The following is a 127,304-nucleotide window of genomic DNA, read 5'->3' on the forward strand; positions in this document are numbered from 1 at the left end:
GCCACACAACAGCAAGAGCAGGAAAAAGGAAAGGTCTGAATTAAACTATTTCCCCACCTCACTGAGGGGTAAATATCAGTGTCCATCTGGGGACCATTTACCTGCTAAAATTATCAAGCCCAGAAATTTAAGTTCCTGCCTAAATGATGAAAAAGCTACTGTCTTTTGAGAACATAAGCCAAAACTTTCAAGTGTGGGGGTCCTCAAATACCAGAGCTGTAGTATAATTGGGAAACAGAGTTAAAACATGATTTTGGTTCCTTCTGCACCACAAAATTGAAGGTTCCGAGATTACGAGAATGGGACACACAGAAAGAACAACCTATGTCATACATGATATCTTGTAACACGATCCCAGAATGTAGCGTAGCATAGTCCAAGACACAGATAAGAAACCCCTTTTGACTGAAGTGTGCTCTGCTCTTACTCACACTTTTTAAACAATAGGCCCTTTGTTTTGTCTCTCTTAGAAGTGGGACTTTCCTGTCCTTGCATTTACTGGAAAGAGAGTAGGGTTTTCCAAGCCCAATCATTTTTGAGAACTTTTTCTTTTTCTCAGTTTTCCATGGGACACATAACTTTTTGCAGCTGCATCTACAAGCTGTTGTACTACAAATTTCATCTATGAAGTGAGTGCTGTGAGGCCACAAATTAATGCCTTGCACTTTACTCCTGCAGACTCAGCTACTGCTATCTTCACAAAGCTTCATTTCCTAGGCCCTGTCTCAGTTACTGTCAAATGAATGCTGGGAGCAACTAACTTTAAACAAATTTTCTACTGCTGACATGGATTTCCTCCCAGAACTGCAATAGCCTCACTATGTTATAAGTGAAGCCCATCTCCAATCCCTATTTAGTCTATGTTATATAACTTAGTCTAAGTAATATAAAATGGTTACACTGTAGGAAGTGGAAGACTTTAACAAGGCCTCATACTTTACTGCTTGATGCCCCTACTCAGATTTTTCCCTCTCCAGCTGGTGCTTCACTGAATTGATCGTGACTGGTTTATATCTTATGCCATGTTAAAAAGACAGTTACATCACCAGCAGTAGGCTCAGAGCAAGCATGGGAATGACCATCACAGTGGTTGGGTTTTTTTTAAATCCTCTAGCCCCCTAGCCAAAAAACCCTGAGCATATCACTAAAAAGGTCCAGTATTCCCTTCCATGTTAACAATGATGTACAGTAGAAGCCATTAAACAATCAACATTCCCCACCCTGTTACCACAGTTACTATTTCCTCCAAAGCCTGGTCTACAGTACATGGGTAGGCTGACCTTAATTGCCTTGTGTTGACCAAGCTGTGGAAGTTTCTTCACTTAAATTTGGCTCTAGCTGAGCAAAGTGCCTCTCTACGCTGGTTGCCGTAATGTGGTGTCAGTGTAGACACGGCGGTGCTAACGTCGACTGTCAGCGGCTTTGAGGAGCTGTGACACACTGACCATCCAATCCATATGAGCGCTCCTGGTGAGGATGTGCACTGCCGCCACAAGGAGCCAACCGTGCACACTCACAAGCGATTTAACGACAGTGGTGGCTGTCTGCTGATGCACGATTTTGTAGGGCCCAAGCGTTGGAGAGAAGTGGGATAACCTTAGGCCCTGATCTGGTGAACTCTTACCCATGTGCTGCACTTTACTATGGTGAGTAGCCCCCGGGGGACTCCAAGCAAAGCACAAACCTGGTTTCAAAACTGCCCTGAACAATCTTAAGGGCAAAGCTGGGGCAAGCTTCTTCCTCGGTCCCTGCCCTTCCCTCCTTTTCTCCAGGCTCTTCCCCAATGTTATAAGGCAACCGTAACTCACGTTATCCTGTGTCACAGACTTTACGGGGTACCACTAGGAGTGGTGCGGGTGCCGGGGCCTGGCGGGCAGTGTCTCATGAAGGCCCCAACCAGAGGTTATCATAAGGTGAAAGGTGCAGGTGAGCAGCCTCCCCCAGCCGGGGAGAGGAGCGGAGGGGAAGCAACATTAGGGACGGAGGAGGGGGGAGTTGCCCCGGGGGTTTAGCTGGGGTTGCTCTCCTTGCCTTTAATCCCTGCTGCCCGGCTGCAGAGCTGAAGCCAAGCGGCTCTATGCCCGGCCCGCGGCTCTGACACCCAGCCCGGCTCGTTCCCCTCCTGCCGGCTCCGGGCAGGGATCCGCCTCCCGGCCCTTCCCACCCCTCCCGGGCGGGGGGGAAGCTGAGACGTCAGGCGGGCCGGGCCGGGCCGGGGCTCACCAGTGCACTAGCAGGCGCTGGCCTGGGAGGAAGCGGAGCAGAAGGGGCAGCGCTTTCCCGCAGCGTGCGCTGCGCTCCCGCCAGCTCGCCGCGCGCCCCGCAGCAGCAGCAGCAGCAGCAGCATGCCCCACACAGTGGCTCTGAGCGGCCCCTCGCCCTGGGGTTTCCGGCTGGTGGGGGGCAAGGACTTCAGCACCCCGCTGACCATCTCCCGGGTAAGCTGGAGCGCCCCGCGGCCAGGGCCACCTCCCCCCCGGCAGCAGCGAAGCGGGGCTCTCGGTTGCCCGGGCTCCGCGCTGCCTGGGAGCAGGGGCCAGGCGCCCATCCCCGTGGCGGCCGCTCTGCGCGGGCAACTGGGGCTCGTTCGCACAGCGGCCGAGGTGCCCCCCCTCCGCCTCCCGCCGAGCTCTTGGGGTCGCCAAGGAAAGCGCGGGTGGGGGGAAGCTGCGGGGAATTGGGACAGCGGCAGCTTAGCTCCGGGGACGCCGCGTTGCAAGGGGAGCAGAGCAGGCTGCGGAGTGGCTGTCGGCGGGCGGAGCCGGGGGGGGAGGGATCTGTCCTGGGTCACCGCCGCGCCGTCCACGCACCTTGGCACGCGCTGGGTCTGGAGTGACTCCTGCCTGGTGCGGGGCTCGCGCGGGCCCGGGGGCTGTAGGAGAAGCAGGTGGGAAGAGGCTGCGTCAGGGGGGCTGGATGCTGAGCTGACCCCGCTTGACTGGTGCTTTCATTCGTTTGCGTGACTCGGCCGGCCGGGCCAGGGGAGTTTGCTTTGCAAACGTAGCACGTAGAGTCAGACTTCTGAGCCTCGAGGATTGTCCAGGAGAAAAGGAACTAGGTCCCCCTCATCCCTGATGTAACTCCACCCAAGTAGGTGAAATTACCCCAGGAATTAAATTGGTCCATTAGAGCTCACATCACCAGCCTGGAAACTTTCTGTAGGCTTTGTCCCCAGCGGGCTTTGGCAAAAATCAGTGCCATGCAGTTGGGCCTAAGTTAAAACTGGGTTAGCAGCATGAAAAGTTGCATACCCCAGCTTCATGCTTTGGAGTCCCACCCAGGAAAGAAGAGTCAGGGGAGAGAAGTTAGTTTGGAACATAGCTGATAGAAGCACACTTTTCATGGTGCAAACTTACACATTTTCTTGCATTCCTGATAGTGACTTAATTTTGTTTTACAATGAAGAGAAATCTGCACTTTTGTGAAAGGCAACCAAGTACAGTGTTAGTCACTAGGATCATCTTTGCACAAGGTAGCTGTGGTCATACAATGGCTTAAAACTTAGATCAAAGCCCCTTAAAAAAGTAAAGAGAGAGTCAGCTCCTAATTTATTCATTGTTCACTCTCTGAGAAAGTAAAACAGTACAATATATTCACCCGATAAGAGAACAATTGAAATGGCATTCCTTGTTCACCTGGAGATAGGACGAAAGTGACATGTGACAGGTTGGCTGGTAAACCTATTATGTTGGGCCAAATTTGGCCTTCAGCTGCACTTCTGAAATCCCATTTATTCAAATGGAGTTTCAGGAGCATAGGTCAGGACAGAAATTGGCATTTTATGTTTTACAGGATTGCAAATATAATGACTAACTTAACTCTTAGTAATTTACCATGCCAATTAGTTGCTAGTTATCAAAAAGTAGGGATTGATTTTCTTTAATAACCCCTTTTGGGTTAAATTAATTTGGGATGAGCATTTATATAGTATAATTTTAATAAATATGATGAAGCAGAATATTTTTGCAGTGTAAGCAGTTTGAAGTTTGTTGCTTCTTTCACAGTAAGGTTGTAAATTGATTTCTCCCCCCCTTTCTGTACTTAGTATTGCATAACCCTGCCCTCCTTGAATTGGTGCAGTTGGATATTAACTATCTAGTTTAGTCTATTCTCCATTTTCCCATAGACAGATTCATTCCAACTATTTAAATATATTAGTAAAAAATACACTGTATTGCATCTTTCAAACTGCCACTGGAAATATCAAGGTGCAGTTGGAGGAGAATAGAATCATGGAAATAAAATAATCATGTTTGAATTTTCTACAGCATCATTAAAATGAATATTTAAGACAAATTCTTAAAGTATTAAAATACAGCCTAGGTATAAGTCAAAGAGAAACTGTCTGATCACTGCGTATTCTATTCTAATACCTTGAAGGCTAAAACCTCATTTTCCAAAGTTGTCATATTTGTGTCAAAGGTATTAAAAGTATCAATTGATGGTAATTAACATCTCTTCGGTTCTTTTCTGTAAATAACATGTATTTTTCCAGTTACTCTATCCAGGCTCTAGATGGAAGGATACATTAGAGGGATTAGTCCAGGCGATAGGTCCAATCCTGCAGTTTTTGTTAAGGTAGATCTGAGTGAAGTTAATTGGAGCTGTACTTCAGTAAGTAAGGACTGCTGGACTGGGCCCAACACCCAGTCCTGTGCTGCATAGTAACTATTGCTGTGTTATCAAGTACTTATGTATAATACCATAGAGGTGTGTTTTGGAATTTTCTTTGTTTAAATACTGGCGCTGGCTTGAAACAACTTCTGCATATCTTAAAAAATCCTTAATAGGAATGTGTGCAGGTAAGTGGTGTATGGTGGCCTGAATTAACAAGCTTGGTGCTCTGCTGAAGCATCTGAGTATCCTGTTCATGGCTCCACACTATAAAGTGCAGAGTGCTCTCAATTACTAAAACTGAAATCAGTGGGAGCTGGGGGTGCTCAGAAACTTTGAGGAGGCATTCAGCATCCTACAGGATAGAGCACATGCTTTTTGTGTTGGAGTTGAATAGTAAGTTTCAGGATCCTTACTTTTGGAATGAGTGAAGAAATGCTGCACAGAATGTTGATTGGCATTGCAGGGAGAAACAAGCTGTTAAAAGATGCTCCTGCCCCCTACAGAAATTGTTCACTGTCTCTGTACTTGCCAGCAGGAGTCACTGCGCAAAATGGAAGTGGGTATATAGGGTTTTAAGGAAAGCTATATGTGATTATGGAAACAAACCATGTTTTTTAAACTACTCAATATGTAACCTTGAAGTTATGCACATTGACTGCAAAGCTGTGCTTGTTTGCTTTCATTTGCGGATGTTTCTTATCACACCTTAATAGGGTCCTTTGGTTTTAGTTACTCATTTAAAAAAAAAAAAATTAAGGAAAAATGTGGTATGGTGAATAGCAACAAAGACAGGATTTGACAGCTACTGAGGAAGAATGAGCAAAATAGATATCTATTAAACAAACATGCTAGATGTGCCCAGAGAGGAAGTAATTTGCCTGCAGGCATCAACACATGTTTTATTAATTTTAGGAAGTCTGCTAATTTTCTCCATCATTTTTATGGAATTTATCAGAATTAAGCACCTACTTGTCTCCTGGAGATCATAAAATATTTCTCACGTGAAGATTAAAATGATTAGTGTAGGTCAAAAAGCCTGTTTTATTGTTGTTTTGATGGAAATATTTTGTTTTACCATTCAGTTAGGAAAACCATAGAGTTTGGCTTTGCAGATAGGTAGCCTTGCCAAATTCCTCATCTGATTCAGCAAATTTAGGAGCTAGAAATATAACTTTTTACCTCAGTGAACAGAGACATTTTACTTTGGTCCTAAGAAGTATAACATAAGTGATTAGCAATTGCATAGTATTTCATGGTGTTTATTACACTTTGTGTGGTTCCTTTTAAAACCAGTCAGACATCAGGAGCTTGATCTTGCTTTAATTGAAATCAATGGCAAAACTCCCATTGACTTCAATATACTAAATACTCAAGCTTGCAAGGTGATGAACAGTGCACCCTCAAGGCTAATGTGAATCGAGGGTGCTCAGCACTTTGCAAGGGGAGGCACTAAAATATTAGCGCTGAAAGAGGAATTATATTGAGAAGAATATCTGAAAATGGTAGAAATCAGGAAAGACACACACTTGGTAAAAACATCAGAGTTTTGTTTTGGGGGTTGGATGAAAGGCTAAACTTTGTAGCAGATTGCATTGTGATGCAGATGGTAAGTGTGCATTGCTGTACTCCTCTGGTAATACAGCTGTGATTGTTATTAGACGGCTGCTTTACATAGATGAAAAGGACATTGTGAGGTAAAATTGAGTCCCACTTTTAAGGATTAGTGAAAATAAACTTTTAAAAAACCAAGGGCCAGTGAAAATGTTTTATTATTATTCATATTTTATTTCAGTGGAAAGTTGTGATTTCTTTTCCCCAACCCAGATATTGTACCATTCTGCTAAAGCAAGATAATATGAAATTAAGTATGAACTGACTATAAAAGAAAATGAAACGAACTTATTTTCCTTGCTTCTGTTGCTACAAACACTAAGAGAACAGCAGAACTAGTGAAAACAAATCAGATTTCAAAACTTCTTTTATTTTCAGTAATCTAAGGTGTTGCCTGTAACACACACAAATCTGTTTGTGAATATGGGGCTAAATCTTCGGTGCCCTTATGCAGTGAACTCTCACTGACTTTGGGTCAGAAAATCCTCTGTTGTGGCAAAATGCACAGGAGGGGACTGTAGGAAAGAAAATCTCCACAAGAATCCCCTTTTAGTGTTGCTCCTACATGGCCCCATCTTTTTTTGGTGGGGTGGAGACAGTGATGATTGGAAATGTAAAGCTAGCAATTTTATGGGTGAAACCCAATAACTCAGTAAGTGTGTCCAGGCTGCTAACTAGTTGGGCAAACTGGGCTTGCCAGCTCTCACAATTTCATTGCAAGTCCCATGACATTTGGTATGTTTTTTAAAACCCAACTCATGGAGACATATTAGACAAGAACCGCAACTTTCATATAAAACCAACAAGTTTCTAACCTTCTTGGTTACAGGAGAATCTTGAAGCCATGACCTAAATGTTTTCTAAGAGCTCAGAAACCAGGAGGCAAGTAAAAAGAACCCACATTATTTTTATATCTCATGATTCTTTTTTGGGGTATTGACTTGTGATGTTGAACACATACTTGGGATCGGCAATACTGTTTTTGTATGTGCCCTTTGATATCAATACACATTCCATCTTGACCATTCATTTGGTTCTCTAGCCACAACTTTCTACCCATCCATCAAGGTCTCACCTATTCACCTTCCCTTTGAGGCTTCTAGATAGTTCCATAGGTTTGTTATTACTTTCTCCTAGAGCCTTAAAACTAATCATCCTAAAATGCAAATAGGAAAGAGATGAGAAAGTTTTCATTTGCAGATTGCAATTAGAGCTTCCAGTGTCTAAATACATGTTATAATGATATAAGCCTTTCAGATGGATGTAGAAGTTCAAAAAATATGCAAAGAAATGAAACTCCCTCTCCATAAAAATTCTTTGATTGTTGAAAACCATGTAGGTTTCTCACAACCTTGATCCCTCCTTGTGTGGACATAATGGGCATGATCCGGGCCTTTAATAGGATCTTATGTTAGGACAGAGAGAAGACTTCAACATTTGTTCTTCTATTTTTAACCTGACTAAGATGTGTCTAACAACTAAAGGCTTGATAATTACATCCAGACTCCTACATCAGGCTCAGACCCTCAGTTGTTTATAATACACAAGTGTATTTGCGTCTGGTTTGTTTTATAAATCATTCAGCAAATAAGTTTTTTGGCTTTCTATGACTGTTGCTAGACTATGAGGGAAAAGAATAATCTCTCTCTAGAGGAGACAGTTCACTAATTTTAATGGAATGCAAAGATCTTTCACTGCTGTGAGAGCATACAGCAAGCAAATAGAAGACCTTTTACACTTAGTTACTTAGGTGAGGACCTTTTAAGATTGCAGTGTATTTTTCAAACTCCATCTTGCCAAACTGGATTGCACAGGTACAAATGAAGACAGAACTTGGCCTTTATATTCCAGTTCCACTAAAGCAACATTTAAAAACATAAGTGGAAACAAATGGAACTACTTGTGTGAATAAAGACTGAAGAATCAGACCCTAAAATACCTGTGTTTATAGTATGGCCATGCAACATTTAAGGAGGAGACATTTTAATTGTGTACAAGTAGTTACACTCCCGAGGAGGGAGAGGAGTTATTTAGGATATTATAGAGAAGCAGGCTAAAGATGGTCACTCAAGGAAAGCTGTGGGAATGTCACATTGTGTATTTAAAGCTGGCCTGGATTTAGCACTTAAAAAATATAATACTGCAGTGAACAATGCTGCGCTGGCGGGGAGATGGATCGTATGACCTACTAGGTCTGTCTTCTATCTCGAACTTCTATGATAAATCGTTACAGTTGTACAAGTGCAGCTGAGGCTAGAGTTTAGCCCATTATTTTCAAATAATTAGGTTCAGTTAGCTGTGCATTTGACGAAAGCTCATGTGATCACTAACCATATATATTTCTTAGAGTTCATTTGTTTTTCTTGGAAATAGTTTTTCTGTTTGGTAAATCTTAGGTCCATAAACATAATTATATAGAGTGGCCTGGTCCTTCACGTCAGTAGCGGCAGAGGGTGCGCAGCACCTTGTAGAATTGGGCCCTGTTTCAGCAGAGTGCTAGTGAGGATCTCCATGAGATCAGAGCTACACCCATCGTCATCCTCTGTCTCTATATAAAATCATTTGGAGCCTTAGCTATGGTGCTGGTTACTAGATTGCTTTAGAGAGTCCACAACTCTAGCAGACATGTTCAAGTCATGTTTGAGACAGTTTTTAAAATTTTACTCTTTACATTTAATTTTTTAAAATAATGTAATATTTTAAAAGGAGGAGAGCTGTCAGAAGAGCTGATTTGGGTATGTGTGATATTTTTCCATACCTGTCTAGTAGCAAGAACTAATTCAGTTCACTTTTTCTTCTTTATGTCTTCTTTGAAGCTGGAATTGGCTAGGCTGGGTTTGTTTAGCAACTTCAAATATACATTGTACTGAAACATGCTCCAATGTTAGGTGCACCAGAATCATCACCACAATACCGGCACGATGCTGGAAATAGCATTTTTAGTGGGCGGCTGCTTCCTGAGCATCGTCAGCTTTGTCATGCTTCACATTGCAGCATATCATCAACTACAGTGGAGAGCGTGGAGCTGAGAGTAGAACATGGTGGACTATCTCCCCCTTTGTGGAATTTAGAGAGGCAACAGCTGTTTGAAGATGGCCTAATGATTTGACAGATATCGTGACAGAAATGAGACTTAATTAAATCTTAAGTCAGGATCTGATTACTGTCAACTTCTCTTTCTTGATTGATTATTCTAAGAACTGCAGTTGAAGCAAGTTGCATTTAATGGGAAAATCCGTGTACTTCATCTTTTAATTTTGACTGCTAGGATGCTTCCTCTTTCTCATGCCTTGTGGTTGAATACCAGAACCAGAATCCTTCCTTCAGCACCTTGCTTCCAGATTCCTGAAAGCACTTCATTGACTTAAAGCCTCCCAACACTCTTAGGTGTAATAATACACCAAAGTTGTATAGGAGTTAAGAGATTTGGTCACACTGCAACTCAGTGGCAGAACTGAGTTTTTTGTCTTTTGTTTTTGTATAATACCTCTCACTGTGGTACTTAAGAGCCGAATAGCAACTGAGAGTCATGACTGTCTGACTCCTAGATACACTCCTTGCCAGTAATTAAAATGATCATGTTATAAGTACAGTAGGCATATTTAAAATGCACTTGTATGATTTAGGCCTCAGTCCTGTCCAACTCCTGCTGAGTGTCTACTGAGTTCAGTCAGAGATGCCCCAAGCTTTTATGTTTGGAGCAAATGCAGATTTACTCCAATAAACAAATCACTCATAATTGTTCTGGGTAGCTTAGTATGTTAGCTCCCCTGTTGACTTCTGGTCCATCGGAGAACACTTTTTCAGTATCGCTCCAGAGTTATACAAAACAAATGCATGAAAAAGAAGTGATTTACAATCCATTTTTGAATGATGTAGCACTCGTATATTGAGATCATGTATCATGTATACATGAGATCATGTATATTGAGATCATGTATACTTTAAAGAAAATTTAACAGCTTTAGGTTTTATTTTACATTCAGGAGAATGTTTGTTCCAGCGAAGGGTTGGGTGGCTGGAAAAGTAAAGGTGGCTGACAGAGCAGTTATTTTGGAAAAAAAAGTTGGTCTGGTCTATATGAATATTGGAAGACCCCACTTCCTGCTCGTAGGGCTGCCTGATAATCACTCTGGAGATCACTACAATCCTGAGCCTTTTAAACCTTACAGTGTATACGCTGTGCATTATTGTAGCCTGACAGAGACATTGTTGTAGCCTGACAGAGACCTAGGACCACCAACTATGTGTTTTCTCTTCAAGTCCTTCAAGTTAGGCCATTGTTTATTTCATTGGTTTTGTTTCAGATCTCTGCAACTCTGCTTGTACTTGATTATGCTTGTTTAATGTAGCTGGTACTATTTAATCTATTGCTGTAATCAGTTTTTGATTAGAGCTTTCAAATAGATTGAATTAACTGATAAATGTGCATCAGTCCTAAAACTAGTATTGCAAAGATTTTCTGCTAACCTTTCCTAGGTATATATCCTCTGATTGACAGAACTAAGAGTTGGTAGCTTTCTTTTACTCAAAATATATTTATATGCTCTAGATTTATAACAAGTTAAAATGTAACTTAGAGCAGTTTGATCCTTTTGGCTATGAGGAAATCACTGTATGTGTGTCAGGTGTTCTCATATGTCTGCCCTAATGAGAACTAATTGTAAGATCTGTTGAGAGTGAGAAACCTGGGCCATCACACTTAGAATTGTAATGACACTTTCATTAAATTCATTTAACTAAAGGTAAGACCTAGTGGAATTAGATTAAATACATTTTTATTGCTTTCTAAATGTTGTGCCTTCAGATTGTATTAAATAGCTGGGAGGGGAGAATAAAAACATCTTGTTATTCAGCCTTGGAGTTTGATTAGAAGAAAATACTATAGAGTAATTAGCATTAGGATCTCTCTGATCAAGCACACTGATAATCCAGGGTAGGAAACTAGGCGGAAAGAATGCTTCATGTAGTTCCAGTCATACAAGGTCTGACCTTGGTTTGAGGTTAGCAAAATAAACCTAATACACCCTAAAATAATGTAGGTACTTGCCAGCCTGGACAAAGCAGAAAATGTTCTACACAATCGGGGATTTACAGCATTTTAAAAACGTTAGTATAATGACATCATTAGCTTTAAAATAAAGTTTGAACTACTGCTTTGTTGAGACAGGTGTTGAGAGTTCTTGTGAAAAGACCTGTAGTCAAAAAGCTAGATACCTTAGAGCTATTTTTAAAATTAATCCAGTTTCTCCCTCTAACCAGTGTCAAGATGGTTATAATAACTTTCCCAATACTAAAAACAAGTACAATGATATTTCTCTCTTTCTCATAGAGCATGCAATCAATGGGAACAGGCCCAGGCCCTTAATTTTAGTACAAATAGGTTATTATGGACTAAGTGAAGATAGCAGGAGAACATAGCAGTTAGATTGTATATAAAGTCTAGAAATGTATTGCCAACCCCAGACATTAAAAATCCCTCAAGTCATGAAACTGGTTTAAAAATCACAAGATTGGTCTCTGAGCCTTCGAGGAACATTTGGTTTGTGTTTTCAGGCTTTTATGCTGTAATTACAGGAGCTAGACATTTTTATTTACTTCAGATGAAAAAGATAGGAGTCTCACAAAATCACTTGACTTCAGGAGCTGGGGATTTAAGAAAAACAGCAAATGTCACAGAAGTTGGCAACATAACAGAGCAAATAGTTGATGATAAACTCTGCACTTGAATTTTTACCAGTATCTCTCTCATTAGTGTGTGATAGATACATTGAGAGATGAAATCCTAAATACTTTACATAAGCCTGCAAAGGGAATGGGAAAACTCATGTTAGTAACCATTTTGTTGGATAAAAAAGCCTTTGCAGGACTGGGCCTTAAGACTGTGCGGGTGGTTATGTTGAGAGTTGTGCAAAGTTTCATAGTGAGGAAAGGTTTAAGCACTGTATTATTCAGTAGTGGTCCTTACGCCCCCCAGAGAGAGAACTCTATCACTCTTGTGTGTATTTAAAAACAATGTTTTTATTAAGTTATTTGATGGGGAACAATTTTACTTGGTTACTCATCCTGCACTCCAAGAGCTTTACTACCAATATAAAATCCGAGCGTCACAAAGTCCCTTTCGAAGTCCACGCCATTACTGATCTTTTCTCATGGAACACAGAAGTAAGAAGGAGTTATGCTGGCCTCCTTCACATTTCAAATTCATTTCCACCAGAACTGCAAAATAATTTAATGAAAAAATATCTTGTGGAATAATTAGTGTCATTTGTGCAATCCACAGCAAGATTTCCAAACTTTAAAAATACAGAAAAATCAGCTTACATCAGTCAGCTCTGGAGTAGAAAGGTTCAGAAACATTTGTTATCCCAAATACTGCGTGTTGCACAAGGACGGTGCCTCCACCTCTGCAGTCAGTGGGAGTTTTAACTTTGCCTTCAGTGAGATGGACTCTAGGTATTACATGATCAGTTTTCCAAATACGTATGGTGCAGTGGGATCTTAAAGGTAAAATTTACCCATTCCTTGGACTTTCATAATCGATTGCAACATAAAGAAATGAATAAATCATGATTTGTTGTGTTTCTGCATCTCCTCAACGTGGTGAAGTGTTAGTGTTACCACCATTTGTTGTTACGATAAAGAAGGAAAGTAACACTTACCCTCTGGTTGGGAAACCCACTACTCTTGAGATAAAAGCCATAAGCTGCTTCTGTTTGTCTCCTGTAAAGCACACAGGAGATAACTCCAACCAAACTGTCCTAAAGCCACTTATATCCCAGGAAGTGACTAGTGGGATGGAGGTAGCCATTCAGTGCTGCAGGAGTAGCACAGTTGCAATTCATTTCTGCTGCTGAGGGTAAGTCATAGGAAAGGCTCTGCTCATTGTGGATGAGCAAAGGGAATTTAAAAGAGGAAGCGAACTGTATCCGATACCTTTCAGGACACCTTTGTCTGAAGCATTGTGGTGTTCAATTTATCACTGAGGGCCACGTTTTTAAAAGTATTTAGTTGCCTAAAGATGCAGATAGGTGCCTTGTGGGATTTTCAGAAATGCCTAGGTGCCTGTCTGCATCTTTAGGGGCATAAATGCCTTTAAAAATGTGGCCTTGGGTGACCTGTGTATTTCTTGATGAAGCAGCCCTTAAGTCTGCATTTATTCTTCACTTTGTCACTTGCCTTCTATTGCTGAGCCCCAGGCATTCTTAATTCTTAAAAGTGACCTCATCAATGTATATAATATACAGGTTTATGTAAAATATAGGTTTCAGTGGTTCTCAGTCTTTTTCACCTTTGACCAAGGTGAGTCTCAGAGATCTGGCCTGGGACTCAAGCTGCAAGGAAATCTGGATCTAAGTTTTGATTTGGATCCATCTTTATTTTGAATGTAAAACTATTTGCTAACGTCTGGCGATCTCTTCATCCTGAATCTCTTAAACTACTTATTAATATCTCTTTGTTCTTACCAAATGTCTTCGTTATGGGAAAGATACAAGGGGATTGGAATGAAACATCTATAACTCTCACCCATGAATTATGCTAAAACGAAAAGCTTGATAAATTAGACTGGAAAATATTAAATGGGGTAGCGGTGGTGATGGGGATTGAGCTTCATTGGTAGATAGCTTAACTTTTGATTCATCCTATTTAAAAATCTTGCTACTATAAGAAGTACTGTAGTAATATATGGCCTGCTGTCTGAGGATAGAGCAAGTTCGTTTGTTCTCTTTGACATCTGTGAATTTTGTCGCGTACTGTTTTGTTAGCTGGTCAAATGTGGTCTTTCTAAGGCTTTGATCTGGGCCTTTTGATCTATGCTTGCGGAACTGTACGTTCCCCTAACTTGCCTATAACAGAGTCCCACTGATCGAGAGCAAAAAGCAGTGTGGGCTACAACAGAGCTGGGACGGCTGATTATCGTTAACTGGTGGCCCATGGGGACTCTTCTGAAAAAGTCATAAAGCCCCAGGCTACGTGGTACGTGGATGGTCCAAGCCTATAGCAGAACTTGAGGGATCCACAGAGTTTGGGTAACAAGATCCTAGCTTGGGGGAAGTATGCCTTGCTCTGTGTGAAAGAATTTGGAGGACGCTCTGGAAGGAGAAACCTTGCAGAGTTTTCCTCCCCCTTGGTTTCATTGCCAAGGGTTTCACCATAGGTGGGGCGTAATGGAACTCTCAGGATTTGGCCTTATATGGTTGGTTCCCTAGTGTCCTGGGAAGTGTTGAGTCTGATCTCCGGGAATGGAAGCATAAACACCATGTGTGTGTTTGTTTACACTTCAAGTGTAAACAGTGTCCCTTAGGAAATCAGGTTGCACATCTCCAAACTCCAACTAGCTCATTACAGTATAAGCAATAGTTGTTGTTGGAATGCGTTTTCTCTTACTGGCTTGATGTTGGACATTAGCACTTACAAAACATAACCAAACTCCAGTGGCCAGATAAGATAGCAACTGGTTGTTTTTTTCTGTTACGTCTATTCCATAAGCTCTAATTATCCACTCCTCTGTTTGTTTTCTCTTAACTCAGAGGGTAATGTAGCTTGGCCTAGGACACAGCCAGGGTCATAAATTTGAAAGCAAACTCTCCACATTAGTCTCTGGGGAAGCAGACTCCACATCGTGACGGAAATGTGTCAGTCTCCAGGGGAGAGAGCCAAATGCTCCACACATCAGCAGCTGCAGGCAGCATCACAAAGAGACTCATTGATGCTGCTGCTTTCTGGCTCTGAAGGAAGGTGGTGGGTGGCAGTTCTGAGAAAGGGGATGGGCTGTGTGTGAAAATCCTCTTAAACCCAGCTAAGGCTCAGGCTTTAGCTGAGCAAACATAAATTGTTTGTAATTATAACTGAATACCTCCTCACCTGTCTCCTCCTCACTACTCCCCAAATTAGCACCTCCTCTGCGTTTCTCAGCATTTCTTGTTTTATCCATGATCATCTTAGCTTGGGATTATAGACTGGCTTTTTTGGGGGTCGCATACAATGCAGAACTTGTTATTTAACAATTCATCACTTAGGAACTGTTTCTTCCTTTTTCTGTCCCTGTACTTGATGCAGGAGCTAAGAAATGTGCCTCAGTGGATTTATACTGTCTCTGCACACCTGGGATTTTCAACCCTTTTGGGGGAATGCCTACTTCCTGGTGTAAATTTGGAGCTTCAGGGATGCTCTAATTTAAAATCAACTGCCTGTGGCCTTCTAGGGGCCATCCAGCACTAGTCACACCTCCTGTCCTGGGGGCTGAGAGGAGGAGGGGTATTGTAGAGCAAGGGATGGTTACTGGGGCGGTTGTGCCGTCACTTTACATTCCCCTTATGCTGCTGGTGTGGTGTAGAGGGACTGGGACAGAATCCGGAATTGGGCCCACAATATTTATTTAAGGCACAGCAGTGTCCGGATGTTATGTAAGAGTGCCACTGTCATGCGTGGTTGCTCTCTATGTATGTCTCCACAGTCTGTAATGTTGGAGGACTAAAATGGTTGCCCATAGCTGAAGACTCCTAGAAATGTAAAGGTGCCATACTCTGAAAAACAAGTCACAGTAAATGCAGGGTACCTACACCACAGGTAATTCTTAAACAAAGAGCACTTTCTACAAAGCAAGATACAGGAAAGTGAATATGGAGCGTCTGTCACCTCTTTGATGTAAGTGAAACGATTTCCATCAGGGACACATTTCCTGAATGTCCTTATGTCCTTTTGTGACAAACTTGTTTGCTCGGCCCACCTTTTCTTTTCTTTTAGTGTTGTCTGTTTAAAAAATTTCTGTGCATCAGCATATTTTGATTGAAAGAAAGAAAGCACAGATGATTTTTGTGGAAAAGTGGAACTCAAAAGAGTGCTCTGATGTTGACGTAATTTTACCTCTAGTTTTGGAGAGCATTACAAATGACAGCTGTTTATAGCGTAGTTCATAAGGCAGACAACTGTGCTGTGTGTATGTGATCACTTCATATAAAGTGAAACACATGGGAGTTCTTGCGTTGTCATAGCTTTTTTTTTTTTAAATCTCCATACATTTGCACAGAAAATCTCCCCAGAACACAGTACTGGTCCAATGCAAAGTAATGATATGTCACACCCTCATAGTACCTTTCAACTGAAGATTCAGAAATCTTTGCATATATTGATCCGAGGCCATGCCTATACTTGAAAAGTTAGATCAACCCAGCTGTATCTTTGAAGAGTGTGAAAAATACAACCACACCCCTGAGTGACATAGTTAAGCCCTAAACCCATATGGCTGATCACAGAATCAAACAGTTTGATTAGTTTGATACTGGTTGATTGCAGTATTGTGGCCGTGTTGGTTCCAGGATATTAGAGAGACAATGTAGGTAAGGTGAGGTAATCTCTTTTATTGGACCAACTTCTGTTGGTGAAAAAGATTTTACATGGAAATAGTGTCAGAAATCAGATATGTCATATAATACTTACAAGTAATTCATAGATCACAGGAAGACACTATTTTTGTACAGCATTCAGTGCAGCAGACTAAAGAACATTATTACACAGATGCAAATGTTTAGCTCAGTATCCATTCATAGCAGTAAAGAATTTAGAGTGACTTCAGGCCAAATACACTGTAAACACTGTGGATTTAAAGAAATCTTTAAATAATTTGAGTTGAGGCCTTTAAATTAGCCAGTATTTAGTGGGACAAGGTGGGTGAGGTAATCTCTTTTATTGGACCAACTTCTGTTGGTGAAAGAAACAAGCTTTTGAGCTAACACAGAGCTCTTCTTCAGGTCTCCAAGTACCTTTTCCAGACCTGAAGAAGAGCTCTGTATAAGCTTGACAATTTGTCTCTTTCCATGTAAAATGCATTCCTTTCACAAAATATATATATGGGTGTTGGCCAGTTGAAAAAGACAGGCTTCCTAAATGAAAGATCATTATTTTCAACAGGTTGTAAAAGACAGAGCCTCTTTTTGCTTACACTGCTATAACACAGGAGCAATAGCACTGAAGTTTTTCGATTTACACCAGTGTAAAGGAGAATCAAGCTAAGAAATTTTGAGTTTCCCCAGTTATCTTCTAAATATCAAGAAATCAGAAGAGGGCGGTGATAATTGTCCTGTGGAGTTTGAGCCTGTGAAGATGCAAGAGGGATCAGCTGCAAAGCATTTTAAATATATAAAATTAAAGGAGATATTCTTTGCACTTATGCTTTGGGACCAGCTGGAAATGCCTTCTGTACACAAGTGTTTATTGTACAGTATTTGCTCCCTCTCTTGTAATATGATCAGTTAGTACATACCCTTGTGCAACCCCACTGATTTCAGGTAGTAGTATTCTAGTGATCACTTCACAGCATCAGGCCCAACTCATTATTTATTTGAGTGCCATCCGTGTGCAAAATACAACATACAGACAGCCCACATCCTTAAGAGTTTACACTATAGACAAAAACCAACACAGAATAGCCAAGATGTACTGGGAATCCCAGAGGGGGAATCCCATATTGACTTGCTTCTTTTGGCCCTCATGCAAGAAGCGAGTCTTAGACTAGTCTCCTGGGGAAGGTAACCCAAAGTGTTTGCCAAAATAACTCATCTCTTGGTTCCTCAAATAGCTTGAAGTGATAACAGGTGGCTCTGATTAATAACAATTCCAGATGTTTTTAACTATTTTCATTGAAATTAAAAAATCTTTATGGAAACATGGAGATTATGGGGCAGATCACCAGCTGGTGTAGATTGTCACAGCTCCGTGCAAAAAATTTACACCATCTGAGGATCTGTCTGCGTGGATCAAGGATATTTTCTAGGTTTTGTAATAGTTTGTGTTTACATAACTTTAACTATGGAACAGCTTTGTTCTGACACTGTCCGTTGTAATAAAGGTTTGTTTTCAACACTGATAATTTCCAGCATCCTTATTATCAGAAAGCTTCAATAGATTACTCACAGATTCATTATTTTATCCTAAAAATACCCCATTCTAATTTGTTAAATTTAGCAGCATGCACAAGTAAAGTTCTTTTGAAAATTGCCCAGAACTCTGGTTAGAAACTGACTTTAGTGATAAAGTAGAAATTAATAAAATGGGCTAGCACAGATTTTTAGTAGTGTTTTAATTCCCTAATATGTGCATAGTCACTCTCAGACCTGCTGGCATATACTTCATTCATGTCACATGTACTTTGGTTACTGATCAAAGCAGACTCTAGGTCTAGCTGATTGGAGCATGGCTCAATCTGCAAAAGCCCTGTGCCAAATCTCATTTGATTTATTCCACTTTAACCCCCCCCTGATTTTCAGAACATGCCCTTTAGTGAATTCATGTCAGCATGCAATACACAATTACTGAATAAATTACATAGCCACCCCCTTTCTCCCTGGAGAACTATGACTAGAACCCTGGCCACGTAGCATTCAACACCCAGTTCTAACACCTGAACTAAAAGAGAGCGATAGTTGCTAATAATAATTAAATGGCAAAAAACAGCATTAACACAGAGTTAAAGGTGCCCAGGGATAGCTCGGGGCCTTCCAGAACACTGAGTTCAGCTGAAAACCAGGAAATACAGAGTTAAGGCAAATGCCCAGGCTGGGTTTCAAGCTTCAAAGTTGCAGGCCCAATGATGTGTTAAGTGGCCCATTCATCTTAATGAGATGTTCTCAGGGGAAAGAGAATACTCCATGGGCACCAACACGGCTTGAAACAAAAGCTCCGAGATGGGAGAAGGGCGGTGGGTGGTCCTTTCTCACCACCATGCAGGAGAGTTTCTTCCGATGTGTGTCAAGCATTTCCCTTCTCTCAGTCAGTGTGAGTTGCTGTGATGAGCATGCCTGTTCTAAGTTCCGCTTCCAGAGGGGTAGGGCTTTCTCAGATCCCAGCTCACCTTGGGGTTAGGGATAAGGGCTCAGATACCCCCTGAAAGGCAAACCTCCACCCCAGAACCTGGCTCACATGAAGGATAGGGAGGGGGGCAGACTGCCAGATGGGCGGGGAACCCCAGATCTCAGCTCATCTAGGATGGTAGGGGGAGGGGTTGAGACCCCCTTCTCTCCCCGGATCCTGGCATACACACAGTTCTGGGGCTGACAGGTGCCCCTGCCTCTATTGTCCCCTAGTTCTCTGCCATTCAACCCATGTCCCCTTCCCAGTGATGTTCACCTGAGATCCCTGCTGCCTCTCACTGCCTTTGATGCAACCCCAAATCCATAGGTGCTTGATCTAGGGACATGGCCTGGCTTGAAGTGGTTTCCATTAATATACAGAGTTTACAGTTTGGTTCAATGGCTCTCAGCACCCCCACTATAAAAATTGTTCCAGCACCGCTGCCCAAACCCCTCTCACTCCTATTCTTCCTCACCCCCCCCCCCACCCCAAATACTCCTTTCCTGCCAGTAAAAGCATTCACTTAGCTAATTAAATTTTTTTTTTATTACATTCCCCCAAAATAACCTCCCCAGGCTCCCCAACAGAGAGATTTTATAAGTACGCCTCGCAGCCTCTTTCGGATTTCTGCCCAAGGAGGGTCAGGTTCAGAGGACTTCTGCTTGTCCCCTTGAGCTCTTCAGCTGGTGTGAAACTTTCAAGGCTACCAGTCCTATTAATTCCTCTCTCTGTATATTCAGGATAATCAATTTGACATGATAATTTGTGGGTCAGGCTTGCAACAAGCCAAACCGAAGAAGCGAAATCTTTTTGAAGTAACCTTTTAATTTGATTTCTCCAAAAATCTGGTGGATGCCATGTTGGTACTCTGTTGGGGTAACCCAGGAGCATTGGACACCCTGGTGCAATGGACTGAGAACCCTGATTTGATGTCTGTGCGACCAAAAATGGGTTGCCAGAATCTCTCAATTTATAAGGAAAGCTGTTTTGTTTTGTTTTGTCCTGGGAGTTGTAACTTGGGATGCAAATTTGGCTTCAAATTTGGAACACTATTAGAACCAGAGGGCACCATTAAGTATACCAAATTTCAAGGCAATCTGAATAACCATGTAGATTTTAAAGCACTCAGAATTGAGCTTTAAAGACTGGTCCTAACTACCACAGGGCTGTTACCCTGCTATAGTAGATCCCCTGTCCAGTTAGTGTGGCAACAATGGGAGATAACCTCACATTTTCAGTCTATAAACACCCTGATCCTACACCCATGCAGAGCCCCACTGAAGCCAATGTGATTCTGCACCTGCAGGTCTGCCCCAGAATGATTCAAATGCAGTTGGGGCCAGAGCCAGCACATTACAGGCCCCTTTTAATATCCACTTCTCTGTGGCTTGAATTTGGCTCAGAATGTCAATGGGATCATCTCATTGCTGTAGTTCTGGAGAAGTTGGCCTGTAATACTTTAAACAATAATTCAGCAACCAATACAGATGTTGGGCCTGACACACATTACCAACTCCCAGCTAACCGAAGGACCAATGTTTGTATCTCAGACTAATGAGATCTTGAAATGCAATTGCATTTCCAACCCTCAGGCATTTCTATGAATAGTGTAAAATAATTCCAATATGACAAAGTTGCCAGAGTAATTTAAAATAAATTGCAAACTAAAAATAGGAAACCACAAAGAGCTCTGTTTATGAATGGCTTATTCTCTAAGTGAGCTCTGATTTAGTTAAGCTGAAATGAGTGGGGGAGTTAGATTTTACTTGTACATTATATAAAATAGACACTTTCATCACAGTGGAGCCTGAAAATGACAGAGGGGGGAAAAGCCCAGTGGTTTGTACAGAACAGAATAATCTAATTGAAACATTGAAAAGTAAATAACACAGATGCATCATGACAAAAGCATCAAAGGTTCCCACAGAGGGCTCTGCATGGTGTATCAGAACATGAGTTAATATGATGCTCCTCCCCAAAAGAAAATAGGCCTCAAAATCAAAGTGTGTGCATGTATCTCTCTAATTAGCCAGGTGACCTTATTGTTATCACCCTGGTCTCTCTCTCACCCCGTGTCTATTTTACTACTTGTGTCATATTTGAACTTAGATTGTGCTCACTTCAAGGCAAGAATAATGTTTGTGCTTATTTATTAAGGTCCCCAGTGTATCTCTGGAGGCTCAGACTAAATAACACTTTGCAGTGTGCAGAGTTTGTGCATGCCTGTTGGTACCCAAAAATCAAGGAGGGCCTGAATTGGGTCCCAAGTGTTTGAAACATATGTGGTATGTTAGCTAGTTTGTTCCTTGCATCCATCCAAACAATGTATATAAGGGAGATAGTATGCTGAGTAGTGATCCTGGTTTTTGTGTCACATGTTGAATTTAGTGTAGGAAATTTCCTTCCTAGGGATGTAAATTGTGGGGTTTTTGTTTAAAAATCTTTTCCCCTGAGATGCCCCCCGAAGTGACCAAGCCACAATATTGGAGAATTGCCCTTTTGCTTTATTCTCAAACTAAACAATCGTATGCAAGTTTCTTTATGTTGTTAATATTGTTATTCTATAGCAGCAGGCCTGTGACTTACAATCCGTATCAGAGAGTGTAGTTTCATTTAAAAGTTAGATACACACAGTCTATGACCTCTGTTGCAATAGGAAAAAAAAATCAAAGCCAAAGAGTTTCCATGAGAAAGTGAAGTTGCCAAGAGAGACAGTTGTTAGAGGCTGTAATTCTATGACTGATTGTAGCTTACTGGGATGGGAAGGTGGAATCTCTAATTAATCTGTCTATCAGAGATGTGTCCCAATAATTGTGCAAAATAATATGTTGAAGCAGTCACACATCTCTTGAGATACAGGATTATTCTGGTATAAATAAAGACTGACATTAAATGGTATTCCAAAAACATTACATTTTAAATGCAATGAGATATGAATAACCACAACATGTAGCATAGTGCACTTTCTCATTAGATAAACCATGCTGGTGGCTATCGTAGCAAGTGTGTGGAAGCATAAACAGATGTTATGAATGACTGAGGAGGAAATTAGAGGACAAACATTTAGCTATCAACAGTTTACACAGTTAGACACACATTTATTGGCAGCTGTACAGTACATGTTACATAATTTTATGTTATCTTTGCAAATGTTAGAAACATACTGGGCCAGATGCAGGCAAAACACCCACTGCTTTGAATAATAACTATGGCGCACTTAGGCCTGTAGTGTTGGGCCCTAACTCTGTACAATCCAACCACAACTGGTACCTAGCCATGTCATTAATTTCCTGAGAACGGCATTCTAAGCTTTGTGAGGTTTTGGCATTAATACAAAAAGTGGGGGGAAAGTTACGGAGATTTAATAAGCAGTATGATATTATATGCATGACTGGAAAGAGGCATGTAATTTGAACAGCAGTTGGGGAAAGCTGATGTGGAATATCACACCTCTGAAGCGGTTAGGGTGATTGCTATGATGCTTCTCTTTGCTTTTGCCTCCCTCCCCCCCCAAAAAGTTTCATTTTTTCAGCACTCTTCAGAAGTTGATTCTCAAGCATGTAATGAAGCTGTGGAGCCTGTGAATAGAGGCTGGGATTTTCAAAGGAGCCCAAGAGATTTTAGGTGCCCAGCTCACTTTGAATAAAGTGTTACATTACATTATTGTATGTAAAAACCAATGGAAGTCAATGGGACTCTTTTAACTGACTTCAAAGAGCTTTGAATCAGACCCATAGCTAGAGTCATCCAATGTGGCTGCAGAACACAGCCTTCATGGGAGAAAAAATGGGGTATCCCAAAATTGAGGCTACTTCTGAAAATATGCCCATACTGGTAAATATCTTCATTCTAGACAAAGCACAATGGCGCTCTCCATAGAAAATTGTTCACTCTCAGCAACAGGAAGTTTGCTATATCTGCTTTCTTTCTCATCCCTTCCAAAGAACAACTCCTGTTTCTTTAACTGTTATATGTTCTCACACTAAACATCTTTTTAGTAACACTTTTTTCTTTCCTTGTGTAGATTAATCCTGGGAGTAAAGCAGCCATGGCTAACCTTTGCCCCGGAGATATTATTCTGGCAATTAATGGAGAGAGCACAGAAAACATGACTCATCTAGAAGCACAAAACAAGATCAAAGCTTGTATGGACCAGCTAATGCTATCTGTGAACAGGTAGGTGTCTGCACTTTGCCTTCAAACACTTGTAACTCTCTAATATTCACCAACTACATAATTACTGTGTCATAATTGTAATTAAATGTCCCCTTCCTTGAGGTGGTCTTCTGCAACCACGTGGCAGCCATGATTTCCTGTTTTCCTCTGCTTCTCCCTGAATCCCTGAGTTGTAGCCTTTCTCCTAACTATGGAGTACTGGAAGGGAGTTCATGTTGGCACAGATCTGGTGCCACATCTTAATGCCTTAAAATGATCACATCTGAGTGACCCTAAGGGTTTGTCTACATCTGGATGCTCAGGGAAGTTAAGGTGAATCTACTAAAGGTGTGAAGTCAACATGCATAAATTAAAGGGTGTTTCATTCAGGAGTAAAGTGACCGTACTTTGCTGTAATTTAATCCTTGTCCAAGGGTCTCAGGGACGATTAAGGGCTTGTCAGAGCATATTAACTAACTGTTAATGTACATCAATAAGTCTACCCGGGCAGATAGTCTGCAACCGGCTAGTGCGAGGTAGGTTCACACTCCAGTTTGCTGCGAACTAACTGTTCATATTAAAAAAAAAACAAAAAAAACCTTAAGCTACCCTGGAATCCTTGAATGAGGATTCACTTACAGCTTTACTCCTGAATGGAACACCCCTTAATTTATGCACATTAGCTTCACACTTTTTAGCTGATTTGCTTTAGCTTTCCTGAGTGTCCCTGTATAAACGTGGTCTAAGTCTACACTAGAAAACTAGATTGACCTACCTTCATGGCTGGGTGAAAATTCCACACCCTTGAGTGATGTAGGTAAATTGACCTCACCCCACCCCAACCTTCCGCCGTCCCCGTGTAGATAGCGCTAGGTCAATGGAAGAAGAACCAACCCCTCCTGTGTGCATAGGTAATGTCTACACTGCAATGCTATAGCAGCACAGCTGTGCCACTGAAGCATGTCAAGTATAGACAAGCCCCAAGTATTCCTTCCCCTCCCATCAAAGGGCTAAGCATGCTCTCTCTGCAACCATTCCTGCCTCTGTTTGTCCATGGAGCAAGATGCTGGGAATGGGCTGCATTTGTACATTTTGTTATTTTTTAACCCTTCTTGTCCTATTTGTATAGGCCAATTTGTCCCATTGTTATACTTACAAAATAAACAGCAGGATGATGCAAAATTGGTAAATCTGCAAGAGGCTCGTGATTGGTCCCAGAGTAAAGAAAGACACTATAGTGTATCAATAGATTCATTTCTTAATGTGCCCCAGTGGTTTGTGTAACTGCTCCAGGTAAACAAATGCTTTACAAATGACATCAGTAAAAGGCAGGCATAGTGATATATATTTCAGTTCATTTGTATTTGAATTCACATCAGCACACTGTAAAGTCTTTTGGTAGAAACAGATTTACATGCGTAAATGTCCGGTCCTGATCCAACTGAAAAACTGCCATAGACTTCAATGGGAGCTGTCTTAGGGCCAGAATCTGGGTTTGGATAAGTACCACACAGCACCTATTACCCTTAATATCTTTTTTGTATATGTGCCTTGATTTAAATGATTTAAAGCAAAACAAAAGTCCATGTAAATGGATTTTGTTTTTCTTTCCACCGGAATTCTTTCCCTGGCCAAATGTTTCTAATTAAATCACAAATTACTATAATTGTCCAGCCAAAATGAGTGACTTTTATGAGGCACATAAATGACTAATGTTATCTCTGATAGATATAAGTACATTTATAAGATTTTCCACTTCATGTTAAAAAGGCATTTCCTTATGTAAAGAGCTACCATTTACTGTTTATACTTCCTTTTTAAAATTGTTTAGATTTCTGGATCTTGAAATCTGGTCTGAAATCCAAGTTATTGGTGTTCCACAAAGCCATCGCTTTATTCCTGTGTATATAGTTGGGTCAATTATAAACAGCTACCATAAATAAAGTAGAATCCTCTTTTAACGTTAATGTTTTAGTATTAAAATAGAGGCCCCGATCTAGCTTGGACACCATTGTGCCAGGTCCTGGATGAACAGAGGTAGAGACAGCCCTGCTTCAGAGAGGTTAAGTGGTTTGTTTCACAGTAAATTTCATCACAAGCAGAGTTTCATATAACAAGGGAGGATCTATCAGGCCTAGCACGCTCATATTCCTGCTTCCCACAGGGAGTGGCCTTCGTAAGGGCGGCCCATCTCTTCACACCAAACTGGGGCTGTACCAAGGATGGGAAACAGAGATTTCTCCTTACTCTTCTCCCCACAAGGTGGTAGCACCTTTTCTGCTCCTTCTCTGTTTTCCAGAGGAGGAGGCAGAGGTGAAAATCCCCTTGGAACTACAAGGTGTCAAGGGGCTGTCTTCAAGGGGACCAGCACAGGAACCTTCTTATGCTGGAGTAAAGCATCACTGCATGTGACCTTCCATTGAAATGCATTGGAATGGAGCTTTCACTCCACTAAAATGGAGTGTCATCCTGTGTGACTTCACAAAGGGCCCAATCCAACCCCCTATTTATGACAGTGGGAGTCTTTCCATTAACGTTAATGGGAGCTGGTTCAGGCCATTGTTATGATTAGATTCCAGTGTATACAGAATAACATACATGGGATGCTTTAAACACCCTGATCAAACTTTGCTAATTTCTTGGGAAGAACTGTTTTTTGTCTAAAACATTTTTAAAAAAGCAATCCAAATCCTATTTAAATGTTCCATGATACGGAATAAATAAAATCAGAGGAACTATGAATAGAGACTCTGTCACCAGAGCCACTTCAAAATAAAGCATCTTTCTGTCCAGAAAGTGCTGATTGTTGGAAGCCCCACAGTGAAAGTGGAGTTCAGCTCTGACCATCAAACGAGCTGACAGAGAAGAAATCTGCATGGCACTACAACACCATAACTGTCTTTATTATACAGGGTCATTTCTCATGCAGAGGATCTTACAGCTAGTTAAACTGCTTTACAGTAGCTCAGTCTATTTAGTTGATCAAAGAGAAGGCTAAGAGATCACTTGATCATGATCTGTAGGCTGCTATGTAGAAGATTTTTGATAGTAGATGGCTCCTTAGTTTAGTTAGACAAAGTCAGGACAAGATCCAATGGCCAGAGGCTGAAACCAGGCAAATTTTGACTAGAAAAAAGGTGGACGTTTTTAACAGTGAGGGTAATTAACCTTTGGAACAACTTATCAAGAGATGTATTGGGCACTTGGGCCCAGTTTTTTAAAGGTATTTAGACATTGCTTCACTCAGCATTGCAATACCTAACTGATTTAGAAGCCTAAATCTCATTTTCAAAGGATTTAGACACTTATGAGCCTAAATCCCATTGACTTGGAAGACAGGAGAGATTACAGAAGACTGGAAAAGGGCAAATATAGTGCCATCTACAAAAAGGGAAATAAGGACAACCCGGGGAATTACAGACCAGTCAGTTTAACTTCTGTACCTGGAAAGATAATGGAGCAAATAATTAAGCAATCAATTTGCAAACGTCTAGAAGATAATAAGGTAATAAGTAACAGTCAGCATGGATTTGTCAAGAAGAAATCATGTCAAACCAACCTGATAGCTTTCTTTCACAGGGTAACAAGCCTTGTGGATAGGGGGGAGGTGGTAGATGTGGTATATCTTGACTTTAGTAAGGCTTTTGATACTGTCCCGCATGACTTTCTCTTAAACAAACTAGGGAAATACAACTTAGATGGAGCTACTACAAGGTGGGTGCAAAACTGATTGGAAAACCGTTCCCAGAGAGTAGTTATCAAGGGTTCACAGTCATGCTGGAAGGGCATAACGAGTGGAGTACTGCAGGGATCAGTTCTGGGTCCAGTTCTGTTCAATATTTTCATCAGTGATTTACAGAGTACACTTATTAAGTTTGTGGATGATACCCAGCTGGGAGGGGTTGCAAGTGCTTAGGACAGTGGTTCTTAACCTTTCCAAACTACTGTACCCCTGAAGCCTGAGTCCCACCCCCATGGGGCTGAGGCATGTAACTTAGTTTCATGGCGCCCCTGTGCTCCAGGCAATTGCCTTTCTTGCCACCCCCAATACCAGCTCTGCACTTGCGACCCCTCTAAACCCCCAGGTTGAGAAACACTGTTTTAGGAGGATAGGATTATAATTCAGAATGATCTGGACAAACTGGAGAATTGGTCTGAGAATTCAATAAGGACAAATGCAAAGTACTCCATTTAGGAAGGAACACACGTACAAAATGGGAAATGACTGCCTGGGAAGGAGTACTGTGGACAGGGATCTGGGGGTCATAGTGGACCATAAGCTATATAAGAATCAACAGTGCAATGCTGCAAAAAAAGCGAACATGATCCTGGGATGTATTAGCAGGCATGTTGTACGTAAGGCACGAGAAGTAATTCTTCCGCTCTACTCCGCGCTGATTAGGCCTCAACTGGAGTATTGAGTCCAGTTCTGGGCGCCACATTTCAGGAAAGATGTGGACAAATTGGAGAAAGTCCAGAGAAGAGCAACAAAAATGATTAAAGGTCTAGAAAACATGACCTATGAAGCAAGACTGCAAGAACTGGGTTTGTTTAGCCTGGAGAAGAGAAGACTGAGAGGGGACATGATAACAGCTTTCAAGTACATCAAAGGTTGTTACAAGTAGGAGGGAGAAAAATTGTTCTTCTTAACCTCTGAGGACAGGACAAGAAGCAATGGGCTTAAACTGCAGCTAGGTAGGTTTAGGTTGGACATTAGGAAAAACTTCCTAACTCTCAGGGTGGTTCATCACTGGAATAAATTGTCTAAGGAGGTTGTGGAATCTCCATCACTGGAGATTTTTAAGAGCAGGTTAGACAAACACCTGTCAGGGATGGTCTAGATATTACTTAGTCCTGCCATGAGTGCAGGGGACTGGACTAGATGACCTCTCGAGATCCCATCTAGCCCTATGATTCTATGACTGTCAATGAGATTTAGACTAGGTGCCTAAATCCCTTTTGAAATTGTGATTTAGGCTCATAAATCAGTTAGGCGTTGCAATGCTGAGTGCAGCAACACCTAAATCTCTTTCAAAATTTGGGCCCTGAAGTTAAGTGGGATTTAAAGTCTTTCTGAAAGAGATGCTCTAGCTCAAGCACTAGTTACCACCTGGATGCAGCAATGGGTGGGTGAAATTCTTTGACCTCTGTTACATAGGAGGGCAAACTATATAAGCACCTGATGACATATGGCTGGTTAATGGGATTCATAAAGTACCCAGGCATCCATGCACAATTCCCACTGACTTCCACAAGAGTAACATTGATGCACCTGAGGACAGAATTGGCTCCGTGCTAACCATTTTCTATGTGCTTTAGCTTAGACTGGATCCTGCAGTTGTTCCATATATGGATACGTAGTTCTTTATAAAGTAAATATACCCTCCAGGCTATTGTGCCAATATAAGTTAATTAATGTAATCTTTAAATAAGGCCTTTCTCCAGTTAGGAAAAACTGAATAGTTTATTTTGTACAGTAAGGAAAGCAACTACAGTAACACTTCATTAGATCTATTTTTAGCTTGGCCCAAAGTGAGTGTTTGGTGACATGGCTGTTGGATTTCTCTGCTCAGTCCTGAATGATCTGTTGAGTTCCAGATAATCCTGCCCAGTAGTTAATCATTGCTGAAGCCTGATCCAGGGCTGTGTCATCAGTGAAAATGAATAACCATTCAAGAGCTGCCTTTCTAAGAAAGGAGTGAGATCATTGGAGTGAGGAAACTACCTCTGGGGATAACAGAGATTTTTAAAAATTGTCTAGCCTCATAGTCGCGAACATCTGCAAGTTTCCCATGCATTAGAAGTCATTTAGCCTACATGGAGTCAGCTGATGTTTACTTGCATCTGTCTGTGAAAAACCAGAGGCAGTAGATTTGCATATGGCAAACTGCTACCCTTGCACTGTGCCTGCAGTCTTCAGCCCTGCATTAGGCATACGCTGTATAATGGCTGCATAGGTGCCAGATTTTGTAGGATGCCTCTGGCCATGTCCCCCCCTCCCACTTTGCACCATTTGGGAGCTGCGCTAGCATGGCTGTGACTCTGGCCCTCATCACAGTGTCAGTGTCAGAGAGCTGGCGCACACCAGCCTGATCAGTTCTGCGGGGGAGTGTCTACTTCTCTAACGATGCTCCCACCACTCCCCATTTCACACCACCCCACAGCAACTGGGTCTGGGAGCTGCCATGTCAACAGTTCTGGCTCCCCGACTCCCAGCACGGCTTCTGGGTGGGAGTGTTCCCCTTTAAGGGTTCCCTTTCACTTATGAGGCTCCAGCCCAGCCACCTCCTGCCCTGAAAGCTGGTTAGGGGATACCTAGGGCAGCATAATGTCTAACAGCACTGTCGCTGTCCACCGTAGGCCACTCCTGTTCTGCAAAGACTGAGCCAAAACACACTTGCTATTACAAACTTAATTTTCTCTTCAGCTTTGGGTTAAGAGGATAGACCTTTTCTTAGCAGCCAGTGCAGTCAGCTGACACACTTACGTTAACTTAGTGATAGGTAAGCTATCAAAGGTTTGGATAGGGTCCAGCTAAGCATCCGAAACAACCTGAGTCTATGCAATTTGGTCTTCAGTTCTTTCAGGGTCAAGTTTTCCATGTGATTTGAGCCACTTCCATTTCTGATCAGAGTAATAGGGTTTTTTTTTTTTTTTTTTTCTCTTTTGTATCTGCTGAGTGAGTAATTAAGAATTTGGTGCTTTGAATATTTTGCCAAATAAGGCACCACTCAAATCCAGCTATGAACATGTGACTATTCATCATATCAAGAGAGCAAAGCACCTCTCAATGAACATCTTTCATCCTTTTATTTCTTTTTGGGTTTTTCCATCCAGTACCCTTTTCTCACTGAACTCTGGACATTATGCATTATTCAGATACATAACAAGATTGTTTTTGTTTTCAAACTGTATTCATCAAATGCCCTTTGACTCCCACTGGAAAATTCAGTAGGAAAATTAGAGACTGGATGAATAATTTTAAAAAAGAAAGACATTTGGTCTTTTGAAAGAAAACAGATTAACAGCGCTGGACATGCACACACCAACGGCCTGTGTTTCAGTGGTACTGATGAGCCACATCTCTGGCTGGCTTTAGGAGTTATGGGTTGCACAGCACATCTGTAAAATTGGGTCATATAAGGCACTCAGATACTGTGGTGGTGCACATGGTATAAAAACCCAGACTGACTGAAAATGTATTTAGCAAAGAGTGGGTGCAGCATAGGCAATGAAAACTTTCCTGTGCTGCCCAGCCGATGCACCTGAACAATATTTTGGAGGGCGCAACTCAAGTGGTAGATGGGTCTTTCACCATCATGTGAGATCTGTTTATAAGGGGCCGAGATGACCCCCCTGGATAGATTGCAAATAGTTTTCTCTATAGTTGGTTGTGATGGGTCAGATAAACTGTAATTTATTTTTTCTAGTCCCTGATTGCATAACTGCATAAACACTCCCAGGACACATACAAACACACCTGCTATTTTGAAATTCAATGGCATGAACATGCACGCCAGTTACACTGGATCACATGACCATTGGTGATGCGTCAATACAAAGGGAGCATGAATATAGCCAAGGTGAAATCACATAGAAATTTCAGTGAATATTCATGCAATCTTTTTTGCAATATCTACCCAGCTTTACTGTTCAGTGGAAGAGCAGCACAAAAAAGTACCAGGAATTAAAATATGCCCACATGAGTAATGTCCACTGGCTAAACCTCAAGAAGTCAAAGCAGAGTTTCTCTTCAGATTATTAGCAAATTCCTATTTTACAGTATTTGTGCTACATATAAAAATCTGCATCACAAGTGCTAATGTACAGTGCTACACTGGATGTCAAGTACTGTAACTGACTTGTTTACATTTTGTATTCAGTTTTGTTTTTAAATGAAAACACAAAGAGAAGCACAAGCTGAGATTTCTTTCCTTTTTTTTTTTCCCACCTAGCAAAAGATAAATTTATATAATATCATGAAACTATACGATAATGCCTTCCTGCGCTGGGTATTAGTCACTAAAAGGGCTATGTTGTCGTGGTTACAGCATGGGCTGGAGTGTCAAGACATTTAAGCTGAGATAGTCAAAGCTGCCTAGGGGATTTTGACAACTAATTACCATTAATTTTTAATGGGAATTGGGCATCCAGATCCCTAAGCACTAGGTCCTATTCCTACCTCTGACACATACTTCTTGTCACCCAAGTGTGCCGTCCAGTAGCCTTCAAGCCAAAGAACACGCCAACAATTGGGGAAGGGATGACACGCTTCCCTTCATGGTCTGCCAAATGTAGAAACCTTGAGAGTTGGACTTCGGAGGCATCTGGTCGTCGGGGAGATCCCTGGCGGTAGGACACATGGAGGAGCTGTGCGGTCAAACAGCCAAAAAGAGCTGAGGCACTAGGGGAACAGCAATGTAGACAAAAAGGACTGTGCTGCTTCCCAGGATATTTGAGATAAAACCCCTGCTTGAGATTTAAAAGCAAGACTGTAGGGAAGTTCTCATAGCACCCATAACCTAAGTCCCCCCATGAGCATACAGGATATTTTGTATGACTGGACATGAGTTAACTTCACTGTTTTAATGCACGTGCCATGTGGAAACTGGCGTTGTGAGGTGGGTTAATGTTTAAAGTGGCTTCCTACAGCGTGCCAAGTGTCCTCAGTTGACTTTGGCAGGAGTGGAGGCAGTCAGCAAGCTGCAGACTCTCCTCGAGGTGCCTAACTTTGGGGACCCAAGTTTGAAAGTGTTGATTCCGGTTTGCTTTCTGTAGTTTTGTAAAAAGGGGCTGAGTTTGGGCCTGATCGTGTATTGATAAGAGGTGAGGCAATGGAGAGGCAGTGGCTGGAAGGTACTGTTAGCTGAATGTCCAGACTGCTTAGAGATTTCAAAGCCAGCAGCAGGCAGAGCACTGGGAATTTTGTTTTTCCACATGGCATCCACTCTCTTTACGGTCCCCTAAGATTCAAGGTTTCCTTTCATGTGTAGTCAGTCTGGATACTCCATTCTCAATCTCCCACCCCACCCACACCCACCCCACCTGTGTGGTTGAAGACACTTGGCTTGCGGCCTAGTCCTTTACAGTGCACCTGAGGCATACAGGTATCCAGCATAACCACACACCTTGACATGTTATTGCTTACACCTGACTTTATATGATTTAAATCCTCTTTGAAAGACACCTTGCTCGTCCCCTTTTAAGTACCCGCATCCCTTGTGGTGACACTGTAGCTATTGTTAGTTTAGAAGATTTATTACTTCAAATCTGGTCATGCCTGAAATGAGTGAATATAAAGAGAGATTGAAGCCCTACATTGTTGGAGAATGGCATTCCGAATAAATGAGTGACCTCTAGGATTGAAAGTCGCAATTGCAAGGCACCAAGAGACAAACTAGTGCTACCAGTGGATCTGTAAGTCCGCTGGAACTGAAGACTGGGTCTGATGCTGCTCCCATTGCCCTCAATAGACATAACTGGGAAGCTCTTGACAAGTTTGTGCCCAGTCCCACATGATTCTGCAAGGAAGGCGAGAGGATGCAAGGAGCCTGTGCTGTCCCATCCACAAGGACTATGTAAGGCTAGTATTGCTTCCCTTCCAGAGGCCAGGCCTACACTTACCTGAGAATTCGGCGGCAGTTGACGGGAGTTACGCAAGTTACGTCAACTTCTTATCTTCCATTGTGCGCGGCTTCTTCATGGCTCTGCGCCACTTGAGGTGGTGGTTTTAGTGCGTTGACTTCCTGATTGATTGAGCAGGTCTTTACTGACCGCTCAATTGATCCAGAAAGATCGATCTGATGGCGGCGAATTTGCCGCCGTCAATGTGTAAATAGCCAAAGAGCATGAGGTAATGCTCTACATCCCCACACGGCCTGCCTGGACTGGCCACATGCATTGGGGAGTGGATGTTGCACCCTTTTCACGGGTGCTAGAGAGGCTTTGTGGAGCCCCAGCAGCCAATGTTGTCTCAGGCACAAGTCTCCTGTAGCTCCAGCTGGAGCTGTCGGCCTCTGTACCGATGCCAGTGCAGGGCTGTCTGGCATGTGTTTAATCTCTGATATGTCCTCTGTTAGAGGACTAAACCATGCTTTTATAGGAGGCTGCTTTCTCTCTGTCTGTGTGGGGCCTGATTCCGTTCCCATTGAAGTCAGCGGCAGAACTCTTACTGACTTTGGTGTGTGAGGCCATTCCAGGACACCAGTGCTGGGGCAAACAAAGTAGCACAGTAACCCATTTGTTCAGAAGTGAAGCAGAGGAAAATATTCCTCAGCCCCTGAATGAAGCCAGCTTCTATGACTGATTCACATGTAGTTACTGATGTAATGTGTGAGAAATTACCTAGGCATTCCTATGTAAGGAGGCAGACACTAGGGTCACGGTTAATGGCTTTCAAATCCAAGGCCAGGAGTTCAAGTGGGCTTAATAGGACTGGCTAGTAATGGCACATGGCTTCTGGGTTATATGGGAGAAAGTACGTGATGGTGTAAATGAAGATTTAGCAGAACAATTTAGGATGACATCTTATAAATCAGCTGGCATGCTTCTGTGTCATCTTTTCCTCCTCCTGTTAAATTTGGAGCCAAGGTAGCATAATATATGGCTCATTTATCATTCTTAGATGTCCAAAAGGAGAGTAAAATGGCAGGTTTACGCAGCTGTTTAAAGAAGAGGTGTTTTTTTTTTTTTTATTAATCAGCACTACGCTCTGAGTTATTTCTCACAGAAACACTCTGGACATTCTGATATTTAATCATCAATCCTTTGCATTTGACTAGAGGCCAGAGATTTCAATTTAAAAAAAAAGTAAATTAATGATAAAATCATTGTATGATAAATCTTGCCCAGATTCATTCATTTGTAATTGAAGCTGTTTTTGAGTTACACAAAAAAAGAAACTTGAACTAGGAAGGCATGCTCTGTCTCATATATACACGCCCCTATAATATACAAAGAATGGAATTCATTTGGTTTTGAAGTTTAGTAAAAAGAACTATGCTGCCACACCTTCACGCTCCATTCTCTTCATAGCCTCTTAATGCTGGAGTTCTGCTGTTGCAGGGCTGGCTGAATGAATCACAGGATCCTACAAAGTACTGAGCACCCTTCACTCCCATTGAAGACTATCAGCCTATGTCTACACTTGTCGCCAAAATCGGCAGCAGTCAACTGGCGTACTCCCATCAACTTCCTAACTCCTACTTACTGCAATGCCTTCAGTTCGCTGCATTAACGCGAAACACGTTCCCGTTGACGCAACATTATTCCACCTGGCAGAGATGGATTAATAGCGTCGATTTCCGGGTCGATTGAGCAGATCTCCAGTTCCGCTCAGTCGATCCGGATAAATCAATTGCTGCCGTCAGTCTAGACATCGCCTGAACTGGAGGCTTAGGCCTAAAAATTCTGTGACCCAGAACACACTGTACGACAGTGCACACAAATGGCCAATAGTCCACCGTTTGTGCAAGTCTGATATGTACAAAGATTCATCACAAATCATACATTTTGCTGTCAAAACGAATTCTTGAAAATAGGTATCTTGCTAAAACCGAAACCTTAAATTTTGCTGTAAAAGGCAGATGTTGGCTAATCATATTATGTAGCCCAGTAGTTCCCAACCTTTTTGGCTCGAGGGCCACAGATATCATTTTTACAACCACGAAGGGCCACCAGTCTCTGCCAGCAGGCCCCCGGCCTCCCACTGAAGCCAGACGGAAGGAGTTCAGCGAGGAGGCTGCCTCCTCACTGATTTCCCATGTCCCTGGCTGCAGCAGGGAAACCACTCGCATCCTGTAGCCCCGTGCACTGCACTTGGGTCCCTCGGCAGTGGCTCCCTTCTGCAGCCAGGGGGATGGGAAATCAGTGCTCCCTCCCTCTTGCTCCAGCACAGACCCCTGCACATAGGGACTCAGGCAGAGCACTTGTTCTCTGATGGAGCCAGGGGAGGGGAGCACTGATTTCTCCTCCCTCTGGCTCCAGCAGGGACCCCAGCGCCTATGGAGGGAGCCAGGCGGAGCGCTTTGCCATGCTCCCTGCTAGCCGGGGGGAGGGCAGTGCTGATCTCCCATCCCCTTTGCTGCAGAAGGAGCCTGCACCAGTCTTGTAGCCCTGTGGCAACACACTCCCCCGGGTCCTTAGACAGCGGCTCCCTTCTGCAGCCTGCAGGAGGGGAGCCGCGGGCCTCTTTGAAAGCCTCCGCAGGCCACTTTTAGCCCCCAGGCCACAGGTTGGGAACCACTGATGGAGCCCATGTATTTCTACTTTTATCAGATAGAAAGAAAACAATGGATTTTTTTATCCTAAACTGTTTCCAAATTGTTACTTCTGAGACCCAATTTTCAGGTACTCTCTGTCTAAAATAGTTGGAAATGGTTATTTTGCCGTGTAATCACACCTACAGCAATTACCTCAAGTGCCCATTTTCCCTAAAATAATGGGTCTTGTGTGTCCCAAAGGTAGAATAGTTGCACAGATGTACAACATGCATCTTTATTGACTTTCTGTGCTCTCTTAAACTGAAGTACATTGCTTAAAAAGTAACTGTTAAAATGGCACTTTCCCAAACCTCTCATTGTTATCTGCTTACTTCTGACACAAAAATAAATGTTTACTGCTTTTTTGCCCTTCTTAGCCCTCCAAAACCGACAGCTATGGGAGAGTAAACTGGGTTCCATTCTGCCTCATACATCATCAGCTGAATTGCTAACTGAGTTCTCGATGCAGAATGTTTAATAGTAGTGCTGATACAGAAAGATCCCACCTTGAATTTCAGATGCAGGAAGAGTTTATGGGAGATATGAAATCCAACTTTTTACTTGCACTCTGATCAGACTTGATACAATGTACTAGGGAGAGAACAAACATGGAACCCAGTGGTGCCATTTTTACAGCCCCTTTTAGATATGTAACCAAAGATTAAAGTCAGGGTTGATAATGATAAGGAGATGATAATGATAAAGATCAAGAATTGGATTGTGCTTGCCTTACTCACACAAGTAGTCCTACCAAAGGGTATAATTAATTCCAGGGCAAATGACCAGTATGAGGCCTAAGCACCATTAAAGTTCCACTTAAGTCCAGTTTGAGAGGCCTTGTGCTGGTTCTCCGCATGAGATGAATTTTACCTCAAATGGACAGGCACTCTGTGCTCACAAAAGGTGGCCTGGTAATGGCCCTTCTGGAAACTTACCCCTAAAACTTTCCAGAACTTTTCATGGTCAATTTCCGTTCTCATTCTGACTTTTTCCAATACTATAAATGTTTAATAAGGCTCCCTGGAGGGTAATGTCTTAGGCACATTTGCTGGAAGCCATGCAGTAATATTGCTAGGATATGGGAAATATTACTATATGTGATGGTCCCAAGTTTCCAGTAAACGTGCCACTGAAAAAAAAAGTGAATCACAGCTTCCCCTTTGGTGTGATCCAGCAAAAAATATCCACAGCCTTCCTGGCTGTGCAAAGTCCAGAAGGCAACACCAGTTTAATGGGAGGAATGAAGGGAGGAGGAAGTGAAACTCCAGCTCCACTGAAAGTTGATGAAGTACTCAATAGAAGGCAAATTGTGAGAATGAGCCCAACAATTCTGTACCTCCCAGGTCCCAGGAACTTCCTTGTGAAGAGCTGGATCAGCTACTCTGAGTGTGCCCAGGAAAACAGATAGAATTATGTGCTTTACTTTATGTGTGTTTAAGTGCTTTGATAAGTAGGGGTGGACTTAGACATGTGCATAACTTTAAGCAGATGCCTATAGTTAGGCACATGCTTAAGTGCTTTGCTGAATTGGATCCTATAAAATTAATTCACCTCAGGGAAGGAATCATCTAAATTCTGAGCACACAGGACTCCTAGAGAATATTCCATACATTTTCTCCCCTAACCACTCCTGCCAATTCCCACCCATGTTTATCTGGTTGTGTGGAGTTTTAACTCTATTGCAGAGGTAGAGGGTAGTCCTATGTGGTTTTGTAGTAATTAAACCAATATTCTGTAGTTATTATCTAAGGGAAATTACCCTTTGGATTACAAGCAGTAGCTATAGCAGCTAGTGGTTTCAGTCCAGTTGCTAGCAGACCAGTGCCATATTACAGAATAAAACTCACACTCTCAGTTTACTTGTAGTTTAATCAGAGATGCAGAAATCTTGATGAGCGTGGACACTAGACTAATCCCTCATGCCTAGAGGTGACCCCAGTAGGCCAGGGAAGGGACTCAATGGTATGATTGTGTTGGGAAGCTTGCACAGCTGCCGCCCATGGTCACACCTGTTCTGTTGTTAAACAAAGGACAGCAACGTCCCAGGCTGTCGATCTGGCCTTTTTCCCAAATGTTAAGATTTCGTGTGTAAGGGGGTGGAGGAATTAGAAATAGAACAAGATCCAGGAATTCCCACGACAGTAGAGCAATTCTACAAATAAAGAGAACAAGATTTCCAGATTGTTACCAGGTGAAAAAGCTTTTGGTAAATACATGACTGTATGCAAGTAATTTTTCTAAAATGACAGTGAGTCTCCTAGATGAAAACAATTAATAATGCAGGATAAAGGGTGACTACAGTTTCTTCTGGCTTTTTAATTATGTCTTGCTAATGGGTCTGTTCCCACAGAACTATATATTGAAGGTACAAGAGAACGGAGGTAGAATTATTTTCTTAGTATTGCAGCAGGCATTACATTAAAGTTAGTGCATTGTTGATACAAGGAACAGACTTCCGCATACCTGACTTTAATTCCTTTCACCATAATACAGCACATCTGAAACCACTCTGCCTGTCCCTGAGCCATGAACTAGAGCCTGCTAGAAACAGACTAGTGAGAGATCTAATCTGTCAACCTACCACATTAGAAAAATCTGATTTTGTTACATGAACAGCAAGGACTCAATTGTGCTTTAAGACACAGCCCTGCTTTGGGAGTGGCATGGAGCTGACCTGACCCAGGGCTTCCTTCCTGAGCTCCCCACTGCTCAGGGGCAACAGGTCTGCCACCACTACTCCTTGCTGGAGTGCAGCTTGCTCCCCTCTGCATGCTGGTCTCATTCAGTGGGCTGGGGCAGAGTGGCATTGGGGCTATTGACCTCCCCTTGCTGGGGCTCTGTGGACCCCCATGTAGGCTCAGTGCGAGCAGCCCCTCAGTTCAGGCCTGGCCCTTATGCAGGTTATGCAAAAGGAATTAAGGCGGCTTGCATCCCTTCCCGAATCACTGCATACCTGTGGACAGGCCAGGTACACTCAGGCCCCCAAATAGAATGGAAGTAGCTTGGAATCATGCATTTCTGTGGGGACTCGGGTGTGTGTGAGGGGGACTTATTGGCTGGACAGATCAAAATTTTCCAAATTTCGACTGTTTTTTTGCTTTTATTTTCAATTAGCTCTACTTGACAGCACCTCCTTATAGACATTGGGCCAAATCCTGATTTCTGTCACGCTGGTGTAAAGGCAGAGTAATGCTGTTGATAACAGTGTCACTGAGATCAGAATTTGGCCCAGTGCTGTCCCTTCTAGATTTGGTGGAGGGGGTAAAACCAAAATCATTTTCTGTTAGGGGCCCAACCCTGATGCCGCTGAAATCAGAAATCCATTTTTCTTGTGGGCCAGAAATGTTGTGATGGAGGAAAAGTCTCAAATTGGATTTTTACACGCTCCAGCCACAGATGGGATTTCATGTGTGAACCCAGGGATTAAATTCCAACCCTGTCTTTCATGATAGATCTTAAAAAAACAACCTTTGACTGGTTTTGGAAAATGTAATCCCAGTTTTCCTGGGATTACACACAACATGATCTCTCTGGTTCTGAGTCGGGAGAAACTGAGAAATCACAGTTCGACAGTTAGAGATGACTATATCCTTTAGGCACTTAAGCAATAGGATGTTCTCTCTGCTTTATCACTTGATCTTTCAGAACAGAAATCACTTTATGAATCCTTCCTCTTTTATTTGCTGGCAAATTGAAATCTTAGGGATTCTTCTTAAATTGCATTTGGCATTTTAATCTCCAAAATAGATCATAGCAGGAAGTTCATAACTGTCGGATTCCCATCTGCAATGTGAAAAAATGTCAAACTAATTTAATGCAGGAGGAAAAACATTGAAATGATGAAGGTCCTTCCTCCCACTGCCACCCTCGACCAAAGTAGCTAGACATTTTCATATTCTGCCACCTCAAAACGAAATGCTCAGAGTGGGAGCAGCAACCACGCAGCAGTAGATTATGGGAAAGATCAAGATGAGAGTGTTCGGAATGCTAAGATTCCTGGGTGGGTCAGCTACCCCTTGGACAAGGGATGTTGAACAGTAAATCATTTCTAGGGACAGACTTGAGTTACAGACTGGAGTTCCTCTCCCCAGCATCAAGTCATTACAGTAAAGGTAGTTTTATCAGAGTAAAATATCCAGTTGTGAAAAATAACAAGTGTCCCTGTGTTGCAAAAACTAGACTCGGAGGCAGCAAACGATGTGGAAAAATAAAAGCATAGAGCTTTCGGTGATCAAAGTCTGTTGAAGTCAATGGGAGTCTTTCTATTGACTTCACTGTGCTTTGGCTCAAGCCCTTATTTTGCAGAGGGTTATAAGTGAAGTGACTCTAGAAAAATACAGGAAGTAGGTAAGAATTCAAGACAAAGATTCCTGGGATAAAACTGTGTATTTCTTGTTTTCCAAACGGAGATGCTGCAAATAATTAAAGGAAATTCAGCTGTGGTGTGTGGCAAATTGGGGGCAGAGTCTAGTGAAGGGATTCTTGGCTACAGCAAATAAGCTACACATATTAGATTAAACAAATTTGTCACATTTTCCAAAAATTATATGTACATGGCTCCTGAGGTTAAACAGAAAGCTCTGTGTTACATGACTAAAACACAGGATGAAGATGAAGAGAAACAGACACAGGCAGCAGAGATTCCTTCAAGTTAAAATGACTGGGGCAAAATAAAATATTTGGACCATGTCATCCCCTTCCAAGGAAATTCCCTCAGAAAGAGCTAAGGTGTTCAGAAACCTTTACAGGTCAGGTACTTGGCCCACACTGCAGCTTTGTGCTCTGGTGATCCCCAGCTGCATAATGGCCCCTGGGAGAGGGGTGTTGTTATCCGCGAGTGTAAGTTACAACAGCTCTAACCCTGCTTTAACTTTTGCCAAGCTTTTGGTGACCCCAGGTTTAGGGAGTAGAAAGCTCTGAGAAACTGTCCCTGTTCCTTGTGAGTTTATCATCATTTATATCCTGGCTCCTGTCCTTGACTTCAGTATCTAGTTGAATACCCAGTGTTAATCTCCTTTTTCCAGTAGTTTCAAGTAGCTCAACAGAAAGTTTATTTGGCCATTTGCATGTTTTGATGTTCTTGGAGGAGAGGTACTATATAAGTGCAAAATATTACTATTATGTTATTTATTCACAAACTGTAGCAGCCACACAGCAATGCAGTTTTTTTTGAAACTGGAATAATGTCTTTCCAGCATTATGTGTTCACAACAGCTATAATGATCTGACGGTGTTATTAATGAATAGTCTACACTGCTCTGAATTACATGTTAGAAACAGCTAGCGAAGGCTTCTTTGGACCCACACGTTTAGCACTGAGAAAGAATGGCCTTGTAGTTAAGGCATTAGCTTTGAACCTGGGATATTGAGGTTCAGTTCTTAGTTTTGCCACAGACTTCCTCTGTGACCTTGGCAAATCACTGGATCTCCCTGTGCCTCAGTTCCCTATCTGTAAAATGGGGATCATAATATTCCACTACTCCAGGAGTGTCGCGAGGATAAATATTTGGGAGGCACAGTGATTTGGAGGGTGGGGGTGTGTCATGAGATACAATGTTCTTTTTTTAAAAAAATTTAATCAAATAGGATATCCCAGTGTTCAATCTAGAGAAATTGAAATGGTATGAGCAGACCAGGGCCAAGATTTTCAAAAGCTGCCAAGTCCCATTTTCGAAAGTGACATAGGCACTTTGACTCTTAAATATCACTGAAAGTCAAAGAGATTTATGCTCCCAAGATTTATGCTACCTCTCTTTTAAAAATGGAACTTCAGTGCTTTTGAAAATCTTTTCCCTGGTTTTCCATGCCATTTAAATTTCTGTGGTGCTTTTGAAGGTTTTCAGCCCCTATTTCAGCCCCATAAGAGGATTTTTAACCTCAGAAATGCCAGTGAAACATATGAATATGTTATACTAGATCCTGTGCATGTCCGTTCAATTCTCTGCTGTAGAGAGAAAAACAAGGAGCTTTCCCAAGAAATATAGCAAACGCAAAAAATAGATCCTACATGTCCAGTATGTTGAACTGAACAGAAATGTGTCAGTGAGCTAATCTCTACAACACTTTGGGACACCTCCATGGAAAAAGTGTTCAGGCACATGGAAAATCTTTGAATAGTGGCATTTGCCTGCTCCAGCGCTCTTGCTTTACAGGGCTGAAGATACATTTATGAACAGAAACTGCATCATTTTGCCATCTTTATCAGGCACATGATATGGAAAGGATCAAGAGTAATTTAGGCAGAAAATAGTACAAACCTCTTGCTGAGTGATGTTCATGTAAACTCTGCTGTGCTTCAGAATAGCATTTGATTACCTCTAGTGAAGACATTTCTTCATTAAACTTCTCTGTTTTATTTTCTTCTTTAATTCCCTATTGCAGGACTGAAGCAAAGACCTGGTCTCCTAATAGTCCAGAAGATGGAAAAGCACAAGCTTACCGGATCAACATAGAGTCAGAACCACAGGTACAGGAGCAATAGTTCACTTCACAGATTCTTCCTCTTCATGCCTTGTTAGCCAAATTATCAAGAAGGATGGAGGCGTCTGGTCTGGAGGCTGTCTACTAGCCGGGTGAAAAATACTTATGTTATCTTGCCTCCAAAGAACATCCTTTGCCATCTAAAACAGCTAAAAAGATTGTTGTATTTAATAGTAGCATATTTTATTGTCAGCCAACTTTCTATTTAACATGTTTTTGTAACTTATTTCATCTCTCTAGCAGCTTTCAAATCTTGCCTTTCTGGGATTGACTCCACTTTGCTCCCTGTTCTGTCCTATCATAGACTATGGTGTATCTTTTCTTGTGTCGGTGTTTTTGTCCTCTGTTCCTTTTCTCTGTCTCCCTTCTTCTTTGTCTTGCTTTCTCTATTTTGTATTTTGTCTTTTCCCCTTAATTTTCAGTCACTTCTTCCTCTGCTGCAGAATTTTCCTCTCAATACCACACTTCTCTAGTCCAATTTATCTCATCAGTGTCTCCCTCTTCCCCTCCGTGCCCACCCACCTATCCAAGCACATACACCAAGATACCTAACAGCTAGGGAATAAAACCAATAACTAAAGATCAGTGTGAAAGATTGAGTGTCTTGAACAATAGCTGCAGAGGCACTGGAGCTGTCTGCCTGCAGACTTAGAAAGACAACACTACCTGGATTTACATTAGGTTCCCATTTGGAAAGTTATCTTTGCTACAATAAGGCAGACTGCTACGTTCTGCAGAAGTTGATGGCACACTCACCCAGGAAAATTTCTGCTTGCCATATTTATGCTGGTTCAGGCTGTTGCTATGTTAAGGTGATTGCTGCAACAATTTTGTTACAGAATTTTCTATATCTTTTGCTTTTCTTCAACCTTTATAAAGTATCCAAAGACCAGCTCCATGTGTCTGTGCCACTGGCATGCCTCTGGCAACACATTTTCAGCACTAGCTGCAAGCATCTGATGATGGATTCTCCCTTAACTGTGCCCGGCCCCATATGAAATACAGTCCAGGATGGATGTAAGAATTAAAAAGATGAGGGGAACAGTTGTTATCATAACATGAGAAACAGCAGACTTTTTCTTCAGGGAGGAATGAGGAAGAGGCATTAAGATTGACAGCAGAAAGGTTAACAAATTGTGAACTTAGCTTACAAGAGACTTGAATAGGATTTTAGGAAAACATTGGTTAGCTCAGGGATTGGCAACCTTTCGGATGTGGCGTGCCAAGACTTTCCCCACTCCCCCTCCCTTCCACGTGTCGTGGGCCCAGCACCCTGGCCAGGAGGTGCTCCCGGCCCCAAGCAGCACCGCGCGGCGGCTGCTCCCGACCCCACCCCTTCCCCCCACCCCTCTCCCACGTGACATAGGCCCGGTGTGAGTGTGAGTGCCGCTCAAAATCATCTCACGTGCCACATTTGGCATGCGTGCCATAAGTTGCCGACCCCTGGGCTAGCTCTAAAGAATCAGTGTGTAAGTTTCTATCATGGATGTTGTGACACATTGACACATTTATACTACAGCTGTTGAAGACACAGGGTGATCTATACGCTTTGGCTTTGTATTCGGTCTTTGCTGGCTTAATTAATCCATTAGGGCAATGTATTCTGACAGATATTTTGGATAGACTTTGATGTGACCAAAATTTTGCATACAGTGTTAAATTAGGAACAAATGTTCTGCATTTTGACTGCCAGATACAACATTTCTGAGGTTTAAAGCAGATTGGATTTGATTTTGCTATTAATGTACATTACATATGGTACTTTTTAAAAAAGACAAAGTTACATAAAGTGCAATTAGTGGGACTTGGAATCTGTTGTAGAACCATGTTTCTCTGAACCAAAATGTACCCCAAATATGTCCAAACTAGAAATCTCTAAAGTAGTCAGAAAGTACATAGACACATTTATAGCAGGGTAACATGGAGAAACATCTAATGAGGACAAATGACTTCTCACTCCGACCCTCCCATTCCAACATGTCTTTGGATTAAATTCTCCCCTTTTGCAAGACAATAGGCCATTTCACTGGGACTCTCCTGTTTCGTGCTGTGGCTGGCATACACAATTAATATGTGACTTTATCACCACAGTCTCTGGACACATATAGTACCATCCAGGAATTCTGTTTAGTATCAGGGACTCATTGTGGTAGGTAGGGACTGTACAAATGTGTTGGTTGACACTGTCCCTATCCCAAAGAGCCTACAATCTCAGAACTGCACTGACTTCTTATGTGCCAAGAAATGTAGGCATGCACTCACTAACTGTCAGGCCTGGTCTACACTTATCTTAATATTTGGCGGCAGTCAACAGGAGTTACGCAAGCTACGCAGAGTAGCTTGTGTAACTCCTGTCGACTTCTTAACTTCCACTGTGCACGGCATCTTCACTGCGCTGCGCCACTTGAGGGGGAGGTTTTAACAAGTCGACTTCCGGATCGATTGAGCAGGTCTTCACTGACTGCTCAATCAATCCGGATAGATCGATCGGATGGTGACGAATTTGCTGCCGTCAGTGAAGACGTACCCTCAGTTGGGGCGGTGTGTCTTTTGTCCTGAGTTTTTACAGTGCCTAGCAGAGTGGGTTCTTGGTCCATAACTGGGACTCCTAGGCACTACAGTACGACTAATAATTACACTAATTAGAACTGAGCCCTCAGAGGATCCAAATGTTGTCTTAATCTTCAAACTTTCTATGGTGTATTGTTCTACTGCTAGCATGTCAGGGATGACCATGGGTACCCAGGGACACCACAGCTGCAGGAGGCCCCCAGAGCAGAGATCATGTTGATTGCAGGAGTACTTTGATGTTCACCGGGGAAGGGGCCCATGTGCCAGAAGGCTGTCCCTGTGTAATGTTAAACCAAACCCTTTAGCAAAGGGTCTTTATTGAAGTGCAAAAAGAAAAGACCCATTGTAAAGTAATAGTTAGCCTCAAAATGTGTAACCTAATGTGCACCTGGAAAAAAGCAATCTGCCTTTAAACCCAAGAATAAATAGATCTTCCTGCAAGCCAGCTCATGAATCACAAAACCAGATTTGGGACTATCCTTGAAAAGGTCTTGGGGTTTTGTGCTTTTTCAGTAATGTGGAGCACATGTATTTTCTTCCTCCAAGGTTTTACTCTGTTAGTTTTTAAATTGTCCTGTTAGGACAAAGATACCTTGGAAGTCTTTGACTGTTCACTGTTTTAAATTATTGCCAAACAAAGAAGGGTTTAAAGGAGAAAATGGAAATTAAAAAAAAAAAAAAAGGAATTTACTGTAAGGCCTTTTTATTTCCTGAAGTGTTTATAATATACCTACCCCCATGATGTCTGAACACAACCAAAGAATAAATGCAGGCAATCTATCCGATTTCTCCCCTTTGCACTGTGACATGCAGAGAAATGTGTGTTTGTTTATTATTATGCCAAGGCCATTTTTTCTGGAAGGCAGTGAGATTCAATGTCATTCTAATCTCCCGTGGAAAAGAGTTCAAAAACTGTGGGCCAGCCAATGGGACAACTCTCACAAGTCTCACTGTGATGATTCCATCATTCCACAATAGCTCCATTGGCAAGCAAGTTCCTGGTCACAAAGAAAGAGAGGCAGGGGAGTGGGGTGTCTTTTTGATATAACCAGGACTTCTACATTGACAGCTTTGGAGACTAATCTCAGACGCTTTAATTTGATATGGTATTCACTGGGAAACTAATGCTGTCAGAATTGTAGAATTTAGAATTTGAAATGGCTCATTAGATCATCTTGCTAGTGAAGGATTGTTGCCTATGGTATATTTGCTAGTGCTTTGTCTAGTCTGGTTTCAATTATCTCAAGCAACAGAGTTTCGATTCTGAAGCCTAATGGATATCATCATTAGGAACTTTTCCTGATATCTCACTAAAATATACCTCTAACAAATAATAATTAGTGAACACAGTTAAAACTAAAACTATGAAAATCAACACACAACAAGAAACACCAATAATACTTTCTCAGACTGGCATAGAAGAGGTCCAATATTGCACATACCTTGGCAGCATTGTAAGTACGACAGGTGGAACAAACAAAGACATTAAAGCTATAGTGAGAGCCAGACATCCCTTTGTAGCTCTAAAACTGATCTAGAGAACCAGAAATCTTGCCTTCCCAACTAAATTTTTAAAATTTAGCACCATTGCTGAGTCAGTCTTACTATATGGAGCTGCACCTTGAAGGCTTATTATGACCTTACTAACTTTACCTGTTGTCATAAACAGCTGCCTTAATCAAATCCTTAATCTCAGATGGCCAGAAAAAATAAAAAAAGAAGAACTCTGGGGGAGCACCAAACAGAAAACAATAGGACAGGGAGTTACAGAACAAAAATAGAGATGGCTAGACATGCATGGAGGAAATACCATCACAGGACAGGCATTGGACTGGAACCCATAAGATAACATGGAAATCCACAATAGAAGCAGAATTGAAAGCTGTCAGAATGACATGGAAGGAAGCTAAGACTGCAGCAGGAGACCAGCAAAGGTGGAATGCAATGGTGAAGGCCCTACATTCTGAATGGAATAGAGAGGCCTGAGGGAGAGTGTGTTTACAAAGAAGGGTTCAAATTACAACCTCAGATCCAGGTTTTAATGATGTTCATATTTGGCACCGAACTGAGTGGCTGGTTCCATCGCTATAGTGGACTAAGAAAAAACATCCCCAAAGTTGGGGAAAGTTCAGAGCCAGAGCCAAATCCAAACCTGTGGCTTAGGTCCATATTATTTGTTTTGTGGTAACACTCAGAGAGGGCCCTAACCCCACGATTGTCTTAAATACAAGACTGGATGCTGTTAAGGCAGATATGCTGTCGTCAGACACAAGTTATTGGGCTCAAAACAGGGGTAACTGGTTGAAATTTAATGGTCTGTGATATGCAGGTCAGATTAACTGGATAGTCCCTTCTTTCATTAAACTCTGTGAATTGTGCTAGATAGTGTACAATCAGCAAAGAGATGGTCTTGACCCCAGAGAAGTTACAATCTTACAATGCTCACGCTATTCAAATACTAGTAGTCGTGTTATTTGAATTATTAATTTTCTATAGCTGAAAGAAGCCTTCACTATTTAAAAGTTCAATCTCTAGTCCCATTCTGCAGTGTCACTGTCTGTTCTATTCATTCCCCTTTTAATGTAACTGTACACGTTACTGCTGTCTCATTCTCTAGCAGACAACAAAAGTAGGGCATGCCAGTGAGCTACCATGGAGGAAAGAGATTAGTTTCTGAAAATTCTACTGTGCTTAGTTTCTTTAGCATTCACTCCCTAGTCAAAATACAGCCATATGGTGCTAATAAAAGAATGGGATGTTTATTTTCTTGACCACTCACATGCTGCCAAAATTGACAGCTTAGTGGCATGATGAAGATTGGAAACTCATGTCTCAGACTGTGAGGTCGAACTCTGTTCTCACTAATTGACAGTAAGTTCAGATGGCTGGTCACTAATCTGACTGCAGCAAAAATTCAATTGGCAGTGGAACTGTGCCCATAGCAGAAACTGAAACAGAGCATGAAGTGGCTAATGAAACACAGAGCCTTTCATATTCAGCTCAGTATGGTAGGGACCAAAGTTATTGCCCTCTGACAACTCTTAGGTGCTCCTCAGGAAATAAGATAGTAAACTAGTTTCCAGTTGACGGAGGTCTGCATCTTAAAACCACCTTGGAACTGGTACTAGCTTATCTGATACCACTGATGTCAGTTTTATCAGAAAGGCTAAGGACTGAATGGACACTGAGGCTGAAGGAGGCTTTTGTCCCTAGAAATGGTGGATGTGACTTTCTGTCACCCTGCACTTATGATATTGCAAAGTGCACGTAAAATGCTACCACTCTGAATTGTGAATGATTATATAAGCTATATGACAAAGACCTGATCTTTTATAACATGGACAAGGCACATTGAAGGGGAGGAGAAGTCTGCACTGTTCCTGTTCCATGGATAAAGAGGAGCAATTAGATACCATGCTGATGGGCTGATTAGAAATGCCTGGATCAGTACAAGACGTAAGTCTCCATGACTGTCTGATCAACACGAGGCTCACTAAAAATGTACTAAAAACCAAACAAACAAACTCCGCATCAGTGATTGACTCTTCAACTCTTCCCTTGGATTGGTCTTCATGAAACTGAATGTATTTGAAGACCCACCTGTCCTGTTAAGCATCCCTGTTATAAGGCCACTCTTCATTCCGTATTCATCCTGTTTTCTGTTATATTCGCTCATGCCTTTACGCTAAGCTCTTTGGGCACTGCCTCTGTTAACAGTTTAGCTCATTTTCCCAGCTGTACAGCATTATGTACTTTTATCATCCTAGAGAAGTGATTAAAACAATCCTTGAATATGTCTCTGTCATTTATGATGGTATTGGGCCAGGTCACCATCTCTCAGTACAACCACTAGAAGGGAGGAAAGGCAGAAGAAACCGCAGGAGCCTGCCTCTGCAGAGTTCCTCTCCCCAAATCATTCCATCAGAGTGATTGTCCTCACCCCACAGATCAGCTCTTGGCACCTGTTCCCGATACCCAGAGAGGGACTGCGTTGTCTAGTGAGTTTTGAGCTTCTTTGTTAGCCTTTTTTCCAGTTCTCTGCTAGCACCAGGCCTATCCTACTGCTCTAACCTGCCACGTAGCAGAGTTTTTCTTCTACAGGACAGAACTTCGTTATTGGGAGCACAAGGATGTTTGAGTTAAAATTAAATAGTAACTGTTGTGTGTGTGAGCATGAGCTTCTGGCCTCTCGAGACAAAAGAGCCTGCTATTCAATGTTGGGCTAACAAAATTATACCGTGTTTTCAATGTTTTTTTTTTTTTTTTTTTTTTACTAGAATGGATGATATTCACAAAATAAACAGTTGTAACTGAGCTGCAATGGTATAAAGTTTAATGGCAGATTTGGAGAAGCATTTTTTAAATGCCTACTAAACCATTTAATTGGACCCATGAAAAGAGAGTTTTATTCTACTCGTGTTTCATCAGAGATGGCTGTTTAAAGTATTACAGCAACGCGCTTTGCTTTGTCATCTCTGATTCTCCTCTTCTTGCTACACTTGTTTCCTATGATTTCAAAGTTCTTTATAAAACTTTGTTTCTCTTATGCAGACTTTTAAAAATGTTTATGCAATCATCTACCCTCCTTTTTACCTAGAACCAAACTGGAGGGAATGAGAAGCCTGTGTTCTCCTTCCTGTTCTGTGGAGAAGTACTTAGGGTCAGGTTTTCAAAGATATTCAGACATCTAACAATGGAGATAGACAATTAGTAGGACTGAGGCACTATGGCAATAGTGCTCACTAGAAATGCCTGGATCAGTAGATTAGTCTCCTGTGTCAGCTACGTCCATATGAAGTAAGCGAGAGTTTTGCCTGATTAAAACATGACTGGGTTTCAGGGTTTAGTCCCAGACTTGTTAGATGTGAAGGAAGATATGCCTCTCTGCAGATAATCTAATTGGGGCCTGCAGCTGACTACATCTTTGGGGCTTAGACATCTGATATCTGTATCATGTGCGCTAATCTTTGGAACCTGCTCTTTTGCAAGAGGATAATAGAAATGCCGAATCGAGAGACAGTTTAGCTCACAAGTGAAAATCTTTTTCTTTAGTCAACACTTTTCTGTTTCACATGATTAACATTCTTGGTTTTATTGATAGTTTTGCTTCTTTAATTTTAAATGCCATGAGAGGTACTGTGAACAGAGCAATATCAAATTATTCCTGTAGTTCTTCTACAGTGTAATTGTATAGACACTGTGTAACTATACTATAAAATATTGGTGCAGTTTGAAAAATATTTGAATACACATGCACAGTAGCTTCTCTGAATTTTAAAAGAATATGATCTATCCAAAACTTTAGTAAATTTCTAACATTAGACTTTTTACCAAGTTAATTTTCTAAATAGGGTGTCCCTTTCTAACTTTAAAGGGCTAATCTTATAAAGACAGTTTTCCAAGTTCATAGACCTTTTGACAGTGTGGGCCGAACTTATCCTTGATGTAACACTCTGTTAACTTCAGTGAAGTAACATCAGGGATGAATTTTGACCTCATGGTATTAAATAACAGCAGCAAACCCTTTCTACTGGAACACAGAATTTCCTGACTTTCCTTGCTTTAATGAAAAGGCAGGATTTGGATGATGTCTGCTTACAAAAAGTCTTCATTGCTACTGCAGGCTACCAAACAAAACAAGCTTTTGATTCATGAGCGCTCAAGCATGACTTAGTGAATTGCATGGCAAAAGGGGAAAAATCTTGGTTTCGCACTTTGGGGAAAACAAAGGATGAGATAATGTCCTGGCACAACATTAGGTTCCCAGTCACATTGGAATTCTCTAGCTTGTTGTCTGAGGACTGAGTCAGTGGTAGAAACACACAGAAGCCTTCAAGTCAGCTATGAATTATAAGTATTTATGCAGCATTTCAAGTTCAGATATCACTATTTAGGACTCCTACAGTGTTTGCATGTCCAATTTATTAGGCAGTGTGGTTATATACAAACTGGTTTAGATTTTCAAACTGGTGCAGGTTTTGTAGCTGATAACAAACTTAACCAAGTTGAAAGCAAAGGAATGGTTACAGTAACATTGTAATGTGGCAAACTGCATTTGATGTGGCCATTAATCTAACAGTACAAAAAGAGCCTAATTTAAAAAAATAGCTTCTGAATGCTCTCTTTATTTAGTAAACTGCTCATATCCTGAGAGCGGGAATCAAAGCCTACTGAAGTCAGTGTAAACATTCACATTGACTTCAGTGGGTTTTGGATCAGGCGCTATATTCCAGGCCTTTGCTAGTATTTGAAGACTCAGTTCTACAGTCAGTACTCATCCTGTAGCACTGTTCTCCACGAGTAGTTCCATTGAAAGCAATTGGCTTAATTAGCAAGTAAATTACTGCTCAGTATGAGTATGCAGGGGAAGTTGACTTCAGTGTGACAAGCTGCAGATACAGAGTCCTAGGGCAGTAACCAACTTAGATTTACTTGAGGCCTGTATCACCCAGTCAGTTACTAGTTAACTGTTGAAGGACCTAAATATATGAATTTCTCAATAATCCTAATGTGCTTAAGAAAATTTTTTTTTAAGAAATAAAGGGAAAAGTTTGTAGTTAAAGCTTTTCAATCAAGTATTTTCCTCCGTCAGTTTCTGTAATTTGAATAGTTTATTTGCTACCCTTCTTTGTTCCTGTCACAGGTGATTATAGGCTATATTAATGGTAAGAATGTGGGTCGACTGGAAAAAGGAAAATACCATTTGACGGATATATACTGGTACATATCACAGTGATTCTGTCTAGTTTAAAATAATACAGTATATTTTAGTGTCATTACAGCAAAGTTTATTGGCAACAGGTGAGAAAACTGTAGATTAGCAGCCTAAATATTGTGTCTGGTGGGACATAGTTTTTTTGTTTTGTTTGTTTGTTTGAAATCCTTGTTCATTTTTAAAACCGCACAACACACATGCAAATTTTACTTTCTGTGCTTCTTAGTGTTGGGAGGTATAATGATGGTTGCATTTCATTTTTCATAGTCATTCACTTCAAATGTAGCCATCACTCTGGAGTCATTTGTTACAGTTCTAACATATCTCTGGTTGTTACTAAGCAACCAATATGTTAGGTAAATAATTCTAAACACAGTTCTATTCTCTGGGAAAATATTTGTGTGAAGTGTAATGAGCATCATCAACTGCTTCTTGTGTAATGCTGAATCATCTGGAAGCCTCTGTTTGAACAGAAGCATCCCCTATTAATATAACAGAAGGCTAATTTATTTGTCCAGACTCCCAAATGAGAAAAGTTTTGACCTTGAGAGATATGTGTGAAAGACAAAGCACTTGCAGAGATGACCACATCTGAATAATAGTTCAATGTAATCAGAAATGTTCTTATGTGGTCTCCCAAACCTTCTGACAATAGTATCAGATCTGTGTACATGGAAGGGGGGGGAAACAATTGTTCCTGGTTGATAAATTGGAAGAGGATAAGGTGGGACCACTTTGGATGACTAAAATGTGAATAGTTATAGAAGTTCCTTGTCTGCCTTCTGGAAACATGTTCTGCAGTGATTTAACTGTTTGTTTGCCATGGGTATTGCCCAGAACCATGGGTATAGCAGGGAAGGACTGAGATATTTATTTGACTAGAGCAACTTTTTTTATTTCACTATTAAAAAAATAAGCGGTGGGCTTGTCCATTTCAAAATAGGAAACAATTTTTTCCCATCATTTTCATGTGATTTCTCATAATATACTCCACCTGTACAGTGAGGGAGGACATTAATCCATGCCCAGAGAAATTTAGTTTTAAGCATATGAAGCTATCTCAACAATATGAGATTCTTGGCTTGAATACTTGTGCTCTATCTTCTTCTCCACTGGTATGTAATAGCGGTGATGGCAGAGGGAAGGGGAGAAGGTATAATACAATAATATTTCCTGGGAAGAAGGAAATTTCCTTGATCAGTATTAGAGGAGAATTAAAATTAAAAAAAAACCCTGTATCCACTAAATGGTTTGTAACTTCATCCTCCAAGTATCAAATTGTTCATGAGATAGGCTTGTTTTTTTGGTTTCATTTCACTAGCTGGAAATTGCTTTGCTTATTAAGTGATGGCAGAATTACTATAGTATGAGCTTGGTGGGCACAGGTAAAAGATTAGACATGGTGCAAAATAGATTGCTGAGGTTTAAAGATGAGTGAAATTGAAGTGCTAGGATAATGATCACTGGGCACAGTTCTTTACTAATAGAAATTTTATTTATTTATTTACTTACTTACTTATTTATGATTGCAGTAGTGACAAGGAGCCTGAGTCATGGGCCAGGACCCCATTGCGCTAGGAGTGTACAAACACAGAATGAAAAAAATAGTCCCTGCCTTAGGAAGCCTACAGTCTAAGACTAGAGACAACCGATATATACAGACTGACTGATGGAGGAGCACAAGGAAACGAGACAGCATCGGTCAGCATGATAGGCAGTGATCTTGGCTCGCCAGGAGTGTAACCAAAAAATTGTTAAGAAATTAAAACCTAGTGATCAAAATGTAGGCAATGAGAAGTCAAAATCGAGACAACGCGGTGCTGTTTAAGAGCGATCAGGAAGCTCCACCAGCTAGATGGCATGGACTGGATATGCTGAAATGCAGTTTTAGCAGTGGATTTTGAAAGTGCAAGGGTGGATGGCTACTGTTTTTGATTTGTCTGCAGTAACTTGGCATGTCATATTCCTAGTGAGGGTAATCAGACAACACCCAGAACAGCACTTGCAGAATGTGCAACTCTTGGCGTAAGTAACTGAGTTTGGAAACCTGCACACTTGCAAATATAAGTCTACTTGTCTGGATGGAGAAATCTTCTATCTTCAGTATTGGAAAAGTGAGAACATGAGGCTCAGTGTAAACTTCGGTTCAGAGATTAAGTCATTCCTAAGGTTCAGATTATCAGTGTGGTTAGAAATGGCTGGACCGGATTCTCTGTTGGTGTTAATCTGCATAGCTCCATTGTGGTGATGGAGCCAAGTTGATTTACAGCAGCGAAGGATCTGGCTCCATATGTTGGCTCCATATTCCAGTTGAAATGTTATTATCAAAGGCTATCCGGTATTTGGTTGTGTGAGTGACATATATTTTTGTATTTTGGATTCTATCACACTCTTTATAGTATACAGGAGGATCTGCCACCATCATTACCCACGGCACTTTACTGCAGAAGTGCCTTGGTGTTTAATTGGCTTTTATTTTCCAATAGGGATTGTTTTGTTTTCTCACACAGGTGAAAACCAACCATTACCTCAGCTTTGGGAGTGAAATAGTGATACTCAGAATTTCCGTTACCATTATGTTACTTCCACTATGAGTTTCAAGCATACATAATGCAATTGATTGCTTTTAGAATCTTTTTCATAACAACAAGAAAATGGTTTTCATTCAGTCTGAAAATTTCTTTGGCTCCTCATAAATTTTAATACCGTTTACATATTAAATTACCTGGGGACTGGAGTTGTCTTAAGGATTTGAATACTAAAAGATATAGTAGCCACAGCCTGCGTGTTAACACAGAGCTCATTGTTTAACCGGTGTACAGTGGCTATTCTTACATTAGGCTCCAAATGTTCTTTCACTGCAAATGCAAGAGAGATTTGTCTAAACAAAGAACCAAGAGTAGGGCAGGGAACACATTTGAAGATATTTGGTTTCTTAGAAGTGATGCAAGACAAATGTTGGCTGCATGTCAAAAAAAAAAAAAAAAAAAAAAAAGAATACATATATCCTATACATTCCATTTCACCAGAAGGAAAAGAGAGTATATATAATCCATGTCTTTAACTAGTTAACTAGTTTGGTTAAAAATGTTAATAAAACTGACACAACTTTAGTGCAAAGATCTCCCCTCCTTTGGCTGCTCATTATACACAGCCATGTATTGCTGGAATTGAAAATCATGACCACAGCGCTTATGCTGGCAAGATAAGTGGAAACATGTTTTTATCATTCTTGTCTCTCATGGGTAACTTATTCCATTGCTATGGATTTCTGAGAGACAGTTAGGGAGCCAGGTGGCTTAAAGGATAAAGCTACGGCACCACTATACAAGTCCATCTTGAGCTTTCAAGCGAAATAAGTTCTGTTGCCTCTGCTAAGGGCCTGATGATATATGCTCTGCTCTGGATGAAACAGGTGGGAGTTGCGGAAGCGTGGCCCCAGGATGGATTGAGCCTCTCAGGCCCTACCTTATGCCCATTGAAGTCAATGACAAAAACCTCCACTGATTTCAAGCGCCTAGTTACCAACAGGCACTGACCTGCTCCACTGACACTCTCAGGGCATGTCTACCCTGCCGCAGTGGCAGGCATTGATGCGGTGGCATCGATTGAGCGGGTCTGTGTAGACCCGCTCAGTTGATGGGAGAGCGCTCTCCAGTCGACTCAATTAGTCCACATCCCCGAAAGGCGGTGTCGACTGGAGACACTCTCCGGTTAACGTAGCATCGTCAAGACACCGCGCTGTGTAGATGTAAATACATCAACATGAGGTACGCTAGTTACACTATGTAATTAGCGTATCTCACATCAACCCAGCACAACAGTGTAGACCAGGCCTTACTTTATTTTGTACTTGTAATTTTGTCCTTTTTAATGCAATAATTGCTGAAGTCCCATGATAGGGAGCCAAGACTAAACCAATGTGAAGACTGCATAAGATGATCCTTTTTTAGAAGAATGAATGTCACTGAAAATAGAGTGGAGAAGTTCAAATGACAAGCTACCTGCCGTGCCTCTGGCCTGGGAGAAATAGCAGACTTCAGTTGAATTTAGTGCTGCTGCTTTTACCTCTACAGAACACGCGTTCGCAAGAGAAGAAGAGAGGAAACAATATCAATAAAAATGTAACTGTACGGTAGTGGAAAGACTATAGAGCTGGGTCCTCAACTGGTATAAATTGGTATAACTGCATATACCAGCTGAAGGTCTGGCCCCATCACCGGACAAAGAGGTGTGAAAATCCATGTGCATGTAAACAGTCTAGTAGCATGTCATTCCTTTAGGGAGACCCAAGCAGGATCATGCACAGCTTCACTTGGCTTCTGTACTCAGGTTATATCTCCTTTCCATGCCTATCCTTCTGAAAACAAATGTTAAAACATAGAATTGTCTCTTACACAGACACACAGAGAACTTTATGGATTTAATATGTACAAATTGACAGTCACTGAGCAATGTCTATCATAATCAAGTCTAACTTATACCAGCCAAAACAGGGAAATCCCCAGATCCCAAGTGAAGCCTTCCATTGAGGTCTTTAATACACGCTCTTTATACCCTTATTAGAATCAATGAGCCTAGTTATTGTAGCTGGCTTTTCAGCTCCTGAGCAATGTTTGGTAGATGATGGGGGTTGAAATGTCTATGTGGATGTTTGTAGCCAAACCATTTCGGTTTATATACTTGTAAATGAGGGCAGGGTATATTTTATTGTTGGGAATTGTATTATTAGAGGCCAGGGTTGGGAGGGAGGGGGAATGAGGTACCAAGACTGAATAGTAGGGCAAGACACAGGAGTGCAGGGCTGTCTCAGCTCTTATAAAAAGTCTGGAGCAACTCTTTGTTATGTTGAGCCTTCTGGGTGAAACCGCTCTTTTTATGGAATCTGGAGATTTATGTACACTGGTTTTGTGTGCAAGCTCTGCGGGGTCACTTGTCTTTTCATCTGCCCTTTACTTTCTCACGTTGTGATCAAATACAAGTTACTTTAATTTGGAGGCATTTTTTTCTCCTGAATGCCTGAGGAAATGCAGTCAGGTTTTAAGCGCCTGACTGTGGCGGTGCAAGGGAGCCTGTATATAATTTCATACTTTTCTCAAAGCTATGTAATGTTTTTCTTTAGTTTTTGTTTCTTGTGGGGATATTTCCCCCCCTCAACATAAATAAACAAAATGAATTCCCTCTTTGGAGAGTTAAATTGCAACAAGACTGGGTGGCTTGAGACTTCTGTTATTATTTCAGATAGGTAATATAGTGATTGTCAGTCTATAAATAGTTTAGATAAAGGATTAGATGAGATTTATTGTGGTATGGCTGCTCTCTCACTTGTAATGTATTTTACAAATACAAATGAAATTTCTTACCAGATGGTTTGCTAAATTATAATACTTGGTATTTTCTTTACTGTCCTTACAGTATAAAAGATCCAGGGTGGACCAGTAGTTTTTCTTGATCCTGATTTGACTTGCATTTTATTAAAAGTCTTCTTTAATTTGGGTGGATTTTATTTGTACATTGAATGGGATTTGGGATTTAGCATAAAACTGGACAGAGATATTAACTTTTGCAACAAAACACTGGCCTGAGATTGGTCCTAGGATGATAATTTCTAGAATACATACAAGCTATTATAATGTTTTCTGCCTCCAACAGTATAAAAGTAAATGGCCACTCTTTGTAAATCACAATCCTTCCTCTCAGGCGCACCATTTCAGAAAGGGGTGCAGCCTCTTATTACTTTGCCTCTAGGGGTATATCCACACTGCAAGGGATGCAAGGAGGTACAAGAGAGGAAGAGTCCTTGCAATACCATGTGCCCTTTGTCGGGTACAGGAGCCGTTTTGAGCTGGATGGGATTCTCCCCGCTGAGGTACAGTGAGAGGCAGCCACAAGTCTGCTTCCCATGGACCTGCTTGCAAATGACGGGGATGTGCTGGGAGCAGGAGGGGTATGCTGAGGAGTGAGGGGCTGCCGCATGCTACACTCCTGAGATCTGGACATTGTTGCGGCCTGGGGAGGCTACTGCAACGGATACAGGACACAAGGGCTGTTACACTGGAGTTCTCTCCAGCAGCTTAGGGCCACTGTAACCCCCACCCCCCATCTGCCTGCAGGTTCTCTTCAAGGCACAGCAAAGAATCTCACCTCAGGTCTGCAGAGATCCAGGCCAGTGCCCTATGCACTGGACCAGAATTCCTCTCTGCCTAATGCGTTTGTCAGCTCTTTGTCTCATGCAGAGCAGGGGCTATTAATTTGGGGCCAGAGTCTACAGCCCTTACTAATGTTTAGCCCTGCCATACATCCCAAATAAAGCCAAGGAGACTTATCCAGAGTGAGATGTGGTGCAGCGTAAGTAAGGCTGGCCGAACCACACGCTTCCGTGGTAGCACTCGGTACCTCCCAAGGTGTCAGTCAGGTACAGCGATGCTGTGACTCAGGCAGGTATGCCAGGACAGGCACTAATGCCTCTCTCCCAAGTTGCTCTCCTGGTTTTCACTGCGGCCCATGGCTGTGGAGTTCTGACCTTCGGGGAGGCCCCTCCCCTTTTGGAATTGAGTGCACTCCACACAGGTGCAGAGCCTGGTCCCGGTGAGTGGAAGCAGTTAGGGTTTGTTCTAATGTAATTAATGTGATCATATGGCTGATTCATAGGAGCAGGGAGGGTGTTAATTGCACAGTCATGGGATCATGGGAGGAAATGCACATTCTCCATTTTTATTATGGTGATTAACAAAACCATTTCATTTAGTAGCTGCAAATGCTTTGAAGCAAATGTTTCTAATCCAATCAATAACAGAAGGAGAGGCTTATAAAGGATATTGTTGTTTTGTATTCCAGAAATACATATGTTCACAGAGTGGATAATGTTAAAAAGCTCTGGCTGCTCATGAAATGTTAGTGGTTCTAGTCCCCGGTTTGTGGTTTTCAGACAACTGCAATAGGCACATTTTATGGAGGACTTTTTAACATCAGTGTGTTAGGGAAAGGATCTTGATAACACATTTATTTTCTGGAAGTAGGATTTTGTGGTGTAAAATCCACTACTGATAATAAGCTCACAAAGCTGGCCAGAGGGTTGCCGTCAAAAATAATAATAAAAAAGAAAACCTTTACATGATGTTTTTCTTGTGGCTGGTGAGAGCTTTCTGGGAAATGGCAGACTGTACCATGCAGGCAATCATTCTAAAACCTGTTTATCAGTTTGGAGTGTACTATCCCAGATAATAGAGATGAGAAGCTGAAAGAACCTTTTTTAATACTTGGCATGCAGGTAATGCATTTTTCCCCTTGTAGTTGTTCTACAGCTAAATGAAATGCTTTCTTAGAGTACTTAAGCACATAGCTCTGTGATTTTTCTTATCCTCCAGATCTCATCTGTTCCCTATTAACAGCAGAGCTTTTTCAGGATGAATTCCACCAAACCTTATTAGAGGCGGATGCAAACCTATTACTTATGACAGGCTCTGAATGGAGTCACATTTCAGATAAATGTTTTCTGCTTCTTTGTTAACTAAAGGCAGTGTAGGAAGACCATCCAACTTTAAAATGTATAAAAGAGAAGTTTGGACAAATCCCTTTGGTGATTATCAGATAAGTTGTATAGGCAGGTTAGATATTTCCCTTCTTCTTAGGAGTTGGATACATTTTTTGAAATAGTTACTTCTCAACTGAATATTTGAAAGCTGTGTCTTAAAAAAAACAAACACTCAGTTCAGCCAGCTAAATCAATTCTCTTTCTCTCTTATCTATTAATCTTCAACATTGAACTAAATTCCAGGATTGTTTTTACAAGGAAAGTTTAAAATTAGCCTGAAGTCAGTTTATTCCACAAAGCTGACTCTTGACTCTCCATGGGCAATCCAAAACTTACTCATAAAGAAAAGTTTGACAGTCAAATGAAAATAATCTCAGTTTTAATGTGTGTGGCTTTTTCAGCCTAATTGTAGGTTTACATTCTTGTCTCTCCACAGTTCAGAGTGCAGCCCTTAAAATAAAGGTATTGCATAGGCTCTCTTCAGAGTGCTCTGAGATGCTTCATCTGTGGGCTTGCTAATGGTTCTCTTAGTAACCTTTAAAAGAGTTCCATACCTATGATCGTATTTTGCACTTGATCCATGCACAGTGCTTTCATAGAGAGCTCGTCATGAAGATGGGGAATTGAGCCTTTAGATACTGACCGAGGAATGGTGCAGGCACTCCCTCAAGAGTAGCCCTGGCAGGAAGTGAGACTTCGACACACTTCTGAATGACAATTCCTCCTCTTCATCCTCCTTCCTCCAGGGGTAGGAATAGTACTTTGCTGCTGGCCAATACCACCAACAAATGACAACTGCTGCCTCATCTACACTGAGCAGTGAGGCCTGGGGCCTTGGTTCTCCCCCGCTCACTCTCCACCATCTGCTCTGGGGGAGTAAGTCTGCAGCTTTGTGGCTAGTTTGAATCAAAAAGGAAGAGTGGTGCTTCAGAGGTGAGAGGGTTAGAGGGAAACATCACTGCCATGTGTGGAATGAGATGGTGGCATCAGTCCAGTTACTAATGTTCACTTTAAAATGGTACCACCACTACCCATGGTGTACCATCTCTATTGACCAGTAATGGAGTTCAGTGTCCAAACCAGCACTGTTTATGAGCATTAAACTAACAAAGGTGAAGGTGGCGGAGGAGGGAAGGATCATTATATAACAGCATTTCTGCCTCCTTTGGTAGTTTTCCATGTGAACTTCTCACAGAGCTACCCCTAAATCGTCAGTGTTTTTAGGTAATTAAGTGAGCTCTGCAAAATGATAGTGTGTTTTTGACCACAACAGATCTGAAGTACATCAAATCGAAAATTGCACTTCTCATAACTGAGACAGACTGTGCCCTCTTCCAGCACACTCAGCTGCATTGCAGTTGTATAACTAACAGGTGAATTTGGACCCCGGGATTTAGAAAAATAAATGGTGTAGGTAGATTTTCAAACGCACCAAAGACAATTAGTGCCTAACACAATGGGAATTAGGCTGAAGCGACGCATGGGAGGGGAGGTATGTGGGGTCAAGTGCCCCTCCATATTTGCTGGTTGGCTTGTTCTGAGCATGCTCAGTAACACCATTTAAGCCAGCTGCCCTCACCCCCCTCCCACACACACACACACTATCGGCAGGCATGGGTTGTTTCTGGAACTAGGTGCCTGATTGCCATGTGTTCCTATCAAAATCGCCCCTTACATCTGGACAAGGGCAATGTGGTCTTTAAGACTGAGCACAGGATTAGGGAGTTTTAAACCCAGAGCTATGGATTCAGAGCTCTGAGGCCTTGGGGAATTCGCTTCAAACAACATTTCCTACTTGGGTGCCTTCAGTTGCCCTTAAAAGCTGCAGCTGCTCAAAATCATCACTTATTTAGGTTCCATCTTTAGGCACACACATTGGAAATCTTTGGCCTTAACTTCTCTGCCTCAGTTAACTCATGCGTAAAATGGAGTTAATAACACTTACCTATCTCACAAGGTGAGTGTTTGAATAACAAGAGATTAGTAGTTTTCTAATGTTTGTACTTTCAACCTTTAAGAGCCTGAGCCAAAACCCAGTGAAGTTAATGAACTTCAGATTTGGATCAGACATTTAAATTCTGTGTAAGATTTATATATTATACAACTGTCTCTAAGAATCCTGCCTTATAAAAGGGAATCCTGCCCGCTATTGAAGATCTCTAGCTGAACAAAGGCAGAAAGACAAATAGAGCATTTTGCAGAATCCCCTACAAAGAGAATAAAATAATAATAATAAAAAATTCTAATAAATCTGAGATCAACAGAATCTAAGGCAGCAAAGCTGGGAAGCATTCAGAAGGCAGTAAACAGAGAATAAATGAGCTCTTGATACCACTCGCATCTTAGCCTTAGTTATGGAGTGAGGACAGAGTGCTTTCCACTTGCCAAGAAGAGAGCTTAGATGCAAATCCATGCTGGAAGATCTTGTGAAATTTTGAATCCCACCATCATTAAGCAGTCAGTCTAAATCTCATGCTCACCTTGTCACGTTTTGAAAAGTGTACGTGTTTTTGGTGACTGGACAAAAAGGCACTAACAAAATATGGTAAATGTTTTCTTCCATCGTGAGAGAGAGACTAATTTTCTAATCCTTTCCCAAATTCCTGGCTCATTGCATATTGTCGCTGCTAGGGGAACATTTATATTAGCAATGTTTAGCTAGATAGATGTAGTTAGCTTCTGAGGCTTGTTTTACCAACTAATTTAAAAAGCTTGAGGATTTTTAAACTGCACGTTCCTGATTCCTCTTACCTGACATGCAGTACCATAGAGTTTAATACTGTCACCCATCACCCTGGTATAAGATAGATGGAATGTATATTTTAAAAAATTTTTGGACATGTCACCCTTCCTTAATATATCCCAAGGGCACAAAATAATTAGAGCCATATTGTGCCACCCTTGCTCACGTAGGGCCAGATCCTTAGGTGGTGTGCAATGGCATAACACCCTCAAAGTTAAAGGAGCTACACTAATTTTCACTACCTGTGGATCCGACCCATTTACTACTACCATTGATTTGAATGGGACTACTTTGTGCAGTAACTTACTACTTGAGATGAATACATTGTTTAGAATCTGGTGTTTAGTGAATTAGTAATGGAGAAAAGCATTTGTGCGAGTGCAACAAATCTAAATGCAAAATCATAGTGTCATATTGGTGAGTGTGGAGATCAAATTTCTGTTTGACTGTGATGATGAAATTCAGTTTAGGCTTGTTCCAGAGGGGTAGCCATGTTAGTCTGTATACAGCAGTTAGGCTTGGTCTACACTGAGAGAGTTTTTTTGTACCAGTGTAACTACATTGGTGTGATTCTCTTCTCCTTATCCATCATATAGTTATACTAGTCCTACCCCTAGTGTGAACACAGTTATACTTGTATATATAGCTTATTTTCCTTCCTATACATGAATAACTATCCCAGTATAAGTACATTTGTACTTATGTAACTGTGTCTACACTAGAGGGTTGTACCTCCTTTACTGATCTAGTTTACTGATATAGTAGCCCAACGGCTTGTCTACATGGCAAGTTAGTGTGTGACAGGCCAAGCTGTGAATCTGCAGTGCGCCAGCTTGCTGTGCAGTAACACCCCATGTGGACCCTGCTACAGTGCAATGTGTGGTAAGCCAGAGTGTAAATCTAGAACGCCCCAGTTTGCCACGCATTAGCTCGTAGTGTGAACCCAGCTACCATACAATGAAGATCCCAGAGGAGCAGTACTCCAAGCCTCACTCCAGGACCTTTTTTGCACCGTAGCAGGTTCCACATGGCAAGTTACTGTGCAGCAAGGTGGTGTGCTGTAGATTCATATCCTGGCTTGCCGTGCACTAGCTTACTTTGTAGATAAGCGGTTAGCATAATAAACCTGAAATAGTGGTGTGTAGTTTTATATTTGTGTTGAAACCTCCATCCTACTTCTTTTTATCCTCTCCTATGTGTCTCTGAGACTGGAGCAGACCAGGCATTTTCAAAAACGTGATCCTTGGAACTTCACTGGTTGTGTCTTGGTGTGAATGGAGTAATGGGTAACTGTAACTAAAAGAACTGCACGGAGCTAGTGGGAAAAAGGTTCACTAGTGAGTTGGACAGGATTCTAAAGTGACTTCCCGCACAAAGGTGAAGCTCACTTTTTGACACTCTCATTGCTGACTCTTTGTTCAGACTGAATTTGGAGCAGGGGATAGTTTTAAAAAACACAAACAACTTGTCGTCTTTCAACTGTCGGACATTTTCCCTTTCTTAAAAATGAGGAAATCCCCAATACTAAGAATATCACTTTTCTTCAATTGCAGCGTTTCCGTTTGAAAAAATGTGTTGAATTGTTTAGAGAGGCACTATGTGTTAAAGTGTTCAGGCTGTCAGACAGCCATGCCAAGAAATGTTCACTGTGTGTCAGTGGTATTAGCTATTGAACAGCAGAGCCAAAGTTTTGGGGTTTTTTCCCTTTGATGATCTGTCAGAACAGACTATTTAAGATGATGTTGTCATGATGGCTTTTCAATAGGCTTTGTGCTTTATTTTCTAAACATGTCGATAAAGAATGTTTGTGTTCTTTCAATTAAATTTTAATAACATGCTTATTTAAAAAAAAAAAAAAATCAGTCAGTCACTCTGTCAATGTACTCTTTGTTCCAAATACCAGCTTTAACGTCTCTATTGTGTCCCTTGTATATATTGCAGATACCATTGTGATGAGAGCAATATAGGAACTTATATTTTGATTAAGAGTTTTTAAATGGATGCAGAATGAAGTAGTGTGTTTGTGTTTTAACATCAGTAGAGAGAGAGTCAGTGCTTTATGGGACAAAAGAAAGACAGTTGTACAGAGAATTTGGTCTCTTTGATCTTCAGTACTGGTGGCTTTCTTGCTATCTTCCTGCTGCATCTTATTGCTTTTTGAGGTTCCATCAGATACACTGCATATGAAAGAAACCTTGCAAAACCAAATTCTATTCCATCCTTTATAAAGAAAGGTCAGGAGTGAACTTGTTGAACTATAAATAGCTAATTATCTTCCCAAACAAAAAACCTTTCATGTGTGCTGGACTCTGTAACCAGCATTCCAGAGCCAGCAGCTTTATCCTTGTCCTTGCATTTAGTTACACTGGTTTGTTTAAACTATCTACTTGAGATAAACAAGTATCTACAAGATGAATTTTTTTTCCTGTTGCCACCTTAGAGATAGCAGTGTACACCTGTAAGGACCTGTGGCTCAGAGGGTCACTGGTGTAAACGTGTTCTGCCTCAGTCCCGGAAACTGTTACAAAATATAAAAGGTTTTCATTCAAAGAGTTAAATTAGAGAAGATTTTGTCTTTCAAGAAAAGGCTGAACTCTGCCAATAAATCTGATTGTGGCGTGGGGAACCCTATTTCTTTTCCAGATTTCCTAGTGGAAATCTCATTAACTTGATTGTTTTCTTCAGAAAACAGTTCACTTGGTACTTTCCATTCTGGGGTGCTTGGTAATAATAAAGGCCACACATTATCAACAGACAAAACACAATTGAGTTTTCACCCTTCTCTTACTGTGAAAAGTATATGCTTTAGTGCATTTGCTTAAGATTCTTTGTGGAGATTAGGCACAATTCAGTGCATGCAAGACTGACAGCATGTGGCCTTTAGTGAATGAGGATTTATTGGAAAGAAATCCAGTAGCTCCAAGTACAATAGCCAATTTAATGTACCTCATCAGAGTTTGCATGTAAAGACGGCTTGCTGCCAATGCTACTATTACCATAAATATATATGTATAATTTCCTTTCACTTCCTCTATGCCATGCCAAAAAAAACACTCAGAGACATATTGTGTTGCATTTTCCTTTTTCTGGAAATAGTTCATCAGGATGTATAGACTGCATCCATAGGGCCGTACATATCAGTACCCGTTAATGTATAGGCAATGCCCAGGGAAGTAAATTATTAGTAAATGGGTGATGTATATCTGTAAGAGGAAAACAAGTTGTTGAACTAAATATTCCCAGGAAATACATAGAGAAAAACAGTGACAGGTGTTCACATGGATGGAACACAAAAGGTGAATGCTGGATAGTAGCTTTGTTCTTGGTCATGTGAGCTTAATCCAGCTGGTTTGGGGGATGGGGATACCCACTGATGTTCTGAAGGATGCTGTCAGGATTAAGGGCCTGCAACTAGTCTGCTTAATCCCCAGGCAGTCCAACAAGTTCAGCTGCACTCCAGTGGCAGTGCCTAGTTGGCTAAACCGCCTGATTAGCTGAGGGCATCAGCAGACCTGCTCTTAAGATCAGCAGCAGCTGGCTGCTCGAAGCATTCGCTAACGGCTGCATTAACTTCTGCTGCTGCCTTGGTCCAGCCCTGTCCTAGTCTCACTTTTGCCTCAGACCCAGCCCTGTTCCTGCCTTCCCTGACTCTAGTAACCTGGTCCTGACCCTCATCTCTGATTCCTGGCTCTGACTCTGATTTGATCCTTGACCTTGGAGTTTGGCCTTTGATTCCATTGCAGACCTTTGGCTCTGATTTCTGGCTCTGACTCTGGTTCTGACCCTCACTTCTGTTTTCCTCTCTTGATGTCAGCTCTACCCTCTAGGCCTGACTCCTGCTCCAATCATTAGGCAGACTCCCCATGTCCCAGTCCCTAACAGGTGCCCCTCCCAAATATCCTTTCATCAACTGGTCCCTAAGCTCTCCTTCTCCTCTGTTACTCCATCACCTTTCCTCTGTGTATTCTCCCCCACCCTAGGTCAGGAAGGGAGTTAGGGATCTCCATCTATATAATAGTAAGGAGGCAGTAGAAAGCCTGGCCCAGAGCTGGCCAGTGGAGAGCTTACAATACAGTTAGCACAGCACCAATTAATACACTGAGGCCTGGTCTACATTTACCAGAGTAGCTTGTGTAACTCCCGTCAACTGCTGTACTTCCATTCTGCGTGGTGTCTTCACTGCACTGTGCCGACGGGAACTGTGTTCCCGTTGACCCAACCCTACGCCCCTTGAAGAGGTGGTTTTACTAGGTCGACTTCCTGATTGATTGAGTGGGTCTTTACTACTGCTCAATCGATCCAGAAAGATTGATCTGATGGCGGCGACTTTGCCGCCGTCGGTGTAGACATACCCTCAGACAGCAATAGATCTCATTATTGTAATTTTGTACGGCAGTAATACCCAAAGGACTGGGTCTCCATTGTGCTAGGGCCTCTACAAACACTGTCCCTGCCCTGGAAGTCTCAATACCTGATCTCAGCTCGGTAACAGCAGATCCACATGACTATTATGTAGCTGCGGTGACACTGTGGTGGATTTCCATCTTGAACGGCCCCTCGCCAAGTCTCCTTCCTTTGGCAAGAATCGACATGGGAGAGTTTAGGCTTCTTAAATCCCTCAAAATTGCAACTTCCAGCCTAATTTGTGGTTGGTCTTGTGCTCTGCTTCCTTTGGCCACAGCTATATAAACCTTCTGTTAAAGGGTGCCTTCTTCTGCACGTTGGACATGACCTCACCAGGGCAGTTGATCTAGTTGTCAACTGGTGCAAGACAGCAACTTGCCTGGATCGTCTAAGCATCTCCTCGTTTGTGACAAAATCAAGCCAACAGGTGTTGAGATCTCACCTCAGCACCTCATGTTAAGTTAATTTGTGACTGATACACAAGTTCTAAGAAAGAATCCCCACAAGTCAGGTTTCACTAAGTTCCAAAAGCCAGCTACAAACTCCATTAGATTTTGGTGTGGTTTATAATTGATCTTGGAAGGCTAGCATGAGGAAATAGATGTTAATGCTTCTCTCTTGATGACCAAAAGAATTCCCTTTGGTAAAACTAGTTCTTAGCAGGGAAACTCCATAAGAAAAAATTTTAAAATGCCTTTAACTAGGATAAGTTCTATAGAGCAGAAAAAAGCTGTCAGAAAAAAGAAAATTGGCCACCAAATTGGGAACATTTTTGTAATCTTAAACTCTGAGAGCTGGAAAGAAATCCTTCTGGATCTAGGTTTCTAAGGGCCAAGGCATTAATGCTTTATACCATGTAAAATCTTGCATGGGCTTCATTGAAAACTCGAGACAGGTACTAAGAAAGGAGTCTGAAACCAATCCAGAAAATAGAAGGAATACAACCAGGGAAGACCAAGATAAGCGAGCTCCCAGAAGGCTGAATATTCTCAGTGTTTTTCCTCTCAAGCCACAGCCTGAATCCACAGCATGGTCCAAGAAAATAAACCCATCAAAGACAGTAAGTACTCAAAGAGATTACTGACTCCAATGCAGAAATTTACCATTCCAATGCAGGGAGAGAAAATGCGAGATGCTCTTGTGCATTTTGGCCCAATCCCATTTAAGCCAATTGGAAGCCTCCGGTAGGGCTTGGAATTGGTCCTTTGTTGTTCAAGGTCTGGAGATGCCATCAGGTCAGCCTCCAGGCTCTGAGGAGAGGTTTGAGAACTGGCAGCGAAGGGAAGCCGGGCACAGTAGGAGCATGTTCTAGGGCAGGAGAGTGATCCTGAGTGAAAACAGAGTATGCGGTGTGGCTGTAGCTGTGTCGATCCCAGAATGTTAGAGGGACAAGGTGTGGCTTGAAAGCTAATCTCTCTCACCAGCAGAAGAGGGTCCAAAAAAAGATATTTCCTCACCCATCTTGTCTCTGGAAAGGAAGTAGAAAGTGTGACTGATCTCAACAATACCAGTCTTCTGCACTGCCCCGTACACAGTCATTCTTTCACTCCACCCCGGCATGACGCTTCCCAGTGACCCATAGGTGAAATTCTAGGAAATTGGCCAAGGTTTTACGCAGATGGGAAATAGCCATTGTGCTATGAGTTACAGTCAGTCTGAATGGCAGGGTCTTAAAGACAGCAGAGAGAGCAAGTGCTTATGAAAATTTCATATGGTGTGTTGTTATAATGACTGCAGTTTAATTAGTAGGGACTAGAATTAAATGAATCCCAATCCTCACGTCACCAGGGCTACATATGGTAGAAAAGGTTCATTTTTTTGTGACTGCAGGAGAGTGACACGGCCGACTGAAAACAAAGATGTTGGATTCTGCTCTGCAGTGAATGTGCAATGCAGAAGTTCAATCCCCTTTGAGAAGACAGGAATCTGGAGAGAGCATTACGGTAGAAGGGCCCCATGAGTTACCGGGGTGAGTCAGCAGGAAATGAGATAACAGCAAGTCTGCAAGGATTTTTTTCCGCAGGAGCAAAATCTTTATAACTAGGAATGCAAACAAAGCAAAGGCATCCAGAGAAAAACAAAAATCCTCCTCAGTGTGGGATTCTGCCAGACCTCAGCACTGGGACACAGAGCCCTGCCTTCTCACAGGCATTCTGCCAGCAGCCTCTTCTAGCCCCTCTCCTGAACCCCTCAGGACAGGTTTTCCAAAGGGGTCAATTCCCTTTTAGGCACCTGAATAAGTAGCCAGATTTTCCAGAGCTCAGCACGTTGGGGCTCAGCTGTTTTGAAAATCTGGCCATAAGTGCCACAATGGGAGCTAGTGGGTGCCAAATTCTTCTGGAAATCTAGCCCCATGTATGGGTGTTGAACATTTGAGTATCCGGCCCTGAGCTCTTTGGAAAAAAGGGTCCTCAGATCTCCGGTTAACTCTTTGCTTACTTGGGACCCAGTATTGTCCCTTCTTCTATTCTGTGACTTGCCCAAACCTGCTGCTACATACTTCAGTCAGGGCCAGGGTCGGGCCTTTAGGCAGTATGTTTGGTCATTGGTTTCAAGAAGCTCAAAGAATGTGTATGATTGTTTTCAAAGAGAACTTCAAAGCCAATTGGCGTTTGGTTTCTTTCTGGAGCGGGGTCTGTGCTGGAATCCCATCTGGAAATGACGTGGTTCATTTCAACTCTGAGAAGAAATAGTTCTAACCTGCACCTCAGTGGCACTATTTGGGAGCAGCGTGGAGCCATTCAAGGACCTGCATCTCCCCACTTAGAGTGACCCTCTTCCGCTGCGATCTGGCCACAAAACCACAGCGAGGGAAAGCTTTGCTTGTCATATTGCCTCACAACCATTTGTTCTTGTAACCAAACTGATGCTACTCCACGCAGAAATGTTTCCAAGGCTGCACAGTCTAACCGTGCGTGGCTGGGGAAGACCCAGCAAGGCTGAAAAGATCTGCGTCCAGCACGGAATTTGTGAGCACTTAGGAGAGTGTCAAAGCAATATTTTTTTAGCTTTTAAAGACACATTTGCTGTTGATTTACACATCGCTTTGCTTAACAGAAATGAATGCCTGACAGTTTACAAACTGCCTCAGATTAAAGGAATCCATGGAGCTCATGTTTTCTAGGCCCACATTAAAGTGCATTTTATTCCAGAAATGGACTAAAATCCCATGTTACCTTAATAGGAAAGGCCCCGATCAGCCCTTATATGGAAAAAAGTACAAGATGGGGGAGGGGAAATGAATGCTAGAAACCCCATGCGGTTAACCCAGCAAAGATTTGCCTTTGTGCCTTCTAACCAAGGAATCTAGCCTGGCTTCACTGCCTCCAGCAGACCCCATCTGCTGCAACCTGATCTGCAGAGCCCTAACTACTCACTGTGTACCTGCAGTGGGGCTTTCACAGGTGGGGTGGGGAGGGAGAGAGAGAGAGAGCACACTACAAGGTCAGTGGTGTAATGCTGTCAGATAACTTGCACTCTACTGCATAGTAAAGCGGGACATGCCACACAAATGTTTTAAATCCATATTCTCCCCATGGACACGCATGTTGCATTCCTATTGGCTTCTCTGGGAGCTGCACACGCATGTGTCAGGGAGAGTTTGTCCCATAGTTCTGAGTTGCTCATCAATGTAAAACAGCAGCGTCAAACTTGAGTCGTGACCCAGACTAGCCTCTGTCTGGTGCTCTGTGGTTTCTTCATTCTTCAGCTGACTCAGGAAAGGGTAGCATTCAGTTTCCTTAGCGTGAAATGCAATTTCAGACCCATTTGACATAGACATTTGCAGAAATGGCTTCCAAGGAACGAATGGCTTGTTATTAAAAACTATTTAGCATCTGGCCAATTTACACCATTGCTTTTCCTCAAACATTTATGGCCTTCCTTTTCCCCTTTGGGGCATTGTAGAAAGTATTTGCTTTATTTCCCTTACAATAACACTGTAAATCAGGGAATTGGGAACTATGGCCTGGTGGTAATTTTTTTAAAAGTATCATTCGGATGAAAAAGTTTAAATAATATTCCCAGCAGAGGGATTCATTTATTTAACAGATAATTTGATCTAACATGTTGGAAGCAATTCTTTCCTGCATATGTCTGTCTGAAATAGCATTGCAAAGAAGGTCCCAGTTTTGGAGCTACGTAAGTACATGAGCAACTTCATGCTGAGTCCAATTGGTCTCACTGAGTCCAATGGGACTGTTCACATGCATAGTTAGTCATGTGCATGGGTGGTTGCAGGATCAGGCTCTAAATCCCCAATCTTGCAGTCCTTACTCAGGCAAAATTCCCACTGATTTGCCTGAGGAAGAATTTCAGGGTTGGACGCTGAAAATCTTCTCTCTAGCTACGTCTGTTTTTATTTTGCTTACCAGGTCATTTGTATGCTATTTGGAAATATAATTATTTTTTTCTATGTGCCAGTGATAAACTTTTGTTTCCAATTAATATTTATTGGATGATTTTAGTCAAAAGTAAACCTTGTAATGGAGCCCACGCTGTGCAATTCAGTAATTGTTCACAATGTGGTTTTTCTCCTTCGCTTTTCACAAGCCTTAAATATACAAGAATATTGAAAACTGGGAGCAGATCCTCAGTTGGTATAAATTAGTGTAGCTCCAGGACCCAGTCCAGAATACATTAAAATGTCTCTCGTGTAAATGTCTGTTCTTCCATCAATTCCGAGATGAATCTGACCACCATGAATGGAAATAACAAGCACATGACAGGTGGAAGAGTACTTCCCTTAGGTTTTCAGCTGCTTTACCTTGCTTTTGATAATTGGATATGATATAACCTGTTTTTCCTTGTCAGTGTACCTCTAGTCTTCTTTCTACTGATAGTTCGCCAAGCAGAATATTAAAAAGGAGATAAAACATGGATACAGCTTGGGTGGAAGCAATAAATGTTACTTTTCATGTGTTTTGTACCTTCTAGCATGCACAGGATTGAATATTTGTCAGTGTTTTTCACAGCCTTTGTTAATATTTCATGTAGTTGAACTAATACGAAAACTAGTCTTTTTACAATTCCTGTTTTGTGGAAATATGGCAAAAAGATCAGATCCTCCATCAGTTTGGCCCTGTGAATGTTAAGTTTCCCTCAGGCACTAAAAAACCAGCGAAAAATGTAAATATAGTTACCAAGTTACTAGCTTGAGACAAATTCTGATCCCCTTAGTCACTTCAAGTAACACCGTACTTTAAGAGCAGTCCCGTTGAAATGAATGAAACTATTTGTGGAGTAAGGTGCTATTCAAGGTAAGAAAGGGTGTCAGGATCTGGCCCTTTATTTGGGCTCCTGTGTAACCTGAATACATAGCCAGAAGTCTGATTCTGATCTTGCTTTCACCAGTGTAAATCAGGAGTAAATTGGAAGTCGGAAGAGTGTGCAACTCTAGTATGAAATAGTATCATTGAAATGTGAATCATGCCTCTTGTTTTTCCTTTACAGAGCTGATAAGTATTGGTCATATGAGGGAAATGAAGAAATGCAGAATAATTATCAATGACTGAATATGGAGAAACAGTCAAGCTTATTTAATTACAGACTAAAGAAAGCTGCACAGATTCAGCAAGATCTAATTATGGGTCAAATCTGAATTTCCTTTTTCCTGGTGAATTTTTCTTTTCCTCTGTTTATTTACACACAACAAACGACATGCTATTATAGGCTACAAAGAATAACTAGAGGGGCTGCTTAGTACTGGGAGCCATGTACCTCACTGTTTTCTGTTTCTTTTGTCTTTTAGGATAATGGGCCCACTCAGAACAGAAGACCAATGCCCTATGTTCCTGAAGGGAGCCCAACTGACAACAAACTGATGTCAAATTTACAGTATAATAATCCAACGCAACTCTATGCAAATAACAACGTAGAATCCAGTTTGCCAACACAGATGAGTGGACTCCATATTGCTCCGCCAAACAGGTGTGAGGAAAGCTCTGATCATATGATTAAGTTGCTAACAGTTAATGATGGAATTTGACATTTTTAAATAGCAATTTATATAAAGTGCAATGCTGGGGAGTGTAGAGGGGTGGGGAGGGGAGTATCTGTGCCCTCTCTGCAGAGAATATAAGTCTGGTACAGCACAGCTAGGGAGCACTGGCTTTTTAGTACAAGCTGCAGAGCTTTTAGCTCTTGAGGTTCCTGCTTTAATTTCTGATGTGTCTGCAAAGATGGCAGCCATCCCCCATTCATGTGTGTAAAATGTGAAACCTGGGTTGTTGGACCTGAAGTTTCAAGTTTCTAGTCAAATGCCATACAGGAGTAGCAGCCAGTGTTTGTTTATTTTATGTAGGCCTATGCCGTGTGCTGCTAATGTTCGCCTCTTATTGCATTCAATACAACACATAAGTATGTTATACTAAGATAACTAGATATTTATTATTATTTGTATTATGTATTATCATAGCACCTAGGAGCCCCTGCATGGACCGGAACCCCATTACGCTAAATGCAACTAAACAGCTTTGTTACAGCAAATGTCTCTCTTTTCATGCAATTTACCTTATGTTGACATAATATAGTAGTATTTTGAAAGTATGACTGATTCTAGTCATTGCATAACTGAACTACAACACAAACAGTACAGTGATGGTCTATAAGCAAGGATGGCATCGTGTATACTTCTTTCTTTGTATCAGACTGATCAATAACCAGTCAGTCTGAACATTCTGTCTGGCCATTTCCTTAAAAAGAAGTTTTCTACTTGGAAAAATTTTCAAGTATTCAGTTAAAAAAAAATCCACGTTGACCATTTCCCTTTAAGTGTGGATTTCAAATGGATCAGAGACTCTGGATTTTTGTAACCACCTATGTTATCTTCTGCAGACTCTCCACAGGTGGAGACGGGTGTGTTATTCTGTGCTTATCAGAAGGACGAGGGCCAGATTCAGCAATGCGCCCTAGAGCAAAAAAGATCTGTGGGCTAAATTCAGTGGTGCCAATTACACAAATTGTAATTTACACGTGTTGTAATATAAATGGCCAAATGACATAAATTGCACCAATTAGGCATTTAGTGGATGCGCAAATAACAAAGATGTGAGACAAAAGTAAGATCGCCCCCACTCTACCTATACCATTCCCAGATAACCCATAGGATGCCAAGCTGGTGTGGATATCGAGTTGGCTGAAGTTGTACTTTTGTTTTGCATGTCCACTTAATTCCATTTTACCCTAGTTCATCAATTGCACCCACGCATAGCCTTTTCTGACTGACACCCATTGTGCAATTTACCCCACCATTTATATCACTACTGAATTTGGCCCATACTTGATTCAGATCCTTTTATTGCTTATGGACCTGGATAGGGTAGCAATCAGATCAGATCCCACTGTGGATGTTACTAATGGTCCTGAGTTTGTCACAAACTTCAGTATCTTCTTTTAAGGAAGTGTGTATCCACCTGACACTAATCAAAGGCTTTTCCCCCCGTAGAAGCTCTGATTGCTAGTCTACAGTGATCAGTCTTTCAAGTGAGACCCTGGAGCAGATTTGGGGATAATTGTTTTCATACAAAACTAAGCCCAACAAATTGGGGCATCTATAAATCTAGGTCAGTGCAGCTCTTTGGCAGGCTGAGGTACATTAATGCTAATAGAAAAGAAAACACTTTTCTAACCACACACAGCTCAGAGGAAGAGCTGAAACTTTGATGCACTCCAGCTTGTGGACTGGAAAACTTTCATTTGTGTTAAGCTGTTGGTAATTTATGTCACACATGATTTTTGAACTAGAAAAAAACGCCCATTTTAATTCCCAATGGTGAAGAAGTTTTTTCAGCTCATGAAGTAGTGTGTGTCCATACAAATTCTCACTTGGGGGACATGATGGGCCAAATTCTGCCCTGTTACACCTGCACAGCCTCATTGACATTAGTGATGCTGAAGTCACAGAAATCACTGAGAACAGAATGTGTTTTGTATATCTTGGTTAAAAACAGGGAGATTAGCTTTAATGATGAATGACTGCATGTTTGCCTGATTTTGAACACATTCATAGGTTCAAAATCGGGTCATGAACTCAGTCTTTTCCAAGGATGTGATCTGCCTGGTTTTGATAAAACACAAGTTTACTTCCTAGCTGAAAACACATGATTTGACAGATGACAATACTATAACAAGGTATTTAGGGAACTTCAGACATGCAGAAAGTTCACCAGAGCAACTGGCACAGAGTCAGATTAACGTGACCAGTGGGAGAAGCCTCAACAACTTGCAGTCCCATGTGCACTCACCAATTTTGATCAGCAACACCTCAGCTCTCTGACTTGAGATTTCATGGGTATCACAACCATCAGAGAATTGTGCATAGATTGCTTCATGGATTGCATAATTGTTTCCCTAGAACAGGCTTCCCTGTAGACAGCAAAATATGGGTGGGGTGGGGTCCGACATATGGATGAAAAGGTTTAATCAAATTCAGACTTGTCTGGTGAAACATGGAACACCTGGGGCAGCTTGCAAAACCTCAAATCCCATGGAGTACACGGTACACTCATCCCTACAGTTGCGGATCTTGTTCCTCTACTGTATGTAATGGCATCTACATCCTTGGTGACCAATCCAGTCCTGCAGTGGTGCACTGCTAACTTGAAGAAGAGATCACAAGCTGTCCACTAGAATGTTAGAAAATCAAGTCCTGCTTGTGTAATCTTGTTGGCTTAGCTTTGCGTTCCTCAGTTGCCCACCAACATGTGCACATTCCAAACAGAAGTTGGGCACAGCGGGAGCCTGAGATTCAGATTACTTCCAGATAATGCAGCCTTTTGCTTTGCTGAAAGTGAATTTTGTTCAATTTATGTACCAGCAGGAATGCAATGCTGGTGGAGACAGTGACTCGGATGATGAGTAAGATGTATTAGACTGTCTGACAGGGATTAAGAGCTCTCGCTACTTTTACTGTTTTTATAAAAACACTGAGGTGTCTGGCACTTTATAGACAAGTAAGACAAAGTCCCTGCTCCAAGGTGCTACATTATGCTATTAAAAGCATTTAAACACATGCATAAGACCTTCTCTGTTCAACAGTGTGCATAAGTATTTGCTGAAGTCTCTTTGAAGTCAATGGAACATAAGCTTGTCCTTTTGGAGCTTTGCTGTATTAGGATGGGTTGTTGAATCAGGGCTTTCATTACTATATATTGTTAGTTTCAGTTGCACCCAATACTGTGTTAGGTGCTTTGAACACAGACAATCCCCCGCTCCAAAGAACTTGTGATCTAAATAGACAACATGGGGTCAAAGAATAGGGGTAAAATAGGAAGTTTGGTGGGTGTTTTATCAATTTGTCTACTTGTCATTTTTTGTGGGTCTAGTATTTTTATTACTGTTTAACCCTTGGATTTTCTGGGACAAATACCACAGGCCTTTTAAATGCAGAATTATTCAGAAGGAAACTGGATTAGCTTGGAGAGATAATGTCATATCATTGGAGATCAGTGGAGATAACGTCATATCATTGGAGCTATAGTTGGCAACAACAAAAAAATACCCCAGATGTCAGGTCATTTAATAATGAATGGGTGACTTCCACAGTGCTGAGCCATTAATTTAATGAATTTTTTCATCACATCGCATGCTTGTTACAATGCCTGTTAGAAGCTGTCCTTTCTCTAAGGCTCTTGGTAACTGCTCAAGCCTTAGTTATGTTGCACAATACAAGAGCAAGCAATATACTAGTTTATCTTTCATGGTTTGCATACTTGTTTCCCTAGAGTAGGCTTCGCTGTAGGCAGAAAACATGGGACTGGGGGTGTTTAATTAAATCTCTGTGAAAATAAACATGGATATAATTTATGGCCAAAAGGGTTAAATCAAATGCAGACTTGTTTGGTGAAACACAGAACATTTGGGGCTGCTCCCAGAACTCCATCCCTAATTAGCTGGGGATCTTGTTCCTCTCCTGAATTAATCGGCTGCTTAACATTTGACATTGCTTTGTTTTTAAATAGTGCCGACCCTTTAAAATCTCTCCCGAGAAGCAGAAATGGAATTGACGTGGATTCAGATGTGTACAAGATGCTACAGGATTATGAGAAGCCAGCTTCAGAGCCTAAACAGTCTGGATCTTTCCGATATTTGCAGGGCATGTTAGCAGCTGGAGAGAATGGTAAGGAAGACAGCATCTCAGATTGTTTGTACATACACAGTTTTCCAAGGAGTCCCTCCAACCTCCTTATTTTTATGGTCCTCTGAGTTGGTTTATTACATATGAATATACTATGACCTACAAGGGCAAACCTACGTGTTTCAACACCTTCTCATTGTCTCATGATAGAGTCAATGGGCCAGATGCTCTTCACAGCAATGCTGGAGCAAGCCTATAGACTTCAGTGCGGTGCAACAGGGAGAATAATTTGTTTTTATGATCCAAAAATATATGTTAAAAGCCCTTCCAAGCTTGGTACATCAGTGCTTTGATACTAAGCTGACTGCTCCCTGGACAGTGAGCTGCATGGCGTCACTAATCAGAGCAGGCCAGATCCTGGCTTTCCAACCCTGACCAGGTCGTGGTACAGTGCAGCAGGAATCGCTGGGAGAATTTCTGCTGACTTTGCCAGAATTACACTGGAGCGCACACCGAAGGATCAGTGCCACCCTTTGAACCGCAGCAGAGTGTAATCACACATCCTCTGCAGCTGTACCCAGCTACTCTGAGTGGGAACAGGATGTGGGGCCAGGACTCTGCCACTCTCTGCCCATCTACCGCAAGAATTGGCACCACTGCTTGCTGCCCCTTACTGTAGTATCTGCACACCTCACAATCTTTGTGAATTTGTCCTCATAACGCCCCTGAGATGCAGGGAAATGCTGTCATTCCCATTTTACAGATGGGGAACTGAGGCACAGAGAGGCTAAGTGACTTGCCTTTGGTTACACAGGGATTTGAACCCAGTTCTCCCAAGTCATGGACTAATGCCTTAACCACTGGACCTCTCTTTCTTCACCCTTTCTAGCCATGTCAGTGGGCTAGCACCACCAGAGACCCCCTGCCCAAGCTGCGGCAGGGGCACAAGTGAGGAAGGCCTCTTTGCATCATCTCCTTTATGTTGCACACATGGGCTGGGACAGCTGAAATCTGCCCCTCAGTTGGTGTGACTTTTACGTAGATGTGCCGACACTGATTTTAAGTCTGTGGAGAGAAATGTATTGAACTTGAAAACAAAACCACAGCCTTGCTTTCATCCAGCCCAGTTTAGTGTGTCTGGACCACTTGAAAGAGATTAGAGCCGTTGGCTTCTGCGTAAAGCATGTGGTGTGTGACTGGGAGGAATGTCTTGGGTTCAGCACTGGGATACTTCAAAGGTTGGATTTTAACTCACCAACTTCCACAAGCTCTTAAACAAGATTAGCAAACTCCTCTGCACTTCCATTTCAGAGAGCTTGTTCACACATGCCCCTGGCACTCCGGTCCCACTGGCCACAACCGCCTTGACTACTAACCCAGCCAGCAACCTTCATCTTCTCTCACTGCTTATGTGGAGGCTGGGAAATGAAACTGACAGTGTGCAAAGGCATTACCTGGTCCCTGGCAAACCTCTGCTCGGATTCTCCCTGCCATTGCATAGTTATGCATAAATTGGCTGCTTGCCTTTGGAAGGGTTAGATTCCACACTCTGGGCTGAGCCCTTGCAAAAAAAAAATCTTGCTGTCTGCGTCTGTGTAATTCTCTACTAAATCATTCCACAAGTCTGGAAAGCCTTTGACAGGAAATTCAGAAACTGACTGTTCTGGTTCCTGTTGTTTTCAAGCTCACCTCCATTGTGCTGAGACTTGGAATGGCCGGACATACGAACACCTCTCCAGCAATAAATTCACCAATGGTGGTGAACTCCCAGAGGCCAGGTTTCGAACCTGGGTATCTGAACAGCCCAAATTAGCATCTGTGTGCTTTACTGCCACTTAGGGCTGATTCTAGCATTCACACTCAGGCTTTGGGCATCCTGTGGAAGGTGGCCAGGTTTGCAGATTGGATGCACGCTGCGGCTGTTAACCTAGAAGCATCCATACAAATGTAATATTTTAGAAATTATTGGGTGCATAATTAATAGAATATCAGATGCCTATTTAAATAAATATATGCAGTGGTGTTGTGGCCACGTTGGTTTGAGAAACAAGGTGGGTGAAGTAATATGTTTTATTGGAGCAGCTTCTGCTGGTGAGACAGATGGGCTTTCGAGCTTACGCAAAACTCTTCTTCCAGGGCTGGAGACGAGCTCTGTGTAAGCTTAAAAGATATTACCTCACCCACCTTTTCTATTTAAATAATGGCATTTACATGAACAAACAGGAATGGGAGTCAGAAGGTCTCAGTACTCACAGTTCTGCAACCAGCTTCCTATCGAATATAACAAAGCACATAATCTAGCTGAATGTTGTCAATTCCAACCACACAAAATCACAAGCCAGACTGCAAACATGATGAAATTGTCTTAAAAACCACAAGCTTTTAAACAATAAATGTTTTGCTCTCTTTTTGAGTTTTGGGCCTGTAGGGTTCAAATTTCCAAGCTTTTCTCTGCAAATGGGGGAGGGTGCCTAGAAACATACTTTAAAAAAAAAAAAAAAAAAAAAAAAAAGGATGAACTGAGAAGCTGGGACTTTAGGGAAAAACAACAATTGCAAGGCTTGTGATAAAATGTCCAGACTTGGTAACACTGCTTGTTGTGCCTCAGTTTCCCTATGTGTAAAATTACTGAGGATAATATTTTCCTACCACACCAGGCTACTGTGAGACTTAATTCATGACGAGCAATACCTTGTACTCACTGAAATCAGTGACACAACTTCCACTGGTATCTATGGGAGCAGGACTGGGCCCGAATGTTTGCAGAGCCCTTTGAGATCCTAAGAAAAGAGGTGCTACAGAGTGGCCCAATGTTATTTGGTGTTTGGGCTGGCAATCTCTCCGCCTGCCACATTGTGGCCATGGTTGGCTGGAATAGAACAATTTTGTACACCCTGCCATCCCAAAGCACTGCCCACTGTGTCCATAATGCTGAGCCTAGGTCTGGCCTCGGGCTACGATGGAGGGCGGGCAGACAGTTCTGGGTTCTGTAGAATATCACCGCCTTGCTTTATGATCATGGGTTACTGCCAGTCTCCTGCTGAAGGCAAGTGGCTGTGAGGGAGCTTGTGGAAGCCCTAAAACATCATCAACGCACTGTCAGTGACACTACTCCCCCACAATCACAGGGTGACCTGGGGTCCTCCAAGACATAAAGGAATGTGTGACCATGAGTTTTGTAGATCCCAAAGGCCAGGCCTGGGTGAGTGCGGGAGGCCTGAGAATAACCTATGATCTTTGGGAACATCGGCTTTCAACCCTAGCAGCCATTTACATTTTCTAGGCTATGTTGACAAGGAGAAGGGCCAATAAATTACTTCTGGAAAAAGCGTGAAATACGAGCTTAGCCATGGTGCTCCTAGGAGCAGAGGTTCTATTCCATTCTAGGCCGGTGGGAAAATGCATGAGTAGCTGGCAGTAACAGCAGCTGGATCTCATTGTGCCTTTGGCTCTTTTGACAATGCACAACTGTACATACCCAAGAACCCAAACTTCATTATTAGGAGGAAGTGAGTTGAAAATGATGGAATTGAAGCTTGTGAATGACTGTTGAAACTTCTCCTTCTTCCATTCTCTCATGATGGGAAGTAACTAGCATTGGGGAGCCTTGCTTTTACAAGGCTTTCATAGGGTATCTAAAAAGTTCAACAGAATTTAAAAAGACTTTTTTGAAGAACTGCCCCCGGGCCTCCCACCTGGAGTTTATTGCAATGCCAGCCTAGTGGTAACATGGCAGCACATGCTGAATCAGAGTCTGGAGTTACGAAGCTGATGACAGATACCAACCAAAAAGTCAACAAACTGGAGAATTCAGATCTTGATTCTAGGCTAACACCATCCTTTTTTCTCTCTCACTTTAGGCCTCTTTCTGTTCTTCTAGTGATTTTTACATAGTCTGGTGAACCTATGACCAATTTTGCAGCCACGGAATCAGGCCAGGAGCTTTGATTATTAAGTTACTGAAGTTCATTTTGTAAGGGATTGGAAATTAAATACTCTTCTGAAAAGACTGTCAGCATATAACACTCATAGATAATTAAACATTAAACATTTTTAAATCTGAATTTATTTTTCTTAATTTAAGCCTTTTTTGCATTTCACTCAGTTTGGATGATGGAAATAGATTAATCTCTTTCACTTTGGTATAAATTATTTCACTTCTGCGTTCTGGAGCACTAGGGAAATGTTATTGTTTTGGGGATTCTCAATATTAGAGATTCAATTTAAGAGATTTAGTTTCATTGATGTTTTTTAAATGAGTGCCAAGTTATTAAATTCATAGCGGGGTTCTTCAAATCTTCTTTTTTCCCCCTTAAGAAAATACAAAAAAAGCAGATATATACATTTTGGGTCCAAGACTAGTGTACAGTGTCCCTTTAAAAGCAGGATCTTCACAGTCTCGGTGAACTGGTATTTCACATGAAGGACTGGGACATATGAAAATTTTTCCTGCCAGAAGCAGTATTTTTTCTTTATGATGATCAGTCTCACACTGTGCCTCTAATAAGAAGTGTTTCCTGCTGGGAATCTGACAGGATTTGTAAAGAAACATAACAGTTACCTCAATGGGTGCCTCTCAACTATGAAAGATGAGCCCTCTAACCACAAAGCATGGACAAGAATGTTTAGTTAAAGTCAGTAGCTGCTTAGTGGAAGAACATAAATTACTGTGGGGCTCTGTATCTGCAGAAACAGAGGGAAAGGACCCAGCGTGCTGGTGAGAGTTCTGAGATCCTGCCTTGCTATAAAATCGCTCTCTCTCTAGCCCCACTTCTGTCAAAGTTCTCCAAGTTCCCTAGCTTAGCAACAAGAGCAGCTTCAGGCATAGGCTGATAGTTTAAAAGCTGCAAATGAATAGATGAATAGCCCTAATGCAGCGTATCTCAGTGCTGTGTGGGTCTTACCTCATGCATGATTGTGTCGGCTCAGGTTCAGCAAGTCAACACAAAATCTCAGCAAACGAGTTTTGCTTGAGTCCAGCTCCAGCCAAGCGCACTGGAGGCCTCTTGGGCTTAACAGTCTCCGTGGATTGCTTGGGCGGTCAGTCTCGCATGTAGCGAGGGGCTGGCTTATTCCAAGTCATCTGAAAACAGTAAGGTTGTGTTTTACTTGGGGGGGAGGGAGTTTTCATGATCTTAGTTGTTTGGTTGTAAAACCAGGAGCGCTATCATGTTTGGCTCAGTGTCATTGGCTAAGCTTCTGTCACTGTGCAAAGACAGAGAAACGATGAAAAGGCCCTCCCAAAAAAACCCTGACTTTGGGGGAGAGGCAGTTTTTTGGGCCGATTGCTCACCTCTTAAATCTATAATTGAATAGCCGCCTCTACATTAAAGGCAAACCGTTTCTTCAAGGATGGAAAGTACAATCAGGCTGGTAACTGTTGTAGGAGCTGGATTGGACTGATCCATCCTTCTGTATTGAAAGCAAAGTAAGTTATCCTACCTGTTACTTCCTTATCTAAAAGGGAGAGGTGGGTGCTTCTCCCATCCCCAAATCATTTGGGGGAAATTAATTCGAAACAAAAAGAAAGGAAAGCACCACTAAGTGATGCAAGTCAGAAATATATTGTTTAAATCTGTTTATAACAATAGGGACAAGTCCAGTAAACAGCCTGGAAGAACTATACCCTGGTTGATTAAAAATGCTAAGAATTAACTTTTCTATAAACAGAATTTTTTTTAAGCTGTAATAGGCACTTTAGGACAGAATCAAAGCTATTAAAGCTTCCAAAGTAGCTGTGTGGTGAGTACTTACTCCCGTACAGCACAGCACGTAAGCACATGCTAAAGTCCCATGGAGGTCGATGGAATTTCAGCATGTGCTTAAAATTAAGCATATGCTTAAAGTTCTTTGCTGAATAGGGGCTTGGATCAGCATATTCAAAATTGCAGCTGGGATCTGGTGGGCGACAGGGGACGCTGGAAAACCTCACAATTAGTCGTGTACGTCAGGTTTTACCGTTTTTGGCCATATGAGCCTGAGTGCGTGTGAGTGAGTGTATACATTCTATATAAACACTCACTATATGTATACACTCTCTCTATATATATGCACACTCATATGAAAGAGAGTGCTAGTTACTATGCATAAAACTTTCATTGCTTCCTTTTTCTTTGGCTGGTCTCCGATGTAAAACAAAACTTAATGCCAAGAAATGGCAAGCTTCTAACATGCTGTTTTACTTTTGTTTTAGGCTAACAAAAGTCTTCCTGACTCATGACAGATGTAATAAAACAAATAAATCTCCTCAGAAGAAAAATGCACTTAACTGTGTTATTGTTTGGTTTCTTTCTTTTTTTTTTTTTTTGGTTTGCCCTATACTCCAAAAGGTTTCAGTCTTTTTTCTCTTTGTCTGGTCGTAGATATATTTAAAAAATATATATCTAATCTTACTCAGATAGAACCGATTCCCTCTGTTCTGCCTTTCTATGATTTCATCAGTGTGCCTCTCTCTTTCCCCATCTCTGTCTCTTAGCTTCCAACAAAATCTCACAACCAAATTCAGCCCTGCTCTGTTTAGATCAATGGGGTTTTGCCCACTGATGATGTACATTTAGGTGGTTATGTGGTAATCAATGGTTATATTACAGCCATTTCATTGCTATCATTACTAGCCCGACAGGCGTCATTGTGATGTACAAAGGAGGGGTTCTCAAACTGGGGATTGTGACCCCTCAAGGTGTCGCGAGGTTATTATGGTGGAAGGGGGTCACGAGCTGTCAGCCCCCTTGTATGCCAATGAAGGTAGCATGACATGGGGGCGGGGAGGGGGAGTCATCACTTTTGGAGGGGATTATCACAGCCTGAAATATTTTCAAAACATAAAAAGTTTGAGAACCCCTGCAGGAGTTGTGTGAGACCTGTCAGTGTTCTTAAATGTTTAAGTTGCTAAAGTCTATTTGTCCTACCTTTTTCTTTGTTATGCTCTTACTAGCAAATCGCAAGAAGACAGTTCTGTTGTGATATATACATCATGTTTCTCAAGCAAAATCATCCCATCTCTCTCCTAAAACAGAGGTCAACTTTGAATCTCTGTCTTTTCAAAACTCTTCGCAGGTGAAAAACTCGACCGGCTGACTGGCCCAAGAAACATCAAATCTCCAGTATCAAAACTCGGTGGTGCCATGTCTGGATTGCAGATGCTTCCTGAGTGCACCAGATGTGGAAATGGGATCGTGTAAGTACAGTGATGTATCCATGGTTTCTAATAAAGCATATGATTTTACCATGCTTATTGTAATATACTGGCCTTATGCATGTGAATGGTCCCAGAAATTATTACAACCCTTTATTATCCTACAGCAAACGAAGTTCTCATTTGGCTCAAGTGGGAGAGGCCTGTGTTTTTCATGCTCAAGTTGCTGGGTTCAGTCCTGGGGGGTGACTACGGTGTCTGTGGGGCCTTGTCTACCTGACTAGCATTGTGGTGGGTGGGTGGGTTTGCTTGTTTGAAAGCTCGCAATGTTGTAGACAGAATACAGGCATTTTTACCAACACGTCATTTCGAGCTGGTCCACGCAGGGCTTACCATATGGTAAAAGTTCCTGTGCACTGTCTGTGTTCATGGTCCCATCATTGCTACCCCAGGTGGGAGCGCTCCCAAAAATGGCTGGTGTCAACAGAGCCTGTGTGTAGGCAGCCATTTTATTACATTAGCCTGGGAAAGAGTTAGCGCTTTAGAGTTTAGCCTGAGGGGATGGCTCCCTGCTCTCACAGACAGGTCTCTGCCATTATCCTGGCTGAATGTAGATACTCCAGACCCAGCTTCATCCCAAGGCATGGAGTGAGAAACTCAGGCTGTGACGCAGGCAACAATTCATAAGGGTAGGAAAGGATTGCCATGCACATCCTGTTCGAACGCCCAATCCTGGAAGGTGCCGAGTGTCTCCTGGGAGGTGCTGAGCACCGCTCCCCCTTACAATGCCATTGAAATCAACTGAATGCATGTTGATTAGCGTCTGTGCGCTCTGCACTGTACAGAATATGGAGGAGACACGATCCCTGCTGCGATGAGTTTACATCTAAACAGACAAACGTCAAAAAGGTGGGTGAGGTAATATCTTTATTACAGCAGTTTACTAACAGAAGCTGGTCCAGTAAAAGATATTACCTCACCCACCCTGGTCCTTGAGAGGGCCATGATGTAGAGGAGAGCTGTGCAGCACCTTGAAGCTGAGGAGAACTTGACGCAGAAGGCAGTAGGGAGCTGGTCCAGGGCATGATGCACTGAAGTTAACAGCGGTTTTGCTACTGACATCAGGGGGAGCAGGAGTGGGCCCTTGAAGGAGAGATGGACATGATCAGAGAGGGAAAGGATTTTCATTGTACGATTTTAGATGGCCAGCAGAGGGAGCAAGGTGGGTGTCAGAGACCAGGGTAAAAGATTGTAGGGGGTCAAGTGATATCTTCAAAATGCCATTTACTTTCATGTGTCTTTGCTATGCTGGGTAGTGGAACAAACTGCTCCAGAGTGCGCTCGCTGTTGCTTTTAACATCAGCTTGGTTTGTAATCTGTCTTCTGTTCTAAACTCGACAGAGGGACGATCGTCAAAGCTCGGGACAAGCTCTACCACCCAGAATGTTTCATGTGCAATGACTGTGGCTTAAACCTGAAGCAGAGGGGATATTTCTTCATTGAGGAGCAGCTGTACTGCGAAACACACGCCAAGGAAAGGGTTAAGCCCCCAGAAGGATATGATGTTGTAGCTGTTTATCCAAACGCTAAAGTTGAACTTGTCTAAATGCATACTCCATTCCTGGAGAGGTCAAAAGGCGACTCGCCCACCCACACGCACGCCGCTAGTTTTAAAATATGTCTGTAATCAACTCCGATTACTAGCATCTCAGTAAAATGCCTATTCATAGATAAAGCGGTTTACACTAGGGATCTCAAGGGGATGGTGTTGAAAGCATATGAACAGGTTTTTTCCTTCCTTTTGACACTCTGCTTTTGGGTTATTGTGCTGGGTTTTTAAATAATTTTTGCCATGGCCTTATCCAAGATCTGTGTAAATATTAATTTTCTACTATGTTTCATATAAAACCAGTATTCTTTTTTTTTTCTTCACTTTAAAATGTAAGGAAAACACTTTAAAAGCTCAAAGGAAATAAGGCACTTTAACAAAAGAAACTAACTTTTATTGTATCGCTTTAAATTCGTACCTTTCAGTAACACATTGCTCTGTGACTTTCAAAGTGCTAAAAGATTGAGACCATGTGGAAGCTAAGTTCCTGTAATGCAGCACTGATGGTGATGGTGACCTGGAGAGCGTTTCATACAAGATCTGATATTAAGCAGAGATGACTGTCCCTGGCAAAATGATCTTTTTAAAGAGTAGTCACAGTGAAATTCACTAGTTAGATGACATGGCATTGACCTGATCTGCAGACCTGATCCAGGTTTCAATAAAAAAAGAATTAACCTTCACACTGTGCACCTACATTCTGCTATAAGGTTTGCTTTTCCATTCCCTTATAATCCAGGTTCCTTGAATTCTGTGGTATCTAATGCATAGGACACTGCATCTAAGGAAACACCGAAATAGTACTGGAGCTGCCTACATGATTCCTCAACTCTTAAGTTTGACTGCCTTGTTCGCCCTCCAGCAAAAGGGTATCTTTGTTTTTGTTCATCATGGGCCTGATCCAACTTTTGCTATTTTCAGCGGCCCTAAAAATTGTACAGTACCTCTTAAAGCTTCCTGCCATTCTGGCTGTCTGTGATTTCACAGCTGTGGAACCAGTAGCAAAATCCATCAGGAACTTAGAAAGTAACGTTAGAACAGGTAAATGCAACTACTGAGTTCACTCTTCCTGCTCTAGAGTGAGTGGGAACAGATTCAAACCCTTGTTGCTCAGCCCAAAACTGAGCCATTAACGAGGTTTGGTTTCCCTTTTGTTTTGGGGGAAATGTTTGGTTTTGTTGGGGGAAATGTGGTTTTGTTCTGCTTTGGACAATTTTATTTTTCTTCGGCATCCTGCTGGACTGGCATCTGACATCCAGTACGGATTGAAGCTGGGCTGTTTTGTAAGATATTTTCAAAGCTGGCAGGATGAGATTTAGCTGCTTGATTGCCACTGATGCTAACGGAAGCCATGTGGCCAATTTCCCCCATGCACCGCTCTGGAAACCTTATCCTTACATTACCACACGTTAAAAATAAGAAGCCTGGAAACATTTTTTTTTTCTTTTAGAAAGGTCATGTCTACTGCTGCTGATCTCTCCCACTGGAAGAGGCAGTAGAATGCAGTCTCCACAATAACCACCACACACAAGGCAGCACATAAGACTAATCCACCCCGTGCACTTCAGACAGAGTAAGAGCACATTCCACTGAAAACTGGTAGACTGTAGCCCCCGCGCGCCCCCCCCCCCCCCCCCGACTCCCTTTGGGATCAGTAGGAGTTGGAGACAGCTTGCTGGAATATCTGACCTATGAACCATAGAAGTGGTTGAAAAACAGACCGGAAAACAATTCACCTTTTATTCTGTGTCAGAAAGCTGAAAGTTGAACTGCATGTTGCCAAGGTTATCGTTTCCTGGTTATAGTTCTGGTCTTTTCCTTAGCAGTTCAAGAGCATCAACAGTAACTTGGAGGAACACAGAACCTCACCTTCGGCATTCCAAGCAGCTCCTAGTAAAGCATTCAGTGCAGACTGATAGGATTGTTCCACTCAGGGCAGCTCATAGGCTTTGATCACCACCCAGGAGAGGATGTGTTGTGGTTTGAACTGGACAGTCCTGGTCAGCATTATTTATCAGTATCAGAAAGAAGTACTGTCTGATGAGGAGTGCTTTTCTGTCCAGGAGCAGCAACCTTGTTCCCTTACTCCACCCACCTTAGTGCAAAGAATTGTGAGGAAAGCAAAACGTGGCACACTGATACCCAGCTGGCTCTTCTGTGGAGGCACAAAACAGTATAGATGGGGCAACTGGCCTGCCACTCTTTCTCGTGTAGGTTTTCCCAAAATGGGGTCTCAGAAAAAGGTCAGAAAAAGATCTGTTGGCTAATGCTGGGCATAGAAATCACCCGGAGAAATCGTTCTTCCTATGGCTTCTACATCACATGGTAAAACAGTCTAATAGCACCGCTTAAAGCTTGACATTTTGGTAAATAAAGGTTGGTTGTGATTTCTTCACAGTTATGCATCTTAATCTTGACCAACAATGTATCTTCCATGCCAGTCATGAATCTCCCCTAGGCAAAAGCTATCCATCCTGCAGAATGGTGCAGTAGTTTTATAATGTGGTTTAGACAATAGCATATGATCAGCAAACTTGTTTTCACTTGTGATCTGCTCAGGATTTGAACCCAGTAATCATCCCAAGGGACAAAGGGCTATGGCCATGTGTTTTTCTTGGTAATGGAAAATACCTTTCCCCTTTTATATCCTGTGCTCAGGATATAAAACCTGCATCAGGTCTGTAAATTCATCCATATCCTGGCTTGTAACTCCCTTCAATGAGGAGGGAGTTTAATTATTAAAATACAGGGAAGATATAGGAGTTCTGTCACATAGTTGAGTCTAATTTTCCCCTTATATATGCTTAGCCTTTCTTAATTGATTGGACCATCTGAACATAAATATTTTGGACAACAGTAAATGATTACCTGTACTGCTAACTCCTAATCAAGCATAAAATATTATTGCACTGTGTTTGCCAGTCACTACTGGAAGCTTAGTACTTTGCAATTGTCATTCACATTCATTTTTACTTAGTTTATTAACCTCGTATGTTACTGGGCCCAGCTTAATTGATTATGATATGTTTTATGGAGTGGGCCCTTGCCTTCCTTGCCTGGTTTTAGAGTTGCATAGTAGCAGTTTGTTTGGCTATTGAGGTACCATCGCTAACAATTGGTCTCTTTCTCTATGAAAATTGCTTGTGGTTCATTTCCTCTAGCTTTATTGCTCCATTTAAAAGCTGATGTTCACTTTCTCATGTGCCCTTTAGCACTCACCCTTAGCTAATTGTCTGCTTAATGAGACGTCATGGTAGCCCAGGACTAGGAGTCAAGATATGGGATGTGTTGCCAATCATGACATACGCTTCCTATGGGACCTTGGAGAAGTCACTTAACCGCTTTCTGCCTCTATTTCCCCATCTGTAGGATGAGTGTAAGACTTCTTCATAGGCCTGTTGTGAAGCTGAGTTCATATTATGAAGCACCTTGACATACTCAAATGAAAAGTGGTAAAGAAGCATGAAGTATTTTTTAAATCAAACACCACGATTTAAGATTGAAAAGCCATTTCCCACATTGTAAATGCCCTCTCTCAGAAAGCTATGGTATGATATCAGATACTGGACACAAGCATGTATGCCCATTGGATTTGCTTGGCTCCAGACAGACACTGTACATCCTTCTGATTCCAACAAATAAATAGTCAAACATTCTGTTCAGGACCTTACCCATTTTCTCATTATTCAAATATTTGTGACAACACAGAATGATAGTTAATGCCTCATAGGCATGTGTAACAATAATCATTTGGTTACCTGGCAATAAGTTGGAAGCATAGTGACACAGAGCAGAACGTGGAGGTTTCTGAACAAACAGGATTGAGTGCGGACTTGACTGGGCAACGGGATGGGCACTACAAGACTGGCCTACCCAGCTTTTTCACATTTATTGTTGCAAGAACAACATATTTGTCAGGTTGAGCCGTATTTCGCTTTCCAGTACCTCTGTCTTCTGCTCAGCTTCATTTGGAAGACGGCTTTTCACACTGCAGGTGTCCAGCATGCTGGTCAGATGTGTGGTAACACTAACATAAAGCACACCTTAGAAATTCATCAGTTGCTTCATTACCCTTGTGTTTTGAACGTATAAATCAACACGTAAACCATTTACTTAGGCATCCTCAGTGGTCTAGTTTAGCTGTTATATAAATAACAATGCTGCAAGATCTGACCTGAGGGATTCAAATGTACCTCTCTTTTCATTTGAAAATAAGTTCCCACAAATCAAAATTTCCATACACTTGTCTCATGGCCACTCTTTCTTATGAGTAATCAACTCATTTGATCCCCCAGAGTGGCTTAAAATGGAGCCACCTCACACACTAATATCCTGTGGCAAATTACTTTCTGGACTTATTCCATTTCACTTACATTATTTGTCTTGTAGCAAATGACTAAAACCAGACTGCTGATCTACCTGCCTCGCCAGGCTAATGACAAGAATGAACCGTGTAAATATCATATGTGTCTGTTAACTCTATTATTTAACTCTGTAAAGTGTTTGGGGGGTCATGTTTGAATGGAATACAAAATAAAGTTGTGCTGTCAGTTTCGTGTCTCACATTAATTATAGTTGGGTCATTACTTTATCAGCAGCAAAGCTCCCAGTGGTCCCACTAGGGCAGGCATAACGTGTGCATAGTGTTCCCACAGTGTCCAAATGCAGCTGGGTACAGGATATACCATTATATAAACATCAGAAGGTACATGTTCTCAGCATAGATTTCCTCTGGGAAACAATGTTATTGATTTATTGTGCTTGCATGTTGCTGTGTTGGTCCCAGGATATGAGAGAGACAAGGTAGGAGAGAGGTAATATCTTTTACTGTACCTGGGGCCCAAGCATAATTTTTTCAGGCCCAGTATAAACTTGTAACACAGGCCCCCTCCCACACACATACCACGATCTTTCATCCCATACATACAATCTCATGAGCCATGAAAATTTTTTTCCTCATGGTAATGAGGGTTGCAGCCTGGCCAGGCCCCCCAGGACCTCTGGGCCTCATTAAAGTGTAACCTTTTTACCCCCCCATGTGGGGGCCCTGACTGGACCAACTTCTGTTGGTGGAAGGTTCAAGCTCTCAAAGCTACACGGAGCTCTTCTTTAGGTCTGGCCTGAGGAAGAACTCCGTGTATCTTGAAAGCTTGTTTCTTTCACCGACAAAAGCTGGTCCAATAAAAGGTAACCCACCTTGTCTCTGTTATTGATTTATGGCTGATTATTTCCTAAAGGGACAGTATTCTTGAGGTATGGGAGCAAAGAGCCTCACATACACAGTGAAATTAATTTTGTTTGAATTTGCATGCACATAGTTTTTATTCTTCATGCAGAAGAGCTATCATTGCTTTATGCCTCCCTTCCAAGCACGTACCCCTGTGATCTCTGCAAAAGGAATGGACAGTGTGTGGCTGGATTAAGACTGTTGATTGTGCCTATATTGCTGACTCGTCCTTGTCTTGAAGATGGCTATGGGCCTGCATCTGTATATAAACATCTAAGTAACTTTACTCACAGGAGCACTCTCATTGCATTTAACGGGATTAATTGCCAGAGTGAAATGACTCATAGAAGTGTAGGACCGGAAGGAACCTCAGTAGGTCTAGCTCAGTCTCCTGCACTCAGGGCAGGACTACATAGTAACGAGACCATGCCTGACAGGTGTTTGTTTAACCTGTTTTTAAAAACCTCCAGTGACTGAGATTCCACAACCTCCGGAGGCAATGTGTTCCATTGCTTAACTACCCTGACAGTTAGTTTTTTCCTAATGTCCAACCTAAACCTCACTTGCTGCAGTTTAAATCCATTGCTTCTTGTCCTATCCTGAGAGAACAACGAGAACAAGTTTTCATCCTCCTCATGTACCTTTTATGTACTCGAAAACTGTTATCATGTGCCCCCTCAGTCTTCTCTTTTCCAGACTAAACAAATCCAGTTTTTTCAATCTTTCCTCATAGGTCATGTTTTCCAGACCTTTAATTGTTTTTGTTGCTTTCCTCTGGACTTGCTTTAATTTTTCCACATCTTTCCTGAAAATGTGGTACCCAGAACTGGACTCATGTCATGTAGACATTGGCAGAATCCACCCCAAGAGAAGCATCCTGCAATGCCAAACAGAACAGATGAGAATTGCAATGGAGTTTCTCCTTAATTAACTGGTAACTGTGTGAGATCCCCTTCCCCTGTTCTAATGAATGTTGGCTGCCCACAGTCCAAAGTGGCTATTCTGGCTATCTGGGCATAGGGGCACCCCAGCCATTCCCCCTTTTTCCCCAAGAAGAATCATGCATCGAGGTCTCAGAGGGGAGTGCTGCAGGAGATATTCTACTGGTTCCTACATCACCCAAGGTTTTCCCTAGGTGGGGCCAGGAATCCTCAGAGTTTGCTGCCTAAAGAGCTGCTTTTTGCCACCAGAGCAACTAAGTGGTCGGAGTCGGGTCCAGGATTTGAGCCCTAGATTACTGCTGGCAGAGTGGTGCAGGAGCAGGTGTCACTAGTAGAGAATTTGGTCAGAGATCCTTTTCTTCAGGAGACTGTGGCTCTCCTATTCTACCATTTGAGTTTCTCATCTGTAAAAGCACCTTTGATGGGTATGGAGAGAGTCACCCACAATGAGGTGAAATGTGTACCATGTGTACAATGTGTACCATGCCAGAGCCCTTTCACTGAGGACAGCGCACGAATTCAGAAGGTTTTGTAAGGTCCTGCCTCATCTCTACGTGATTCAGACTGGCCGCCAAGACTCTGTATTTTGTTTACAACTGTAGATGTTTTAGGATGGAATACGGAAGGAGGCTTTTCTTTGTGAGGACACAATGTGAAGTAAGACGTGTGCAGACGCTGCCTGGGTTAGGGCTGATCGGCGCATTCTCACTCCGCTCCTTACTACTGGGCTTTGAAAAGGGCAAATCTGTTTAAATGAAAAGATAAATCAGTGAAAAGATTTTGTCCCTAATTCCAGATGCACTCAGAAGCGTGTTGGTATCAAGATTCACCTCCCCAGGCTCTAAGTGCAATAGATATAGACCTACAGTAGAGAACTAATGCAATGAGTATTTGATACTCCATTCTCAGAGCCTGGCTGGGGCCCATCACTGTAGTCAGCACTGGAATGGATACTGAGTCTTTCAGTAGCTCAGATCATCTAGAGATGGACACAGATGGAGCTGAGAACTACCGTCAGTCATTCAGGCCCTGGACCCATAATCCTTCTCAGAATTACCTGGCCACCCTGTTCTAACCTGCAAAATCATTACAGCTTGCATCTGAGCTGTGACTGCCTAAGACTGCCTTGTGCAGACACATGCTGGCTCAAACTATGTTGATTCTTTGCTTTCACCTCTTCTCCCGCCTCCATTAGAATTTTGATCCAATGCCCCTGGGCCTTTTGGTATGAAACTATAATTTTTTCCTTTTTTTCCAGAGCTCATCTCTTGCTTCTGCTCACATTAACTCCTACCAAAAGCAAAGGGAAGCAGGCAACTGCTGCCGCCAAGCAGAGGGACGGATGTGAACATGTTTCTGGTCCTGAAGGGCTGAGTACAGAGGACCACTTTGGCTGCCGCTATCCATGTGTTTTCTCTCTTTAATCTACAAGCTGGCCTGACGACCCAGCAGAGTGATCATCTGACAGCTGCTTGGAAGCCTGTGCAGAATGTGGTCGTGGTCTCAGCCTAGATCTTAATAGACAGGTGTCCACATCCCATAAAGCCGCTGCTAAAGTTGGCACCATGTTAGTCTTAGCAAGGGGGCCAAGAACTGAATGGGCATAAAGACCAAACTGTCCTCAGCGCTGCACATACTTGCTCCAGAACAGAGTTGAAGCACATGAGCGGGGCTGGGTGGGTGGCAGTATTCCATATATCTACCACATGAACAATCGGGACAAGTGAATCCTTTGTGTATGAAACAGAAAGCACTGGATCACACCTTATACTTTACTGTAAATTAGGATGACCAGAGAAAAGCATTAAGCAGAAATACAAGGACCTCCAGGCATTGGAGTACATTCAACCTGGGGTTCAAATCCCGTGGCAAGCAGGCTTAACTAACAGGCTCAAGTGATCCAGATGTTTTGTCACCTGTTTAAAACAGTGCAAATCACAGGATTAAGGCGGATTTGGCATGCTCAGTAGCTAACAGCAAAAGACATGGTCTGGGAAGAATTTCTGAATGTACATACAAGACAAAGGAGAAGAAACCCAAAACCTGAATCAATATAAAAGTGAAGCAATATTTTACAAATGTCCTTTTATTCTTCACCCCTAGTTCACCAGCTTCCATCCCGCCCAGAGTGTTAGTTGTGGAAAGTTGTTACCTGTTGCTGGCTCTTGGGTGGCCAGTGCGAAATGAATTTGGTCACAGTTCAGTTCCAGCTGGACAGATGTCTTCAGCACAAAAGCCACTACCACCAAGGGTATCTATCGCTTGTCATTGGTACCTGGCAGGCATCTGAGCAGCAGACACTAGGGACCAAATGGGCCAGAGGTTGAAATAACCTCTCACAGTTGGAAGTTATTCCATAGTAAGGTGCAGTGGCAGGGCAATGTGAGGGAGCCTGCAGCACTCCCCCTGTCCTATAGCTGGCCTGTGGATAGTGGGGTTTGGTCTTCATGGCTATCAAACTAACACCTTGCAGGAGTGAGTGTTAAACACATGGGAAACCCTATTTGTTTATAAAAAAAAAACTCTTCACAAGAAAAAAGCAGAGGCCATGAAACATCTGCCTCTGAATAATCACTGGGCACAAAATAAGAGCGGAGGGACTAGGAAGAAACCTCCAGACATGTAAAATGGTGACCTAAATGAAGATTGTAAACTGCTCCGAGCTTATAGGTTGCTTTTGTTCATCTTTGTGCTGTGACATGTCCTTGATTTATCAGCTGGTTTCAAAAGCTCAATGGACATTTTGAAAAAACACGTGCGTGCACGTACACTTGCTCTCTCAGAGCCTCGTAGCAAGAACTGCCTTTCTAAACACAGACCATTAAATGTTACTAAGCAGCCAGTGGCGAAATAGCAAAACATAGGTGGGGTGCCACAGTCCCTCCCCCCTAAATGAACAAAACGTGGGTGAGGAAACAGAGCGCTTTTCCTCATTCAATCCCTGATGGGAAATACAAAAAAAATGTTTACCTTTTAATGTTTTTAAACTTGTTTGAACCTAATGAGCTGCCTGAAGATAATGAGTCCACATCCCCGTCCCAGCTGGTAATTGTTCTCTGGACGTTATCATCTTCTTCCAATTAAAGTTGAGTCTGCATGATTGGCCTGTTGCCACTTTCCCCAATACCAAAATGTATTGCTTAGGCCTGCTACGAGCTGGAGATCTTAGGCCCAGAAGGATCCAGCTTGCCTTTTATTAGCACACTAGGAACTGACATGGTATTGTTTTGCTTTGTTTTGTTATGCTTCACAAGCAAAACCAAACCAAACCTGGTGCATCTAATGTGCTTTTAAAGGGGATCAGTTGCACTTTGCAAACCATTGCTACTGCTACAACTTGCACAGCAGTTGCTTTCCCAGCACAGTGAGACCCTTTTCAATCTTCCCAGAACTCCAAGGTAAGTTACATAATGCATGCTTTTCCTCCTCTTTTTTCCTACCCAGCTCCTAATACAATATTAAGTTATTGTAGCAACTGCTCCCTGATAGGAGGAACTTGTCATGAAAAAGGGACTGAATTTCTCAGAAGTCTCTTACTGTTTTGAGCTTGACCCTAGTGCCGTGTCAGATTCTCTCCCAGCCAAGTCCTGTTTGCTTATGTGATCGTTTCTGTCTGGGGGGAAATGGGCTGATTTCCTCAGCAGGACAGGACAAGGACACTGAAAGGAAACAACATGTTCAAGGCCAGGTTCTGTGCTGTGAGATGCCACAGAGAGCTCTCAGCCCAGGGAGATGGGAGACAAAGACAGCTTTATGCTACCCAGGTTCTGGGTGGCTTTGGGGCCAAAACACCCCTGCTCTCCAGTACAGCAGCTCCAGGGTCTGCCTTACAGACCCTTACATCGAAAGTCAAGAAAATGAAAAGCTAAGGAGTCTTGCATCGTTCCTCACCTTGCAGATGGGTGATACAGACCCACTACAGCCACAAATCCTGGGCACAAGGAAATGTTAGATCTGATTTTCAGAAGTGTTGAACACCCACTGTTTTAATCAGATTAAATAGGAGCTGTTGGTGCTCAGCACATCTGAAACACCAGGCCCTCAGTCTCCAGGGACTGAGTCTCCACTTTTGTGTAACTTCATTGGGCCAGATTCCAGCTCCTGCCATGGTTTCTCAATGCACCCCTACACCGTCGTTGGCATAAGGTAGGAGGGAGAGTGGTTGGAGCATTCTGTGCACTAGCCTTTCCAGGCAGCAGAGCAACCCCTGAGCTGCTCTAACTTACACTGAGGGTCATACTGGTCCCTGAAGCAGCCTAGATTCTCCAGATGCTTCCCTCCTAGTCTGGACTTCACTGTCTCGGCTGAGAGGTGCAGAACAGCGTCGGTCCCATCGACTTCCAGAGTGACAGCAGCATAAGAAAGAGAATCAAGCTCTGAGTGTTCGATTCCACTTCTAATTTCTGTGCTTCAGCCGAAGTAAAAACTGGGTACTGGTGCATGGCAGTAAGGATTTACTTTTCTTTTTCATTATGGTAAAGAGCGAACTGTGTCATTGAAAAGGCCAAGTGCTGTTTGTTTGGTCTCAATGTTCCTCATCCTCGAGCATGAGCAAAACAAGCACCTGCGCCTGCAAAAACAATCTGCACTGTTGATGCAGGGGAGCTATATGCAAGATGGGTGGCCTGCGAACTAAACTAGCATCCGTCGCTGCAAACAGAGGCATGTTTGCTCTCTGCTTCCTGTCTCCTTCTGGTTTTTTGTTTTTTTAAATATTTTTCAGAGGGCCCTTATTTATTAGGGCCTAATTCTGCAGACATGTGAACAACATTACAGATGTGAGTAGGGCTGTTGAGTGTGTGGGTTGGGGTTTGGTTTTGTTTTGTTTTTTTGCATCACTTTGCAATTCCACTGTTTCGTAGACTGGGTCTGCAAAGTGGGGGTGGTTCCACCTGGCTCCAAACCAAGTCCGCATGCATATTGTGTAAGGGCATACTCACTCCTTTCTGGGGGCCAGGATTTATTAATAAGGTAACTAGTAATAACCCTATGAATTCCAGGCTTGGCTGTTCCTAGGATTCCTCTTATGGGACCTCTCTGACCCAGACCTTTCTTCCCCCTGCCCGTCTCTCTATGTCCAAGAGCAACAAATGAGCTACACCTGCCACAGTGACACAGAAGGAATCACTCCACAGGGTTCTGATCCCTACTGACATGCCATATTGTTGGCCTCAGGCATTCACAAATCAGGAGTTAGGACCCAAAACCCATGAGATTGGCTTACAAATAAGAAGGATTTTTAAAAATCATTTGGGTTCATTTTCTTTTGCCTTCTGGCTTCTGAGCCTGCAGGATACACTCATGTTTGCAAATTTTTTGTTTTTTGTTTAATGTGATGCTGAAGGCTGGAAATTTTTTTTTTTTTTTTGGGAGGGGGGGGGGGTAGAAAAACTGAGATTCTCATGCAATCACAGGATTCCAGGAGGTGGAGCTTAAAGAAAAACACCAAATATTGTGAGATGTAATAAAATCACAAGAATTGGCACCAGTGTAACAGGGTGGGTCACTACAGCCCTGCCATCTTGTGCCAGGACCCAATCCTGCTCCCAACAAAGCTCATGTTAAAACTCCCATTGACTTCCTGTGATCTAGCCTAGATCCCTCTATTTGCATTCTGCTTCTTTGATGTATATTTAGGCTGAGATTTTTTTCAAAGCAGCCCAGAGGATTTACACTCACAACTGACAATTGCGCCACTAAATCAATTGGACAATGTTGAAAATCTCCGCCTCAACCACCTCTTTTTCTTTCTTGTTAGCCATTAATATTTTTGGGGTGTCCCAAGTCGACTCTATTTACTGCTGGCTGTTAAATTTCAACCACTCCGTTAGCGAAATCTCAAGGTTCCTGATCTATAGAGAATGCCAATAAACTTGGAGAATTGATTTTTCCAGTGAGCAGTTTTCACGTGTACCTGCTTTGCTGCATTGTCCAGAAAGAGGATGGCATGGTCCAGCTGAACTTGTTTGCTCTGTTGAATTACAGTACATAGATGCTATGCTAACAGTGACATGATCGACATACGAACTGCAGATGTTGCTGGTTTTCCTGGAGACTATTTTCCTTAAACCACATCTGTAAAAATGTTTCTCATAAAGCATGAAGTCACCCTTTTTTTCAGTCACTGGAGCACATCATATTTCCCAAACCAAACTGCTATGATAACATGTTCTAAATTTAAACCTGAAACGCCAGCGCTACGCGCTACACACTACACAAAGAGGATTTTATTACTCTGTCCAGTACTTCCCAATCTGCCAGTTTCCATTCTGGAAACAATAATAGAAATAGAAAAACACAGGGCTGAAAAAGGAACTGTAGGAAGTGGAGTATTTTTCAAATTAATATTTTTGAGTATTGGAGATTATGCTCTTTCCACTTGTTGCACAAAGGTTGGAAAAAGTCACTGTCCCCATTTCCTTTGTGTGTGTGTGCGGGGGGAGGGTTAAGACCAAAAGGGCTGATATGCCTGTCTGTAATGTGGGCCACAGGCTTTCAACCCTGACCAGGGAGTTTCAGAATTTTACAGATGGGGAAATTGAAGCACAGAGTAGTTAAGCAAAATTTCAAAAGTGCCTTAATTTTGAGGTGCCCTCTTTGAGACACCTGATTTCACAGATGTGCTTGGAAAATCGGGCCCTGGGTGTCTCAGGCTTGGCCCACCGAAACCGAGGCAGCTAAAATGTAGGGGTATTTGTGAAAATAGTGGTGTCAGTAACTTGCCCAAGATCACAGAGCAAGGCAGAGGCAGGAATAGAACCTGGTTCTTCTGACTGGAGTGTCCAACTCCCATCACTAGACCATGAAGCCTATGTAACTTACACACTCCCAGCCTTGGATGCTGTCAGAGAAATAACAGTACCTAGGCTATCTTTTGGTTTACTCATCACATTACCATTTTAGGGCCAGAACCTCTAACCCAGTGGTTCTCAACTGTTTTGCCATTGTGGGCCACATATACAGCTCTCTGTGTGTTGTGAGGGTGGCATCCACATACTATCTATTACTTCTTGTATGGCCCTGAGGATGTCACGTAGGCCGCACCTCTATGCTCACTGGGCTGTGGGTTGAGAACCACCGCTCTAACTGGATTCTCCTGGTGTCCCACAGACTTTCATCCACATAGACCCCTGCTGACCTAGCTCTGCCTAGCTATACTGGTGCAAAATGCCTCATGGCAGACAAGCTGTGAACAAATCTCTAGGTTGCGGCTGTAACTGTCTGCGGGTTGCTTTGCTTGATGCCTTTTGCTGAAGGAAAAAAGAAAAATCTGGACTCCACCAGTTATTTCCCTACAAAAGTTCCTGCTTTCAAGTAGTTCCCTAGTGCAGTGGGAGGGGTTGCCTGGGTTATGTCTGGCAATGACCGGGATAGTAATTGCTTATTGTGTGTACTGCATTACACCCAATAATGAACATTCTTTCCATTTCAAAACCTGCTGGATTGTTCCCATGAGGTCATTGCTTGGAATAATAGTTGTCCCTTTTTTAAAGTATAGCAAAAAGACATGCTCAGTGCTCATCTAACATGCAGGGGCAAATGCTATTTTCAGTTCTCCCTATACTGCCCTAGCAAAGTCAATAGCTTTTTCTGGACAAAAAAGAGCAGAATTTGCCGCTTGGCATTTAGGAAGGTGGTCGTCATTTTGCAGTGTCAGGTGGCTAGTGGCGGTCTCCAGAGTGCACAGACAGGAGAAATGAATAACCTCATAAATCTTGGAAGGAGGAACTTTAAAGGCCCTAATTCTCCATTAAGCCTGAGCACAATGACTCTTCGGAGAAGCGGTTGCACTCCCAGTTCCTTGATCTCATGGCTCCAGCAGAAGTGAGAGGAAAAGGGGGGCAGTTCTACCTGCTGCTGGCCTGAGGGCCGTATGCCAGCAACAGGGTCAGGCATAGAGTTGCACTTCCCCAGGTCTGCTTCCACCCCTCCCAGAATGCCCCCAGCCTACTCCTTCACAGGGGGATATGGGAGCGGCTGGTGTAGAAGGTGGTTGTGTTGCATCTGCTAGCTTCCCGCTCCCCCTTCAAAGGCAAATTCCCCTCTCAATGGGAATTCTTACTCAGCCTTGTATTGAGTCCTGGTGAACCAGAAAAGCTGACCCTAAGACTGCCACGCTTTACTATTATTTGTAGTGTGAAAGCAGCTGAGAGCCCCAGTCATGGGCCAGGACCCGACTGCGCTCGGTGTTGTACAAACAAGACGACGACCCCTGCTCCAGACTGTTTATGTTTAAGTATAAGACAATTGACAGCAGGTGCTTTTGGAAATCCCACTCCTAGACTCACGGCGGCTGCTCTGACTACTAGATGTGCTGAATCCCAACAGATAAGCACATTTGCTATATTTCATGTGTGTGGAAATTGTTCCCCACCCTCCATTTTCTTATCTTGGACCGAAACAATAGCACTAGGAAACTTCCGCCTCCCCTTTCTGGCAGACCTTGTTCATTTTGAGATTAACGTCAGCGGCTAATTCTAATTGCTTAAATGCCGACACTTGAAAATCAGCATGTCCAAAACACACAACCCCAGCTTCAGTCACTGCCCTGGCAGGTTTGCTTTTATCAGCACTTCAGAGTGGGGCCCTTAGCATAAATTGCCAATAGCAGTGGGTCTGGCATCCATCGCTACTGATGGGAGTGAAGCTGTTCCATCCCTGTACACCACGTCTACAAGACAAAGTACGACTAAAAGGAACCATGTAGAAAGCTACTTGCTGGTTTCTCTAGCTGGTAAATTCCAAATGGTTCAGACCAGATATAAACTGGGCTCTTTATGGGATATTATTTAACCTTTTGGCTTCTGGTTCAACTGATCCTTGGCATTAAAAAGGACGTTGGTACATTCTCTAAAGTGCCAGCTCTCTATGAGCATGTTGGCATTTCTAAAGGGCCACTCCAGAGACACCGGGCAGTGCTAGAAGTAGTCTTGACTTCGGTGTGGGCTAATGAGATAATGTTCGGATCCAGATCTGGCTTAGAGATGTAATGGAGTTGAAATCTCATGAGGGGTTTTGGTGGCTGTGTGTCAAAAATGGGAGAAATCTCACAAAACCAGCTGTTCTCGTAGGCCTTTGGTGTATTCCAGTTGGAGTAGGGAGGAAATTTTCCCCTTTCAGTTTAGATCCTACCTAGGTTCAAAACTGTAGTGGTGGATTCAGACCTGATGATTCAAATCTGTTGAAATTTTAAAGGGGTTTGGATGTGATATTCCTGTTCTGGCTCATAGCCAGCTTTGGCCAATGTATCTTATGCTGTAGGCAGCAGTGCAGTAGGAAATGCAGTAGGACCCACAGTAGGTTTAAGGGAAATCGCTTCCAGCTTTTGCTTGTTTGCTGATTTGTTGCTGCTGTTAGTCATGTTTACAGTGTATCTTGCTTCCACTGCCACTTAATAAGTGATTATTATGGTTCAACAAGGACAAGTGCAGAGTCCTGCACTTTGGACGGAAGAATCCCATGCACAGCTACAGACTGGGGACTGATGAGCTAGGCAGCAGTTCTGCAGAAAAGGACCTCGGGGTGACAGTGCATAAGAAGCTGGATATAAGTCAGCAGTGTGCCCTGGTTGCCAAGAAGGCTAATAGCATATTGGGCTGCATTAGTAGGAGCATTGCCAGCAGATCATGGGAAGTGATTATTCCCCTCTATTCGGCATTGGTGAGGCCGCATTTGGAGTATTGTGTCCAGTTTTGGGCCCCCCACTACAAAAAGGATGTGGACAAGTTGGAGAGAGTCCAGCGGAGGGCAACAAAAATGATTAGGGGGCTGGAGCACAAGATATATGAGGAGAGGCTGAGGGAACTAGGCTTGTTTAGCCTGCAGAAGAGAAGAATGAGAGGGGATTTGATAGCAGCCTTTAACTACCTGAAAGGGGGTTCCAGGAAGGATGGAGCTAGGCTGTTCTCAATGGTAGTAGATGATAGAACTAGGAGCAACGGCCTCAAATTGCAGTGTAGGAGATCTAGGTTGGACATTAGGGAAAAGTTTTTCACTAGGAGGGTGGTGAAGCACTGGAACAGGTTACCTAGGGAGGTGGTGGAATCTCCATCTTTAGAGGTTTTTAAGCTGCGGCTTGACAAAGCCCTGGCTGGGATTATTTGGCTGAGGTTAGTCCTGCTTTGAGCAGGGGGTTGGACTAGATGACCTCCTGAGGTCCCTTCCAACTCTATGATTCTATGATTATAATAAACAGCCCTGGGAGGCATCTGCCTAGCTAGGCGCTGTACGTGCCCATAACAGAAAGTCCAGGCCCAAACAGTTTGCAATTTAAATAGACAAAGTTTGGAAGAAAAGAAGGATCATTATTATTTATCCCCATTTTACAGATGAGGACCTGAAAGCACAGAGAGATTCCTAAGGTTCCCTCAGGCTGTCTGTGTCAGCATGAGGCATCGAACTCAGATCTGCTGAGTTCCAGTTCAGTGCTGTGATCACAAGGGCATCCTTCCTCCTTGAGGAATTTTCCATATCTACTAAATTAAGTCTCTTCAAATGACCCTGCTTGAATCTTCCAATGCTAAAAATACAAGAAGTGTGTCTGCCACGTAGGGTTAAAAAGCGTGAGGAATCTCTCACCTCTACAGCAATCCCCCAGGCATAGGGTAAAATCACCACATCGTTTGCTTGTCCCTGGTCATTCATTTCAGTGACTTTCTATTCTAACTGAAAAGGCTCACATTGAAAGCTGACAGAGACTCTTCTGGTACAAAGGAGAATTTTGTGTTGGTGATGTTCTGCAGTGCTGACGATTTTTGCATTAGCTAATGCTTTGAGAACTACTTTGAGCTTCAGAGTTTTAGTCAGCGCTGGAAACGGCTGCTTGTGGTTATTGCACTGATTTTTAACAGGAGCCAGTTCCTTGTCACAGCCTTAGATCTGCTTGGAAACAAGATGTGAAAAAATTAAGATCTTTGCAGCTGTACCCTTTGGATGCAGGGAAGCTGATTCAAAGGGACGTCAGGAGCATTAACTTGCAAAGTCAAATTTACCCATGTACTATTTGTCCTTTAATTCAATGGCAACCTCTGCAGTTGCATAGTTCTAATTGATGTCAGATTCCATTTCATCATCTGGCCACACTGCTTCTTTGCTTTTGCTGAGCTGCAAAAAGCCATTGCGTGAGCATTTGACTGCAGACTGCTGGACATGTGTACCTTCTGGGTAGGACTATATTATAGCAATTAGCCTGCAATTATCACCTCCTCTCAATTGAGGGAGATTTTCTTGCATTATTGTAGGTGATTCTCCAGCAGACTTTTTGGTGCTATTGTTTGTGTGAAGGAAATGGACTATGCAATACATGTTTTAGTCCTCTCGGAATGACTCTGGTACGATTGGTATTTGGAAGGAAACTAAACAACATCTCGCCACAGAATCTTTCCTCGGTTTCTTTTGGGGGGCAGTTTAGTTTACTCTGCATGGTTTTATGTTAGTAACTAAACTCACTGTGATTCTTGACAACTGTCTTCACGGTTCCTGAAACTCATAAGCTAAGAAGATGATAATGAGGAAAGGAGGGAGGAAGAGAGTGTGTGTGTGTGTGTGTGTGTGTGTGTGTTTAAAACTGTCCTTTATCTGCTTTTCACATGTGACTGCAATTGTCAGTCATGACGCTCCTAATTCTTTGTCCTTACAGATTTTTGTCCATATAAAGGAAGCAACAGTTCCGTTGTTTTCAATAAACTCCTTCAGTGGAGTTTTACACGGCAGACTACCCGCACACACCTTCTTGTGTACTAGTGGTGCTTTGCCATCAGCTTACACTGACTAAAGAAAAGAAGAGCTGGTGTACAATAAATCCAGGTTAAACCAGCTACTAATTAAAGGCCTGCCTGTTTACAGCCAGAATCATGGTAGTTCCTCCCTTGGCTATAAGTCAAGTTTAATGTCATGTACATGTTGAGCACTAGGAATATCTTCTTAGTGGGGACATATTACTGCAGTTCTGGTCCCTTTTAAGATTGTCTTAAAAACTGTTTTTCACCTGCACTTGTGGAATAAAAGGTGTGCCTATCTTAAAGCAGGGGAGGGTACTAGAGATGACTGAAAGATAAATGACAGTGTGGGAATAACTGAAATATTGCTTCTAAAAATCTGTGGGGAGGAGTCCACAGGAGTTATTTCTTCTCAAACACCCACTTGTAATAGACTGTTAAAGGCCGCGGGACTTTCAGTTCCCAATAAAAGCTCTCATTTAAGTACAAAGGAGGAATTTTAATGAAGCCTTTTTCTTCTCTCCTTCACTGTTTCTCCCCTCCCCCTTCTTTTTCCTTATTGATTGGAGAATGTTTGAACTGAAAAGGGAAAACATTATGTTCTCATCTGTCCAAACTTCAAAAACATACTGCAGCAGATACCTTTTCCCCCAATCTGCACTACAAATATAGTCTATATAAAATTCAAACTCCTACTTTTCCTGGGTTTGGCTTTATTAATAGAGAAAACAATAAAAAAGCATAAAATTGGCTACTCCTATGGTTCCTCCTTCAGTACTACTCAGCCCACACCCTAGATCCTCTGTTCCCAGAGAGACTCTTAGGTCATCTGCCTCAGCTAATCAACAGAACCCTTTCCCAGCAGGATCAACATCTGCTTACTCAAGCAAACACTACTAGCCCTGTTTCAGCTCCCATATCTCAGTCTTTCTTCAAAACTTGTTAACATTATTAGACTGGAAGGAGATAGAGTAGATAGGATAAAGAGGACCTGGTAGAGTTGAGTCAGAGCTCTTTTGCCAAATCAAAAATAAATACATGAAGGTATTGCACTTATAACAAGAAGTATATCTCACTCAGAATCTGCTTCTGATAATAGGTGCCATTCATCTACCAGTGGAGGAATGTATAGAGCATTGAACTTACTTTAATATTATTTAAAGTGTGTGGTTAATGTAAAAAAAATTCCCAGACATGTTTTTGTCACAAGGGCTGGGAGATTTGTATAGGGTTTCTTGCTAAATTTCCAAGAAATTGAACAATAATTACTAATTATTTTAAATTGTCTCAAGTGCATTTAACTCTTATTGTATACACATATAACTAAGACTTTAATAGGGTTTTTATAGTCTTTCAAATGAATACCAAGAGACTGAGACTGCATTTACAATGGTTTAACAATTCTGTAATACATGCATATCTGATTCTGTAGTTAAACCTTGGTAAGTCTGTTTTTAATAATGGATTGGTATTCAGTTAGCAGACTTAATAAATATAAATTAAATACCTATTGGAATAATCTAATTTAAATTCCAGGGTTTTTTAAAAACTGGGCAAGTTTTAGTCCAGGGGAATTAATGTTCTGTGTGCACACAAATATTTTTCAAAGCAAAATATTCTGTGAGCAACATCAGATGAACTGTTCAGACCTTGATTCTCGTGCTGTTTGGGCATGCAACTCTATGTCTAATTAGTGCATGCATTGAAATTATGAACATGCATGTGCAAATATGCCTTTTTAGAAGTTTACACTCACCATTACAAGTATTCATGCACAAACATGAAAGATGTGCATATACATTCTCTGTATGAAAATCCGGTCCTCATCTTTAATCTCAGCAACATCTTTTCCTCTGCGTCATGAGGACTTTAAGTGTAAGGCTGAATTTTCACTTTGGAAATTGTCAGAAGTATTTAATAAATGTCTGTAGCTGACTTATAAAAATGCATCCTTCACGGTGTTTCAGGGCACATGTATGAAATTTTATAACTACAGCAATAAGGGGCAAATCCAGCTGGAGATTTGGCCACAAATATTGTGACACAGATGAGTTTTGTACAATGAGCTGCCAGTCAGCTACAGGTAATCAGATTAGCTTTGTACCATATCTTGAAGATCAAGCTCAGGCTATGCCAGACGAAGGGTGGGAAGCAAATGCAAAACTTGAGGGCGTTCTACTGAAAATGTCCTTTCACCAGCTCCATTCTGTTATCTTGAGTGCCATGGTGGAGCTCAGCTGTTTTGCCTAAACCTGATGAGGCGAGCAGTCTCTTGGGTAGCTGGGACCCATGCTGGGCTTTGCAGATCAATAGATTCATAGATTTTAAAACCAGAAGCTACCACTGTGATCATTTACAGCTTCTGAGGGGGATTCCAGTGGAACGTTCTGCAGCAACTAGGGGTGCTAGAACCATTTGTATAGTGGGGGTACTGAGAGCCATTGAACCAAACTGTAAACCCTGTATATAATGGAAACCACTTCAAGGCAGGGGGTGTGGCAGCCAGCACCCCTAGTTCTAGCACCTATGGCGGCAACCCACTCTGGAAGCAACGACAAAGACATGGATGACTAAGATGTATTCTCAAAGAGCTCTTCTGTGCTGTTACGGACATGGATCCCCACATATGCACAAGGATGGAATGAACACAGTGCTAGGCGCTTGGAAGGCTTGGTTTCTGGTCCTGGCTCTGCTACTGACTCGCTCTTTGGCTTTGGATGAAGTCACTTTACTTTCTTCCCTTGCTTTCGCCATCTGTAAAATGGGAAGATGATACAGTACATGGGTGTTGTGAGGATTAGCTAATGTTTACACAGGGTTTTGAACAGATGAAATGCTGTCTTGGTACTCTGAGAGATGGGCAAAGGTTAGTAGTTACTAAGTAGATACTTAACTACAGATTTAGCTTTCTTTACTGAGAAAGTAGAACTCTAACAACAGACCTCTTCAAAATATCCTCAAGATGCTCCTAAACTCATAATTTATAAATGGTTTTTATTCTTCTCCATGCTGAAAACCTCCAGGCCCCTTGTAACTCACGTAGTGGGTCAGAGAATCCATCTGGAGCAAATATCATCCGGAAGGGTGTATCCATGATGCAGTTATCCCAAGATGCATTTGTGCAAATATTCTGCTGTTACGTTTTGGTGGTCTTGATTGTAGATTATAGGTGAGTTGCATGCTTAAAATAGCTCTAAAACCAACTCACCCAAGGCTAATCATCTGTTCCTATAACACCACAAAATGGGAAAATTAGTAGTGGCTGGACCCTAAGGGAAGGGAGGCGCAGTTGACGTGGTAAGCAGTGTATAGAATCCCTTCATATTAAAGAATGGCCCAACCCAGAACTCCAGCTGTGAAAACTCTCTCTAATTCTGAAGAAGCTAGACTCTGGAGTCATAATGGTTTGATCCAAAATTTCAGTTCTAGTTCCAAATTTCCCAGGTGGCCATCTTTAATAAAAAAGGATTAAAAGCTTTATAACAGGTTGCCAGTGCTTTGCTCTCTGATATCTCAATGTGCATATATAGAAAGAAAGACAAAGCAGGGGGAAGGTGAGGTGATGTCTTTTACTGGCCCAGCTTCTGTTGTGAAAGAGAGAGGCTTTCGAGCTTACCCAGGAATTCTGACTTCTCAGTTATTTCACTGACACGAAGCTTTCCCTCTGCAAGTTTGTGAGCCAGCAAATTACCTGCTCACCTGGGTGAGTTTTTCTCTAGGCTCTCCTAGCTCTAACTCTACAAACCCAAATGCCTTGCTCCGAACCCTCCTCCCAGGAGCAAAGTGTTTCTGATTTGATTCTAAGGCTGAGATCACATAATGGGAGTGGATAGCATTCAAGGACTTCCATGGTTACATTATTGCATGAAGCTAACAGCATAATCTGTGCCTGGAGCACCCTTACAAAAGTTTCACGCCCCCTCCGCCTCTCCCCCCCTTCCGCCCCCGGAATATGAGGAATAATAGTTCTTAAACATAGAAGGATTCTGGAAGCCTGTAATATACAGCATGTACTGTAGAACCTCATCAGGGCCAGGCATTATTTTGGAAAAGATCACTTTCAAGATCAAACATGATGTGGAGGCTTTGTATTAATTAAACAGGAGGGAGACTTGGAGCCAAATTGATTTAGGGTCCAATTGTTTAACTTTTCCATAAATCATCATTAACGTTTCCTACTTAGTAGGCACTAAACATTATTTCCAGTGTCGTCTACCTCCCCCCCCCCTCTTTTTTTTTTTTTTTTTTTTCGTTCCCCAGGCTTCTTTTGTTTAATGTTGTTTAATTTTATCTAGTTATTGGATGGCTGCCCCAGGGGCCTGAGAGAAATCTTGGCTGTTTCATTCCTACTGAGATAAAAGTGCGGGTGCCATCCTGAATCACCAGATAGTAGGGAAGATAATGGAGGGATAGGCTCTCTTCCAGATAAAAGCAGTGAATTCCCTTTGTTTTTCTGGGTGACTGGGTGGGTTTTTTACTGTAATTATTATTTGGGTAAAGAAAATAGTACCCATGATTAAAACAGAAATAAAACAATAGCTCCAGAGTGCAAAGGCAGTTTATTTGCAAGGTTATTTCTTTTCTTTGGGGGAAAACAAAGAGAGCACTGACCAATAACATTATTTATATAGTGCCACAAAAAACAACAATGGACCAGCTTCCCTATTATTACTTTAAATATCACAGTGGTGGTTCCATCAGGATGATAGAATAAGACAGACAGGGCCAGGTGACGGAGGGGCCTTGGACAGGGCTGGCTGGTATCTGCTGCCAACACCTTGCAGTTGTATAAACACCATCTGTCTGAGTGAAACACCCAGCCTAGGAACGAGAAAAAAAAATCCAGTGAAGTTTTATTGTGCAACAGTCCACTTCATTCTTGATTCCTGAAGAAAAATCAGTCTCTTGGTGAACAGCCACACTGCACGGAAGGGGCTGTGGTTCCCTGCGAATAGATCCAGCAGGGACAGTGACAACGAAAACTTCACCCACACTCCTCCATCACAAGACTTCACAAGCACAGGGTGCACTTTGCTCTGGCTGGTAAATGATCTATGCTTTTGCCTACATGGGTACAATTTTATTTGTGCCTATCCAGGCCAAAAAAAAAAAAAATACAAGCCATTTAGCAAAGGGTCTCTCCTGTTTCTGTCCCAAAGGTTGTGTCAGGAGGGGGGAAGGAGCATCGCAGAGACCCAGCAGAAGCAGTGAGGTAAGCTCTGGGCAATGATGGGTGGGCATAGTCCTACACTGTAGAAGAGGATGGTTGAAGGTGGGAGGAAGAAGACTCTGGACTGCAGAGGACTGGAGTGTGGTGGTGGCTTTGGAGAAATCGAGGCCGTATGCACTTGTTGGGGAGACACGTGCCTTAGCATAGCATCCTGAGCTGTAGTCTGTCCAGTCTGGCCCTACCAACACCAATGTACTTCTTCCTGCCCGAGAGGGACCTGCCCTAGAAATAAGAGGGTTATTTAACCCTAGTCTCTCTGAGAAAACCAGGATGCAACTACTGGAACATTCTGCTGATGGGTCGGGAAATATGGACACATGGAACTAGGTCGAGACTAACCAGCCTCTACACATTGGCACGGAGTCTCTGGTGGTGTTCAGACCCTATGCTGGTTCACTTCCCCCCCCCCCCCCCCATTTCAGTTCACATTAAATGATAGTGATCTGAAGGCTGCAAACAGGCAGCATTCCCCCACCTGAGAGTCCATGGGGAAGGGCTAACCTCCATGGGAAAGATTGGAAACTGGTGCTGAAATGTCCCATTTGGATTCACATAGTGGTTTTGGTTTTGCAACCTCTGGCCTAATAAAAGTATAAAAAAAACCCTTGCCAACCCTCCTTTTTCCTTTTCTTCTGGGTGAATCTCCTCGTGGTGTTCTGGGTTCAGGTGTATTCACACCCCCACTCACTTCAATCAGTGTGGGTTCATTGAACTCTCTTTACGAGCCTGACAAAGGAACCTTGGGGAAAGCTCCGATTCAGAGCCAATTACGGTCTCACTTTGCAGCCCCAAAACTCAGCCTGGTCTTATTTGAAGCTCCTTCCAAGCAGGGAAGCCTCAGTGAGCTAGTGTGAGGAGCTCAGCGGGCTCCGGGCACAGTCACCTCGTAATCTAATGAGCTCGCTGGGCCCAATAAGATCTCACTGAGTGACTCTGCTTGCTGATTGGACAGAAGATGGTTATATTGAGGTTGGGAAGGAATTTTCCCCCAGGGCAGATTGGCAAAGGTTCGGGGGGGGGGTTTTCGCCTTCCTCTGTAGCATGGGGCATGGCTCACTTGCTGGTGGATTCTCTGTACCTTGAAGTCTTTAAACCTTGATTTGAGGACTAATAACTCAGTGATAGGTTAGAGGTTTATTACAGGAGTGGGTGGGTGAGGTTCTGTGGCCTGCGTTGTGTAGGAGGTCAGACTAGATGATCATATTGGTCCCTTCTGACCTTAGAGTCTATGAGAAGAACCAGCAGATCATCATTTAAGCCTTGTAGCAACGGCAGTCCAGTGGTTACTCAATGCATTTTATGCCTGTAGTCGCACCAGACCTGCTTCCTGTACCGGTCCTTGTATCTGCTTGCACCTGCCCCTGCTCTACTCTCTACCTTCCTTTGGACTCCCACCCCAACTCCTGCTCCGACCACTGACATATCCTCTGACCACGACCCCAGTTCTGTTCTGGCTCCGCCCACTGGCTTGTCCCCTGACCATGACTCCTGTTCTGTCTCCCAGTTCTGCTCTGACGGCTAGTCCTGAGGCCTGTTCTGACCACTAGGCTGCAGTGCCTAGACCATGGTGCGTGACACTTAACTCATTACAAACCTGAAATGCAAGGCCTTAAACTGGGTGCTTAGTTCTGGATTTAGTTCAATACGCATGTTTAATCTGAACTTCAGACCTGGCCCAAGCTTCCAGACTCCAGAACTACCTGAGCCCATAAATTTCCTTTCCATAAGACCCAGAACTACAGAGATTCTTATTCACATATTAAGAAATGATTGGCCAAATTTCATTAAGCCATATAAAATTTCCACTTAGCCTTCAGACTGGGGCAAAAGCTCTGTGGAGCAGGGATTCTTTTTGTTGTTTGTACAGTGCCTAGCACAATGGTCCATGATGTGGGCTCCTAGCACGACCACAATACAAATAAATCATGGTAAGATCAGGCCAGTTCTGATTTTGACTAAAGGACTAAACAGGACAAACTAGAGGGTATGAGAAGCATAGAAGGCATAGAGGCATGTTGTCCCAGGTGAAACTAAAAGTCTACAGGGGTATTTCCCATTTCCTCTCCTAATAGTTATTTAAAGAAATGTCTTTAGCACAGATTTAAGCAGCTACCGTTGCTCTCCATGGCCAACTAGTGACTGAGTTCTAAACTGCATGCTGACATCAGGAAAGTCTGTATCATATTTAGTGCAAGATGGAAGAAAGACACAAACCCAGAAATTGCCTCCTCTTTATTTCTGTTCACAAAACGATTTCATGTGGGCTCCTCTGCCTGATAGGCTGCTGTGGAACTGAGCACTAGTTAGTCACTTAAGTAGCTAACTCTAATTCACCTGAAAAATAAGTGGCCAAATACTGCAAGGCAGTGAATTATGTGGAAGCCCTGGGCTCAAGTCCAACCGCTAAGTGTTCACTCCAACACCGCAGAGATGAGCAAATGGAGAGCCCCTTCCTCTCACACACAGCCTGATGAGAGACTCTCTCTTCTCTTCTCGCTCCTGTATGCCATTGTTTTCCAGAGTGCCTCCGAAGTTGGGGTGCCTCAGTGACTGGATGCCAACTTGAGTCACATGGGGCTTGATTTTCAGAGGTGCTGAGCATCCACAACTCCCCATTATCCCACTGTAAGTGGAGCCGTGGGTGCTCACTGTCTCAGCTGGACCACCCAGCCAATGAGGCGCCCCTAAATTAATGGAGATGTCTGAAACTGTGATTATTAGTGAGCTGCCTAAGGTCACCAAGTGGTGGTAGAGGTGGGAAGAGAACTCAGGACTCCTGCCTCCCTGTCTAGTGCTTCAGCCACAAAACCATCCTCCCGGGCAGCACCCCTGCCTTTACCCCATTGCAAAGGCAGATTGAGTGGTGGCTGGAGTTCTGTGTCTGCTGTGTAACAGGCCCACTGGGTAATTAGTAAAAAGCAGTAAGTATCGACACTGGGGCACTGGTACGAGCTGCCTTTATGAAGAGAGAAGGTCTAATCAAGTTCTTGCCAAGACCAGAATTCCCATCAGGAATGTGACAATGCTTTGGAGATTGACTATGAGGGACCGTGAGAACCCTGCGTGGATCCGGTCATGAGGTGAGCCCTGCAGTTTGGTCCATGGAGGCTGGAAAAGAGCCAGCTGCTGCAGCTACATTTGAAGGCCAGACGCTGATAACGCAGACCCCCAAAGGAACCCTTCACAATTGGCCTCTCTCTCACACCCCTCCCTCCAGAGCCAACCTCCTCTTCTCTTGCCTCAGCACCCTCCAGCCTGCCTTCTCCCCCTCATCGAGCCCTTCTGACTGTTTGTTTTCTTCTGGGCTGGTCTCCACTTTCAATGCTGCAGCTGCGCCACCACAGCGCTTCAGTGTAGACGCCGCCTACGCCGACGAGCGGGGTTCTCCCATTGGCATAGGAAAGCCACCTCCCCACGAGGTGGTATCTTCGTCCATGGAAGGACTCTTCCGTCGACCTAGCACTGTCTACACCAGGGGTTTGGTCGGCTTAAATACGTTGCTCAGGGTTGTGGATTTTTCTCACCCTTGAGCAATGTAGCTGGATCAATCTAACTTTATAGTGTAAACCAGCCCTCCCCCCCCCTCCCCAAACTCCTGGGCCCTTCCCAAAAACATTGAGCCTGATTCTCTGTTGCTTTGGGCCTGGATTAGTCATTTACAGGAGTGTGAGACAGGTGATTTGCAGCATTTGACACCCATTTTGCAGTGGTGTAAATAACCTGCCTGTGATGGGCAGGAGGTCAGACTAGATGATCATGATCGTCCCTTTCTGGCCTGAAAGTCTATGAGAACTGTACAAGGCCATGGTGAATCAGAGCCATTGATGACAGTAAGAATCCTGTAGCTCCTTCAAGCAGAGACTAGGAAGTGAGCCCAGCTGATGGGATTGAAGTTCGCTGGTTCCCCACCTGTTTCACCAAACTTGATTTGCATTGCAGCTGTTCATGAAAGCATCAGACCTCTGGCTCAGTTTAAGTGGGTCTGAGCTTCGATATGAATATTGCACACAGCCAGAAGCCCCAAGAACAAAGTATGGGACTTGTGCACTGCTCCGCTCTTGTGTGTATCTTGGAAATTAATCCTTAGGTGTCAGTCCTCACCCCATTTTGAGTCATTTCCCTCAGCTCTTAATTCCCGGGCCCTATTTAATGAATTCCCTCCTGCAACATAGCTGAAGAACTGGTGGGCCACGAGTGACATCTGATGGGCAAATAGAGCAATTTCTGTGTCTCATTGCCTCACATTTAGGTTCTCCTTTCTCCTCCTCTTTCGTGCTCAATTTCCCCGCGTCTGGAGTGACTGCTTACTTCTCTTTTCCATGTCAATGTTCTATTATTGTCTCTTTGCTGATTATTCAAATGTAGGATTTTTTTCCCTGCTCAATTTCTTTCAACTTTTGCATAGCATTTGTCCAGCTAAAACGTACAGATTTGCTTTAAACTGCAGTTCGGCTGGGGTACCGTGGTTATTCTGATCAGGAATTAAGGGCTAAGTGTTGTCTTATGTGGCACATGTGCACTGGAATGGGACACAAAAGACTTCAACCTTCTCAATGCTTTGCCTGCTCTACTGCTCTACTGTATCCTCTTCCAAGGGACTGGCTAGTGTGTGCCTGGCTGATGTGCCACAACTCCAGCTGGGCCAGTCTGCTGGCTTGGAGGGGTGGTTATGGCTCACAGTCCCATTTCAACTGACTGGATGTTGCCGTAGGGGCTAGTGATGGGCACATGTTATGCCTCTAGGGACGAGAAATAAAATAAAAGTGTGCCCAACTCCATCCCTGTGCTTACCTGGAGCTACCCTGTTGTGCTTTGCAGGTTGGCTCAGCGACCTCACCCTTGTCTGCTCCCAGCTACCTTTTGAATAGCTGCTACGAGCAAGGAGATCTCACCCTAACTGTGTGTGTCGAGGTAACTCCATCTCCTCTATGAAATCAACTGTGTGGGAAACAGAGAGGAAGGCCACAGCTGTGCTGTGTCCACACATTCAAAAGGCAGGTTCACTCGTGCACAGATGCATTTCGGAGAAGCTAAACGGCCGAGGGCAGGACATTCATTTTAATTCCTGTCTAAACAGATCATTCAGCAACAGTCCAACCTTGCATTCCTTCCTCTGCCCAAACTCCCACTGACGTCATTGGCAAATCAGGGCGCCGAGAGCATGCTTTGCCAAGCCACGGCAACATTGCGTGTGCGGTTAGTGTCAGCACTGAACAGTGCTGTAGAAAAGAACGAGGCGGTGGGCTGACTCCTATGATGGAGTGTTTGTGGCTGGCACCAGGGAGCTAGGGAGGCAGACCCTGATATCATGCAAAGCATCCTGCCCATGTATTAATTTACACAAGCTTCCTGTGGGCTCAGGTAGATCACTGCGTCCGGTGTTCTAGTCACATCAGAAAAGGACAAAGGCTGAGATGCAGTTTGGACAGGATCCATCCTTTTGGTGTAAGCCAGACGGCGGGATCTCTCTCAAACCTTGTGTGCTGAATTATAACAAAACAAAAGGAACATTGTTACATGGCCATTTAAAAATGCGACACTGGCTGCTGAGAGAACACGCTTGTTATCCCATCAAACCCCTCCTTTGTTCTATCACACTAGTCTATTGACACTCCCCCACATCCAACTGGGAATGGGGGCCACCTCGTGGCTCTCAGGCTTTACTACACCTAAGTATCACCACCTTTCCCCTTCTGTAACAGAGCCTTGTGCTAGGTTTAGAGGTTGTAATATACTAGCAGCTCTAAGACATTCTCTGGCTGCAGTCATCATATGCAGGTTCTTCTCGCAGGATAGATACTGTGTGTATATAGAGAGATAGATACTTCAGCGGGAGCTGTGAAGCTATATGAACCTAGGACCCAATCTCCTATGATGTGCTAGGTGCTGAGTCCCCTCAACCCTGACTCCAGTGAAGTCAAGGGGAATTGATGATGTTTGCCACCTTCCAGGAATGGGCCCATATTAAGGAGGGTTTAGATGACACCCGAATCACAGCAAGAGTAGTTTGAGTGGCATATGCACTCATTGGAGTGCAGAGATGAATAGACTAGAATGGCCTTTTCTTTATGGTGTATTTTTTTTTATACTAAACACAAAGGACAAGATTATTCCATACATTCAGGCAGGCAGAAGGATATTTTGTGACTCTGGGCTAGATCTCATTTTTCAGAGAATTATTTTTATAGAAAAGGGGGTGGGGAAGTGACATGGCCTCAGTCACCATTCATATCTCAGCGCTTTGTGTCTCAACACCCAAGATTGCATTTCTGTTCACTGTGCTCTGTGTATTTCATACCTGTTCCCCTCCTCGTTTCAATTCCCTCCTTGCTTTTTTTTTTTTTTTTAGACCTCCTTGCCCTTTAATTGCATTTAGTTGTCTGAGTCTGAGCAGATCTTTAATATTTTAATGCCATTTAAAATACTTTTCATTACAATTTCAAGAGCCTTAGTTGGGGGAAACTGCCTGTATTATGTAGTTTTTTTTTTTTTTACTTTTGTGTGTAATTTCAGAACAGTTTAGGAGCAGCTCCGTGCTGGATGATGATGACTGAGTTATCCCTGGCATGGCAATGTCAATTGGCACAGAGAGGACCTTGATTCAGTCCCATACTGCAGTCCTGTTGGGTAATAAGCCATATTTTGTACCTACGAAGAACCCAAACAGTTGGCCTTTACTTCTGGAGCCACTGCTATGATCAGGTAGTTTCTGAGCATTTTTGGTCATAAGAACTAAACAGCACCACTCTTAGCTCATGCTTTTTAAAAGCAGAAGAGTCTAGATGCTAGGGAAAGTGTTACTGAAAGGGTAGCAGGGCTGATCAGAGAATAAGGGCCCAAAAGGTCCAGAGGTAGAAATGCAACACAAAATAACAATTCCAAGGGAAGGTGCAAAATAGAATTCTCCCTAATCTAGCTAATATTCTTAAAGGAGCATGATTCTATTCTATTGTATCGTATTCTATATAGGTTTTTGTTCCTCCCTCTGAGCAACTTCCAGTAGCTTATTTAGAGAAGTGACTAATGTTTGTCATATGTGGCACTTTCTCTTTCTCCTCTTTCTCTCTTCCTTCCTTTCCTCCAGCAGAAAATTGTGTGTGCAGTAGTTTTTGTGATGGTTTGCTGTTTTTTATTAAACGTGCACAACACTCTCTGTTTATGTTGGAACAGGTAGGTCACAGAATGGCCCTGTTCCCTTGCAGCAGAAGATGGTGAAGGTTGTGATGGTCTGATAGCCCCTGTGGACATCCCTGAACTACAATACAGAACAAACTGAAGTGGCAGCTGGGCTTGTAAGGTTTTGTATTCTGAAGCTGGTTTCAAAACAGAATCTGCCTGCCTCTTTGAGCTGTATTTGATTTACCCTGAGAAAAACAACTTGAAGTGCTGTGAATTTCTAACAAGCAGTTAGCCCAAGGAGAACCCCAGCTGGCCTGTGAAAAGGGTTGGATAGTAGCAAGTGCTCGGGTGAGAAGGGGATGATGTATGAAAGATCTGGGACACAAAAAGATGTATCCAAGCACTCTCTCTTGTCATCAGCATACCCCTATGTTATTCAAACACTTAGCTCTGCAGATGATGCAGTCATTAGCACTGTGCACCTCTCCAGAGCACTGAGCAAGGTTCCCAGAATAGAGTTTACTCTGTTCGGTTACTATGAATAACTGGACACTAACATACAACCATGTACTGGGGATCACACCTGAAATACTCGATTTTGACATGTCTGGAGGCTGTCTTTTTGGTGGTGGGGTGTGTTGTGGGGAGCTGGGAATGGGGCACTGTCTTTTTGCTTTCTTTCCATTTTGGTTAATGGGGAAAAAAAATCTTTTTACTGATCAAAATGGCTATGGTAAAAATGGTGAAATTTAGTATTTGATGTAAATTAGATGTAAGTTTTACAACTTACCGTGACAATCTGTGCCGGTTAGAATCCATCCGCACTCGGTCGGACACTCTGCAACCATTCCCCCAGAGATCTGCTGGGGCACCCCATTTCTGGAAGACTGTACAATATCCCTGCTATTTCAGGGCTGGCCCTGTTCTTAGGTGAGGCTGACCATTATGAGGCATTTGTAAGGATCTGTAATTGGCTAGGGATGGGGCAGACACACCACAGAAATAATTTCCATTTGTGTCCTGAAGGTCAGAATCTGATCCCAGATCTCTAGAGGTAAAGACTAGGGCCTTTACCAGTAGTACTGTGTAAGAACATAACGACCAAACTGGGCCAGACCAATGGTCCATCCAGTCCAGTATCTTGTCTTCTGACAATGGCCAGTGCCAGATGCTTCAGAGGGAGTGAACAGAACTGGGCAATTTATCAAGTGATTCATCCTATTATCCAGTCCCAGCTTTTGTCAGTCAGAGATTTTGGGACACGCGGAGCTTGAGGTTGTATCCCTGCCCATCTTGGCTAAGAGCCATTGATGGACCTATCCTCTGTGAACTTATCTAATTCTCTTTTGAACCCATTTATACTTCTGACCATCACAATATCCCCTGGCAATGAGTTCCACGGGTTGACTATGACATGTGTGAAGAAGTTCCTCCTTATATGTGTGTTAAATCTGCTGTCTATTAATTTCATTGGATGATCCCTAGTTTGTGTGTTATGTGAAGGTGTAAATTACACTTTCTGATTCACTTTCTCCATACCATTCATGATTTTACAGACCTTTATCACAGTCTCTTTTCCAAGATGAACAATTCCAGCCTTAACTAGGTCTTTACTAGATCCCTTAACTAGGTTCTGCTTCCTTTAGTATAACATCATCCTACATATCTGTCTATAACCTGTTGTTGTAGATTATCCTTTTCTCTATCCATTGTGATAAGAGAAAATGATACAGTTTGATATCAAAGCCCATGTGACTTTGCTAGATGCTGAGACCATTTGTAACTATCATAAGCTTCATGAACTAATGAACCTACAGTCTGAATAAGGTTCTATATGCACGTCATCATCCCTCCTTTCTGAGATGGCAAGGGATGGTTTGTTCTTCCTCCAACATTTTGGTAGCTCTTGATTATATCTGTGACCAGACAATTGGCTGAAGTCAATGGAGCTTGCTGATTTATACCATCTGAGGATTTGGTCCTATATTTGTGAATTTTTTTGTAGCCAAGCACAGCTCTTGAGGGTCTTCTCTAGAACATACTTATATTTCATGTTATACAAACAGAGAAGTGAGATTAAAAAATATAAATATTCTTGCTGGAAGATTCCACTACTTTATTTCTTAGAATTCAGAATAACATATAAGAACCACAAAGCAGAGAGAGAAAAGCAGGCTGCTCCCTAAGACAGAAAGGCACTTCTCACCCCACCTTATTTTAGGATGTCAGTCTGCAAAGTGACTGCTGCTACTTGCATGCTTTGCTACAGAGGCCCCTCGCCTGGAAGCAGAACTAGAAAACCTTTCCCACTCCTAAAGTGAAGGCTTGCAATTCCAGCACAGTACTCAAAACACTGCAATGCAGTAATGCTGATCAGCTGATTTTATGATGCATGAGCCAGGTGTAGCTCCTAGCAAATACAATCTTCAGTGTCTGACATCTGTCAGGACTTTGACACCTAGGGGCCTGGCTATACTAGAGAGTTTACAATGGTGCAGTTGCATCAATCATCAATGTAAGATCTCTAGCTTAGCTGCTCTAAGCTGATGGGAGATATGTAAGGAATTTACAAGGGTCACCACTTATTAATGTTAATAGAAGTTGCATGTTAATGAACTGGGCATTTAAGTGAAAAGACTTCGTATTTGTGAGTCCCTGGAGTTTTTCCTTGTGCTCACAGCTCTCAAACTGGCTTCTAATCTAAGGGGCCTTGTGGGATACTTTACAACTGTATTCTAAATCTGTTAATTAATAAGTCTAATGCGCTAAAATCTCTAGTTCTCAATCTAGAAAGGCAATTAAAGCATTTTCTCAAGACTTGGCACTAGTTGACATTTGGGATCTGATCAACTCCATATAAAAGACGGTTACTTTCTTTGTAATGGTTGTTCTTCGAGATGTGTTGCTTATGTCCATTCCATTGTAGGTGCGTGCGCACCCCCATGCACAGTTACTGGAATTTTTTTCCCCCCTAGCAGTACCCGTAGGGCCGGCTTCGGCGCCCCCTGGAGCCCTGTGCACATGCTGCAGTATATTAGGTGCCACCGGCCCTACGCCCCTCAGTTCCTTCTTGCCATAATTCCGACAGCGAGGACAGGGGCGGGTTATGGAATGAACATGAGCAGCACATCTTGAAGAACAATAGTTTCAAGGTAAGTAACCGTCTCTTCTTCGAGTGCTTGCTCACGCCGATTCCATTGCAGATGACTCCCAAGCAGTACCTTGGAGGCGGGTTCGGAGCTCACAGATGAGCTGTCTGCAGTACCACTCTGCCAAAGCTGCGTCGTCCCTTGCCTGCTGAACAATGGCACAGTGGGACGTAAAGGTGTGCACAGATGGCCACGTAGCAGCTTTGCATATGTCCTGAATAGGCACTTGCGCCAGGAATGCCGCAGAAGAGGCCTGCGCTCTAGTTGAGTGAGCTGTGACACTTCCCGGAATGGGGATCTTCTCCTGCTCGTAGCAGAACTTAATGCAGGAGGTTATCCAGGAGAAGATCCGCTGCGAAGAGACAAGTAAGCCCTTCATCCTGTCAGCCACCGCCATGAACAACTCCATGTACTTACGAAACAGTTTCATCCTCTCGATGTAAAAAGCCAGGGCTCCGCGCACGTCCAGCATGTGCCAGCTCTGTTCCTCCTCCAAGGCATGCAGCTTCGGGAAGAATACAGGCAGGAAGATGTCCTGACTGGCATGGAATTGTAACACCACTTTGGGGAGAAAGGCCGAGTGAGGCCTCAGCTGGACCTTGTCCTTATAAAAGATCGTATACGGCGGCTCTGAGGTAAGTGCCCTAATCTCCAATATCATCCTAGCCAAGGCGATGGCTCCTAGGAAGGCCACCTTCCATGAGAGCAACAATAGGGAGCAGGTAGCCAAAGGCTTGAATGGTTCCCCCGTGAGCCTGGAGAGGACTACGTTCAGGTCCCGGGGGGGGGGGGTAACAGGTCCCTAACCAGGGGGTAAAGTCTCTCTATACCTTTCAGGAACCTAACCGCCACTGACCTCCCTTGAATGGGCGGATGGAAGGCTGATACGGCAACCAGATGCACCTTCAACGAGGCGGTGGCTAGGCCCTGGAGCTTAAGGTGCAATAGGTAATCTAACACCGTCTGGACTGATGCCTGGTGGGGCATGATCGGCTGTGGCTCAGCAAGTGAATCTCTCCCACTTGGCTAAATATGACGCCCTGGTGGAAGGTTGCCTGCTACCCATTAGTATAGCCTGCACCTGAGACGAGCAAGCCCGTTCCTCCAGGTTCAGCCACTCAGCCTCCACGCCGTCAGGTGCAGGGACTCCAGGTCTGGCTGCAGAAGGTGGCCCTGGACCTGGGAAACCGGTTTGTGCCAATGCGGCAGCTCCGGGGTGGGAGGGCAACTGACAGCTCCAAGAGTGTCGTGAACCAGTGCTGCCCGGGCCATGTGGGTGCTATAAGAATGACGTTCATCTTGTCTCATTTGATTTTTAACAGGACCCAGTGAATCAACGGAACGGGAGGGAAGGCATACAGCAGCCTCCCCGACCATGACAACAGGAAGGCGTCTGACAACTCCCCATTGTCTGGCCCTCGAATGGAGCAAAACTGGCTGCATTTCCTGTTGATCCTGGAAGCAAAGAGATCCACTTGGGGAAACCCCCACCTCCGGAAAATCATGTCAGCTACCGACGGGTGGAGACCTCTCGTGGCAAGTTACGAATGTCCTGTTGAGGCGGTCTGCTGTGGTGTTCCTGATACCAGGGAGGTGTGAAGCTATCAGGTGAATATCGTGCCCTATCACTAGGTTCCCCAGGCTCACCGCCTCCTGGCAGAGGGCTGGGGAGTGGGCCCCGCCCTGCTTGTTGATATAATACACTGCGGCGGTGTTGTCCGTCAGAACTTGGACCACCTTGCCTCTCAGGAAAGGAAGGAATACTTTACATGCCAGGCGGATCGCCCTGAGCTCCCTGATATTTATGTGCAGCCCCTGGTCCTTTCTTGACCAGGACCCCTGTGTGCTGTGACCCAAGCTGATGTGCGCTCCCACCCCAAGTCTGACGTGTCCGATACGAGAGTCACCGAGGGGGGTAGGTCGGCAAAATGCAGCACAGAGTGGTTAATTGACCCCACTCAAGGTCACAGGTGAGTCAGTGCATGTGCCACCAGGAGCAGAACCCAACCTTCTGACTTGCGCTCCAGCACCCTCTCCGCAGAGCCACGCTCCTGGCTGGGTTTGAATGCAATCCTTGGTGTTCCAAAGGCTGGACACCTGTGGTCTATGGGATAGGTCCACGTGGGACACCTTGGATTAGGAGTACTGGGTGACTGTTGCAAAGACAAGGACCCTTCCATCACTGACCCAGGGTCGAAGCACCATCCCAGGGAGGTTAGGACTTGTGCTGGCACCGTGACCACTCTGTCTAAGTGGTGCCTGCTCAAGGTGTGCACTGACGCCAGCCACAGCTGGAGTGGCCCGAGTCTCAGATGTGTTTGACGCAGCACGTAGGTACTGACGCCATATGCCATGGCATGTGTGCAGGACTCCAGGAGGTGCTGAAGTCAGCCTACGGGTACTGCTTGGGGGAAAAAAAAATTCTGGTAACCATGCATGGGGGTGCGCACGCACCTACAATGGAATCGACATAAGCAAGCACTCGAAGAAGAACTTTTTATTTTTCTGTGCATGAGACCATATAGAAGGCTAGATTTCTTCCTCACTTTCTATAACCTTGTGAAGCTCCTTTATAAACCGGGACAGGATTTACAGACCTCTAGCTAGAATTAGGTCTACAAGAATTGCACAAGATCCCAACTAAGTGGCAGCTTAACATAAGAACATAAAAATGGCTATATTGGATCAGACCAATGGACCATCTAGCCCAGTATCCTGTCTTCTGACAGTGGCCAGGGGCAGATGCTTCAAGGGAATTACCAGAACAGGGAAATTATCAAGTGATCCATCCCTTGTTGTCCATGCCCAGCTTCTGGCAGTTGAAGATTTAGAGACACCTGGAGCATGGGGTTGCATTCCTGGCCATCTTGTCTAATAGCCATTGAGGGATGTAACCTCCATAAATTTATCTAATTCTCTTTTGAACCCAGTTATACTTTTGGCCTTCACAGTGTCCCCTAGCAATGAATTCCACATGTTAACCATGCATTGTGCGAAGTACTTCCTTATGTTTGTTTTAAACCTGCTGCCTATTAATTTCGTTGGGTGGCTCCTGGTTCTTGTGTTATGCGAAGGGATAAATAATACTTCCCTATTCACTTTCTCCACACCATTCAAGGTTTTTTAGACCTCTTCATGTGTCTCGTCCTCCCCCCTCCCCCCCGCTTAGTCGACTCTTTTCTAAACTGAACAGTCCCAGTCTTTTTAATCTCTCCTCCTATGGAAGCTGTTCCATAACCCTAATCATTTTTCTTGCTCTTCTTTGTACTTTTTCCAATTCTAATGTATCTTTTCTGTGACGGGGTGACCAGAACTGTACACGGTATTCAAGGGATGGGCATACCATGTATTTGTATTGTGGCATTATAATATTTTTGTCTTCTCTATTCCTTTCCTAATGGTTCCTAACATTGTTAACTTTTTTGACTGTTTTCAGAGAACTATCCACAATGGCTCCAAGACCTTTTTTTTTTTGAGTGGTAATAGCTAATTTAGAACTCATCATTTTGTATGTTAGTTGGGATTATTTTTTCCAACGTGCATTACTTTGTATTTATCAACATTGAATTTCATGTGCCATTTTGTTGCTCAGTCACCCAGTTTAGTGGGTAGCTCTTTGCATTCTCTAACTTGTGTAATTTAGTATTGTCTGCTTAATGCATTTTCAATCTGTCCGAGAAGTGTGCTGAAGGGAGAAGTATTCTGGATATTGGTAAATTGGGATAGGTTGGTACATTCAGGAGGAGCTAAGAAGCCAGTTTACTGCTTCTCCTCACACCACCTCTCTGGAAACTTTTGTGTTTCTGATCTGCTCCACCTCCCTTGACAATATGGAGTCAGCAGGGAGAGGAAAGTTACATTGGGAACTGAGACTGCAGGCAGCAAAGATCTAGTGTGGAGAAGGTACTGGGTCTAAAAGGAGGCTGGCTGTAGATCATTAGGCTTCCAACCTGCTGGGGAGATGTCTCCCAACATTTGGTGTCAGGTAATGGGAGGGGTTAAGGATGGATGTGGGCAGGACCTCATTTGATTGACAGAAAGGAGGTGGGTGATACTTCTTGGCTGGAGGAGAACCAAATACAAAAATTCCTAAAGTAAGTATAAACCTATTTAAAAATACATAAACTCCAGCCCTCGATGACTGGAGGAAAGAGAGGGAACTAAATCCTTGTGTTCACTTTGTAGTTTAGGGAGGTGCTCAGAGACCATGGTGATGGTCTCTGCATTAGGAGAAGAAATGGGTGGCAAGTTCACTCATGTTGTAGTCCCTCATTAAAAAGCACTAAGGCTGAATGCACCCTTCCAACATCAGGAGATAAAGAGGAGGACCTCCTTGCCATGCCCTTCAGGGACAACATCCCACCAGACAACTAGGAAATACTTCCACAGAGGTTAAAAAAAAACAAAAACCTCCCAGCAAGAGCCAAATGGCAATTAAATATAATTATTTCTCTTTGTTCACAAGAAAGGCAAGAGGAAGAAAATAATTAACATTTCAGCTGAATACAGCCTTTAGGAAGGAACCAATCTCAGTATTATTTGGCCTTTTGTTTATGAGAGACATCTTGAAATGTGAAGAGCAGTGCTTCAGGCATTCTGAGGGAGTTGGAACAATTACTTCATTTTACAACTACAAGGCTCAGCCCTTCTACAATAGCAAAGGAAAGAGCCAAGTTGGATTCCTCTTGGGAAGCCATGTTCGGTTGCTGTGGATAGATAATATCCCCATTTTACAGATGAGGCACAGAGGTTTAGGGCTAGAGTTTGAATGGGATAAAGAGACGACGACTATGGATTTATGTATGGAGGAGGAAAATAAGGGCTGTGTTGAGAATCAAGGGGTAACCCAAGAATGAAGGGTATGTTGGGTTACATAGCCTTTGTCTTCCTAAAATATCTTGGCTGAAATCCTGGTTCCATTAAAGTCAATGGCAAAACTCACATTGACTTCAATAGGGCCAGGATTTCACTCCTTGTCTTTGCAACAGTCACCCACTACTCCTAATCCAAGGTGTCCCATGTGGACCTATCCCATAGACCACCAAGGATTGCATTCATCAAGGAACACCAAGGATTGCATTCAAACCCAGCCAGAAGCGTGGCTGTGTGGAGAGGGTACTGGAGCGCAAGTCGGAAGATTGGGTTCTGCTCCTGGTGGCACACACACCTGTGACCTTGAGTGGGGTCAATTAACCACGCTGTGCTGCATTTTTCCCATCAATAAAAATGATGCTAGTACTATCTACCTGCCTTGGTGACGCACAGTGAGCTCTATGGAAGAAAGGCGTGTTAGAACTACTAGGTATTTATTGTATACATTTACATACAAACAAATGCAAGTGCACAAACCCCTAAGTGTTTTCTTTGTCTTTCTTGCAATTGTGTTTACCAGGAATAAAAACCTACCATTGATCAGCTTTGCACCTCCTATCCTGTAGTTAAAAGGGAGAAGGATACCATGGGGTGCATTTTAGGGCTCTGTGGGTCACATATTTGCAGCAGGTCAATGGCCTGCTACATCAATCAGATCACTGGCACGCGGCTATTGACCTTCTCTCCCAAGATGTATAAGTAACCATTCTGTAATACTGTGTTGTACAGTGACATTAATATTGCTTTCTAATGGCTTGTGATGTCTTTAGAACTGCTTGATGGAATTACTGGCTTACACTGCAGCTAGGGGGACTAGCTAGCAAGTGTGAAAAGTTGGGAGGGGAATGGAGGCCTATATAAGAAAAAGCCCCAAATATAAAATCGGGACATCTGATCACCCTAACTAGCATTGGTTGCACATCATTCTGTGTGTTACCAAAGTGGAGGCTATTCAAAGTAGTGTCGGTGTCTCTAATTTCTGGGCAATGTTGATTATTATACAGTATAGTTTATCTGATTAGGGTTAGAAAGATGCTTTACCACCACTGAGATCAGTGGACAGAACTCCAAAAGAGTTGGCTCCATTTGAATAAGCCTATCTGGATACTTTCCAAGCTCCCTTATTCCAAGCCTTTCATGTAAGTTATAAGAAGGGACCATGTCTTTATTTGCTTTGCAAGGTGCTTAGTACATTTCTCATTGCTTGCAAATTATAATGTCCCCCAAATTGCTTGCCTACCTGCCCCTGGTTACTGGATATCATTATTAGGGGAAAAATGGCGACCTGGAGTGTTGGTTCCAACTGCCTTATTGTAATAACAGGGAACACAGCTCACTCAAGGCTGTCTCTACTGAACAGTAATGGTTCTGAACAGTCCTGGTAGCTAGCGTTCCTGTAAATGAAGACAGAATTTTATCATCAACTAGATAGCACATGGGACAATCCTGGATACTGATCCAGCTCAGGAAATACAATCATGCTGCGTCAGCCAGTAGAGTAACTGATGACTCTCCCCATTCATTTCAGACTTTCTATTTAAAAGTTGCCAAAGACAAAGGCATGCAAGATGCAATCAGGCCAGGGGCAAGTGGTCCTAACTGGTATGCTCATAGCTCCATTGGGGCTGCACTAGGGAAGACGGAACTTTTAGAATGAACAGAGTTAATGGCTTTTGGCAGAGTATGATCATATAATACTTTTAAATGATGCGGCAGCCACTCTAACAATTGAGAACATATTCCCAGTGGAAGCATTATCCAGGGTTGCCAATCTGTTTAAAACAATAGATTTTGCTTTGCTCTGTCATGTTTCCAACCCCGGGGGCTAGACAAGCTCCCATATAAAGGATGCTTTTGGAACACTGTGGAATAGAAACGATCTGAATATTATACACTCCCTTTATTTCTAACTCCCCAGCTGACTATTGTGACAATAGTAAAGGATAATCCTGTCGAGGTTTAAAATCTCTCTGATCAAAATGCTCGTGTATTAGATGCACAACTAAAAGCTGCCATGGACTGTAAACATTTAACTTGAATAAAAGATTGAGTGGATGGGAAATGTTACTGAAGTGTCAAAATGAGTTAAAGAGATGCTGTTCACTATGGTACCAGTCCCAGTAATCTGAATGGGAGGCATGGAAGTTATGTGGCTAAATTCCATGCATCACACTGAAAATCAATTGTGTTACATTCTACATGTTGCAGATTAAACCAATATACTAATTTAGGTACTGTTCCTGTAGAGGTTTTGGAGTACTGAGTTGTGGCGTAGAAATCAAGAGGACTATTCATGGGAATAAAGTCACACGTGCTTAAGTGTTTGCAGGATTAGGGCCTTATTCAAGACTTTACATGAACCTTGGTTCAAACTAAATTTGGTCCACAGGAGCTCCAGTTTCTCTAAAAATAATTCAAATTTGCTGGTATAGGTTGCCTAGGCTTCGGCTCTGCATTGCCTTTAAACAGCTGCCTTCCAAAGTCTTTTTCCTTTCTTTACTGAGTGTAGTGTCTGAGTCCCAGTTACAAAATTCAGTTAAAAATACTATTCCCCAAAACAGGGCCTGTATACACTTTATTCTCCACCATCAGCAAATCTGCCTAGAGCCATGCTTTAGAACCAGGAGATCAGTTTCTAAGGGGAATCTGACCTGCATGCACTGTTGTAGAAACCAAGATTTAAAAAAAGGTGTTGCAGTGGGACCTAAAAGTAGCAAGATTGAGGCTGTGACGGTGTCAAGGAGTGAGTTCCATAATGAAGGGATCTAGACAACTGGAGCATCCCTGAAAAATTCTAGATAAAGAAGGAAATGTGAGCATGCTTCTGTAATACATCCTTGGGCATGTCACCAAGGATGTATACCTGGGAATGGCACAAACCTGTAGGGACAAAATCAACAAGGCAAGGCAAGGAGTGAGTTACAACTGGCAAGAAATGTTAGAGACAACAAGGAGGGGTTCTACAAATACCTCAGACAAAAAACGAAAGATTAGGGAGGGGCTGGGTCCGCTGCTCAGTGGAGAGGGTAAGCTGGTAATGGAAGATAAGAAGGCAGAGCTGCTCAATGCCTATTTGTTTCAGTCCCCATACAAAAAATAATGTGTGACCAGATGACTAGTGAAGTTATCAAAGGCAATGAAGGGGAAGGGTTGCAGATAAGGATAAGTAAAGAATGTCAGAGATTTTCTGACTAATTTGAATGAATTCAAGTCAGGAGGCCTGATGCTATTCATCCCAGGGTGCTGAAGGAATTAGCTGAAGAGATCTCAGAGACACTGGCAATAATATTTGCAAACTCCTGGATGTCATGAGAGGTCCCCGAAGACTGGAGAAGGGTTAATGTAGTGCCCATCTTTGAAAAGGAGGAGCTGGAGAACTATAGATCAATCAGCCTGACCTCGATCCTGGGACGCTATTAGAGCAATGTATAAAACATTCCGTTTGCAAATACCTGGAGGACGAAGGGACGATCATTAGCAGCCAGCATGGATTGTGAGAAATCATGCCAAACCAGCTTGATTTCCTCCTTTGACAAAGTAACTGGTTTGGTGGATAGGGGGAATGCAATGGACATACTATACCTGGACTTTAGCAAGGCTTTTGACACAGTCCCACATGACATTCTCATAAGTACATTGGAGAAAAGTGGGTTTGGTAGAACTACCGTTAAGTGGATACATAATTGGTTAAACAACCACAAATACAGAGTAATTATTAATGGACTGATGTCAGTTTGGAAGGAGGTCTCAAGTGGGGTTCCACAGGAATCTGTTCTGGGTCCGGTGTTGTTTAACACCTTTATTAATGAGCTGGATTTAGGAATAGAGAACAGACTGATCAAATTTGCAGATGACACAAAGCTGGGGGGAAGGGGTTTGCAAACACTGTGGTGGATACTGCTAAAATTCAAAGGGAGCTTGATAAATTGGAGAACTGGGCTATAGACAACAAAATGAAATTCAACAAAGACAAATGTAAGGTCCTACACTTAGGATCTCAAATGCACAAATACAAAATGGGTGATAACTGGCTTGGCAGCAGCACTGCTGAGAAGGATCTGGGAGTTGTGGTGAATCACAACCTCAGCATGAGTCAGCAATGTGATGTTGTTGCAAATGCAATTTTGCATTACGTTAACAGAGGCATGACATGAAAGTCACAGGAGATGATCATACTGCTCTACTTGGTACTGATTAGGAGGTACTGATCAGCTGGAGTACTGTGTCCAGTTTTAGTCACCACTGTATAGAAAGGATGTAGAGAAACTGGAAAGGATCCAGAGGTGAGTGA

At 42.8% G+C, this 127,304-nt stretch overlaps 1 protein-coding gene and 1 long non-coding RNA gene across 4 annotated transcripts; both read left to right on the forward strand.

The window, feature by feature from the left end:
* The first annotated feature begins 1,470 nt into the window (after positions 1 to 1,470).
* PDLIM4 (PDZ and LIM domain 4) lies at positions 1,471 to 89,312 on the forward strand. Of its 3 annotated transcripts, none has more exons than XM_067567129.1 (7): positions 1,471 to 1,646; positions 23,102 to 23,253; positions 41,874 to 41,958; positions 71,689 to 71,867; positions 75,899 to 76,056; positions 83,071 to 83,191; positions 84,551 to 89,312. In XM_067567129.1, the coding sequence occupies exons 1-7, from the start codon at positions 1,644 to 1,646 to the stop codon at positions 84,753 to 84,755; spliced, it is 903 nt and encodes a 300-aa protein (XP_067423230.1). In that variant the 5' UTR covers positions 1,471 to 1,643; the 3' UTR covers positions 84,756 to 89,312. The 3 variants fall into 3 exon arrangements, with proteins under 3 accessions (XP_067423230.1, XP_067423229.1, XP_067423231.1); XM_067567128.1 differs by lacking the exon at positions 1,471 to 1,646 and adding an exon at positions 2,122 to 2,438; XM_067567130.1 differs by lacking the exon at positions 1,471 to 1,646 and adding an exon at positions 2,475 to 3,090.
* Positions 89,313 to 107,807: 18,495 nt separating this feature from the next.
* On the forward strand, positions 107,808 to 116,053 carry LOC137165498 (uncharacterized). Its single transcript, XR_010923387.1, has 3 exons — positions 107,808 to 107,855; positions 114,387 to 114,575; positions 115,044 to 116,053. It is a non-coding gene; the product is annotated as an uncharacterized lncRNA (long non-coding RNA).
* Positions 116,054 to 127,304: the final 11,251 nt, after the last annotated feature.

This window comes from Emydura macquarii, unplaced genomic scaffold (assembly GCF_026122565.2).
Source record: "Emydura macquarii macquarii isolate MOO-44397 ecotype Brisbane River unplaced genomic scaffold, CSIRO-AGI_Emac_v2 contig_2768, whole genome shotgun sequence".
In the NCBI taxonomy this organism is placed as follows: domain Eukaryota; kingdom Metazoa; phylum Chordata; order Testudines; family Chelidae; genus Emydura; species Emydura macquarii.

What these genes read in the sequence shown, in the direction of transcription:
- PDLIM4 (XM_067567128.1), top strand. Translation starts at nt 2,346, where the DNA reads ATGCCCCACACAGTGGCTCTGAGCGGCCCCTCGCCCTGGGGTTTCCGG. An exon ending in ACATAGAGTCAGAACCACAG is followed by an intron (nt 41,959 to 71,688) that starts GTACAGGAGCAA and finishes TTTGTCTTTTAG; the next exon opens with GATAATGGGCCCACTCAGAA. An exon ending in GTTAGCAGCTGGAGAGAATG is followed by an intron (nt 76,057 to 83,070) that starts GTAAGGAAGACA and finishes AACTCTTCGCAG; the next exon opens with GTGAAAAACTCGACCGGCTG.